The sequence below is a fragment of the Lampetra planeri genome, chromosome 58 (genome assembly GCF_965212315.1).
Source record: "Lampetra planeri chromosome 58, kcLamPlan1.2.h2, whole genome shotgun sequence".
Classification (NCBI taxonomy): Eukaryota; Metazoa; Chordata; class Hyperoartia; order Petromyzontiformes; family Petromyzontidae; genus Lampetra; species Lampetra planeri.
Window position 1 is genome coordinate 157,733 of NC_136164.1, and position 109,318 is coordinate 267,050.

General features: G+C 48.2%; 2 protein-coding genes across 8 annotated transcripts; one reads left to right on the plus strand and one right to left on the minus strand.

Moving 5' to 3' along the window:
- Nucleotides 1-8,167: 8,167 nt before the first annotated feature.
- LOC144735928 (uncharacterized) lies at nucleotides 8,168-22,538 on the plus strand. 4 transcript variants are annotated; one of them, XM_078618505.1, is made up of 2 exons: nucleotides 8,168-8,317; nucleotides 19,360-22,538. In XM_078618505.1, exon 2 carries the CDS (start codon nucleotides 19,360-19,362, stop codon nucleotides 20,902-20,904), a length of 1,545 nt encoding a protein of 514 aa, XP_078474631.1. In that variant the 5' UTR covers nucleotides 8,168-8,317; the 3' UTR covers nucleotides 20,905-22,538. The 4 variants fall into 4 exon arrangements, with proteins under 4 accessions (XP_078474631.1, XP_078474634.1, XP_078474632.1 ...); XM_078618508.1 differs by lacking the exon at nucleotides 8,168-8,317 and adding an exon at nucleotides 14,817-17,166; XM_078618506.1 differs by lacking the exon at nucleotides 8,168-8,317 and adding an exon at nucleotides 17,173-17,327.
- A 4,564-nt stretch (nucleotides 22,539-27,102) lies between these two features.
- On the minus strand, nucleotides 27,103-95,272 carry CDPF1 (cysteine rich DPF motif domain containing 1). Of its 4 annotated transcripts, XM_078618516.1 has the most exons (6): nucleotides 95,018-95,272; nucleotides 94,471-94,545; nucleotides 66,572-66,692; nucleotides 43,335-43,463; nucleotides 29,228-29,339; nucleotides 27,103-28,066 (listed from the first exon to the last, which is right to left on the minus strand). In XM_078618516.1, exons 3-6 carry the CDS (start codon nucleotides 66,676-66,678, stop codon nucleotides 27,953-27,955), a joined length of 462 nt encoding a protein of 153 aa, XP_078474642.1. In that variant the 5' UTR covers nucleotides 66,679-66,692; nucleotides 94,471-94,545; nucleotides 95,018-95,272; the 3' UTR covers nucleotides 27,103-27,952. The 4 variants fall into 4 exon arrangements, with proteins under 4 accessions (XP_078474642.1, XP_078474640.1, XP_078474644.1 ...); XM_078618514.1 differs by lacking the exon at nucleotides 95,018-95,272 and having other exon boundaries at nucleotides 94,471-95,009; XM_078618518.1 differs by lacking the exons at nucleotides 66,572-66,692; nucleotides 94,471-94,545 and having other exon boundaries at nucleotides 95,018-95,268.
- Between the last annotated feature and the right edge of the window lie 14,046 nt (nucleotides 95,273-109,318).

Below are 109,318 nucleotides of genomic sequence, written 5' to 3' on the forward strand. Positions count from 1 at the left end.
CCTTAACCTGAAGGGGTTTACGGTAACGCAGCGGGATAAGCATATGTGAGCCCGATGGAACTTCTACTGTGGCAGCGACCATGGCGTTAACAGCGTTACCCGGCGGCGAACGGGCCAGCAGGGAAGGCAGGAACGACATCCTATGACCCCCCGGCATTTCTAAACAATCCTGGTCGACCAGTATCTTAAGTGGCATGCGGCGCAAGAAATCGGTGCCTAATAGGCATGGGACGGCCAGTGAGCGCGAGATCAACACCGATCCTTCTGCGGTAATATTACCGATAGCAATTCGCACATCAACTTTACCGAAAATATCCATGCTACCCCCATTCGCGGCTACACACGCGTCATTAACCCTGCGGATTCGTGATGAGCGGCGTCGAGGAGAGCGGCCGTCGGAGGTAGAGGAGCTGTAGCTCCTAGCAGATCGTCGTCGTCCGTCTCCGCAACTTCCTCCGATGGAGGGTCGGGTGGGTTCTTCTTTGAGGTGCTTGGACATCTTGAAGATCGTCCAAACAGTCCCAGAAGAACTTCTGACACCAATGTAATAACACGCTGGAGACGGCTTGTAGAATCGGTCCTTTTATTTCACTTCCTTTGCAGTTCACAAACACTCCCCGTTGCTGGCAGGCAACGGGAAGCGGGCAGACAGTCACCAGAGACCCACCACCACGTGGCACCCGGAGCCCCACTCGCGCGTGGCCTCTCCCTCTCTTAGTTCCGTGTCTGACCCCGTGTCTCTCCTCTCTCCCCTTATTTAATGCCTGGGTCACGTGGTACACTCCAACCAATCCTCAATAGCCTGCGCCGAATGTTCCAGATCCCCCCATCAACTCCCGGGACCACGCCCCTGACTTGTCTTCCCATTGGCTGAGGCCAAGACCAACGAAATCAATCACCTAGCTGACATCCCGTGATCACGCCGAGGCCATGCTCCCAGGCTCTCCCCCCATTGGCTGTAAAGCGGGACCGGCAAAGCCGATCACCCCGTGAATCCGACATAGGCTCTTATTACATTTGTATAGTGTGTGGTGTGATGTTTGTATATTGTGTGTGGTGTGTATATTGTGTGTGATGTTTTTATATTGTGTGTGATTGTGATGTGTGCACATTGTATACCTACGTAAAGTAGAGCCGACACGAGGTTTCATTTTCCCCCAGTCCAGAGGTGGGCGGTCAGGGCCAGCAAGGCATTCTCTGCTGGCTTAGAGATAGTCAGAATCAGATTTTTTTAAAAATATAAATTAATGTATATTTTCATAAATTGTATATGTATTTTACAAAGTTCGTTCCCAGCAGTCTATTAACGTCATACTCATTGGTTCTTTCGGTAAAGTCACGTATGTAGAAATAAAATAAAATTTTAATAAATCACGACGTTTCGGACGCAACAGAAGCGCTCATCATTGGGTTGACATTGGGCAAAACGCATAGCGAAGGAACACACAGACGGACATTACACATGTAGTGGTGTTAACTACTCGCTGTTCGCAAACTGTGAGAGAGCAGATCGTAAACAAGGTTTTCCCGCTCAATCAAACGGTCAGGGTCAAATGGGGTGAGGTAGGACCCAAACGCCAGATTGGGAAGGACCAATCGGAGGGTCCCACAAGGTGGCCGGGGATTGGACAACCCGGCCACGAACAGGTATAAAAGCCAGAGCGCTGAGAGCTCTTGGCCAGTTCTGCTACACGAAGACCCAAGTCGGCCGAAGAAATCTAGGACCCTGGACCAAGCCCTCCAGCCCTTATCAGGGCTAGGGCTCAGTGTAACCAGTGGTCGGGGAGAGATCCCCTAGGTCCAGCCAGAGGACGCTGGGATAGCAGGGAGATTAGATAGCCTGCAAGGTCCGGAGGCTGTGTCTCCTTAGGGTAACGGGTGAGGGGACCATATACCCCTTTGTGTGATAGGGACTGTGTATTAAGATAATAAAAAGTGTGTGCCATAAAGAAGTTTAGAAGTCCGTCCTTTACAACACTACACACATATAGCACACAGAGAAGGGCAAACTGCACGGAGGCAAATACAGCAAGAAGATGTGAGACGCGAACTCAACAAACCTTAGAAACATAATGTGATACAAACCAGTCGGCCAACAACACAGTTAGACACTAACCTGGTTGACCACGTATTTCAAAAGACTGCTAAATTTTGTGTTCATCTTCTGGGCTGAACATACCAACGTATAACAGAGGACAAGGACTCGTGAACAGACACGAGGTACCAAGGTAGCATAGATACATACACAGAGAAGACACAGGGAAAGATGTTAGGCAGCACAGAGGAACAACCAGAGCAACACCACACCAAGAGACATACACATGTAGGACTCGTACTGACGCGACAGCTTCTTTGTCTTTCTCGGTACTTTATTAACTCATAGTTTCACATCTCCGTCGACATCACTCAATGCCCCTCCATATACTTCAACTCACAACTCCCCATCAACATCACTCAGTGTCCGTCCGCTTGCTCGCTCCGCTCCACTGGCTTCGCTCGCTCTCCTGTTCCTCCAGCGATCCTCCTCTTTGCTCTCTCTCCAGCTCGGTCGCTCTTTGTTAACTCTATCGTCCCACTCCGTCGTAGCTCTCCATTGTCTTTCTCTCCACCAAGGTCCGTTACTCCGCTGCTATCTTATGCTGTATTCGCTCCATCCAATGCTATTTTATCTGTATTCTCTCTATCCACTGCTACCGTACACTGTATTCTCTTTGCCCACTGCTACCTTATACTATACCCACTCTATCCGCTGCTCCGTCTCTCCGTCCGGTCATCACTCGTCCCAGGCACCAACTCCCATTTCTCTCCACGCTCTCTGCCTTTATCCCTGAACCAATTCCCCTTAATTAATTGGGTCATCCCCCAGCCTCCAGTGCCACGTGGCGTTGTTGTTGTAGGTACAGCGACGCCAATTCCAGACACCCATACCTATCGTCCAATCACCGGCCTGCGTCCTCAATTACCCCCGGCCACCTGCAGCCCCCCTTAACTATCACGCCACCTTAATTGGTACAATAACAACAATAAGTGGCTCAGCGCCCTGTGTCCCCGTTTGCCCTCACTGTCCGCCACGTGCACGCATCTCAACCCAGCGCTTGACGTGTGTTTCTCAAGCCCTACATACACATGGAGAGGCACACACAGAAAGACGCCCGGAGGAATAGCGTACAGGGACTTATATAGGCTGTAGAGGTGGGGGGAGGGAAGGGGCGTAGAGAAGGCCCAATGCAGGAAACAAATTGTGGGAAACAATGGGGAAACGACAACGAAGAAAGCACATGGGAAAACTAAAATGGACACACAAACCACGGTAAACTAAAACTAAGCAAAATTACAAGTAGAGATACACAGGGAAATATGGACAATTGTAAGGATAACCTCCCCGTAGAAGTGGATTCATCTAGAATTGAGGCTTTCGTGATTGCAGAAATTACTATACTCATTGGTTATTTCGGTTAATTTTCGTGTGTCTGTCTCCTAGTTTTCAATTTTGCGTGCGCGTTCCACATTGTCATCTTACTTGCAGCAGCAGCAGTACATTGGCGTACACTCATTGATATGCTAATTCTCTCTGCCCCCTCCCTCTCTCCGTTCTCGCCCCCCCTCTCTATATTTAAGGGACCGTCATAGAGACAACCCCTCTCTTTGTGCCGATGTGTGTCCTCTCTCTGTGTGCCGTTGTGATGTCTGTCTGCTTGTATGTCTGTCTATAGTTTTCTTGTTAGATTTTTTGTTGCTATTTCTTTTATACCTGATGATGATTGCTTGTGTTGCAATCGAAACGTCGTAATATGTTATTTTAATTTATTATTTTATTTTTAGACGTGACTTAACCGAAAAGAACCAAAGAAAGACACGTGTGTAGAAATAAAATACAATTTGAATAAATCACGAATAAAATACAATTCAAATAAATCACGACATTTCGAACGCAACACAAGCGCTCATCAAGTGAAAATGGGGCAAAACACATAGCGAGGGAACACACAGAGGGACATCACGCACATAGCACACAAAGAATGACAAACTGCACGGAGGCAAATACAGCAAGAAGATGGGAGACGTGAACTCAACAAACCTTAGAAACATAATGCGATGCAAACTAGTCGGCCACACTATTCCACTCGATAAAGGTTACGGTCGCTGTGAATATGGGGTGGTTACGTCGAAAGACACTAGTCTATAGTCCTAGTGTCATGGTGAGATTATTCGAAGGTGGTTTAATTGCAAGATGCTATCCTCTTGCAATTAAACCACCTATGAGAGATAAAATACACTCATTGCAGAGACATGAATATATGGTGACTGAAACCATCAAGGATGTACCACTGTTACGCAGTATGACAGGATGCTGCATCACAAATAGACATCGCATAGCCCAAATCAATGGCATTATCAAAGAAACAAGAACAAACAGTCACATTTACTCATAAGACCACCAAGCAAACAAAATGCCGTAAAACACAAATAACACAATCAGAATTCAACAGGCTTCCCCACAGATTCCAACCAAGCTGCTGGGCCTAAACCCACATGCCACCATGCACACTCAAAGGCACAGCCAGGCCACTGAATCTGAATATCATTCACACCAGCAGCAACGATCTAAAGCAAGCAATAATAATAAATATCAGAGGTGTGGACTCGAGTCATGTGACTTGGACTCGAGTCAGACTCGAGTCATGAATTTGATGACTTGCGACTCGACTTGGACTTGCATAACAATGACTTTGTCCCACCTATGAGATGTGGACTCGAGTCATGTGACTTGGACTCGAGTCAGACTCGAGTCATGAATTTGATGACTTGCGACTCGACTTGGACTTGCATAACAATGACTTTGTCCCACCTCTGATAAATATATATCAACAGGCCCGGCTTTTTCTTGAAAGGTCCTTCTCGAAAAAGGCTTTGCCAGTAAATCCGCCACCAAATCCATTTCTTCTCCTTCGGCCATTGTGCGTTAAAAAACAATGGGTCTAAGTAAAAATCTAAACAGAAAATCTAAAGCACTACATCTAAAAATCGAAACTTCACGAAATAAATTTTAAATAAAGCTTAGATGATGCTACGTTACGTGCTTGCTAGTTTTACTTCAATTAGCTCACTTGCCCTCCGATCACGCCACACGAAAAATGCTAACGTGACACTTATCTGCTCTGGATCTGCGCCTCCCCTAGGTCAACCCAGCCTCACAACTACACCCAGTGTACACAATAAATACGCAGACCACACACAACACACAATATACATGGTCATAGTGTACACAGAACACGGTGTAGACGCATCATTCAGATAGTGTACACACACGGTGTACACACACTCTACACATTGTACACAACATTCGCCACTAAATGGCAGTGATGTACCCATGGCGCTTTTGCCAGGCTAGGTGCACTTTGAGGCCAAGTCAAGTGTCGAACGCTCGCTGATAGGACGTTGTGGAACAGACCAGGTGCCATGGGTTGACTGACTGAGATGACTGGCAGATGCACTAACTGTGCCAACTTGCTATATTTTAGCCACCCGGCATTCTGCCTGTTGTTGTGAGCATCGCTCATATGCCCTCCGTTATTGAAGGGTGACTACCTCCAACTGCCAAGTATTGTCCTTCACAAGCCTCCGGATCTTGACAACGCTGATACCAGTCTTCAGCAAGTCCACTGAGCTCCACATCATCCTCTACTGCATCAGTCAATCTGTTTTACAGCCCGTGTTACGCCCATTTAGCCCCCCTATCCGGCCAAACAGAAGCTGTTTGAGCATGCAGTGGCTGGGCATGCAGTCCACATGACCCAGCCAATGCAGCCGTTCCTGCCAGAGGAGCTCAACTAATGTAAATGTGTTCAGATCTTTCAAATATTGGTGAGCTCACACATTCCAGCCTGGTTAAACCCAGGATGGATCGTAGGCAGGCCAGCCTGAATGTTTCTAACTTGCACAGATGTTCCATTAGAGTGATCCACGTTTTGCAAGAATAGAAGAAAGTGAGGGCCAAGAAGACCCAAAGATTTCTGTTTAGATGGTCATACCAGGTAGCCTCCACACAGCGTTAAGCAGCTGATGAAAATATGCCATCCGACTGATTCGGAGTGAGACCTCTGCTGTCAAACCGGAGCTGGTCATAACCATACTGTCCAGGTGTAGAGGAGTAGCGGGTGACGGCACGTCACGCTCACCCTCCGAGGGAGTGACGTCGGAGAAAGTGAGGTCAGGGAGACCTCGGGGGACGGTGACGTCATGTCCCAAGGGGATATTTAAAGGGAACCCCGTGACGTAAGCGGGGTCGTCGAGGGAGCCGGGGAACGAGGAGAGAGGGAGTTGGGAACCAGGGTAGGATAACCTCACACGAGGCTAATTCACCCGACCGGCAAAAGTTGGTTTAGCCCTCGGCCGGTGCAGGGGAAAGAGCCCAGATAGCCGGGGGTGGGGGGGGGTGTTAGGGACTCCCAGTACCCCTTCCCTGGGGGGGAAATAGATAGCCGTGGACAGTAGGCGGGAGCTGTAATTACTTAGCCGTAAGCCCCGAATAAACTTGGCGGAAGCCCCCTCCAAGACCTGCCTCTGAGTCGTGGTTTGCACCACAACACAGGTATGGAAAACTTTCCACTGGAAAACTCTCCATTCTCTCCCTCAACTTTCCATTACAAATAGAGAATTGAGGGGTGGAGTGTTTAATGGCACGAAATACCCAGGCAGGTGCTTAGTTTTGGTGGAGCTGATGGTAAGGCTCCACCATCTTGTGACACACTCCAGGCACAGCAGCAGCGCCTCTTTCTCTGAGCAGCAATCACCAGATCATCAGCATTCATAATATGGATGACCAATATGGAGCCATCCTTTGACCGCACCCGGGCTTCGATCATCCTCCCATTGTATCTGCACCAGATGTAAATTTCACCAGTACAGCCATGGAAAACTTCACGAACTACGTAGTCAAAAATATGTTAAATCATGTGGGAGCCAGCGGACATCCCAAGGTGAACAGGGAATGGCGCTGACACCCAGCCACGTAGTTTTACCCAAGCCTGCGAGTCAGGGACTCTGAAAGCACAACTAACAACCCAGAGCCCTGGCCTATTCATGGTAAAATAAGCCTTGACCATGTCAATACAGCAAAGATATAGGTGCTAATGGGATTCCCTCCACCCCTGATGTAGCAAGTCTCATTAAAAAAATGCCCTTCACCATCCTCGCCTGCATCACTGTCTTATTCTAATTAAGCATTAATCTCTCCTGCACAAGAAAACCAGAATCAGGACTCAAGGTAAAGAAAACGGATTGTTTTGTTTTCATGTTACTTTCTTTTATTTACTTCATGCCATTGTTTTACACTTTCCCATGCAAATGTATATTTATAGTTTAATAATGGTTCCCTTTTTTGTGGAACCGTAACACGTTTCAAAACACTGACCGTATGGGCATTTAAATACAGTACATTATTGTGTTCCTACTTATGAACCGTTCAACGTACGAACGGGTCCCAGGAACTAATTGTGTTCGTAAAGTCGATGACTATCCTTATTCCTTAACCTGAATTGTCCTTGTTTCCTAAAATATTCACGTTTTTTTCGTTCCTGAGCTCACGCACCTATCGGAGCTCTGTAATATAGATGTAGAAATGTAAAACAAATCTAAATAAACTTAAACTCTAAAAACATCCCCCCTCCCTCTTTCTCTCGGTCTCTGACGTTATTACTCAATACTCAGCGCGGTGCAGGATACCCCGCTAGTAACGTCATGTCATCAAGGAACTCCCCTCCACAACGCACCTCCGCGTGACGTCACATCGGCTTCATCTGCCGATTCCCGTGCCTGGAAAATCCTTTATTATTTTTTCTATCTACGTGACTTTACCGAAAGAACCAAAGAGTATAGAAAATCCTTATTTGTGCAAAGCCACGCTCAATCGATCCATATGTGGGTTTGGGCTATTAACATAATTTATCATGAACATAATGTATTCAATAATTTCGATATAAAGCTTTCGTGACTGCAGGGATTCATCTTGGTTCTTTCGGTAAAGTCACGTAGAAGGGAAATAATAAAATAATAAAAATAAAACATAATAAAATACAATTCTCACGACGTTTCGGCCACAACGCAAGCAGCCGTCCTCAGGTGAAGAACAGGTCTGTCGGAAAGACAATAATTATGTATCCGCTTACAACAGCCTCGCCCAATCACTCCATGTATGGGCCCGAAACTATTTACAGAGCTAGTGACGTAATGTCATCCCCACTACCAGGCACCTTCCGCGTGACGTCCCGGACTCGATCCTGCTTCTCTCTGATCGCTACTCAGTTTGTTTCTCGAGGTAAGATGTTTACATCGTAGTCATTATTATTGTTGTTTACCCAGGTAAAAGCCTCGCTTCTTCTTTCTCTCGTAGGGACATTAGCTGAGTAGCAGCTATGACGGATCGATGTCTAGGTTGTGACATTGCAACAATGAGATGCGGGGCCTAGCTATGCAGGGCTTGCCTCCTGGCCTTGCCTGATTGATTGGCTTGAATTGTTTAATTTGTCTTAACCTGGCTGACTGCCTTACCGAGTTTAGATACTCGAGTTGAGGAGCCTTCAGACAACTTTTTTTGTTGCAATGGGGGGTGCGATGCTTCTGCGCGTATTCCCGACTCAGTAGTTTGCAGGTACTCTTTCAGCATTGGAACGTGTGGACGATATTTCACCATCAATCAGACGTTTACGGTATTTCCCGAGTGAAGTCTATTGAGCTCTGATAGGCTCTTTGATGAAAACTAAGAACTGGTAATTAAACTGGAGGCATTAAGATGCTCAAACATCAAAATATATACATTTTGCAGGCATCGTCTGCATTAACCACACATACTTTGTGAACATGCAAACAAACATGCTCTGATAATATATGCATTGTCTTTGAAAAAGATTGGCCTACACCAGACCGCATTCTGTATGGCCTAGCCTCACAAGTGTCAAGACGAGAGAACGCCAAAAGACAAACAGAACTAGGCCATAAAGAAGGCGGTCTCTGGTGTAGGCCAATCAATTTCAAAGACAAGGCATATATCCAGAGTGTGTGTTTGCATGTTCGCCACAAGTATGTGTAGTTAATGCAGACTTGATGCCTTGAAAAAAAGTATTTGGTGTCAACATCTTAACACCTGTTTTATTAAACTTGATTTGAAGCTTTGTTTTATTGCCAGAAAGGGTAAAACTTATTTTTATGTTTCATACTTTGATACTGGCAAGCGCATCCCATGGTATAATTTAGATTACCTTGTGCGGTGTGTAAACATCGTCATTCTGGAGACAAAGGCGGCCGGGCGTGGCGCTGGCCCACCCACCCTATCGTGTGCCGTGTCGGTCTTTATAGGTGCTCGCAAACAGCTCTTGCCCCAACAGTCTGTTCATGATATACCGGGGATCTTTCTCTTTGTGCAATTGTAGTGACTCATTGTGCCCCTTCCTACAAGTAAGCCAGCATCAGCATAAGTGAAGATTTTTTTTCAATTCATGTTACATAATTTTTAGTTTTTAATTTACTATACAGCATTACATGCAAATCTACAATATTTTTTAATTTTTACTTTAGCAATGTTCCCTTTTTTTGCTGAACCCTAACACATTTCATAACAGACCGTATGGGCATTTAAATACAGTGGATTGTTGTGTTCCTACTTACGAACCGGGTCTCAGGAACTAATTATGGTCGTAAGGCGAGGACTGCCCCAACTCATTTAATTACACACGCACGCATGAATATGCACACAAACATACAAATACAAAAAAACAGACATACAAACGCGCAAAACACATGCTGATTAATTATCAAAAAAACAACAGACAAACCGTTAAAACTGAGAATTAAAAAATAACCATTAAGTATTACACTCAAGAAAATAGGTGAAATAACATACACATTTACACAAACCCATGAATACATTAACACTGTAACTTGAATAAAAAATAAAAAGGGGTAAAAACTATGAATTTATAACAAACAAGTAGGAAGTACCCAGCTTTTTCCAGGGAAAAATATATTTCAAGACTTGTCTCTTAAAAAAGAAATACTAAGCTATTAAGAAAGCGCGGCGTTCCGTTTGTCCATTTATCCGTCCAGTGCGAAAGAAGTTCAATATACATAGCTGCAGGTAGCTTTCAGCTGTTGCTGCTCGTCACCGCGTCGGTGTGGGTGCCCTTGTACAGGCAGAGCTCGCTTAGCGCTCCTGTAGAAGTGAGCGCGCATGAAATCGGCGCTACATGGGGTCATTGTACTGTTGACTATATTGGGTTGTCGCAAAAATAAATAAACTCCTTAAAAAGTAGAAAAAGTTTTATTCACAACTTCGTTTAACTCATGGTCGAGAAGTACGTCAATGATGCGGCGCCTGCTCCCACATCAACGCTTACTTGAATTAATTGATTACTTTACAAATTAATCTTCAATGTACAACTTTTGTTTGTGTGGAGTGAGGGTGGCCGTAACTCTTTCACACGGAGCAGGCGCGCCTGAGACACGTGGTGCCTGCTTCTTGGGCGAGGCGATTCGAGAGTTTAGGGACCGCGACGTTTTTTACCTACACAAATATATATAAATAATAACGCGTCCATACAAAATGTAAATTGCTTTAAAGTAGCGAATTAATAGATTCATTGATGCCGATTTTGATACAGCCATGCATTGTCACCGGATCTGAGTACGTGTGCAAAATTTGTAATTGATCGGACAACAGAAAGTAGACAATTTTGATTACACGATTTTACCACGACAGGAGTCAAGTTAAGTAAAACCGTTGAAAAAAGTGAATAAATGCGTATTAAATATTACGTGTGCAATATGACAATTAAAACATGAAAAGTGTTCAAACTACTAAAATATGAATGGTTATCCTCATTTTAATATTACAGTTGTGTAATAGATGTTAAAAGGTTTTTTAAGTGTGAGTACCCTCGATATAAACGTATTCTTTAATTTATTAAAATGTATTTCAATGTTGTTGCGATTTATTCCATGTATTATGATGTAATAATTGAGTATAATGAATAGTCAATTAGTATGCATTTAATCAAAGAAATGTATGCATATGATCAGGAGCGATTATTGTCAATTATAAACAACAGTTATTCCGACTTTATGAATTCAAGATCATTTTGTATTCAATTAAACAGTTAATTAATAGATTCTCACATTAATCACAAGTTATTATTGGCTTCTAAGTTGTTTAGGGGTATGTATTATCAATCGTGATAATAGTAATCACTCTCGCATTCAAGCTTTGCTGATTCTCGCTTTATCAATTACTAGCGGGAAATACCCGGCGTTGCCTGGGGGAAAAATATATTTCAAAACTTGTCTTCTCTTAAAAACATAACATATACATATACAAATACGAAGTTATTGTCCTTCACGTCTAGAGCAGGCGAGGCCGACACAAGCGGCCGCGTGCGAGGCATCAATCACACTCTCCTGAGGACCCGCGTCAGCAGACGCACGCCCCAGCTCGTCGGGCACACTCGGCCCCTGTGATATGGGGATGAAACAAACTCACACGGCGCGAGAAATGGCTTAAGATGAGAGGGTTGTACAAACCAGCTCCGCTTACCAAACCGAATCTGGACACATTGCGGCCGCACGACCTGAACCACATCAACTGGCACTCTCTATGGTTGCAGAAATTTGGGAGATGTGCCCACCGGCACCTGCGGACAATGCAACCAGGCCCTGTCCCCCAGCGACCAATCGCACAGGGAAACATGGGCTCCTTTGAGCCGCTCGTTGGCCAACTGTCTGGCCCAGGAGTTAACACTGGCAGCTTCCCGCGCCTCGGGAAGTTTGGCAAGCGTGAACCGAACCGAATAAAACATTTTGGACAAATTTTGATTTAAAGCTTTCGTGACTGCAGGGATTCATCTTCTTGGTTCTTTCGGTAAAGTCACGTAGAAGGGAAGTAATAAAATAATAAAAATAAAACATAATAAAATTATTCTCACGACGTTTCGGCCACAACGCAAGCAGCCGTCCTCAGGTGAAAACCAGGGCCATCGAGGCGACAGAGTCTGAATGAAACAGCACACGAGCTTGGAGCATATATATAAGCTGGGCGCCTTGACAAAGGAATTTGCATATCAATAGGAATTTAGCATATTTATGGGAAATGCAGGAATGTGATTAGTACTACATATGCATGTGCATTATGCAGGATTAACAGCATCAAAGGGAGCTGCAGTTGCTGCTGCTGCTGCAGTTGCTGCTGCTGCTGCAGTTGCTGCTGCTGCTGCAGTTTCTGCTGCTGCTGCAGTTTCTGCTGCTGCTGCTGCAGTTACTGCTGCTGCTGCAGTTGCTGCTGCTGCTGCAGTTGCTGCCTTAGCCATTTTAATATAACACTATGTATTATTCTACCCACCCTAATGTGTATCACACTGCTATATATTTACTATACAATTACGACACCATACATTACTCTACACACTGCACCATGCCAGTGAGTGGAACGCGGTCTGAAAGTCACCGTAAACGTGAACACAATCAGTTAAGATCCGAAATGGTTTATTACGTCCTTCCAATGATTGCTAAGCCAGAATCCATCTTCTCGGTTGAAATTGTCTCTGTGTTTGTATATGTGGATCGCCTCATGAACGAATCTCTCATGATAGCCAGATGGCTTGCAGAGAACCTCTGTCTTGGAGAAGTCAATGTCATGTGAGCCCACTGAATTGTAACAGTGATCTGCCACGGCTGAGGTGTTTGTCCTCCCGTGTTTCAGGTCTGCTTTATGTTCACGGATGCGGTCCGAGACATGTCGTTTGGTTTCTCCAATGTAACTGCTACCACAGAGGCAACTTAGTTTGTAGACGCCAGGGTACTGTATGTCTGGAACCACATCTTTTACAGACGGGACCAGATCACGGATTTTATGTACTGTGTTGAATCGGACCTGGATCTTGTGTTTAATCAGGATTTTGGAGATCTTTTTTGTGACCCCAGCAATGTAGGGTAAGGTGATGGTCTTGGAAGGCTCCTCAACAGGATCCTTCTTGATGGTTGGAGTGATGGCCTTGCGGATTGTGTAGTCGGAGTAACCATTAGCCTTAAGAGCTTGGCGTACGTGTTTGAGTTCACTGCCAATGTGTTCCTGGTCGGAAATGCATTGGGCTCTATGGTATAGTGTCTTGATGAGGGAATTCTTCTGGGATTGATGGTGGTGGGAATCCGGTTTTAGGTAAGCATCCGTATGGGTGGCTTTCCTGTAGACAGAGTGGCTCATTGAACCATCAGGTCTCCTTTTAATTAGGACATCCAAAAAGGGTAGCTTGCCATCTTTTTCGACTTCCATGGTGAATCTGATGGCTGGGTGTATGGAATTGATGTGGTCGAGAAATTGGTCTAGAGCAGGCTGGCCATGTGGCCAGATGACAAAAGTGTCATCTACGTACCTCTTCCATAAGGTCGGGCGTAGAGTGGCAGTCTTGATGGCGTCAGTCTCAAATTTCTCCATGAAGATGTTGGCTACAACCGGAGATAGGGGGAATGGAACTTTCTACAAGCAAACTGAGGCACCCCAATGGGCTCCCCCCTATCTCCGGTTGTAGCCAACATCTTCATGGAGAAATTTGAGACTGACGCCATCAAGACTGCCACTTTACGCCCGACCTTATGGAAGAGGTACGTAGATGACACTTTTGTCATCTGGCCACATGGCCGGCCTGCTCTAGACCAATTTCTCGACTACATCAATTCCATACACCCAGCCATCAGATTCACCATGGAAGTCGAAAAAGATGGCAAGCTACCCTTTTTGGATGTCCTAATTAAAAGGAGACCTGATGGTTCAATGAGCCACTCTGTCTACAGGAAAGCCACCCATACGGATGCTTACCTAAAACCGGATTCCCACCACCATCCATCCCAGAAGAATTCCCTCATCAAGACTCTATACCATAGAGCCCAATGCATTTCCGACCAGGAACACATTGGCAGTGAACTCAAACACGTACGCCAAGCTCTTAAGGCTAATGGTTACTCCGACTACACAATCCGCAAGGCCATCACTCCAACCATCAAGAAGGATCCTGTTGAGGAGCCTTTCAAGACCATCACCTTACCCTACATTGCTGGGGTCACAAAAAAGATCTCCAAAATCCTGATTAAACACAAGATCCAGGTCCGATTCAACACAGTACATAAAATCCGTGATCTGGTCCCGTCTGTAAAAGATGTGGTTCCAGACATACAGTACCCTGGCGTCTACAAACTAAGTTGCCTCTGTGGTAGCAGTTACATTGGAGAAACCAAACGACATGTCTCGGACCGCATCCGTGAACATAAAGCAGACCTGAAACACGGTAGGACAAACATCTCAGCCGTGGCAGATCACTGTTACAATTCAGTGGGCTCACATGACATTGACTTCTCCAAGACAGAGGTTCTCTGCAAGCCATCTGGCTATCATGAGAGATTCGTTCATGAGGCGATCCACATATACAAACACAGAGACAATTTCAACCGAGAAGATGGATTCTGGCTTAGCAATCATTGGAAGGACGTAATAAACCATTTCGGATCTTAACTGATTGTGTTCACGTTTACGGTGACTTTCAGACCGCGTTCCACTCACTGGCATGGTGCAGTGTGTAGAGTAATGTATGGTGTCGTAATTGTATAGTAAATATATAGCAGTGTGATACACATTAGGGTGGGTAGAATAATACATAGTGTTATATTAAAATGGATAAGGCAGCAACTGCAGCAGCAGCAGCAACTGCAGCAGCAGCAACTGCAGCAGCAGCAGTAACTGCAGCAGCAGCAGTAACTGCAGCAGCAGCAGAAACTGCAGCAGCAGCAGCAACTGCAGCAGCAGCAACTGCAGCAGCAGCAACTGCAGCTCCCTTTGATGCTGTTAATCCTGCATAATGCACATGCATATGTAGTACTAATCACATTCCTGCATTTCCCATAAATATGCTAAATTCCTCTTGATATGCAAATTCCTTTGTCAAGGCACCCAGCTTATATATATGCTCCAAGCTCGTGTGCTGTTTCATTCAGACTGTCGCCTCGATGGACCTGGTTTTCACCTGAGGACGGCTGCTTGCGTTGTGGCCGAAACGTCGTGAGAATAATTTTATTATGTTTTATTTTTATTATTTTATTACTTCCCTTCTACGTGACATTTTGGACACTTTCGGGGCGGGTGCGGAGGATCATACATCAAAAAGAAGGGAGAGTAGCGGTGGACGTGTGAGGGGTCATCCTATAAACGGAGAGAACTGCAGGAATATGCAATCTCCCTGTGACTCGCTGACGAAGTGACTCAACATGGAGGTCAGAGTCCAGTGTAGGCGTTCGACCATGCCATCTGTTTGCGGGTGGTACGGCGACATGCGTGCCTTTTTCGTCCCCCCAGCAAATCGTAAACATCACGCAGCAACTTGATCCGCAAAGAGGCGCTCAGGGGCACCCTTATCCAGAACATAGCCATTGAGGAATGCCTCAATAATAGTCACAGCCGATTGATTCGGGAACGGCCAGGCCATAGGCCAGCGTAAGAAATACTCAACGCCCACGAGCAAGTACATATTTCCACGCGCGGAAGTAGGAAACGGCCCGAGAATATCAAGGGAAACTGTTTCGTTAACACGCGACACCTGGATGGATTGCAGCGGAGGGCAACAGGATCTCGCTGGCGGCTTCCTCCGGGCACATTGCACGCAGCCCTAAAGCAGATCCTCGACGTCGGAGGCCATGGCCAGCCAATAAAAATCCAAATAAAAGCAGCCAGTGTCTTTTGCACTCCGAGATGCAACACTCGTTAATGCACAGCCCATAAAACCTCGCCACGCAAGGTGGTAAGGACAACAATAGCATAACGGCGCAATCCTCCGTCCCAATACATGAGCTGCCTGCCCCACAGGACAAACGAGGCGACACGTCGCGGAGCCGTGCCATCGGCGGTCTCCCTGACACACCGGCGCAACTTGAGGAGGGACGCGTCCTCTGCCTGCCGGCGTCCCCACACCTTGTAGTCCAACCCGATAACCGCATCCCGTGTGGCAGGGACGTCGCTCGTCCAGCCCATCGGACGCAACGAGAGGGGAGTCGATCGGTCGACAAAGACCAGAACCCGAAAAACAAGCATACTCCCCACCCGCTGGCAATCGTGATTGGGTGTTGACGTTCGTATGGCGAGAACCCTTACGATACGTGACTTGGAATGAAAAATCCTGTAGGATTTCAAGCCAGCGTGATAATTGCCTGAGGGCTGATCCACACGCAGCGCGTACTGGAGTGCCGCGTGATCGGAGCGCACCTGGAAATGTATCCCGTACAAGTACAGCCGATATTGTTGCACAAAAACCACAATGGCCGCTGCTCGGCAGGAGACAGCACCCTGCTACCATACACGACAACGTACTCCACGCCATTTACAACTTCGGATAACACCGCACCAATGCTGGTATTGGTGGCGTCCATGTCTAACACCAATGGCAACGAAAAGTCGGGATAACGCAGGGGAGGGGCGTTACCAACCCATCACGAATGGAGCGGAACGCAGCTTTCTCCTCCTCCCCCCAATGACATTTTTGGCCCTTAGCTGTCAATGCGTGGAGAGGTTTTGCAATAGATGCGAACCCCGCGACAAATTGGCGATAGTAAGAGGCAAAGCCAATAAAACTGCGCACCTCGCTGGCCGAGGTGGGGGTTGGCCACATCCGAACGCAAGAAGTTTTCTCCGGGTCTATCGTGATTCCCGATTCGCTGACTATATGGCCCAAGTATCGAAACGATTTTTGGAGTAGGTGACATTTTTGGGGCTTGAATTTCAGGTCGGCCACACACATTTAACGAAAACAGCCCGCAGACGATCCAAATGCTCATCGAACGTGCGACCAAAAGCAATGACATCGTCCAAATATATTAGGCACAAATCCCACTGGAAGCCCACTAAAACCAACTCCATCAAATGCTGAAAGGTGGCCAGTGCGCAGTGGAGCCCCATCGGAAGCCGGTTAAACTAAAAACCTTTGTGGTGTTCGAAATGCCATCTTGGGCCTTGAAGCCTCATCAAGTGGAAACTGCCAAGAGCCCGACAGAAGGTCAAGGGTGGAAAAGAACCGCGTGTCCTCCAAAGCGTCCAACAAATTGTCCATACGAGGCAAGGGGTATGCATCCGCAACAGAAACCTTGGTGAGCTTGCGGAAATCAACACAAAACTGCAAACTGCCATTGTGCTTTTTAACAAGTATGATCCGAGCACCCCATGGACTGGTGGATGGCAAGATGACATCTGTGGCCAACATCTCATCAACTGCCGCCCGAACGTGTTCCTTTTCGGCCAGGCTCAGGCGGTAAGGATTCTGCCGAGTGGAGGCGGCATTTCCCGTGTCAATATGGTGGCGGAAAAGGGACGTGCGACCGATATCAAATTTACTTTTGCTAAAAATGTCGGAAAACTCCCGCGGGAGCGCTCTCAGCTTTCCTATTTGTCCCGCGGATAAATCGCCGCATTCAGAGCACAGTCTATTCATCCAGCCTTCATCCATATCCCGAGGTCTGTGAGCCCGAACGCCGACCCCGACATTGCCAACGACATCCTTCTCTGGACACGCCATAGACGCATGCGCAATCACGTAACCCGTGTCCGATCCGGCATTAAGGACTTGTATGAATGGTTCCTGGTCCCGGGACACCAGCGTCTGAGCCGCTATGAGTGACATCCCCCGACTAAGCTTATTTGAGGGACCCAACACAATACCGTCCCTCACAGCGCGCGCATCGAGGGGTTTACGCAATCGAAGGGGCACCAACATTTGCGCACCGGGCAGAATCCGCACCATTCGGTACGCAAGCGCTTGCACCGTGGTGTTAGCAGAACACATGCGGGTCGGAGAGGGGAGAAATGCCATATGCCATCCCGACGGCAATTCCAAACAGCCCTGGTCGATACAAATCTTCGGGGGCATTTTGCCGAGGAAATCGGTCCCCAGTAAGTATGGAACAGCCAGGGCCGTAGAAACCAAAACATGGCCCGACAATGTGACATTGGCAATGCGCAACAGTTATCCGACGATTATCCCCAACGATCCACCGTTCTGAGAGTGTGAGAGTGAGTGTATGTGTGTGAGTCTTAGTTACCTTGAGTGTTATACAGGTAGGAACAACAGGTTCCACACTGCCCACCAGGGATTATTTGTCTGTCTGTCGTGCATATCCCGAATTCCGCCCACCCATGCTCCTCCCCACCGAACACCAAGCTACGCCGCGATTGGTTGACGATGTCGGGGAGGGTGGGGGGGAATGGTAAACATGCCCACTCATCCAACTGCCCCCCCCCCCTTCCCCCTGAACGCCGCGCTGTCCAACCAAGTTCCTACCTGCCCACTCCGAAGGAATGTGTAACCTACTCACGCCGGCTTGTGCCCGCCCTCAGTCGGGCATATTTGTGGAATACACCACGCCGCCGCTGACCTTAGCCATTGACCGAGCAACCCAACGTTACTACCAGCTCCCTCCGCAGGAATGTGTTGATGGCAAGCTCTCAAACCTGTTCTGTTTTCCAACTTCTCACTCTAGTATTAATTGGTTTTATGCCCATCGAGTTTTCCAACTCTTGGAATGCAATGGATACACGTATGTATCTACAAGGAACTATGATTTTGAAAATTGACAATATCACATTTCATAGTTTTTTTTAAAGGCAAATATACAACCATACCCCCATTGTACACTACAGAGGGTGATTTTCCCACAACGTTATTTATTTTGTATGAGCAATATATGAGGGCTTCATTCGGCTATCGGTAAGAGCACTAATAATACAGATGGTAAACATTATTTCATAAATATAAATAATTTATTTCATAACATCAATCTGTATTATTTATTCTACTCACGAATGCATTCTACTGTACTCCTACAAGGCAAAGGTGGGACACGAGGTTGGAGAAGCTGCTTCTGCGCTCCCACTCCGAGTCATTATCAGAGAAGAGCTCCAGTACCTCTGATCTGAGGCTTGCCCTCAGTCTAAATTTCTGTAGTAGAGCCTTAGGCTCTGTCCTAGTCTCGTGAGTTCTCACCTGGCTTAACACACTCTAGAAACATGAAATGTGATCGTGACCACAAATAGTGATAATCAAATTTTGGGGGATGGGGTTTGTTTGGCTCAGAGCATGGTGTCGCTCTCAATGACTGAGCAAATGATGGGGGTGGAAACGTTTCCTTGGCCAGCGCCGCTGCGCATTCTCACTTGTAACCGCTTTGTGATTTTTATTTTTTTTATTTAAAAAATCTCCAGGACAAAGGAATAAGCGCTCTATGGGGTCACACAAAGTGAGGTCTGCCTGTATATTGTGTGTAATATGTATGTACATATATCTGCAGATGAATCACATGGAGCAGAGTGACTTGGAACAAGCTGGAATTAAAAGACACAAATGCATCCAGTGTCCATACAGCACGGATCAGATGAGCAACTTGAAGAATCATTACAGAACTCACACTGGAGAGAAGCCCTTCAAGTGCACTGTGTGTGGGAAGGCATTTGCGCAATCACCATATCTTAAAATACACCAGAGAACACACACAGGCGAGAAGCCCTTCAAGTGCGCTGTGTGTGGGAAGACATTCACTTGGTTATCAAATCTTGACAGTCATCAGAAAACGCACACTGGTGAGAAGCCCTTCAAGTGCACTGTGTGTGGGAAGACATTTACATGGTTATCAAATCTTAACAGCCATCAGAAAACACACACTGGTGAGAAGCCCTTCAAGTGCACTGTGTGTGGGAAGACATTTACACAGTCATCACATCTTGACAGCCATCAGAAAACGCATACTGGTGAGAAGCCCTTCAATTGCACTGTGTGTGGGAAGGCATTTACACGGTCATCACACCTTGACAGCCATCAGAAAACACACACTGGTGAAAAACCCTTCAAATGCACTGTGTGTGAGAAGGCATTTAAAGAATCAGGATGTCTTCACATTCACCAGAGAACACACACAGGTGAGAAGCCCTTCAAGTGCACTGTGTGTGGGAAGGCATTTTCACGGTCATCATATCTAAACAGCCATCGGACAACACATACTGGTGAGAAGCCCTTCAAGTGCACTGTTTGTGAGAAGTCATTTACACGGTCAGGAACTCTTCAGGATCATCAGAGAACACACACAGGTGAGAAGCCCTTTGTGTGCACTGTGTGTGAGAAGGCATTTAAAGATTCCGGATCTCTTCGTATTCACCAGAGAACACACACAGGAGAGAAGCCCTTCAAGTGCACTGTGTGTGGAAAGGCTTTTTCATGGTTATCGAATCTTGACAGACATCAGAAAACACATACTGGTGAAAAGCCATTCAAATGCACTGCGTGTGAGAAGGCATTTAAAGATTCAGGATCTCTTCGTATTCATCACAGAAAACACACAGGTGAGAAGCCTTTCAAGTGCACTGTGTGTGATAAAGCGTTTGCAGAGTCAGGAACTTTTCAGAAACATCAGATTATACATTCGGGCGAGAAGCCCTTCAAGTGCACTGTGTGTGGGAAGGCATTTGCACGGTCACAAGCCCGAAAGGCGCATGAGAAGATCCACAAGGAGACGGAGGTAGAATTAAGAAGTGAAAGACAAAGTGCTACATTGAGGACATCTCGCATAGAACAAGAACAACAAGCAAACCCCAGTTTTGAAACATGGCCAGGTGTGAAGGTGGAATGTGAAGAAGTGAAGGTGGAATGTGAAAAAGTGAAGGTAGAATGTGAAGAAGTGAAGGTGAAATTTGAAGATGAAGATTCGACTCCAGGACCTGACCTCCAGGTGGATGGAGGCAAGGTGAAACAGGAGAAGCATTCAGACTCTGAGGGAGAGCGAGGGAACCTCCATGAGTTTGTGGAGGAATTGTGGGTTAAGATTTTGGACAGAGCAAAGTAGGAGGAACATGTGAAGCAGATTCTGTGAAGTTCTGTAACAAGGAACGTAACAGAAAGAATCTCCAAAGCGTTCACCTTATTCACAGGCTTCTCTCATTACAAGGTTGCATGCAGTTGTAGGCATCATCCAGGCAGAGATGAGTTTTCGTTTAATTTAGTTGCTCCAGAGTTTTGGAACCACCTAAGAAGTTTAATATCTTAAAAACACCAGAGAACACACACAGGCGAGAAGCCCTTCAATTACACTGTGTGTGGGAAGGCATTTACACAGTCATCACACCTTGACAGCCATTAGAAAACACACACTGGTGAAAAACCCTTCAAATGCACTGAGAAGGCATGTAAAGAATCAGGATCTCTTCATATTCACCCGAGAACACACACAGGTGAGAAGCCCTTCAAGTGCACTGTGTGTGGGAAGTCATTTACATGGTCAGGAACTCTTCAGGATCATCAGAGAACACACAGGAGAGAACCCCTTCAAGTGCACTGTGTCCTTATTGACTCTAGGACCCGACCTCCAGGTGGATGGTGGCAGCTTGAAGCAGGTGAATTCGAACTCTTGACGGGGAGAGTGAGGCGATCCTTTGAGTTTGTGGAGGTGTGGATGGAATTTATGGACGATGTAAATAGGAGGGATCGGCACATGTGAAATGGAGTCTGGTAAAATGTGACGCTCGGAAAGTGAGAGAGAATCTCCATAGTGTTAGTTTTATTCACAGGCTTCTCACTACAAGATTGCATGCAGCTGGAGGCATCATCCAGTTCGAGATGAGCTTTCAGTAATTATATTATTGCCGTGCAGTTGTGAAATATTGTTGATTTGAAAAGTAGTGGTAGCATTACAAATTGTTGGTTATGTATAAAGCGTGTTTGAGTCTATATATGAACCTTATGGCGTGACCCCGGGGTCCGAAATAAACGGAAGTAAAAATCGTAATTATTTTTTTGCCAACTCAGTCACTCCGTGCACATAAACGCTTTGACCCATCTGGCGTGGATCATTCTGTTATGTCGCCCAAGCGCCGTGAGGACGATTGCGCAGAAGAAACAAAACTTTGATTAGCACATCGTGTAGAGCTCGTCGAGAGGAATAGATTGCCGTATGGTTCGCCTTTAACAGACAAAAACTGACGTTGCAACGCAGTTTATTCAAGAGCCGGGGACTTATGGGACCCCAGGGTCCCACCATAAGGTTCATATTAACCTTTGGACAGTGCAGCGTAAGCAAAAATAGCGTTAAGCGAAAACAATTTCCCTATGAGTAAAGTAGTAAGGATAACGTTTGGCAATATACGTGGTACTACGCACACCACACATATGGCGGGACAAATAACTGAGGGTACTCTGCCACTGCGTTACTGTATTATTCTGCATTACTGTCACACTGTACCACTCAGCTGCGCACCTCAAGAAAGTGGTTTGTTGTCCACTGCTCAGAAACTGCATTGCAACGGTGCGCATTCCGCGTTGTGCTAAAAGTGTTCCCGAATGGAAGAACCACGTGATAGTAAAAACGCGTTGTTTGAACACCACACGCTAAGCAAGGATCTTCTGAATTATGAAAATGGATTCCACGTGTAGCTGTACCTTTCGGTTTGCTCTGTTATTAAAAATGCTTTTTAGCTGCATTTACTTGAATTGCATTTTCCTTTAGTAGACATTTTCTAGCTGTGATTTCCACACCTGATAATGATTGCTTGTGTTGCAATAGAAACGTGATTTAATTTAGTTATTTCTATTTCTTAATTTAATTTTATTCTTATTTGTATTCTTTATTTTATAATTTTTTCACCTACGTGACTTTACCGAAAGAACCAAAGAGTATAGATCCTTGCAGTCACGAAAACTTCAAATCTAGAAATTTTCAAGCACTTAAATTAGGTTTTATGCAATATTTCAAAGACACCAAAACCCTCTGGTCTCTGAGTGTTTAAGGGTCTGCGTGTATTTGGGTCTCTGTTCGTCTGTGGGTCGCCACTGTGGTCGTCAATTTGTCTACGGGTCTCAACAAAAACAGCCGCAGCAATAGCAACAACAACAGCAATAACTTGGGATGGTGATAGTGACTTCTGCCTGGTTGTTTGCCGGCCCAGCTCTTGTGGGACTCTGGCTGAGCAAGCGGAGCAGTCTGGTCAAGCAATGCCTCTCCTTTTCGCTGGAGAATTGGAGACGATACCCAGAACTTTTTTTGGCCTGGATCGGAATAGCAATTCTATCTCATCCAAACATCACTGATACCGCAGTGGGACCCATCAGCAGACTTGACCCAGCATCCAACGTGCAGAAGGAGGAAGTGCGAGTGCGGGCAGTCAAGGCAAAGACCCCCCATGTAGCCTTAACAGACTGCAGGGGCAAGTGCTCTTAGCGAGCACTGATGAAGGCTGCAATGGCACACGGGGGGTTGAATGGCCAGGACCACACCCGGCTGCCTTTCTCTCCAGTGCTGATGTTTGCACAATGCACCAGGTGGTAATTTGAGGCTGAGTCGACCTAGGGGAGGCCCAGGCCCGGTTCAGATGATCATCACTGGTGTTCGCCGTGAGTGGGAATCTAACCCGGGTCGCCGGGTTCGTAGCGCAGCACAATAACTGCTGCGGTACCACTCCCCACTGCGCACACACTTGCACATTACAGTAATAGCACTGTCGTTTTATAAACTGCGTGATCGCAATCGCTGGAGAACCACAGACGGCAGCAGCCAGACGGTAAGGAGCCGGTATTACCAACAATTGCCCAAGCTCTGCAGTCCTCTATTAAGTCGTTTTCAGCCAACGAATGAGTGTGGGAGGAAACAGGAGCACCAGAGAAAACCAAGGCGTGTGGCGAGCGAGGGGGCAACACTTTAGCCCGTACATAAGGAAAAGATGGAGATTGGTCCACACCCATGGGTAGGGATGGAGTTTTACAGCCCATCTGTGTGTGATCCACCAACCCTCACTGCTGCCTCCACAGCACTTTGAGTGGATCATCAGCCTTCAATCAACTGCTGGATGTCAAGGCAGTCTTTTTTTTGTCCTTTTTCTATTTTGTAACTTGCTGACCCGTCCCCTCGTGGACAATTGTATAAAAAGAGCTTCCATAGCTCATCAGATTCCTCCAGTCTAAAAGATTCTGATGAGTGAGTGGTGAGTGAGTGCGCGCTCTGCGGGGTAGTTTTTCTGATTACGGTCAACTACCGAGCCGTGACTAGGTCCACTTTGTGGCACAGCAGGTCCCACTTCACGGCCACCACCACCTTTTATGTGTGGCACAGTATGGGGTACAGCATAGGGTAGAGGACAGGGAACACCACGGGGTCCAGCACGGGCTACAGCACGGGGAATAGCAATGGGATACAGCATGGGGCACAGCATGGGGTAAAGCACTGGGCAGTACACCAATACTTTAGGGGTTTGATGAGTTTAGATTTTTTTTCTCGCACCACAAGACTTCCAGTAACAGAGATGTGAGCAGGACATTAAAGATGCCACGCCCCAACATACTAGATGTAGAGCAATGGCCTGATGTAGTCTTCCCCTTTTTATGTCGCTTTGCAAACACGTTGTCACTTTATCAATAATACCACTACCTGATTTAGGTCGCCCGACCCACACTTGGCGCTGCTCGCTAACAGCATTGCTCGCTAACAGCAACTTGCCCCACAGGCTGTTAAGACCATACGGGGATCATTGTCGTTGGTGTGTGTGCGTGTTTCCACCATGGTGGGCTTACCGCAGCCTTTGCTCGGAGATTTGGAGATCCCCGCGTCGCTGCAATGATGACTGGTGTGGGCGGGTTGCTGGGGAGATGAAATCTGCCTCGGTAGCCCGCAATCACAAATCACTATTTAATTCCATCAAAAAAATAACTTGCAGCACCTCACCTAACACCATCCTGAAGGGAAAGAACGGTAATCCGATCTCCGACCCCCAGGAACAGGTCTGCAGGTTTGCAGAGCATTTTTGTGAGGTCTTAGGGGAGGGGAATTCCCTCAGACAATATCATGGGGCAAGGTGGGGACGACCCTGCTAGGTCTGCTGTGTCTCAAATATTGGCAGAAGCAGCCACCCCTTCTGAATGGTTAGCTGAGGTGCCATATTTGGAGGAAGTCTAAAACCAGGAAAAGGGCTGGGCAGAGATGATCTCCCAAGCAAAATGCTGGGGGAGTGGCATCTGCCCACATGACATCATCACAATTGTTTGGACCACAGGACAAGTTCTGCAAAATTAGAAGGATGTTCTGGTGTTCCCCCTCTTTTAAGAGGGAGGACCGGCACAGATTTTAACAACTATAGGGACATCTCTCTTCTCAGTGTGCCAGGAAAGTTCTTGGCAAGGATTATTCAACATCGCCTTCCCAGGCATGCTGAGGAGAGGCTTGCGGAGCCCCAATGTGGTTTCAGACCAGGGCAGTGCTGCACGGATGCCATATTCTCTGTCCATCTGCTAAAGCAGAGGTGTAGGGAATTCCAACATGACCTACATCTCTGCTTTATCGAACTCGTCAAGGCCTATGCTACCATCAACAGGCCAGGACTGTGGGTAGTTCTTTGTGCTTTCGGAGTCTCTGATTCTCTGCTAACATCATGAAGGGTCTTCATGATGGTGGGCAGGCCCGGGTAAAGTTACATGACCAGGAGTCAGAGCCGTTCTCTGTTCACCTCGAGGTGCGACAGGGATGTCCTCTGGCTCCCACATCATAAGCGTTCCATGACTGGACTGGAGGAATTTCCATCTGGTACATATTCAACGGGAGGCTGATCGATGCCAGGGTGCGGTCGAGGGATGGCTCCCTATTCGTTAACCATGTTTGTATGCTGATGATCTGGTGATTGCTGCTCACTCAGAGCAGGAGTTGTAGATGCTGCTGCTGAACCTGGAGCGTGCCACTAAGAGGTGGGGTCTTACCATCAGCCCCACCAAAACTAAGCACCTGCCTGAGTATTTTGTGCCACCAATCACTCCACTCCCTCAGCTCCCCATTGGTGATGGAGCAGTTGTGGAGAGTTTCCCATACCTGGGCAGTGTGCTTATGACCAGCTCCAGTTTGACAGCAAAAGTCTCACTCCGAATCTGGCAGCATTATCCTTTAATCGGCTGCGCAATGCTGTGTGGAAGCTACCTGGTCTGTTGCTCCACACAAAGCTTCGGGTCGTCTCGGCTACAGTCATGCCCTCCCTTATCTATGCTTGTGAAACGTGTACCTCTCTGATGGAACATCTGCACTGGTTAGAAACATTCAGGCTGGCATGCCGACGATTAACCAGGCTGGATTGTGTGAGCTCACAAATCCTCGAAAATCTGGACACATTGGCATCAGTGAGCTCCTCCGGCAGGCAAGGCTGCGTTCGCTAGGTCATGTAGCCCGCATGTCCAGCCACCACATGCCCAAGCTGCTTCTGTTTGGCCACATAGCGGGGGCTAAATGGGCACGACATCAGCTGGAGAAGAGATTAACTGATTCGGTACAGGAGGATGTGACGTTGAGTGGACTTGGCAAAGACTGGTACCAGCAGTGTCAAGATCGGCCCGCCTGGAGGAGGCTCGTGAATTATGCTACTGGGCAGTTGGAGACAGTCGCCCTCCAACGAGGGAGGGCAGAGCAGTGACGCTCACAATGACGAGCGAAGCGCCGGGCGGCTATAATGCAGCAAGTTGGCACAGTAGGGGGTATAGTTGGTGCATTTGTTAGTCATCTCAGTCAACCCATTGCATCTGGGTCTGTCCCGTGACCTGCCAGCGAGCCTTCAATAATTCACGTGGCCTCAAAGTGCACCTGGCCTGGCACAGGCATCGTGGTGACGTCACTGTTACTTACTGGTGCATGGTGGGTACTGGTGCGAGTGCCTCCGTGTGTGTGTGCAATTGTGGTGACTCATTGCCCGCCTTCCGACAACCAAGCCTGCATCAGGACTCAAGGTAAGTGCAGATAAAACAGATTTATATTTATATTGACGTTCTATTTAACTACAGTTTATTTCATTGTTACATGCAAATATACAATATTTATTATTTATGAGATTAACAATGCTTCCCTTTGTGAAGTGTCGGACGTTAGACACTTCACGTGGCCTTAAAGTGCACAGCCTGGCACAAGTGTCGTGATGACGTCACCACCACTTAGTAGCGAAAGGTTGTTGTTCCTCCACCTCGCCGCCACCATCCAGCACGCTAAGCCAGCCCAGTACCAAAGGTAAGAAAAATTCAAACTGTAAAATATGATGTTATTTTTTTATTTACATGTCTTGGGAATTTGAATGTTATTCACAAGTGTATTTGAATATAACTGTCATTAACCAAAAACAAAAAGGGGTAATATCACAGGAAAAAAGTTAAACAATAGGTGAAGTGGCAATATTAGGAACACATCCCCATTAATTCTTACAAGAACAATCACTGATGTAAGTCGTTTCAATATTGGTCGTTGCACCTCTTAGGAACGCATCCCCAACGCAAAACTGGGACATTGCTGCTGTAATATGCCACGACAATTGCTTTATCTTGTCCATATGTTATTGAACCACAACACTTGCAGGTCACAATCACTTGTCGTTAGGATTCTTAAGATTTTTGGATTAGGCTGTGAAACAATCTGCTGAAATGTGTGTTTAAGACCCTCTTACTGCCCAACAGCCAAATAAATTAAATATGCACGTTTACAAGCATGTGTGGTAAAGGGTGTTACCAAAATATATTGGGCCAGATAATTGTGACCAAACCCAAAAAACCATTGAGGAATCATTGACTGTGAAAACGTACTCGTCACATTAACGTATTTAGCTTCTTCCATAACACTAATCTGGAATTGCCTCCTTTCCCAAGCTCGTATAATAACTTTGCTCACTTTCAGAGGCATATTAACTCTTACTAATTATAACTTTGATGGTGCTGTTTGTTGCTGGGCACTTGCTGTTTTTGGCCCTTTTACCTGTGCTCAGCAACTGTTCATATATTGTATTTTTGTTTTGCTGGGTCAATTAAGCGGTTATCAGTTGTGCATTTAGTCACATGTTGCTTCAAATAAAGACAACTCGATAATGCACCCATTTTTATGTTATGTGCCAGACTCAAGATAAAACTCCTCGCTTTTTCAGTTCGAACTGGATCTCAGCCGGAAATTCAGAGATGTGTTGTTTAATGCACTCCAAGCAAAACCGCCTCGTGTAGAAAAGACTGCAGTCCTGCATACAGATACAACATGTTATAAAATGGTACACAGCTCAAACAATCCACACAGTACTCACAACAACTTCCCCATCATAGCATGACCTCCTACGCATTTCACAAGTAGTACTAATCGCATATCTGCATTTACCATAAATATGCTAAATTCCTATTGATATGCAAATTATTTTGTCAAGGCGCTCTTCGCCCCTCCATCCCAGCTTAAATAGTCGCTCCAAGCCTGGGGCTTGTCATTCAGACTGTCTCCTCGACAGATGTTCTCCACCTGAGGACGGCTACTTGCGTTGTGGCCGAAACGTCGTGAGAATTATTTTATTATGTTTTATTTATTTTATTTTATTATTTCCATTCTACGTGACTTTACCGAAAGAACCAAGAAGATGAATCCCTGCAGTCACTAAAGCTTGAAATCGAGACTCAAAACAGTATTGTTGTTTCAGATAGCCTACTTTAAGGTGTGATCAATGTGCATTCGTGATGGATTGGACTCATAAGAGTGCACAATAACAAATGTTCTTACTTAATACACATTTATATATCCATCCCTCAACATTATACACATATGTAAAACATTCATTAGCCACACAACCTTATAAGAGTGAATAATTTCAGCAGCATTGGCTCACCACACATAACTCGGGACTGGTTTTGACATTCAGTGTCTTATCAGCATTTAGACTTGCTTGAACCTATGCTGCCGAACTGGCAGATACTTATCGGCAAGAGCCCGCTATGTCAGATATGGGTCCTGTTAAATACAACCATCATGGAAGATAATGTTATTTCTGCATACCAGGCCTTCTTGGCACAAATGGCATCACATTGAGCACTACCATGGATCGTTTACACTGCAATATATGATCTTTTGCCAAATGTCCTAGGCCCCATAATAAATTTCTAGCCAATTTGAAAGAAAAAAAAATTGGCTGCATAAATGAATGGCAGTGGACAAAATCCAGTATAAAATGTAAATCCCAACCTGCAAATACACAACAATGCAATAATTAGCATCTAAGTTGAAGAATACAAGGAATACAATAAAGCAGAGGTAATAAAATAAAGCAGACGTAATGAGTGCGCCTGTTCAGATCAACCCCTCCATTTGTCCCAAAGTGAGAAGCGAGCGCGCCTGGCATTCGCGAGTGGAGAGCGTTTACCTGGCTCGTGCACACAACACGTTGACACAGCGAGCAGTTAGAGCCCAGCACCAGCAGCTGTCCACGTTCAGTCTCGAACGGGTCTTGGCATGTGTAGCTGTCCTCTTTTAGCCTAAATGATACCAAACCGTTGGCATATTAGCCTTGCCTAATACCCCAATATACGAGAAATTCTGAATTTTCTAAGATAGCCATGGTTCAATATTTCTTCAAAGTTAGAAAGTTAGGCAATTTCAAAGATCGTCAAGTCGTTTGTCCAATGCGGATAAACTTGCCAACCATCATGGGAGTGTGAAACTTTCACCACTGGCTCAGAGCTGTAAAGAGATGAGCACCTAATGCCTCCTCACTCCTCATTTGGGTTGGGGGGCGGTTGACTCAGATTATGATCCCTCTGAGATCGATAGAATAGTGATCAACCCCCTTTGTGTGGCATTATACCGTGGTTTCCTAAGGATAGATTCTCTTCAACACTTGTGTGAATCATCACCAGTGGATAGAATAGTATTTGCATCTGCCAATGTGTTTTTATATTGAATCGAAAGTCAAAATTAATGACTTGATCAAAATGAGTAGAGGGTGGTTGCTGCTCGATATCCCGTTTACAGCCCTGAGCCCAGGCTCTATCCACGGGACAACCACTGACGCCAAACACACGCACAGTGCCCTTGAACCTAACAATTATCATTTTATGTTCACTTGTGGGCCCAAAGTAAAACTCCGGTTTGCCAGATTTCACATTTAGCCAGACTAAGTCAGCTAATGAAACCATAGCAAATTTGTTGAAAATGGAAAAAATATATAATTTTAAATGTCATGTAATAATATAATGCATCACAAAATGAACAAGCTATGGTGGTTAAATACATCGTGGTTACACACATAGTACTTATGGAGATACATGAGTGGCGTTGGGGAGGGGTTGAAGGGTGATAGGTAGGGGTAATTATAGTTGGGGTACAGACCCACCATCGGGACCGTCAGGGGAAATATAACAGGGGCGCTGCGATGGTTGGGGGTGTGTGGCAGCGTTATGCGACACATAGGAGCCGAGTCGGCCACAAGGGGGCCCCGAATCGACAGATAAACAAGTAACAGCATGTAAAAAAAACTCTAGAAAAAATATTAATAAAAAATTACCTGCGGTCTACCATGTGTAATGCGGGCGTAAACGGCTTCGCGGATATGACGTCATGGGGGGAGGAGTTAGGTCACGTGTGAGAGAGGGGTGAGGTCTTAAGGGAGAGATACCGGAAGAGACGGGAGAGTGTGGGAGACAGAGTTAGAGTGAGGCCACACAGGGCGGAGGTCGAGGAGTGGCGAGATCGCCACACACACGGGGGAGTAAGACTTGGCACCGTCGGCCAGCGGTGACCAAGCGCGGAGGAACGACGGGCAGCGGTGGAGCTGCAGTGAGGGCAGCGGTGGAGCTGCAGTGAGGGCAGCCGGAGGACTGCACAGGGAATCTGCAGCGGAGCTGCAGAGGTGTGGAGGCTACGGGAGCGAGAGCAGCTATGGAGCTGCCAAGGGGAGAGCTCTGAGCGAGGGCCGTGTGGGAAAAGTGTAAGAACCCGAATAAAGGACAACGGAGACAGACCCAGGATCGAGTCCTTTATTACACATGGACCAAGCCCGATTAACGCATCTGGCTATCGTATCAATAGAGCAGCAGAAAGTTGCGCGATCCACCCCCTTTGGGGTAACCCAAGAGCGATGGGGCCGGCATGAAAGCAAGATAGCTTAATTGTGAGTATTCTTCCTTTACATTTATTATTAATACTGTTACTGGGAGACGGTCTTCCTCTAAACCCAATAAACAGTGCAACAAAAAATTAGATATAGTTATAGACTAACATATTATTGTATACGGGTTAAAAATATCTCTCGCATGAACTGCGTTGCGACATAATTTTATGTCCGATGAAGGCGAACCATACGGCAATCTATTCCTTTCGACTAGCTCTACACGATGCGCTAATCAAAGTTTTTTTTCTTCTGCGCATTCGTCCTCGCTGCTGCGCTTGGACGACATGACAACATAATGATCCGCGCCAGGTGGGTCGGGGCGTTTATGTGCGCGGTCGGACGGAGTTGCCAAAAAATAATAATTACGATTTTGACTTCTGTTTATTCGGGACCCCGCCATAAGGTAAATTTAAGTAAAAGTGAGTCAGGAGAAAGGTGGGGGGCCCACAGTCGGATTTGCATAGCCCCACACCCTTCCCAGTTCTATCACTGTAACACAATTTTTGTTCCTGGGTAGTAAGTGTTATTTCCTAATTGCTTATGCTTAGAAAGTATAGAAAATGGCTATTATACCCCACAAACTTTGCTTTTGTGACCAGGACAGTGATATTTAGAAATTTACTTATTTTCAATGAGAAAACAGGTGAAATTATGTATTTTCGTTCACAAAGTCAGAAAAAACAACATGAATCAAAATAAAGATGTATTTATACTAAAGTAATAAAAAAATGACTACAGATGATTTAGAAGCGAGTAGTTTTTCGAAATTTACGATTATACTGTAAATCACTTTCACGAATCAGCCCCCAAATGTAGTCTCCCATCATGTTTTCGTTCTACTGTCCTTGGTAGCAGCATTCAAAGTCCAGTATATGCTGGTGGAAGCGCTCGCCTTGCTTCTCCGAGTACGCTCCCATGTTCTTGAATTTATCAAGATGAGCATCAAGGATATAGACTTTGAGGGACATCCTACAGCCCACTGTGCCGGAGTTCTTCACCAGTCTCAACCAGCTCCACATCGTTTTTGACCTTGTGATTGCTCAGGAAGCCACGAACCACTGCGACAAAGCTGTTCCAAGTCGCTTTCTCCTTACTAGTGAGCTTCTTGGGGAATTCATTACACTCCAGGATCTTCTTTATCTGTGGTCCGACGAAGACACTGGCTTTGACCTTTGCCTCAGACAGCTTAGGGTACTTGAAGGCTGCCGACTCCTTATCTACAGCTCTGACAAATTGTTTCATAAGGCCTAATTTGATGTGCAGTGGTGGCATCAGCACCTTTCAGGGGTCCACCAGTGGCTCCCACTTAACATTGTTCCTCCCCACAGAGAACTTGGTCTGCTGTGGCCAGTCCCGCCTGTGGTAGTACGCCTTGGTGTCCCTGCTGTTCCAAAGGCAAAGATAGCAGGGAAACTTGGTAAAACCACCTTGGAGACGCATCAGGAATGCCACCATTTTGAAGTCTCCGATGACCTCCCAGCCGTACTCATCATGATGTAATGCGAGCGTGAGTGAGGTTTAGCCGCTCATCTCTGTGCCAATCAGACGCCCGGAGTATTGGGGGTGGGGCCCAGTAATGTGGGCGTATGGGAAGGTCCGCTGCCCACCTCCGGTCCAATCGGATGCCTGGAAGATCAGGGGCGGGAGCCTAAGGGCAGGGCCGGAGGGGCGCGAAGTGAAGGGTGTAATCTGGAAGGTTCGGAAAGGGCGTGGTGAAGGGTGGAGACACGATGACGTGTAAGGGGAATATAAGGGGGATCCAGAAGAGACTCGTGGTCAGTTGGTGTAGTCACAGAGTGGGACCACGTTGGGTTGTGGGGCATCTCCTGCACCATCAGCCACGTGGCTGGAGACGACTCTAAGCACACCGTCAGCCAACGGTGTGCGGGAGCAGGAGGAAGTGCGACTGACGGAAAGGGCGCGCGGAGCGCGCAAGAGAGACAGCCGGTCCACTGTCGGAATCGGCGGAGTGTGAGCGGCATAACAAGAATAAAAGAGAGACGGAGACCAAGCTGTGTGTCCATAATCAACGTTTTTGGGTTTAGATCGCATTATTTATAAATGTTTCGTAACCCTCCACCACCCGACACGGCCAATCAGTAAAAAAGTGTCACGTTGACAAAGACTAGTAAAATAGTTTACTGCTTTAGCCCACCGGTGTGTTGAAGCGTGAAACCACAACATTTACAATTTTTGAGTATGACGTTTCGCTGGTAATTGCATCCAGCATCATCGGGCAATTCGCCAGAATGGTGAGGCTCTGCTCTGGCTCCCAGTCTTAAATAGAGCAGCAGCAGGGTGACGTCATCATTAACTCATCAACTCATCAGGTGCAACGATTTGAGGCGGTTATTGTAATTATATACTAGATTAGTAATCAGGCAGTTGTTACGATGCGAGTTGTAGATTAGTAATCAGTTGTAATGTGTTTTTTTGTAATTATGCTGCGTTAGTAATCAGTTAGTGTTTGTTTTCCATAGAAGGAATTGTAATGTATCTTATTTAATAATACGCTTCCAGGCCGCACTGAGCCTGTAGCTGTCTGAGTGATTAAAGTTATTTCTGTTTCTCTCGATTTCAATGGATTCTCTAATTAGTCTTTGCCAGTAGTAACTAGTTTTACACAACACTTCAACGTTATCAAAATCAATTGAGTGTCCCTGTTGGCAAGCATGTTCTGCCACTGCCGACAGTTGTGTTTGTGATAGTTTAATATTTCTCTGGTGTTCTTTTAGTCTTACACTAATGTTACGCCCTGTCTGTCCAATATAGCATCTGCCACATAAACAATTAATCCGATATACACCTTCTTATTCTCAGGTTTTTTCGGTAAAGTCACGTAGGTAAAACATTAAAAGTAATGAAAGTAAAATAAAACAAAACAAAAATAAAAATAAAATTCACGACGTTTCGGAGGCAACACAAGTCTCCGTCATCAGGTGGGACCATCACAGCCAGATTAGCTGCATCAAGTGAAGCAATGATTCAAGATGTAATCCCTTATAAGCAAGTTGAAGGGGGGGAGGAGAGGGGGGGGGAGTTCATCAGAATGTGGTAGCCAATGAATGGAACGTATCGGGAGGGAGGGGGGTGGGAGGGGGAGGGAGCCAACAAAACATTTGGCGACGGCTTGGACGCGGCTGCTGCGCACGCCAACACAATGGGCAGAAAGGGGGGAGGGGAGGTCTGATACACATGATAGAACAAAGGAACGAAAATGCCCATGTTTATACCAATGCAGGCTGAAAAATGAAGAGAGTACTGTTAAAAATAACTGGGGATGTTAACACTCGGTGAAGTAAATTAAAATAGTGCCTGTCAGATAAGATGGTCCAAAAAGTGTAATTAAGTCTTTTTTGCGTGGTTAATAACATCTTTCCAGTGATTACTGAGTTTGTACCCATCATCACGGTTGAAATTATGTCTGTGTTTGTATATTTGTATGGCTTCGTGTACAAACCTTTGATGGTAGCCAGGAGGCTTGCAGAGAACCTTGGTCTCGGAAAAGACAATATCATGAGAGCCCGCCGAGTTGTAGCAATGATCGGCAACGGCCGAAGAATCAGTTCTGCCGTGTTTCAGATCTGACTTGTGCTCGCGGACACGATCAGCAACATGACGTTTTGTTTCTCCAATGTAGCAATCACCACAAATGCAACTCAATTTGTAGACTCCAGGATACTGTAAGTCAGGAACGACATCCTTCACAGATGGAATCAGATCACGGATTTTATGCACTGTGCTGAATCGGACTTGGATCTTATGTTTGTTTAGAATTTTGGAGATCTTTTTGGTCACGCCTGCTATGTATGGTAACGTGATAGTTTTGGTCGGAGTTTCATGTGGTTGTTTCTGTGTGGTGGGAGAGACAGCTTGGCGGATAGTACGGTCAGAGTATCCGTTCATCCTGAGGGCCCGATGTACATGTCTTAATTCATCAGTCAGGTGGTGTTGGTCAGAAATGCCATGGGCTCTGTGGTATAGCGTTTTGATGAGAGAATTCTTTTGAGATGGGTGGTGGTGGGAATCCGGTTTCAGGTAGGAATCTGTGTGGGTGGCTTTCCTGTAGACAGAATGTCCCAAGGATCCGTCAAGCCTCCTCTTAAACAGAATATCCAAGAATGGTAGTTTACCGTCTTTCTCCACTTCCATGGTGAATCTGATAGATGGGTGTCTAGAATTGATGTGGTCCAAGAAGTGGTTCAATGCTGGGAGGCCATGTGGCCAGATGACGAAAGTGTCATCCACATATCTCTTCCACAGGGAAGGACGCAGGGTGGATGTCTGGATGGCGTCTGATTCAAACTTTTCCATGAAAATGTTGGCTATAACTGGTGACAAGGGGGAGCCCATAGGGGTACCCTCATTCTGTTTGTAGAAGGTGCCATTCCAGGTAAAATAGGTGTTGGTGAGGCAATGCTTAACCAGCGCAGGTACATCAGATCTGATTCCATCTGTGAAGGATGTCGTTCCTGACTTACAGTATCCTGGAGTCTACAAATTGAGTTGCATTTGTGGTGATTGCTACATTGGAGAAACAAAACGTCATGTTGCTGATCGTGTCCGCGAGCACAAGTCAGATCTGAAACACGGCAGAACTGATTCTTCGGCCGTTGCCGATCATTGCTACAACTCGGCGGGCTCTCATGATATTGTCTTTTCCGAGACCAAGGTTCTCTGCAAGCCTCCTGGCTACCATCAAAGGTTTGTACACGAAGCCATACAAATATACAAACACAGACATAATTTCAACCGTGATGATGGGTACAAACTCAGTAATCACTGGAAAGATGTTATTAACCACGCAAAAAAGACTTAATTACACTTTTTGGACCATCTTATCTGACAGGCACTATTTTAATTTACTTCACCGAGTGTTAACATCCCCAGTTATTTTTAACAGTACTCTCTTCATTTTTCAGCCTGCATTGGTATAAACATGGGCATTTTCGTTCCTTTGTTCTATCATGTGTATCAGACCTCCCCTCCCCCCTTTCTGCCCATTGTGTTGGCGTGCGCAGCAGCCGCGTCCAAGCCGTCGCCAAATGTTTTGTTGGCTCCCTCCCCCTCCCACCCCCCTCCCTCCCGATACGTTCCATTCATTGGCTACCACATTCTGATGAACTCCCCCCCCCTCTCCTCCCCCCCTTCAACTTGCTTATAAGGGATTACATCTTGAATCATTGCTTCACTTGATGCAGCTAATCTGGCTGTGACGGTCCCACCTGATGACGGAGACTTGTGTTGCCTCCGAAACGTCGTGAATTTTATTTTTATTTTTGTTTTGTTTTATTTTACTTTCATTACTTTTAATGTTTTACCTACGTGACTTTACCGAAAAAACCTGAGAATATGAATCATTGCAGTCACGAAAGCTTCAAATCTAGAAATATACACCTTCTGTTGATAATTTAGGAAATTCGTCTTTCGTGCAAGTTACTAGTTTTTGAATTTTGTGTACTGTACCAAATCTTACTGTAATGTTTTGCTTTTGCGAAACACGGGCTAATTTGTCAGTTACTCCTGAGATATATGGTATTTTAATTGTTTTAACAATCTGATCGCTTTCAGCAGTGTTGCTTTGCGATCGTGATTTGGCATTTAGTGCTCTGTTAATTTGAGCATTATTGTAGCCATTCTGTCTTAGTGCTTCTTTAATATGTTTAATCTCTCTCACTAGACTTTCACCATCTGACACTGTTTTAGCCCGATGTATGAGCATCTTGATAAGAGAGGATTTCTGAGCTGGGTGATGATGCGAATCTGCATTCAGATAGGCATCAGTGTGTGCTTGCTTTCTGTAAACGCAGTGTGTTATTTTACCATTTAGGCCATGTCCAAGCAAAATATCCAGGAACGGGAGTGTGTTATTCACCTCCATTTCCATGGTGAACTGAATGGCCGGGTTTTGTGCATTGAGATGATTTTAAAAATCGTTAAGTGTATCTTTACCATGTGGCCAGACAACCAAAGTGTCATCCACATATCTAAACCAAAAGGATGGTTTTAATGTGCTCGAGGCAAGTGCTCTGGTTTCAAAGTTTTCCATGTACAAATTTGCTATAGCAGGAGATAAAGGAGAGCCCATTGCTGCTCCTTCCCTTTATTTAAAGAAATCGCCTCTCCATAAGAAGTAGTGTTATTTAAACAATGGTCAGCGAGTTTCGGAATATCTTTTGGTAAACCTGTATTCTTAACCAGTGTATCAAGTAGTTCAAGCGACTCGCTCACTGGAACCTTAGTGAATAGCGAAATCACATTAAAACTCACCAAAATATCATTAGGGTTAAGTTTAATATCTTTGATCACATTCACAAGATGTTCTGAATTTCTTATGAATGAAGATGTCCTACCAATGTAGGGCTGTATTTATTTAGTTATATACTTTGCTAATTTATATTTGGCAGAGCCAATTGTACTGACTATGGGTCGTAATGGGATGCCGATTTTATGAATCTTTGGTAGCCCATACAGTCTAGGTGGTTTTGAAGCCCTTGGCTTAATTAGGAACAATTTAAAAACAAAACCATAATGAACTTGACTAACACTGATTTAACCATTGACATGATTTCTATCCTTTCTAAAGGCATTAACTTTGCCATTACCCCACGCACAATTCCAGTGGATGAGATAATTGCTGAGGTAGAATCAGCAGTAAGACTCCTTCCACATAATGAAGCAGAGATGACTAGACACGAGTTTGCCAACATAATTGAGAATAGTAAAGTACCAAAAGTAAATATTAGCTCGAATGAGGCAAAAGCCTCAAGAGCGCTTCGTCTAAATAAAGATATTCAAATCCTGGCAGCTGATAAGGGTCGCACTACTGTAGTGATGTCACGAGCCGATTATGATAAAAAATAATTAAAGATTTATTAGAGGAAAGTACCTACATTAAAATAAAACGAGATCCAACTAATACTTTGGAACGTAAGACTACTGCAATCATTGCAAATTAATTAATCCCGAAAAATTAGCAATTCCTAATTAAGCCAAGGGCTTCAAAACCACCTAGACTGTATGGGCTACCAAAGATTCATAAAATCGGCATCCCATTACGACCCATAGTCAGTACAATTGGCTCTGCCACATATAAATTAGCAAAATATAGAACTAAAATACAGCCCTACATTGGTAAGACATCTTCATTCATAAGAAATTCAGAACATCTTGTGAATGTGATCAAAGATATTAAACTTAACCCTAATGATATTTTGGTGAGTTTTGATGTTATTTCGCTATTCACTAAGGTTCCAGTGAGCGAGTCGCTTGAATTACTTGATACACTGGTAAAGAATACAGGTTTACCAAAAGATATTCCGAAACTCGCTGACCATTGTTTAAATAACACTTCTTCTTGGTTCTTTCGGTAAAGTCACGTAGAATGGAAATAATAGAATAATACAAATAAAACATGATAAAATAATTCTCACGACGTTTCGGCCACAACGCAAGCAGCCGTCCTCAGGTGAAGAACAGGTCTGTCGATAAGACAGAGTCTGAATGACACGTCCTGGGCTTGGAGCGTCTATTTAAGCTGGGAGGGAGGAGGAAGAGCGCCTTGACAAAATAATTTGCATATCAAGAGGAATTTAGCATATTTATGTAATATTACACTATGTATTATTCTACCCACCCTACTGCACACCACACTGCTGCATATTCACCATACAACTACGACACCATGTATTACCTTGTACATTGTATTAAACATTACAATTTTATACTATTTATTATTATACAATCCGCTATACACTATACCATTGACCGTCGCGTGAAAGATACTAAGAGGAAGCAGCGAAATATGTCAATGGGAGAGTGGTGATTGGAGACTTGCAGCGGACCAAAGAATCCATTCCCTGCGGAGAATACAAGATATATAGTCAATGCCAGTGAGTGGAACGCGGTCTGAAAGTCACTGTAAACGTGAACACAATCAGTTAAGATCCGAAATGGTTTATTACTTCCTTCCAATGATTACTGAGCCAGAATCCATCTTCTCGGTTGAAATTGTCTCTGTGTTTGTATATGTGGATCGCCTCATGAACGAATCTCTCATGGTAGCCAGATGCCTTGCAGAGAACCTCTGTCTTGGAGAAGTCAATGTCATGTGAGCCCACTGAATTGTAACAGTGATCTGCCACGGCTGAGGTGTTTGTCCTACCGTGTTTCAAGTCTGCTTTATGTTCACGGATTCGGTCCGAGACATGTCGTTTGGTTTCTCCAATGTAACTGCTACCACAGAGGCAACTTAGTTTGTAGATGCCAGGGTACTGTATGTCTGGAACCACATCTTTTACAGACGGGACCGGATCACGGATTTTATGTACTGTGTTGAATCGGACCTGGATCTTGTGTTTTATCAAGATTTTGGAGATCTTTTTTGTGACCCCAGCAATGTAGGGTAAGGTGATGGTTTTGAAAGGCTCCTCAACAGGATCCTTCTTGATGGTTGGAGTGATGGCTTTGCGTATTGTGTAGTCGGAGTAACCATTAGCCTTAAGAGCTTGACGTACGTGTTTGAGTTCACTGGCAATGTGTTCCTGGTCAGAGATGCATTGGGCTCTATGGTATAGAGTCTTGATGAGGGAATTCTTCTGGGATGGATGGTGGTGGGAATCCGGTTTTAGGTAAGCATCCGTATGGGTGGCTTTCCTGTAGACAGCATGGCTCATTGAACCATCAGGTCTCCTTTTAATTAGGACATCCAAAAAGGGTAGCTTGCCATCTTTTTCGACTTCCATGGTGAATCTGATGGCTGGGTGTATGGAATTGATGTGGTCGAGGAATTGGTCTAGAGCAGGCCGGCCATGTGGCCAGATGACAAAAGTGTCATCTACGTACCTCTTCCATAAGGTCGGGCGTAGAGTGGCAGTCTGGATGGCATCAGTCTCAAATTTGATCAATTAATGCGGTTGAATCAGAAATGATTTTGTTGGTTTTAATGACGAGGCTGTTGGTGGGGTCTCTTTTTTATTTTTGTATAGCTGCCATCGTTGAGTAGTTCTTGAATTTTGTTGTTGTATTCTATTTTGTCCATGATGATAGTGGCATTGCCTTTGTCGGCTGAGAGGATGACAATGTCATCCCTCTTTTTTAATTGAGCTAATTCAAAACGCTCATCTTTGCTGATGTTGCTAGCTGGCATCTTAGCGTTTTTGAGGGTTGCAGAGATTTCAGATCTTGCTACGTCTGCAGCAATGTGACTCAGGCCCTTGAGAGCCACATCTACTCGGGCAATGATATCATTAACTGGTATGTGTCTAGGTGTGACTGCAAAGTTTAGTCCTTTAGCTAAAACGGATTTCAGACCATCAGAAAAAGAACTGTTACTGCGATTAATTACGACTTTGTTAACGTCTAGCTTTTCAGTGTATGGGTCCGGTCTCTTGTTTGAGAGGCGGTTGAATTTGGAAATCAAGTTGTCCTTACATTTGGTCGACATAGCGACAGCTGAAGAGGCAGTCATTTTGTCTACATGTTCCCAATCCGATAAATATGCCAATCCGATAAATATGCCAAAATTCGTAGTTGTATGGTGAATATGCAGCAGTGTGGTGTGCAGTAGGGTGGGTAGAATAATACATAGTGTAATATTACATAAATATGCTAACATTCCTCTTGATATGCAAATTATTTTGTCAAGGCGCTCTTCCTCCTCCCTCCCAGCTTAAATAGACGCTCCAAGCCCAGGACGTGTCATTCAGACTGTCTTATCGACAGACCTGTTCTTCATCTGATGACGGCTGCTTGCGTTGTGGCCGAAACGTTGTGAGAATTATTTTATTATGTTTTATTTTTATTATTATTTTATTATTTCCATTCTACATGACTTTCCCGAAAGAGCCAAGAAGATGAATCCCTGCAGTCACGAAAGCTTTGAATCGAAATTTAAATAACACTTCTTCTTATGGAGAGGCGATTTCTTTAAACAAAGGGGAAGGAGCAGCAATGGGCTCTCCTTTATCTCCTGCTATAGCAAATTTGTACATGAAAAACTTTGAAACCAGAGCACTTGCCTCGACCACATTAAAAAGATCCTTTTGGTTAAGATATGTGGATGACACTTTGGTTGTCTGGCCACATGGTAAAGATACACTTAACGATTTTTTAAATCATCTCAATGCACAAAACCTGGCCATTCAGTTCACCATGGAAATGGAGGTGAATAACACACTCCCGTTCCTGGATATTTTGCTTGGACATGGCCTAAATGGTAAAATAACACACTGCGTTTACAGAACGCAAACACACACTGATGCCTATCTGAATGCAGATTCGCATCATCACCCAGCTCAGAAATCCTCTCTTATCAAGACGCTCATACATCGGGCTAAAACAGTGTCAGATGGTGAAAGTCTAGTGAGAGAGATTAAACATATTAAAGAAGCACTAAGACAAAATGGCTACAATAATGCTCAAATTAACAGAGCACTAAATGCCAAATCACGATCGCAAAGCAACACTGCTGAAAGCGACCAGATTGTTAAAACAATTAAAATACCATATATCTCAGGAGTAACTGACAAATTAGCCCGTGTTTTGCAAAAGCAAAACATTACAGTAAGATTTGGTACAGTACACAAAATTAAAAAACTAGTAACTTGCACTAAAGACGAATTACCTAAATTATCAACAGAAGGTGTATATCGGATTAATTGTTTATGTGGCAGATGCTATATTGGACAGACGGGGCGTAACATTGTTGTAAGACTAAGGAACACCAGAGAAATATTAAACTATCGCAAACACAACTGTTGGCAGTGGCAGAACATGCTTGCCAACAGGGACACTCAATTGATTTTGATAACGTTGAATTGTTGTGTAAAACTAGTTACTACTGGCAAAGACTAATTAGAGATTCCATTGAAATTGAGAGAAACAGAAATAACTTTAATCGCTCAGACAGCTACAGGCTCAGTGCGGCCTGGAAGGGTATTATTAAATAAGATACATTACAATTTCTTCTAGGGGAAACAAACACTAACTGATTACTAACGCAGCATAAAATCGTTGCACCTGATGAGTTGATGAGTTAATGATGACGTCACCCTGCTGCTGCTCTATTTAAGACTGGGAGCCAGAGCAGAGCATCACCATTCTGGCGAATTGCCCGATGATGCTGGATGCAATTACCAGCGAAACGTCGTACTCAAATTGTAAATGTTGTGGTTTCACGCTTCAACACACCGGTGGGCTAAAGCAGTGAACTATTTGTCTTTTGTCAACGTGACACTTTTTTACTGATTGGCCGTGTCGGGTGGTGGAGGGTTACGACACATTTATAAATAACGCGATCTAATCCCAAAAACGTTGATTATGAATATCGGTCGTGAATGCCTACGTGTTAAGCTGTGTGTCGTCAACATCTTTATTACATTGGTGTCAGAAGTGGGGTAATGTAATACGTCTCAAGCTGAAGCGCTCCGTCCTATGAGGCAACCACGTGGTCGGAGACCCGAGTGAGGGATCGACCCTTCGTAGCAGTAACTCGGTGTAGTCTGGTAAAGGGGCAGTTACCCCTTTGTGTTACGGTGTTACAAATAAAAGTGTTGCCTCTAAAAGAAACAATGTCTGCGACTCAGTTGGACTCACTACAGTTGTAACAGATAAGAGGCACCCTTAGAGGGAGTGTTTCATGTGTCTAAATGAATTTATTTCATCTCCTGGTTAAATAAATTGGGAAAATCTTTTAGAGCTTTAGAAAGAAAAGTCAATGGGAGGGAAATTCAAAGTGGAGCAGTGCGAGGGACGAAGCAGAAAGAGAGAGGAATGTTGTGACCTATGGTGTGGCGGTTGAACGGAGTATGGGAATCAGTGTGGTAAACCGAGTCCTCAAAGCAGGTGGAGGAATCAACGAGTGAAGTTCAATGAGATAGCGACTGCGGTTATAGTGATAGAACCGTGGATGAGGAGGCGATTGTCCACCAGTGAGCAAGTGTCGGGAGTGAATTAGAGCAATAACAAATCAATTGGAGCAAAAGCAGCCAAATGTAAAACAGAGCATTGGCTAACAATTTTAAAAAAGAGAAAAACATCTAACTGGAAATTGGAGACAACATTATTGTGGTTAAAAACCCAATGAAGTATCAGAACGCAATTTAATGTATTGGCCTAAAATCTGTGGTACGTGGTATAAAAATAAGAATTTTTTGTACAATTATTTATTTTCTCGCGATTCGCAAGCCCCAGTCAGAAAATCTTGCGGGGTGGTGTGGGTGCGTCAAAATCAGTTCTCGTGATGTTGAAGTGGTCAGAGCACGAATTTCAGTTCACATTTAGATTTTTAGGACTGTTTTATGAGGACCAGTGTGTGTTAGGCTACACCGGTGTACCACTAATACCTAAAAATGTTTCTTACTCTAGAGCCTTTGCGTAGAAGGGTTTCCTGCCGTAGTAATTGTATGGAGCGTGCAGCTTGCAGACCGTGCACACAAACTGAGCGTCACATTTCCCTCCACTTGGTTGCTCTTTGTTCACGTTCATCATCCTGAACAATTACAAAAAAACAACAAATATAAACACAAGAACAACTGCAGTATGAATTATACAATTTCAAAATCTTCCCATCTGATATTACACCTTGAAATGTTTACGTCCAGGATGCGTTCCTGAAAAGCAGGACGTAAATCGAAAGTAATTAAATTGAAGCATTTTTGGTTGATCATTAACGTGATACCGTACCTAAACAGAGCATGCTCAGTAACCCATTGCACATCTATACTGTATAACCATCGGTGTGAAAAGTGCATATTATCGATATATTAAGATATGTTACCTTATTCTATGGTTCTTTTGGTAAAGTCACGTAGATAGAAAAAAATATTATAAAATAATAAAAAATAAAGTGAATAAAAAATAATACAAATATCACGACGTTTCCATCGCAACATAAGCAGTCGTTATCAGGAACAGGGAGGTTATCCTCTGAGGGCAAGCTATTTATAAAGGTTAAGAGATGGGCGGGGGTAGGAGAGGTCTCCGACACCGGCAGTAGGTCTACACCAATCAGAGCTGTTTATAAAGGTTTAGAGATGGGCGAGGCAGCTAATGTTAATGTAGGAGAGGGCTCCGACACCGGCAGTTGGTCGACACCGAGCAAAGCATTGCACCTCGCTCCACACACCCACACTGCTGACGGTGGAGGTGGACAAGAAAACACAAATCAAGTCATGACCCAAAGTGGTTGATGACATCTTTCCAATGATTGCTGAGTTTAACACCATCGTCTTGGTTGAAATTGTGTCTGTGTCTGTATATATGGATGGCTTCGTGGACGAATCTTTGTTGATAGCCAGTCGGCTTGCAAAGTACCATCGTCTTAGAGAAATCATCATCTTAGATAAATCAATTTCACGTGAGCCAGCCGCATTAAAGTAATGATCAGCCAAGGCAGAAGTATTGATCCTGCCGTGTTTCAGATCTGCCTTATGTTCACGAACACGGCCCGAGACATGTCGTTTGGTTTCCCCAATGTAACTGCTGCCGTAGATACAGCTTAGTTTGTGGACGCCGGGATATTGCATGTCAGGAATATTGTCCTTCACAGATGGGATCAGGTCACGAATTTTATGCACTGTGTTAAATCTGACCTGGATCTTGTGTTTGTTCAAGATTTTGGAAGTATTTTTGGTTATCCTTGCTATGTAAGGTAAGGTGATGGTTTTGATTGGATCTTCAGATGGCTCCTTCGTTACGGTTGGGGTGATGGCTTTGTGGATTGTATAGTCAGAATATCCATTTGCCTTGAGAGCCTGGTGTACGTGTTTTGAGTTCACTGGTCAGGTGTTCACGGTCGGAGATACATTGAGCTCAATAGTGTAGCGTTTTGATGAGGGAATTCTTCAAATCTAGATGGAATTCTTCAAGATTCGTTTGGCATTGTAAGATGTGACGGCAGCAGAGGTCAATATAAATGTGATCGGTATTACCTTAGAGTCGTGGCATCTCTTCAGAAATGTGAGTGACTCAATCAGATGGGCTTTCTTGTCTCGGAGTTTGTTAAAAAATCTTATGGTTATGTGGAAATCCTCCCCATAGAGGTGGTTAAATTTTGACTTAAAACTCAACCTCCTTTCCAAGAAGAAACCAGATCCACACGTTAAAAAGTTAGACGTTGACAAGGTTGTTATTCATCGGAGTAATAGCCCTATTTACGATGGTCTAAAGTCAGTTTTAGCTAAAGGGTTAAACTTTGCAGTCACCCCCAAACACATACCAGTAGATGACATCATTTCCCAGGTCGATGTAGCTCTTAAGGGTTTGGGACACATCGCTGCAGACGTGACAAGATCTGAAATCGCTGCAACTCTCAAAAGCGCTAAGATACCAGTCAGCAACATCAGTAAAAAGGAGCGCTTTGAGTTATTTCAATTAAAAAAGAGGGAAGATATTGTCATCCTCTCAGCCGACAAGGGCAATGCCATGGTCATCATGGACAAAAACGTGTACAATAACAAAATTCAGGACGTACTTAATGATGGCAGCTACACAAAAATTAAAAGAGATCCCAACAACTGCCTCGTTACAAAAACGAACAGTATCATCACTGATTCAGCTTCATTAATTGAACAGACCAAACGGTTTTCCTTAAAACCTTCTGCTGCTAGACCACCCAGACTATATGGCTTACCAAAAATCACCAGGTGAGCTAACTCAGCTCACCTGGTTTCGTCAATTAAAGACATCTCACTATCCCCAGGTGATTTGCTCATTAGTTTCGATGTAGTTTCTCTGTTTACCAAAGTTCCTGTGCCGGATACCATTGCAATAATTGAAGATTTGGTCCAACAAGGACTGAATGCTGAAGTACCAGCCCTGGTGAGACACTGCCTCACCAATACATACTTCACTTGGAATGGGACATTCTACAAATACACTGAAGGCACCCCAATCTGTTCTCCCTTATCCCCGGTTGTGGACAACATTTTAATGGAAAAATTTGAGACGGACACCTTCCATGCATCCACTCTACACCCGTCCTTGTGGAAGAGGTACATGGATGACATGTTTGTCATCTGGCCACATGGCCAACCGGCTCTAAAACAATTCCTCAACCACATCAATTCCATAAACCCAGCAATCAAATTCACCATGGAGGTAGAAAAGGATGGCATGCTACCCTTCTTGGATGTCTCAATCAAAAAGAGACCAGATGGCTCAATGAGCCACTCTGTCTACAGGAAAGTAACCCATACTGATGTCTACCTACAACCTGATTCCCACCACCATCCATCCCAGAAGAATTCCCTCATCAAAACGATACATCATAGAGCTCAATGTATCCTCCGACCATGAACACCTGACCAATGAACTCAAACATGTACACCGGGCTCTCAAGGCGAATGGATATTATGACTACACAATCCACAAAGCCATCACCCCAACCGTGAGGAAGGAGCCATCTGAAGATCCAATCAAAACCATCACCTTACCTTGCATAGCAGGGATAGCCAAACATATTTCCAAAATCTTGAACAAACACAAGATCCCGGTCCGATTTAACACAGTGCATAAAATTAGTGACCTGATCCCATCTGTGAAGGACAAGATTCCTGACATGCAATATCCTGGCGTCCACAAACTAAGCTGTATCTGCAGCGGCAGTTACATTGAGGAAACCGAACAACATGTATCGGGCCGTGTTCGTGAACATAAGGCAGATCTGAAACACGGCAGTACCAATACTTCTGCCATGGCTGATCATTACTTTAATGCGGTTGGCTCACATGAAATTGATTTCTCTAAGATGATGGTACTTTGCAAGCCAACTGGCTATCAACAAAGATTCGTTCACGAAGCCATCCATTTTTACAGACACAATTTCAACCGAGACGACGGTGTTAAACTCAGAAATCATTAGAAAGATATCATCAACCAGTTTGGGTCATGACTTGATTTGTGTTTTCTTGTCCACCTTCACCGTCAGCAGTGTGGGTGTGTGGAGCGAGGTGCAATGCTTTGGTGTAGAGCTACTGCCGGTGTCGGAGACCTCTCCTACATTAACATTAGCTGCCTCGTCGATTTCGAAACCTTTATAAACAGCTTGCCCTCAGAGGCTAACTTCCCTGCAGTCAAGAAAGTTTTAAGTCAAAATGTGACCTTGTCGATGAAACTGTATATATAATTGATATTCATTGCTTATCATATAAAAATATATCAGCCAGCCAAGGATGCACAGAGGGCACAGGACCTGCAGAGGATAAGGGCGGGAGCCAGAAGGCGACCAAAGGGATAGGTGATGTAAGGTCCCAGAACCTTCTGGGAAGATCCCGAAGGGGGTGTGGCCGAGGGCAGAGCGAGGCCACATTCAGGAAGATAAAGGAGCAGTCCCAGGAGCGTTCTTGGTCGTCTGCTGGAATCAACCCACCATGTCTTTGCTCTTCGAGCTTCGGTCGTCACATTCGACATCGTAGGTCAGGCAGTACTTTACCGACCTGACCCGTTTATTACATAGTGACCTTGTTGAGGTCTAGTAAGTTATCCTGAGAATTTATGTAATTTAAGTAGTTACCATGTTGGGGTGTATAATAAACGTGTTGCCTCCAAGTTACAAGTGTCTGCCTCTGTGGAACCCACTACATCTGGTGTCGAAAATAGTTAAAAATAGCTAGTGTTGTATCTATGCCCTGTTTTTCAAAAAATACTATTAAGAATAATTTTTAAAAACATGTTTTTTTATCTATATATATATTTAAAATTAAATAATGAAAACAGCCCCTACTCCTCACAAACACACGAGGAATCTGTGAAACGGGGAGGGCCATTAAACGACAAGACTTCAGAGCACAGAGAGGTCAGAGACATCCAGATGGACAAAAGGTCGATGGCCTAACCTTCCCAAGACGTCTGGAGATGCACAGATAAGGTGCAGAGCAGAGAAAAACTGTTGCAACTCGCGTTTTCTTTAACGTTTTCCTTAACGAAAAGTAGAAACTTAACAAAAAGAATTAACCAGCAAACAATAGGGGCTTGTTATTGGATATTCCCTTATATTACTCGTACTCGCCACATATATATTATTTTGTATTGTATGTTTCTATCTACATGACCTTACCAAAACTAAAGAATACGAATTCCAGAAAGCTTAAGTGGAAACTTAGTTACACTTAACCTCAGGACATTAAAATATAACTCAGAATAAAACACCAATCCCTGGAGACAAACGCATAACCAAACTTGGCAAAGCCCTCAAAATAATGATGTAACGAGGATCATTACTAATATTCATTGAACATAGACTGAGTAATAACCACGAGATACTGAGACCGAGGGAACTCATAAGAAATATCAAGAATAAATGTAACACACAGGACCACATAAAAGTGTTGCATAGGTCTCCTCGGCCACCTTTGTCTTCCAACGATTTGGCACGGGCACATACCGGCCTGAATACGTATTGGGGGTCTGGCCTCGGAGTGACCCACTCAGAGGGAGGAGGGGTCAAAGGGTCGCGTGGGAGGGAGGTCTGTGCTGGCATAGCTGGGACGTCTGTTTTCGGTTGTTGTTTCTCTCGCAAGAGACGCGCAGAGAGGAGAGGGTGTTCACGTTTTGAGTTTAAGCACGGGCGCACATCACGAGTGTGCAGTCTGGTTCGAGTCGCGCTCAGTCTTGCAACTCGGCTTGCGACGCGGCGTTGCGACGGGGCTCGCAAGGGAGCTGGGGCGGATCGTGCCTCGAGGAGATGGGACGAGGAGTCGATAGAGTGACAGTCTGAGAGCAGTCTGTTCGAGTCGCGCTCAGTCTCGCAACTCGGCTTGCGACGCAGCATTGCGACGGGGCTCGCAAGGAAGCTGGGGCGAGTCGTGCCTCGAGAAGAGATGGAACGAGGAGGGGTCGTTCGAGTCGCAGAAGTCTGAGTTCAACCTGGGTCGAGGCTGGGTTCAGCCGTGCTCTGGCTGGCGGAGCGTCGTGAGGGAGCAAACACCGATACCGATGGCAGGTGTCGCTTCTCGCAGAACGAAGTGTCGAGGTGTGGTTAAGTGCGTGTGAAGCTGGCAGCTGCACGAACAAAGGAAAGCACGGAGAAGAGAGAGTGACGAGTGACAACAAGCAATCAACCTGTAGAAGGGCGGAAATCGCCAAGCGTCGACCAAGCGAGCATCGAAAAGGACGAGCAGCAGCGGATGAGCAACAAGAGCCATCGTCCATCGCCAGAGCGCTCCAAGCCGGTGAGCGCGCACAGCCGCGTCGTCCAGAGGCTGAGCCAACACTGCCTGAAGTAAGGGCGGGTGTCCGTGTGAAGTTGGCAGCGATCAAGGAGAGAGGGACAGCAGCAGAAGCACCGCCGAAGGCGAGCATCGTGCCGACTCAACAATCATCCAGCAGTGGAGAAGCCTGGAGCTGCCACCAAGAGAGAGAGAGCGCCATTGAATGCGCCGTGTGTTTGATACACACACACCAACCAACACCCAGTGAGAACAGACAAGACGTCCAGCAGCGACGACGGAATCATCGCGCACCACGTCGGTGAGCGTCGTGCCGACGCCACTCATCTAGCAGTAGAGAGAGCGCACGAGCAGCACGACTCGGGCGTCACCGAGCATCGTGCCGACTCGTGGAGGAGCTGCGCGCTATCCGACGACGGAATCATCGCGCACCATGACGGCGAGCATCGTGCCAACTCTGCTCAATCGAGCAGTGGAGAGAGGGAGCAGCACGGGCTCGCTGCGGCCACGCCCAAGCGAGAGAAACCTCTCTGGCCGCTGGTTGTATCTCCTCCACCCCACAAGCTAACGACACAACTCCCGGCTCTAAGAAAAATGTAATTAATTTTACAAAGGGACAACGCACACACAACACGCACACGAATAAGACTTTCAAAAAGTTATCTTTGCGTTTCAAAAAGGGTTGCCATTTCAAGGTGGTGCGTTCAATATCAACTGATCGTGCAAAGCAGTTGCTGCCGTCGAGTTACATGAATAAGAAATGTTTTAGTCATTTATTTTCGTTAATTGCATAATCTTGCCTATGAATCTATTGACGTATACTTTGCCTTTGCATATCGGAGTGTCACATGTTTGTTTAGAATAAAATTGTTAACACAGAAGTATCTCGAGTGTTTGTTTCCAAGTCCATGCAAAACTGTCTTATTCATAAGAACTGTTACCTGCGATGAGTATGAATTTGGAGACCTAACATAACATAAACACACTAAGATAATCAGTAAATGTTTAATCAAAGATAATCGTTTTATCCCGATTGATACAACTCTGGATAACGAAGCTAAGCCTAATTGTCATAACTGCACACATAAACAAAATCACAATACTAGTATCTCTGTGATTATCATAATTTATGCATATAATTACACACATTAACATAATTTATGCGATTTATGCGTTTTCCAAAATTGTATTAATTCTTATTATTTTTATAAAAATTTCATAATCCGGCATATACAACACTAGCCTAGTGTAGCGTTATGTTTACGCGTAGGAAGCAACTTACCAGGGCGTCTTCAGATGATGAAGATGACAAGGTCGTGATTCCACAGACAGCCCCGGGTATGGCCGTCCCGGAGAGTGAAGGCGAGACGGCTCTACGACGGAGCAGCGAGAAGAACGGGGTCTCGCCGCGCCGCCATCCTCGCTGACGTCCGCCGTGGCGGTGTTGCTCACCGAACTGTGGCTGCAGAAGCCGCCGGGAGACGTTGGTGTGTCGAGCTGCGGGGAGGAGACTCCACTGTGGCTGTTTCCCGCGCGCGGGAAACCGCAGAGATGCAGCCCAGACGCGTGGCCGCCATTTTGTTGGACGGGCGGGATGGGATTCCCGCCAAAACAAATCTCCCGCCAAATTCACTTCAGGAAGTTCCCACGCTGAAGAAAAGGCTACCCCTTTGTGAATATATTTTCAGCTGTGGATGGTGACTGAGCGGCATTCCACCTGCGCTTCACCACCACTTGCAACCGTGCAGGATGGACGAAGGTGGAGGTGCTGTGGGCACTCCCCACTTCTCTCGACGATGACGTCTTGGCGGTGTTCGATGCCATCCCACCGGAGGACAGGGACACGCTGCCTCAAGCTCTCGCCATCCAACGTGCGATACAAGTTTTCTGCGCGAAGGCGGGGGGAGGCCAAGACGCCCCTCGCCTTCCGCAGCGTGCCCATGTCGCTGGCGAAGGCAGCGTACCCCAAGATGGACCATGAGGGGCTCGACTCCCTGGTCCTTGAGCGCATGTTGTCGCTGGCCCAAGAACTCAACGTCGTCCTGCCCGCCACGGAAGAGGATGACTTGTTGTCGCTCAGTCACATGGTGCCTCCAGGCTCACTTAAATTTGAAGAGGCGTGCAAGCGTGGCTGCGTGCGCCGGACCCTCTGAGGTGGCGGGACCGCCCGAAGGTGCGGAGCCTTCCCAAGCCTGCGCTTCACTCGGCAGCATCGGACAGAGAAAGGACGAGGCAGAGCAACAAGGAGGGCAAAACCTGCAGAGGGTAACCTTCTCTCGCCCAAGGACCAACCCCGTCATCTGCTTCAGGTGCGGCCTGCCGGGACACGTCTCGAAGGGATGCCGTGCCGAAAGAGGGGGACTCGCCACAGCGCTGTCATCATCCACCCAGGCGTCCTCCACTCCGCTGGGTCCTCAGGTGAGTCGTGGCACACCACACATACGGTCCTTGCAGTCAGCTCATGCATCGTGTTCACGTCCGGATTCGCATGTTTTTAATTCTCGTCGGGTTGCGGAACGTAAAAGTCCGATTTTTGTGGGAAATGGGTGGCCGCGGCATCCTCTTCAGTGGTCGGTGTTGGGCCACCATATTGTTGCTGCGGTAGCGGGATCATCTGCCGTCATTGGTACCATGCAGGGTGTAGAGGTGCGGGTGCTCATTGACACCGGAGCATCCACTACCATTATCTCTAAAATTATTTTCGACATTTTCCTGCCAAAATTGTGTGCCATCCGGCCCATGGAAATTCCGTGTTTTGCCATCAATGGCAAGTCCTTGGGGATTATCGGCCAAATACTGGCCACAGTGTGCATTGGGGACATTCAATTGACAGGGCCGGTGCGTATTTCAAAATCCCTGGCCGTACTCTGCCTATTAGGAACTGATTTCCTAGGAAAGATGCCCCATCGGGCCGCCGAATGGCGTTTTTGTCCTCCCCAACTCGTATGTGCATGGCTAACGCCACAGTCAAAGCGCTGGCTATGGAAACCGTAATAATCCCCCCCCCCCCCGGTACGCAGATGCTCGTGCCTTTGAGACTGCGGAAGTAGCTTGACCGAGGAGTGACCGCGGGAGGGATCCTCTTGGCTCCCTCCAACAAGGCAGTTTGGGGTCTTACATTAGTGGGAGCACAGACCTTGGTGTCGAACAACCAGCAACCTTTTATTCAGGTTTTGAACGCTGGTCTGCATACGTCCATTATACAAGCTGGCACTGTTCTGGCTCATGCGTTGGCCGCGTGTTGTGAGGTAAATGATGCCGGGGATGCGGGAGTTGTGACGGTTGTGAGGCAGGGAAAGAAGTGTGACGACTCATGGTTGGATGCACTCTGCTCCAAGAGCCCCGAGTTGGCTGATGCACAAAGGGCCGAGTTGCATGCTCTTTTAGGGGAATTCACTGTTTTTAGTAAAGGAAAATGTGATATTGACCGCACGTCTCTGTTGCATCACCACATTGATACGGGGAGTGCCGCCCCCATTCGCCAAAACCCCTATAGACTCAGCCCCAATGAGAAGGACCACGTACGTCAGGTGGTTGGTCGAGATGTTGGCCGCTTCTAACAGTCCGTGGGGGGCTTCCCTTGTTCTTGTTAAAAAGCACAATGGGAGTGAGGTTTTGCGTTGATTTCCGCAAACTTAATAAGGTGTCCGTGGCTGATGCGTACCCGCTCAAGGATGGTTGACTACTTGGATGCTTTATCGGGAGCACGGTTCTTCTTCTCCACCCTTGATTTGTTGTCTGGGTTCTGGCAATCGACTTTGGATGACAGTTCTAAGACTAAGTTCCGCACTCCCCAAGGGTTGTTTAAATTTAACCGGCTCCGATGGGGCTCTATTCGGCTCCAGCCCACCTTTTTTAACGATTATTGTAATATACAAACAAAACATTTATTTTCAAGATTTTAAGCTAATTGTAGTGAAATTATCTCGTGACAAAAGACAGTGTACCGTCACGTCGTGGGGTATTTCTTAATACATGCGCAGATGATGATGTGACAGCGCCACGGCTTTGTTAAAATTCAGTTAGCCACTGTTAGCGCATCGGTTACAGTTTACTTCCACAGCAAAACTCTGCAACATATCTGGGTAATACTTGCGTATTTTTGTGTGCCTACTGTACTATTATTTGCGGTGAGTAATAACATAAAACTATTTCACATATATTTAATATGCATTTAAAAGTGTATAGGCCCCCCAAGCTCTATTTATATGCATGTTGTTATTACCTTTCTTGGCCGAAAAAACATACCGTAAGGTTTATCTTCTATAGTACAATATTAGGGTAGGTCAGGTTAGATTAGGTGAGGTAAAGTTGTCAAAAAGTTATAACTTATTTTAGTTGTGTTAATTTATATTTGTATATGTCTGAGTTTTTTTATATTCTGTTATCACAGTGAAATAAACCAAACAAAATGGGTCACGTAGTTTGACTTGCGGTAATTGCACTTCCAGTAATAATACATTTTTTTCATTTCAGTAACCCTTACCATGTCAAAGAACGCAAATACAACGACGACTATGTTCATTATAGGTTCACTTGTATGACACAGAAGGATGGAACTCAACGACCACAATGTGTACTGTGCAGCTCATTGCTTTCTAACACCAATCTCAAACCATCGAAGCTATCTGAACATTTCAACAAACAGCACGGTGGTGCAGCTGCTGGACATGACCTTGACACCATAAGTCTACGAGGGCACGATTTGATTGTAGCGGAACATTGAGGACGTTTGGGCTTGTATCACCTGAAAAGCCCTTGTTACAAGCATCCTATCAAGTTGCATATTTGTGTGCCAAGGAAAAGACGCTTCATACAATAGCTGAGGAATTAGTGAAACTTTGTGCATTGGAACTGGCAGAGATACTATTGGGACCAGATGCACAAAAGACGCTTCAGCAGGTTCCCTTGTCAAATGACGTGATCCGTTCTAGAATTCATGAGATGAGCCAGGATATATTGCAGCAAGTTATAGAAGATATCAAAGGTAATCCTCTTGAAGTGGGTATTCAGATTGACGAGTCAGCTAACGTTGATGGCTGCAGTCAGATGTTGGTGTTTGTGCGGTACGTAAGGGAGAACGGAATATTAAAATAATTATTGTTCTGTTAACAATTGCACTTAACTAGGAAAGGAATTTATGTATTCAATCTGGTCACATACTTATTTTTAAAGCATAAGATACCACTTGAAGTATGTGGACCGAATTGCACCTATGGTGCCCCTGCCATGCTAGGAAAATTTCAGGATTTATTGCCTATGTAAAGAAAGAAGTACCTCATATCATGATCACACATTGTATGTTGCACTGTCATACACTTGCCGCAAGACTTTGCCAACAAAATTGAAGGATACATTGTCTACTGCGATGAGTGCAGTAAACTTCAGAGGAAGTGCTCTATATCATCACCTCTTCCATGCTTTTTGCGAAGAAATTGGTGCCGAGCACACTGTTCTTTTCCATGCAGAAGTGAAGTGGCTTTCCCGTGGCCCAATGCTTACTCGCATCTTTGCAATACGTGAAGAAATTAGTCAGTTTCTTCATAACCAAAGCAGTAATTTAGTTAATGACTTCGAAAACAGAGAGTTTATCCTTTGCCTAATGCACATGGCAGATCTATACACACACACCTAAATTAACTCAACACATCTGTAATAAGAGCCTATGTCAGATTCACGTGGTGATCGGCTTTGCCGGTCCCGCTTTACAGCCAACGGGGGGAGAGCCTGGGAGCATGGCCCCGGCGTGATCACGGGATGTCAGCTAGGTGATTGGTTTCGTTGGTCTTGGCCTCAGCCAATGGGAAGACAAGTCGGGGGCGTGGTCCCGGGAGTTGATGGGGGATCTGGAACATTCGGCGCAGACTATTGAGGATTGGCTGGAGTGTACCACGTGACCCAGGCATTAAATAAGGGGAGAGAGGAGAGACACGAGGTCAGACACGGAACTAAGAGAGGGAGAGGCCACGCGCGAGTGGGGCTCCGGGTGCCACGTGGTGGTGGGTCTCTGGTGACTGTCTGCCCGCTTCCCGTTGCCTGCCAGCAACGGGGAGTGTTTGTGAACTGCAAAGGAAGTGAAATAAAAGGACCGATTCTACAAGCCGTCTCCAGCGTGTTATTACACATCTATGCAAGCAACTGGGATGAACACGGTAACGGCCAGGGAGAAGTTATCTGCTTTTATTAAAAAACTTCCAGTTTGGATAAAGCGTGGTGAGAAAATAAATTTCGCTAACTTTCCTTTTCTTGATGAAACAGCTGTTTTGGAAAATGAAGGAATGACCATTGCAACTGAAGTGACTAAGCATTTGCAACAGCTGAGTGACTTTTTCCAAGGATATTTTTCCAATGGAGATCTTGATGTGGCAAAGAAATGGATACTGGATCAATTTTTTTGTAACCTAGATGGAATCAACGAGAGTGATGTGATGAAAGACGATCTGATTGAATTACGAGCCAATGGCTGAATCCGACTGGAGTTTGAGGCAATGGAGCTTGATAATTGCTGGTGTGCTCAACTAGCACCGTTTCCACAACTGGCAAAGACAGCAATCGAGATCCTTGTGCCATTTGCGACTACATACTTGTGTCAGATAGGATTTCCATCACTATTACACATCAAAACAAAGGCCAGAAACCGCTTAAATGTGCGTGATGACACACGTGTGACTATTTCAAAAAAAGTTCCTCGTTTTTTGAACACCATTGAACAAAAGCAACAGCAGAAGAGTCACTGAGCCAATAAACTTGTGTAATTTTTCATGTATTCTTAATTTTACTGCGCAATTAAAATAAATATATAAATAGTCCTATTTCATTATAGAGTTATGATATTTCTTAGGTTTAAAGAACTGACCTACTTAAGCGATATTTGATAAGGGGTGCGAGAACATATTTTGAGAAGCAAAGGGGTGAAGGCTGCAGTATATTGTATATATAGGCCTTTTCCCAAAACTTAATATTAAGCATAATTCTGCCAAATGTTTTAAATAATTGATCGGGGCGAGCATGGGACATGAAAGGGTGAGGCACAACCCTCCCCCACACAGCAGCTACCCTTCACACCGACAAAGCGAGGAAGTAGCCATAAAGATAATAAATAATTAAAACACCTTGGTACAAAGCAAAGAGAGGGTGGCAATTTCTAATGAGATTCTGGGGAAATCTCTACACGGCTTCAAAGACCGCCACAAAGCACGTACGAAACAGGCATCGCCAGCTTCCCGGGCGGCGAAAACTGAACAGACAAGTTTTTTTTGGGTTATTTTAGTTAACGGAAAAGTCCAAAAACTTAGCAACAAGAATGAGTCGACATCATAGTCTACACACCCTCACCCAGTGAAGGAACCGGACTGCAGTCACATTGGTGGCCTTGAGTTATTAATTACCTTATTTTACTCTCATTCACCTCACATATTGTTTCTTGTTATATCTTGCTATCTATGTGACTTTACCAAAAAAAACAAGGAATATTAATTCCAGCAGTCAAGAAAGCTTAAGTGAAAACTTAGTTAGACCTGTAACCTCAGGACATCAAAATATGACTCGAGTAAAACAGCACAAATCCCTGGATACAGACAGACAACAAAGGTTAATAAAACCCTAGGAAATACGTGGTAATAACAATGCTAAATCACAAATCTTGGATGAACATAAACCAAACAATAATTATGAAGTATTAGACCAAGGGTCATCCAGATGAATAAAAAAGGCGAAATAGGTCAATCACGCGTGACCAAGATAAAATGTATTTCATAGAGAAAACCTCCAAACTGCCTTTGTCTCCCAGCAGCACGTGATAGAAATTTGCATACGCATGCAGAGGGCATCTCCCCTTAAAATCAAACACCAGGAAAGATCAGACACCACGATGGAAGTACTGTAAACACTGCTACAAACATACCTTGAGTCACTTACAGAATCAGAACTACGAAAGTGGTACGGGATCAAGCTATAAGAGGTAAAATAATATTTTTTTTTACTTCCAAATGGTACAACAGAGAAACAACTTCAAAAGCCACAACACCCCTCTTTGTGAGAGGCAAAAGAATGTCACACCCAGCCGTGGGGGAAGAGGTGGGGGGGGGGGAATGGCACTCACAGGGAGAACCCCCCTTCTTCCAGATTAATTATTGCAGAGAGGTTGGAAGACTGGAAGGACGCACGTGGGGGCAATCTGGAGCAGCTGTTTCCATTGATGGCGGGATGGCTTGAGGAAGGCAACAGGAACCAGGCCTTGATGAAACTTACATTACTTCAATAAAATTAGAACACACACACGGACACACGTACAGCTGTTCCCACAGACTGAGAGCGAAATCAAAGGGATTGCGGTTCTTTGTGAGACGGCAAGCCAAGGGGAGAGAATTTTGCAGATAAAAACAGAGACACGACCCAAACATTGAGACTATGACAAGCGACAGAGAGTCTTGCAAAGGGGCATGGCCTCGAGATCAACCATGGGTGTCGTGTCTCGCAGAGAGAAGGGACAATGTGTTGTTAAGAGCTGAGTTTGGCATGAACTGACAGAGTATCGCTGAAAGTTTTATTCTACATTTATCCTGATGTTTGAGTCGCTTGCAGAGGTGTGCGAATACAATTCACAAGTGTTGAGAGTGAGTGCCAGCTCCCACAAGCCAGCAGAGGGCTGCGATCGGAAGGCTCCGGGAACCTGCCCCCTGTGACTGGCACATCGTCAATGAGCTGCATCAGCAGAAGCCACGAGACTCCAGCCAGCAACAGAAGACCACCACCAGCTACAGAAGACTACACAACACAAAAGAGTTCTACAAGCGGCAAGCTCCGGGGTGGGCTCTGCAATCAACCAAGGATGGCGAGGCTTGCTGAGCAGCGACGGGTCACCGAGTCCGAGTTCAGAGCTGACAGAAAAAGTATCGCTCAAAGTCATTCTACACTGAGTGCCAGCTCCCACCCAGCAGCTGCACGATCAAGGAAAGCAACGACAAGCAATCAACCCCGAGAAAGGGCGGAAAGCGCCAAGCATTGTCCAAGCCAGCATCGCAGAGAACCAGCTGCACGCGCAATCGTGCACCGCCAGAGAGCACGGAGCAGGAGAGAGAGCACGCAACAGTGCCACCGAGCGCCACCGAGCAAGGGTGTCAGCTGCCAGCGGACAAGCGTTGTGCTGACTCAGCTCATCCAGCAGGGGAAAGAGCCTGACCAGCCACCCGTGAGGAAGAGGAGAGCGCCGGCGAGAGTACCGTGGGTTCGACCTCCACACACACCGACCAGCACCAGCTGGGAACCAAGACAAGAGTGAGGAACGGCAACCAGCGAATGAGCTGCGGGCGCTATCTGACGACGGAATCATCGCGCACCGCCGACGACAAGCATCGTGCCGACGCAGCTTATCCAGCAGGAGAAGGAGCCTGCAGCTGCAGCGGCAGCAACTCCAGCTGCTGCCTCAAAGAGAACGAGCGAGGAAGCTGTTCGTATGACACGCCCACACTCACACACTACCACGCATCGCCCGGCGTCTGCCTGACACGAAGAATTGATCAAGGAAACCAAACCACACACATATAAAACATACCCGGACTAATAATAAGGATCAAGGAGACAAATCACCACACACACATGAAACACATACCCGGACTGATAATAAGAAGACTAATGATAAGGATGTGTCAACTATTAGCTGATAATGAAGAACATTGCTGCCAATTAAGTTACGTGGATACGGTCGTTTAGAAGTATATTAGCCGCTATTTTTCTTTTTAATTGCATAAAAATAACCAATGAATTCATCGATGAAAACTAAACGTTTAGAAACATACGTTACGAATCTACACACAGGGAGAATATTGTGTTGAAATCTTTCTTTGGATCACAGAATCTTGCCCACGAATTTATTGAAGCCTTAGCCAATTGATAAGCATCTACTGAAGCAGGCACACTGCCGCACACCAATGTTCCAAGACATTTCGTTAAATGCATAATTTTACCGATTAATTCATTGACTTATACTTTTGCCTTCGGGATATGTTTCTTCATTGCCGTTCGTATGAATATCGTGGTATGCATGTTTAAGGACTTTTTCCTATCGCCGTATATGCTCGCGTTATTCTGAGGAATTATTCGAATGTTCTGTTACCCAGTTAACAACCTAATTATTGAGGGTTAAATGTACGATGAGGAGAACATCTAGTACTGTGTCGACAATTCCAAGCATACGAGTTCGCATATTAGAATGCTATGTTTTTTTTTATTAAAGTTGCTTAACACAGATGTGTCTGAGTGGTGCCTTCCTAAGTTCATGCATAATAATCTTAATTATAAGAACAGTATCGGGCAAGAGGGTGGGGGCTAGAGATTATGAGGGATTAGCATGTAGGGCATGTGAGAATGAGAGTGCAATCCAAAGGTCTTGTGAGAATGAGAGTATGCAATAAAAATGAGGGCATGTGAGAAAGAGAGTGTAATACAACGAGGGCTTAGGTGAGAGAGAGAAGATAGCTGAGAACAACAAACTTAGAAAAAACTTAACAATGCAATGCAACTCAGACACAACAGTTAAAACTTTACCTGGTTGATCAAGTCCTTCCAATGATTGCTCAATTTGTATCCATCTTCTCGGTTGAAGTTATGTCTATGTTTGTATATCTGGATGGCTTCATGAACAAATCTTTGATGGTAGCCAGAAGGTTTGCAGAGCACCTCGGTCTTGGAAAAAAACTATTTTGTGTGTGCCCACCGCATTAAAAGAGTGATCCGCCACAGCAGAGGTATTGGTTATGCCGTGTTTCAGATCTGCTTTGTGTTCGCGAACACGGTCCGAGACATGTCGTTTCGTTTCCCCAATGTAACTGCGTGTTTGCCCGGTGGATTGAAGCCGACCCAACGGGAGGTGGGGAGGGACGTGTGCATATTCATACTGCTATTTTTAGCACGAGCCGTGGCGAGCAACCTGAACAGGCACGCGCGAGCACGCAGCCACCTCCGGACATTTGGGGTAGGGTACGCGAGGAGTGTGTGGGATAACCCGAGGCGGTGGGGAGCCAGCACTAGCCATGTCCCACAGAAAGGATGCTGGTGCGGGGAGGCCGATCACACGATCGGCGGCAGCCGGCGGAGGAGGGAGAGGAGGAGGGGGGCGTTAGCCCCCATATAATTGTGTCCGAGGAGGTACGACCCCCCACACCTCCAAGGGAGAGAGGCGCCCCACCCCAAGTAAAGGTAAGATACGTATTCACCGGGCAAGGGATACCGTCATGTAAATCGTTTGTCCGGAACCTCACGTATGCGAAAGGTATTAATGGCTGGAAGGATGCGCAAGCGCTGCAGCAGCTAAATATTAATTTGGATGGGCGGGCAGCCGACTTTGTGGAAACGCTACCCGCAAGCGCGCAAGCGCATTGGGGAGAGGTAATGCACCGCCTCGGCCAACGTTTCTGTGCGTATGACCGTGAGGAGGCAATGGCAGCATTAAATAAGCGCCGCCACCAGCCCGGCGAGGACCTATGCCGAGGACGTGCGCTCACTAATGCAGAGCGCACGCCCGGGGTACGCTGCCGAAATAATTGAGGACCTCGCCACCGAGAAGGTCCAGCAATATCTGGCTGGCACCTTGTGGTGGCAGCCCGATGTAAGCTGCGCGCGCCTCCCATTTAATGCCCTTGTTGAGCGCACAGGTGCATGTGAGAGACTCGCTAATGAGTGTGCGCAGTTCCGAGGGTTGGGACGGGAGCGCGCTATCGCGAGCCTCCTTGCAGAGGAGGAAGAGGAACTTGCCAGGATGGTAAGGGGGGGGGGGGGGGGTGAGGGAGCCTCCGGGACCCCGCGAGACAGCCCCAGGATGGGTGGCGGGGCTTCAGACCGACATCGGGGATATAGCAGGCCGGGTGACCCACATAGGCGAGGAGGTGACCCAAGTACACGGGCATATGACCAAGCTGCAGACTACAGTGGAGACAGACCAGTCCGAGGTGGGAGGACTACGCTCCACGGTAGGGGGGATAACTGGGCGGGTGTCTCAATTAGAGGCGGAGCTCGAACAAATGCGCATTGGGAGGGGAAGGGGGAATGAGCAAGGTGCCTCCTATGGAGCCGCCACCCTTCCCCGGGCATGCTATATATGCGACCAACGGGGGCATCACGTGAGAGACTGTCCCCAGATCTCCCGAGCTAGACAAGCGCCAAGGTCAAACACCAAGGCCTCCCTAGAGGGGACTACCAAGGGGTGCAATCGACGTGGTCCCAACACAAATAAACTGTAATGATAATGGCGAGCGAGTGACCCCCACGCAGATTTTGGCAACATCCAAGAACGCGGTGACTTCGGGCGACTGGCTGTGGGAGCTGGTGGCAGGAATCACGGGGGCCACGTCGCTGGTGGAAGGGCAGGTGAAAGGGCGGCGTACCCGGATTCTGCTGGACACGGGGGCGGTGGCCTCACTCGTGAGCGCCACACACTGCAGTGTGCTCGAGGTTGACGTGGGCCGCCTGCAGGCCCCGGATCGTGTGCTGTACACTGCAAGCAGAGCTGGGATGGGACTGCTGGGGAGGGTCACCCTTGAGGTCCGTCTCGGACACCAGGTGTGTACCCAGGAGTTCTATGTCTCGAGTATGTTGTGCCATGAGTGTATTGCAGGTACCGACTTCCTGAAAAAGTTGGGGCTCAACGTGCAGCCCCGCCAGCGATGCGCCACCATAGAAGGCAGCGGGGAGCGGATTCCGTTCCTGGGACAAGAGCTGGGTCGCCCCCGCTTTGAGCCCGTGGCCACTATCCTGGCATCGGCCGTCACCGTCGGCCCCCTCGTGGAGATGCTGGTGCCGGTGGCAACACCTTCCACCGACCCCGCACACTGACCATCAGGTGAGGTAATGCTGACTCCTCACCTGGAGTTGGCGGCACGGTACGGGGTTGTGGGATCGGCCACGCTGGTAAACGTAGACGGGGGCCGACTGTTTATGCGGGTATTTAACCCCCACAGTACCCCAGCAGCACTGCGATGGCGCACCGCGGTAGCCATAGTACACCCCCTGCACACCGCCCCGAGAAAAACCAGGACCTGGCCTGGCGAGTCGGCCCGACTCCCAGAGCCGAGGTCGTCCCCCTGCTTGACGCGCTACGAGGGTTACTGCGGGAGTATGCCGACGTGTTCAGTGAGTACAATTCGGATGTGGGCCGGACAGACCTCGTTAAGCACCAAATTGACACGGGTGACGCCCGACCCATTAAACGCCCCGCGTACCGAGTGGGCGCACCTGAACGGGCCCAGATTAAAGAGGCAGTCGTGGATATGCTCCGCGATAACATAATCCAGCCCTCAGCGAGCCCCTGGTCTGTCCCGGTTGTACTAGTGACGAAAAAGGATGGGTCGACCCGGTTTTGCGTTGATTATCGAAAGTTGAATGCAGTTACCCTTGGCGATACCTTCCCCATCCCCCGCATCGATGACACCTTTGACAGTCTCGCAGGGGCGCGGTATTTTTCCATCCTTGATCTAGCGTCCGGGTACATGGCGGAGGAGGATCGGCCAAATACCGCATTGACCACCCCAATGGGACTGTTCGAGTTCCGAGTACTCCCGTTCGGACTCACTAACGCGCCGGCGACATTCCAACAGTTGATGGAGTTGGTGATGCGGGGCTTGCAATGGGAACAGTGCCTAATTTACCTGGATGACGTGATAGTGTTCAGTAGGCTCCTCTCTGAGCACTGGTCCAGGTTACGGGAGGTGTTCTAACGACTGCGAGCAGCCCATCTCAAGCTCAAGCTGCGTAAGTGTCATATTGCGCAGCACGAGGTTGGGTACCTCGGACATCACGTCAGCGAGGCAGGGGTGCGCACTGACCGGGAAAAGGTACGCGCCGTAGTGGAATGGCCACAGCCGAGGAACCTGACGGAGATCAGGTCATTTTTGTGGCTAGCCACTTATTATCGTCGATTTGTGAAGGGATTCAGCGAGATTGCACGCCCACTCACCCAACTCATTTCCCCTAAGAACCCCTATCAGTGGACGGAGACCTGCCAGACGGCCTTCACCACCTTCATGGACCACCTCACCCATAACCCCACCCTGGCTTTCCCTGACTTTTCCACCAATTTTATTTTGGACACCGACGCCTGCAGCAGTGGGCTGGGCATGGTGTTGTCACAGGTGCAGGATGGGACAGAGCGGGTCATCGCATACGCCAGCCGGACCCTGAGCGGGGCCGAACTGAATTATTGCGTGACTTGTCAGGAACTGTATGCCGTGATTTTCGCATGTAAGCAGTTCCGGTCGTATCTGTATGGCAGGAAATGTTGCGTGCGCACTGACCATTATGCTCTGCACATTCAAGGAACCGCGGGGGCAGATGGCCCGGTGGCTGACGCAGCCGTAGGAGTATAACCTGCAAATCGAGTACAGGGCTGGGTGGACACACGCAAATGCGGATGCCTTGTCAAGGCGACTCGTATGCGCCAAGACAAGAGCGGAGGAGGCCTGCCCATGCTTCACGGGGGGACGCTGCCGACAGGCCCCCCTGGAGCGCCCTGAGACTAACCCCCCTCCGCTGAGAGAAAGTGCCGTGTGTGCCAGAGAGGTCCCTGCAGAAGGAGCCAGGGACCCAGTGGACTGCTCGGTGGGCACGGGGCCCACACCCCGGCGCCCGACGGGCCGTTCCGCCCCGCCCAGTCGAATCCAAGAGGACGTCGGCTGTGCGTTCCCAGGCCTGGATGACGAGCAGCTGAGACAGGTCCAGCAGCGGGACCCGGACCTGGTGGCGGTGGAGGCGGCCCTGCAGGAGGAAAAGGTCGCCCTGCGACCTTTTCCTCCCGCGGGGACGTCCCACGGTTTCCCAGTGCCAGGAGATTGGCCGACCCCCCCCCAGGCGGAATTGCACTGCGGCCCCGTGAATTAGCTTAAAATGGTATGGACACGACGAGCAAACCGCAGTGAGAACACCCCCCAGCCCAGGGGAATAGGGCCAAGGGAGAGAAAAACGCCCCGCGAACAATGCGGGGAGCACGAGAGGTAGGACCGACACATAGACAATGGGTTAGGAAGCTAGTGAAAGGAAAATGCCAGGTAGGGGCGGGGCATCGGGGGAAAGTTCGTGGGTTGACTAAAGCAAAACCTGACCCGGAGCACGAGGAGTAGGACAGGCACGAAGACAACGGGTTAGGAAGCAAGTGAGAGGAAAACGCCAGGTAGGGGCGGGGCATCGGTTGAAAATTGAAAGGTAGGCGCCCCAATTGGCCGTGCAGGGAACGCAACGTGCCCCCAATTCTAGATTTGAAGCTTTCGTTACTGTAAGAATTCATACTCTTTGGTCTTTTCGGTAAAGTTACATAGGTAAAAAATAAAATAAATGAAAACTAAATTAAATCACAACGTTTCAGGCGCAACACAAGCGTCCATCATCAGGTGGGAAAGCTTTCCCACCTGATGACGGACGCTTGTGTTGGGCCAGCTACCCAGTCAGACTCCCAGCCACTCGAGCGTCCGAGAGATGCTGGTGAGTGCAGCCAAAACTCGACCCAGGCAGAGACCCCCCGGACCCTCGTCCCTCCAACTCCCATCGCGTCCGTGAGATACCGGGATTCACGCGCGAATATTATCATCCACCCGACCGTCGTTTTTGCCCCGTGCACGTGCCCGCATGCCCCAGTGGATTGAAGCCGACCCAACGGGAGGCGGGGAGGGGGACCTGTGCATATTCATACTGCTATTTTTAGCGCGAGCCGTGGCAAGAAACCTCAGCAGGCACGCGCGAGCACGCAACCACCTCCGGACATTTGGGGTAGGGTACGCGAGGCGGTAGGGAGCCAGCCACTAGCCATGTCCCACAGAGAGGACGCTGGTGTGGGGAGGCCGATCACTCGATTGGCGGCAGCCCGGCGACAAGGGGCAGAGGAGGGGGGAGAGGAGGGGAGGGGCGTCAGCCCCCACACTATCACTCATTCCCCATTAATTATTCTCAGTTTACTGTCATCAATTTTTCTTTCACCGTATTCACGCATCACAGATTGGCCCCCATTGTTTCCTCTTGTCTATTTTATTCACCTCATTTCCACTATCAAATTCATACATGTTGTACCATTCCTAATTTTCACTAACATTAAGATATGTCTGTGCTCCTTCAATGGAGAAATAGCAACACGCACGGCACAAACTCTCTCCTTAAGCCCTCTCGTCATGGCTCTCGTAGGCATCGATATTAGCATCTAGATCCTGAATGTATTACCGTATGCAAGCATAAGAATCAGTGTGAATGGTACTCAAGTAGATGTCAGTGTGCATGGTCCTTTGTGTACTTTAGTGTGCATGGTGCTTGTGCACTTTAGTGTACATGGTGCTTGTGTATTTTAGTGTGCATGGTCCTTCATGTACTTTAGTGTGCGTGGTGCGTGTGTACTTTAGTGTGCGTGGTGCTTGTGTACTTTAGTGTGCGTGGTGCTTGTGTACTTTAGTGTGCATGGTCCTTCGTGTACTTTAGTGTGCGTGGTACTTGTGTACTTTAGTGTGCATGATGCTTGTGTACTTTAGTGTGCATGGTCCTTCGTGTACTTTAGTGTGTGTGGTGCTTGTGTACTTTAGTGTGCATGTGTAGTAAGTTCGAGGAGACGAGGTTGGAGTTGAGGCACACTCTGTTTATTAACTCAGTGACAGGCACAATAGTTGAAGGGGTAACGGCCCCTTCACCCGTACTATGGGAAACCCACCCTAGTACTATGCCCTCTGTCCTGTTCCCCAGTCCTCCTCTACTGGGCTACGGGAGGCTGACTGATCTGGCCCTGGCAAGCACAGATCTCGGCACCAGCTAAGCCGGCCTTGCCTGACAAGGGCAGAGGTCCGGGAGCTCTTGGGCCGCGCCACTGGCTTACCCAGCTCGGCCCTGACAAGGGCAGCGAGACAGGGGAGTCCCAGGGCCTAATCTCCGAGTCTTCGATCTTCACTGGTCAGCTTCGTGTCATACTGCCTCGAGCTCTCTGGCTCCCCGCCTTTTATAGGGATCCCCTCACAGGGCTGGGGGCGTGGGGGATCACGGATGCGGACGTCGGTGCGACCACCCGTGTGTGTGAGTGCACACACCCCTGTGTTTCTCGTCCGCCGTTTCTCCCGTAATAACCCCTACATCACCCCCCCCCCTGTACAGCTCGCAGCCGTCCCGGCTGCAACAATTCCTCAACCCCCAAGAATAAGGATTAACCCCCATCAACACGCGTGTGCCTCGTAACCGTAACAATAACAAGAACAAGTGTAACAACAACAACAACAACCGACGGTCCCCTATACGTACCCACTTCCCCAAAATGCAACATATATACCGAACGTGGTTCCCCATCCCCATGTACACAACAGGAAAAAAAAAACCCAGGTGGGTGAGCCCACCAGCAGCGGAACGCGCGCGGAAAGCACTTTACAATAACCGGCGCGTCTTGGCGCGTGTCCGTGCAGCGGGCCCGTCACAAGGGCCCGACCTGGTAGGGTCGGCGGCAGGTGGTGAATGTACAGGTGCGCGGCGCACCGGCATCCTGGACGAGCCAGCGTCGACCTCCTTTGAGGAGGCTGGTGGCAGAGAGGGCATCAGTCCTCGGACCCCTGAAGACGGAACAGTTAGCAACGGATCAGAGGCAGACGGCGACCCCGCCCTCCCGGAGTCAGTGGACCCCCTACATGTTCGGCCATAGTCATGAGAGGAAGCATGTGGAGCAAAGAACGGCTTCAACCGTGAAGGGTGGACAAACCACCGACGTTTCCCCCATTTAATGCGAATACATTGCGGCCGCATAACCTGCACAATTTCCACGGGGCCCCTCCACGGCCTCAACAACTTCGACGAGGTGGCCAATGGCACCTGGGGGCAGTGCAGCCACGCTCTGTCACCCGGGTGCCATTCGTGTGTGTGTGACCGGCGCGATCGCAACTTTTCGTTTTGCTTCTGGCGCGAGGCAGAGTTTTGCATGGCCGCCTCCCGTGCCTCAGCCAACCGGAGGACGTTAAACTTAACATGGTCCGCCAACTTAGATTTAGCGTGCGGCGCGGTACATGTCAGCTGAGTCGCGACAGGCGGGTCAACTTCGCGGCCATACATTAAAAAAAACGGCGAGAATCCAGTCGCCGCGTGAGGAGCCATTCTGTATGCTGCTAGGACTCCAGGGATCTGAAGGTCCCAGTCGGTTTGGGACTCAGATACCTGGTGGGATAGCATGGACGTAAGAGTCCTATGCAGGCGTTCTACCATCCCATCCGTTTGTGGGTGGTAAGGCGAAGTACGAATTTTCTTCGTACCCAGAAGCTCACACACCTCGTGTAAAAGGGCACTAGTGAAATTCTTTCCCTGATCGGTTAACAACCGTTCCGGAGCGCCCTTGTCAAGGACATATCCGTGAACAAAAGCCTCCGCAACGGCCGCTGCTGACTGGTTGGCGAGGGGCCAAGCCATAGGCCATCGCATGAAATACTCGACGCCAACCAGCAGGTACTTATTACCCCTCGGCGTGGAGGGAAACGGCCCCAAAATATCGAGGGCAACAAGCTCATTAACCCGGGTGACCGAAATAGACTGGAGCGGTGGGCAGGCTCCCCTCGCCGGCGGTTTGCATTGAGCACACTGGGTACAAGATTGCAAGAGATCGTCCACATCCCTTGCCATGCCCGGCCAAAAGAAATTAAGCTGGAGCATGGCAAGGGTTTTGAGGGTGCCCAGGTGCAGGAGCCGCTCGTGAGCGGCCCATACAGCCCTACCCCTCAACGCGGAAGGCACCACCAGCCTGTGGCGGCGGATCGTACCGTCCCAATGCATGAGAAGGCCCTGGCACAACCCCCATGAGTCAACGCCCGACTTTCCCTGAGCGGATCCTTCCGCGCGACGCCGTAGCGCCAGGAGGGAAGCATCCTCCATTTGGAGGCGCCCCCACTCCGCACATGACAAGCCCAACAGGGAATCCTTCCCTCCCACCGCAATAGGGTCAACGTCCAAAGGGGACTCAACGGCGGCCGCTAGGACCGGATTGTGGCCGTCGTTTGCCGATTTGCAACACCCCAAGCCCAAGAAACAGGTGCAATCAGAAGCGACCGGCAGGCGTGACAGGGCATCGGCATTTGTGTGGCGAATCCCCTTACGGTAAGTTGTTTCGAAATCGAAATCCTGAATGATCTCCAGCCATCGGGACAACTGCCCCGATGGCTGGTGAATACGCAGGGCATACTGCAACGCCGCATGATCTGTACGGACGGTGAAATGCCGGCCTTACAGATATGGCCGGTACTGTTGGATAAAGAAAACAATAGCCAACAGTTCGCGGCGGGTGACGCAGTATTGCTGCTCGGCCGGAGACAATACTCTACTACCATAAGCCACAACGCGCTCCACACCACCCACAATTTGTGACAGCACGCCTCCAATCCCGGTATTGCTCGCGTCTGTGTCGAGCACGAAGGGCATAGAAAAATCGGGGTAGCTTAACGGCGGGGCCCCCACCAGGGCATCCCGAAGAGAGTTGAAAGCGGCCTCCTCCTCCGGCCCCCAATGAAATTTGACCCCTTTGGACGTTAAGGCATGTAATGGCTTAGCGATGGAAGTGAACTCCGCGACAAACCGGCGGTAATATGAAGCAAATCCGATGAAGCTTCTAACCTCCCCCACCGAGGTGGGAGTTGGCCAGGAGCTGACACAACGCGTTTTGGCGGGATCGGTTGAGATGCCTGACCGGCCGACGATGTGACCCAAATATTTTACAGATTAGCGCAGCAAATGGCACTTTTGTGGCTTGAATTTCAAATTAGCTGCGCGCATTTTGAGAAAGACGGCCCGAAGCCTATCAAGATGTTCCTCGAACGTCTTACTGAATACGATAACGTCGTCTAGGTAAATCAAACACACCTCCCATTGCAAGCCAGCGAGAACCAATTCCATCAGGCGCTGGAACGTCGCGGGAGCGGAGTGGAGCCCCATGGGTAACCGATTGAATTGGAAGAGGCCGTGCGGCGTTCTGAAAGCTGTTTTGGGCTTAGACTCGTCGTCCAAGGGAAGTTGCCAAAATCCTGAGAGTAAATCCAAAGTGGAGAAGAATCGCGATCCCGCGAGGGCATCCAGCGATTCATCCATTCGAGGAAGCGGGTAAGCATCGGCCACCGAGATCTTGTTTAACCGCCGGAAATCAACGCAGAAACTTAGAGACCCATCGTGCTTTTTAACCAACACTATGGGTGCACCCCAAGGGCTGGTCGAGGGAGAAATGATGTCAGAAGTCAACATGTCATCTACAGCCGATTTGACATGATCCTTTTCGGCGGGACTTAACCGAAAAGGATTTTGTCGGATAGGAGCGTTGTCACCGGTGTCAATATGGTGGTGCAGCAAATTGGTACATCCGATATCGTATTTATGTTTACTAAAGACGTCGGAAAATTCCCGCAAAAGGGTGCGCAATTTAGCACGTTGTGAGTCGGACAGGTCAGGTGACTCAGCACACAGCGCCTCGAGCCAACCCTCGTCAATGTCTGAGGGCAGCCGCGACTGAGAATCGGTGGCCACCTGGCCAATGATCGGCATCTCCGCAGGTACCGGGACTGCATGTGCGAACACGGTTCCCTGCGAAACCACCGCCGTCCGTGTTCCGACATTTAGGACCGCGATAAACGGGTCCGCATCCCCTTTAACAATAGTCTGGGCCGTCACCAAATCTGGGCCATTCACCCCGGCCCTAGACGGGCCCAGCATAATGCCCTGGTCTGAGACCCCTTTAGCGAATGGTCGACGCAACCGCAGGGGCACCAGCATCTGTGCCCCCGGGGGTACGCGCACCGTTTGAGCCACGAGCGCCTGTACCGTTGCACAGGCAGTATGCAAGGCAGGGGTGGAAGGCAGGAACGTTATACGTCGGCCCGATGGAAGCTCGATGCATTGCTGGTCAATCATAATTTTGATGGGCAATTTGGCCAAAAAGTCTGTCCCCAACAGGCACGGAATTGCCAGCGAGGAGGAGACGAATACCGGGCCAGATAGTTTAATGTCCCCGATAGAAATTTGCGCTCGAATTTGGCCAATAATACCTAACGAGCCCCCGTTCGCAGCGTAAAACGGTATGTCGACAGGGAGCAATGGGCGACTCTGAACGGGGAGGATATTATAAATCAAATCCGAAATGATAGTCGCCGAAGCTCCCGTATCGACCAGCAGCCGTACCTCCACCCCGTCAATATGCCCCGTGACAACGGACGACCCCGCCGACGCAGCTACAACCCGGTGAGCCAACTCGGACCATTGGCCCGGTTGGAGCGCCCTCCCCGACAAGCCGCGACTCGACGCACCAGCACCCAAACCCCGAGACTCGTGTGTCGGACCATGTGAGAGGGAAGTGGGTGTGCGTGCAGGCCGAACGTGTGGGGTGCCATGACTTGCCCGAGGATGTTGCGAAGGCTTGTGAAGAGGACCGTCCGCAGCCCCAGGTCTCGCTCCACGCTGTCGAGGAGCCCGGCATCCCGACGCCACATGGCCCCGGAGGCCACAATTGTAGCACGTGACGAGCGCTCCCGAGGACTTGGGCTGCTCTCGGTGGCTCGGTACGTCCCGAGCCGGTCGCTCGGCAGATCGCCATCCCGCAGAACGGTCCGTGGCGAAGGCTCCCTCAGAGTCGGAAGTGGTCGCCGCCACGGTGTGTCTTGCAGCTGCTTTGTTAGCCTTCCTCCGCTGAGAAATGAGATTGGCATGAATGTGCCTTGCAGCCCGCAATGACGACATGTCCGCATCATCCTGTGCTAGGATGACGAAGTCCAAGTCGTCGGCCAGCAGCAAAATTTTCTCGGCCACCATCGCATCGATCCCTTCTTCGTCCATACGCGGGAAGGCCTCCTTCGCCAATGACAGCAGGGCCGTGCGAAAAGCAAGTGGTGATTCCTTGTCGCCCTTCTGTCGCTCGTAGAAGAGCTGGCGACAATCAGAAGGCGGCCCCATACACCGTGGCCAGCAGCTGCAGCGCTGACTGAAGCGTGGAGCGTGCTGACCTGGGTGCAGCAGTGAGGGTGCCCAGGGCGTCGCCATCCAGCATCGCCGGGAGAGCACACAGCGCCTCGTTGTCTGTCCACGCAGCCATTTCTTGGTGGGCGAGGAACCGGCGCTGGAACCCACCCCAATCGCCGCCGCTTGCTACGAACACCTGCAGGGCGGGCAGGCGTTGTTGAAATGTCGGCTCCGTCCCCGATCCTCTCGCAGCACTAGTACCGTCCCCATGGACAGTATGAGCAATGGCGGCCCCTACTGGAGGTCGCGCCGTCCGTGACGCGCTGGTTCCAGCTTGGTCGGTGCTGGCGTCCGCTGGTGGTGACGTGGCAACCCCTGATAGGCAGCCACTGCGACCCGCCGATGACGTGGCGCCCGCTGGTTGGGCCCCGCCACCCGCGTGACGAGCTGGGGCCCCTCCCTCGGCCCCTACTGTCCCCGTGGCGGGAATTTCAAGCCTTACGCCCATCGCAGAGGCGGGAGTTTCTGGCGGGCGTTGTCCATCTTCCCGCCGCGTCGCTCCTCCCGGCCCCAGGCGAGTTATCCGCTCCAGCATGGCGGCCGCTGCATACAGGAGCTCCGCCAGTTGCGAGTGGGCCAACGCCAACTCGTCAGCCGACGACCCCGCAGGTGTTGGAGCCGGCAGCGGTTGTGCAGGTACGCCGGCGGCGACGTCTTGCACCGCCTCTCCCTCGTCTTCATCCTCTCCTGGGTCTTGGGCACGAGTCGTCCGTCTCGTATCCATGCTTGGACCACTTCTGACGCCAGATGTAGTAAGTTCGAGGAGACGAGGTCGGAGTTGAGGCACACTCTGTTTATTAACTCAGTGACAGGCACAATAGTTGAAGGGGTAACGGCCCCTTCACCCGTACTATGGGAAACCCACCCTAGTACTATGCCCTCTGTCCTGTTCCCCAGTCCTCCTCTACTGGGCTACGGGAGGCTGACTGATCTGGCCCTGGCAAGCACAGATCTCGGCACCAGCTAAGCCGGCTTTGCCTGACAAGGGCAGAGGTCCGGGAGCTCTTGGGCCGCGCCGCTGGCTTACCCAGCTCGGCCCTGACAAGGGCAGCGAGACAGGGGAGTCCCAGGGCCTAATCTCCGAGTCTTCAATCTTCACTGGTCAACTTCGTGTCGTACTGCCTCGAGCTCTCTGGCTCCCCGCCTTTTATAGGGATCCCCTCAGAGGGCTGGGGGCGTGGGGGATCACGGATGCGGACGTCGGTGCGACCACCCGTGTGTGTGAGTGCACACACCCCTGTGTTTCTCGTCCGCCGTTTCTCCCGTAATAACCCCTACACATGGTGCTTGTGTACTTTAGTGTGCATGGTGCTTGTGTACTTTAGTGTGCATGGTCCTTGGTGTACTTTAGTGTGCGTGGTACTTGTGTACTTTAGTGTGCATGGTGCTTGTGCACTTTAGGGTACATGGTGCTTGTGTATTTTAGTGTGCATGGTCCTTCATGTACTTTAGTGTGCGTGGTACGTGTGTACTTTAGTGTGCGTGGTGCTTGTGTACTTTAGTGTGCATGGTCCTTCGTGTACTTTAGTGTGCGTGGTGCTTGTGTATTTTAGTGTGCATGGTGCTTGTGCACTTTAGTGTACATGGTGCTTGTGTATTTTAGTGTGCATGGTCCATCATGTACTTTAGTGTGCGTGGTACTTGTGTACTTTAGTGTGCGTGGTGCTTGTGTACTTTAGTGTGCATGGTCCTTCGTGTACTTTAGTGTGCATGGTGCTTGTGTACTTTAGTGTGCGTGGTGCTTGTGTACTTTAGTGTGCATGGTGCTTGTGTACTTTAGTGTGCATGGTACTTCGTGTAGTTTAGTGTGCATGGTACTTGTGTACTTCAGTGTGAATGGTGCTTGTGTACTTTAGTGTGCATGGTGCTTGTGCACTTTAGTGTGCGTGGTGCTTCGTGTACTTTAGTGTGCGTGGTACTTGTGTACTTTAGTGTGCATGGTCCTTCGTGTACTTTAGTGTGCGTGGTGCTTGTGTATTTTAGTGTGCATGGTGCTTGTGCACTTTAGTGTACATGGTGCTTGTGTATTTTAGTGTGCATGGTCCTTCGTGTACTTTAGTGTGCATGGTGCTTGTGTACTTTAGTGTGCGTGGTGCTTGTGTACTTTAGTGTGCATGGTGCTTGTGTACTTTAGTGTGCATGGTACTTCATGTAGTTTAGTGTGCGTGGTACTTGTGTACTTCAGTGTGAATGGTGCTTGTGTACTTTAGTGTGCATGGTGCTTGTGTACTTTAGTGTGCATGGTCCTTCGTGTACTTTAGTGTGCATGGTGCTTGTGTACTTCAGTGTGCATGGTGCTTGTGTACTTTAGTGTGCATGGTCCTTCATGTATTTTAGTGTGCATGGTCCTTCATGTATTTTAGTGTGCATGGTCCTTCGTGTACTATAGTGTGCGTGGTACTTGTGTACTTTAGTGTGCGTGATACTTGTGTACTTTAGTGTGCATGGTGCTTGTGTACTTTAGTGTGCGTGGTGCTTGTGTACTTTAGTGTGCATGGTCCTTCGTGTACTTTAGTGTGCGTGGTACTTGTGTACTTTAGTGTGCATGATGCTTGTGTACTTTAGTGTGCATGGTCCTTCGTGTACTTTAGTGTGCGTGGTGCTTGTGTACTTTAGTGTGCATGGTGCTTGTGTACTTTAGTGTGCATGGTGCTTGTGTACTTTAGTGTGCGTGGTACTTGTGTACTTTAGTGTGCATGATGCTTGTGTACTTTAGTGTGCATGGTCCTTCGTGTACTTTAGTGTGCGTGGTACTTGTGTACTTCAGTGTGCATGGTGCTTGTGTACTTTAGTGTGCATGGTCCTTCATGTATTTTAGTGTGCATGGTCCTTCATGTACTTTAGTGTGCGTGGTACTTGTGTACTTTAGTGTGCGTGGTACTTGTGTACTTTAGTGTGCATGGTGTTTGTGTACTTTAGTGTGCTTGGTACTTGTGTACTTCAGTGTGCATGGTGCTTGTGTACTTTAGTGTGCATGGTGCTTGTGTACTTTAGTGTGCGTGGTACTTGTGTACTTTAGTGTGCATGATGCTTGTGTACTTTAGTGTGCATGGTCCTTCGTGTACTTTAGTGTGCGTGGTACTTGTGTACTTCAGTGTGCATGGTGCTTGTGTACTTTAGTGTGCATGGTCCTTCATGTATTTTAGTGTGCATGGTCCTTCATGTACTTTAGTGTGCGTGGTACTTGTGTACTTTAGTGTGCGTGGTACTTGTGTACTTTAGTGTGCATGGTGCTTGTGCACTTTAGGGTACATGGTGCTTGTGTATTTTAGTGTGCATGGTCCTTCATGTACTTTAGTGTGCGTGGTACGTGTGTACTTTAGTGTGCGTGGTGCTTGTGTACTTTAGTGTGCATGGTCCTTCGTGTACTTTAGTGTGCGTGGTGCTTGTGTATTTTAGTGTGCATGGTGCTTGTGCACTTTAGTGTACATGGTGCTTGTGTATTTTAGTGTGCATGGTCCATCATGTACTTTAGTGTGCGTGGTACTTGTGTACTTTAGTGTGCGTGGTGCTTGTGTACTTTAGTGTGCATGGTCCTTCGTGTACTTTAGTGTGCATGGTGCTTGTGTACTTTAGTGTGCGTGGTGCTTGTGTACTTTAGTGTGCATGGTGCTTGTGTACTTTAGTGTGCATGGTACTTCGTGTAGTTTAGTGTGCATGGTACTTGTGTACTTCAGTGTGAATGGTGCTTGTGTACTTTAGTGTGCATGGTGCTTGTGCACTTTAGTGTGCGTGGTGCTTCGTGTACTTTAGTGTGCGTGGTACTTGTGTACTTTAGTGTGCATGGTCCTTCATGTACTTTAGTGTGCGTGGTGCTTGTGTATTTTAGTGTGCATGGTGCTTGTGCACTTTAGTGTACATGGTGCTTGTGTATTTTAGTGTGCATGGTCCTTCGTGTACTTTAGTGTGCATGGTGCTTGTGTACTTTAGTGTGCGTGGTGCTTGTGTACTTTAGTGTGCATGGTGCTTGTGTACTTTAGTGTGCATGGTACTTCATGTAGTTTAGTGTGCGTGGTACTTGTGTACTTCAGTGTGAATGGTGCTTGTGTACTTTAGTGTGCATGGTGCTTGTGTACTTTAGTGTGCATGGTCCTTCGTGTACTTTAGTGTGCATGGTGCTTGTGTACTTCAGTGTGCATGGTGCTTGTGTACTTTAGTGTGCATGGTCCTTCATGTATTTTAGTGTGCATGGTCCTTCATGTATTTTAGTGTGCATGGTCCTTCGTGTACTATAGTGTGCGTGGTACTTGTGTACTTTAGTGTGCGTGATACTTGTGTACTTTAGTGTGCGTGGTGCTTGTGTACTTTAGTGTGCGTGGTGCTTGTGTACTTTAGTGTGCATGGTCCTTCGTGTACTTTAGTGTGCGTGGTACTTGTGTACTTTAGTGTGCATGATGCTTGTGTACTTTAGTGTGCATGGTCCTTCGTGTACTTTAGTGTGCGTGGTGCTTGTGTACTTTAGTGTGCATGGTGCTTGTGTACTTTAGTGTGCATGGTGCTTGTGTACTTTAGTGTGCGTGGTACTTGTGTACTTCAGTGTGCATGGTGCTTGTGTACTTTAGTGTGCATGGTGCTTGTGTACTTTAGTGTGCGTGGTACTTGTGTACTTTAGTGTGCATGATGCTTGTGTACTTTAGTGTGCATGGTCCTTCGTGTACTTTAGTGTGCGTGGTACTTGTGTACTTCAGTGTGCATGGTGCTTGTGTACTTTAGTGTGCATGGTCCTTCATGTATTTTAGTGTGCATGGTCCTTCATGTACTTTAGTGTGCGTGGTACTTGTGTACTTTAGTGTGCGTGGTACTTGTGTACTTTAGTGTGCATGGTGTTTGTGTACTTTAGTGTGCGTGGTACTTGTGTACTTCAGTGTGCATGGTGCTTGTGTACTTTAGTGTGCATGGTGCTTCTGCACTTTAGTGTGCATGGTGCTTGTGTACTTTAGTGTGCATGGTCCTTCGTGTACTTTAGTGTGCGTGGTACTTGTGTACTTTAGTGTGCGTGGTGCTTGTGCACTTTAGTGTGCATGGTGCTTGTGTACTTTAGTGTGCATGGTCCTTCATGCATTTTAGTGTGCATGGTCCTTCGTGTACTTTAGTGTGCATGGTGCTTGTGTACTTTAGTGTGCGTGGTGCTTGTGTACTTTAGTGTGCGTGGTGCTTGTGCACTTTAGTGTGCATGGTCCTTCGTGTACTTTAGTGTGCATGGTGCTTGTGTACTTTAGTGTGCGTGGTGCTTGTGTACTTTAGTGTGCGTGGTGCTTGTGCACTTTAGTGTGCATGGTGCTTGTGTACTTTAGTGTGCGTGGTGCTTGTGTACTTTAGTGTGCATGGTGCTTGTGTACTTTAGTGTGCGTGGTGCTTGTGCACTTTAGTGTGCATGGTGCTTGTGTACTTTAGTGTGCATGGTCCTTCGTGTATTTTAGTGTGCATGGTCCTTCGTGTACTTTAGTGTGTGTGGTACTTGTGTACTTTAGTGTGCGTGGTACTTGTGTACTTTAGTGTGCATGGTGCTTGTGTACTTTAGTGTGGATGGTCCTTCGTGTACTTTAGTGTGCGTGGTATTTGTGTACTTTAGTGTGCATGGTGCTTGTGTACTTTAGTGTGCATGGTGCTTGTGTACTTTAGTGTGCATGGTCCTTCGTGTACTTTAGTGTGCATGGTGCTTGTGTACTTTAGTGTGTGTGGTACTTGTGTACTTCAGTGTGCGTGGTGCTTGTGTAGTAGAGTTAACTACTCGATGTTCACAAACTGGGAGAGCAAATCGTTAACAAGGTTTTCCCGCTCAAACTAACGGTCAGGGTCTCACAAGCTGTGAGAGCTGACCGTAAACAAGGTTTTCCCGCGCGACCAAACGGTCAGGGTCAGATAGGGTGAATTGGGATCGAAAAGCAGATTGGGAACGACCAATCACAGGGTTCCACAAGGTGGCCGGGGATTGGACAACCCGGCCACGAACAAGTATAAAGCCAGAGCGCTCCGAGCTCTCGGAGGGTTCGACTACACGAAGACCCAAGATGGCGGAAGAAGCCTAGGACCCTGGACCAAGCCCTCCAGCCCTTATAAGGGCTAGGGTTCAGAGTGACCAGTGGTCGGGGAGACATCTCCCTAGGTCCAGTCAGAGGACATTGAAAGAGCGGGATATTAAGTAGCCTGTAGGGTGCGGAGGCTTGTACGTTCTGAGTGTAACGGGTGAGGGGACCGTATACCCCTCAGTGCATAGGGACTGTGTTCATAAGACGAATAAAAGTGTGTGCTACAAAAGACGTTGAAGAGTCCGTCTGTACAACACTACACTTGTGTACTTTAGTGTGCATGGTCCTTCATGTATTTTAGTGTGCATGGTCCTTCGTGTACTTTAGTGTGCGTGGTACTTGTGTACTTTAGTGTGCGTGGTACATGTGTACTTTAGTGTGCATGGTGCTTGTGTACTTTAGTGTGCGTGGTAGTTGTGTACTTTAGTGTGCGTGACACTTGTGTACTTTAGTGTGCATGGTGCTTGTGTACTTTAGTGTGCATGGTGCTTGTGTACTTTAGTGTGCGTGGTACTTGTGTACTTTAGTGTGCATGGTGCTTGTGTACTTTAGTGTGCATGGTGCTTGTGTACTTTAGTGTGCGTGGTGCTTGTGTACTTTAGTGTGCATGGTCCTTCGTGTACTTTAGTGTGCGTGGTGCTTGTGTACTTTAGTGTGCATGGTCCTTCGTGTACTTTAGTGTGCATGGTGCTTGTGTACTTTAGTGTGCATGGTGCTTGTGTACTTTAGTGTGCATGGTGCTTGTGTACTTTAGTGTCCATGGTGCTTGTGTACTTTAGTGTGCGTGATACTTGTGTACTTTAGTGTGCATGGTGCTTGTGTACTTTAATGTGCATGGTGCTTGTGTACTTTAGTGTGCGTGGTGCTTGTGTACTTTAGTGTGCATGGTCCTTCGTGTACTTTAGTGTGCGTGGTGCTTGTGTACTTTAGTGTGCATGGTCCTTCGTGTACTTTAGTGTGCGTGGTGCTTGTGTACTTTAGTGTGCATGGTGCTTGTGCACTTTAGTGTGCATGATACTTGTGTACTTTAGTGTGCATGGTGCTTGTGTACTTTAGTGTGCATGGTTCTTCGTGTACTTTAGTGTGCGTGGTACTTGTGTACTTCAGTGTGCGTGGTGCTTGTGTACTTTAGTGTGCATGGTCCTTCGTGTACTTTAGTGTGCGTGGTACTTGTGTACTTTAGTGTGCATGGTGCTTGTGTACTTTAGTGTGCGTGGTGCTTGTGTACTTTAGTGTGCATGGTCCTTCGTGTACTTTAGTGTGCATGGTGCTTGTGTACTTTAGTGTGCGTGGTACTTGTGTACTTTAGTGTCCATGGTGCTTGTGTACTTTAGTGTGCATGGTGCTTGTGTACTTTAGTGTGCGTGGTGCTTGTGTACTTTAGTGTGCATGGTCCTTCGTGTACTTTAGTGTGCGTGGTGCTTGTGTACTTTAGTGTGCATGGTCCTTCGTGTACTTTAGTGTGCATGGTGCTTGTGTACTTTAGTGTGCATGGTGCTTGTGTACTTTAGTGTGCATGGTGCTTGTGTACTTTAGTGTGCGTGGTACTTGTGTACTTTAGTGTGCATGGTGCTTGTGTACTTTAGTGTGCGTGGTGCTTGTGTACTTTAGTGTGCATGGTGCTTGTGCACTTTAGTGTGCATGATACTTGTGTACTTTAGTGTGCATGGTGCTTGTGTACTTTAGTGTGCATGGTTCTTCGTGTACTTTAGTGTGCGTGGTACTTGTGTACTTCAGTGTGCATGGTGCTTGTGTACTTTCATGTGCATGGTGCTTGTGTACTTTAGTGTGCGTGGTACTTGTGTACTTTAGTGTGCATGGTCCTTCGTGTACTTTAGTGTGCGTGGTACTTGTGTACTTTAGTGTGCATGGTGCTTGTGTACTTTAGTGTGCGTGGTGCTTGTGTACTTTAGTGTGCATGGTCCTTCGTGTACTTTAGCGTGCATGGTGCTTGTGTACTTTAGTGTGCGTGGTACTTGTGTACTTTAGTGTGCATGGTGCTTGTGTACTTTAGTGTGCGTGGTGCTTGTGCACTTTAGTGTGCGTGGTGCTTGTGTACTTTAGTGTGTGTGGTGCTTGTGTACTTTAGTGTGCGTGGTGCTTGTCTACTTTAGTGTGCGTGGTGCTTGTGCACTTTAGTGTGCATGGTGCTTGTGTACTTTAGTGTGCATGGTCCTTCATGCATTTTAGTGTGCATGGTCCTTCGTGTACTTTAGTGTGCATGGTGCTTGTGTACTTTAGTGTGCGTGGTGCTTGTGTACTTTAGTGTGCATGGTGCTTGTGCACTTTAGTGTGCATGGTGCTTGTGTACTTTAGTGTGCGTGGTGCTTGTGTACTTTAGTGTGCATGGTGCTTGTGTACTTTAGTGTGCGTGGTGCTTGTGCACTTTAGTGTGCATGGTGCTTGTGTACTTTAGTGTGCATGGTCCTTCATGTATTTTAGTGTGCATGGTCCTTCGTGTACTTTAGTGTGTGTGGTACTTGTGTACTTTAGTGTGTGTGGTACTTGTGTACTTTAGTGTGCGTGGTACTTGTGTACTTTAGTGTGCAAGGTGCTTGTGTACTTTAGTGTGCATGGTCCTTCGTGTACTTTAGTGTGCGTGGTCCTTCGTGTACTTTAGTGTGCATGGTGCTTGTGTACTTTAGTGTGCGTGGTGCTTGTGTACTTTAGTGTGCATGGTCCTTCGTGTACTTTAGTGTGCGTGGTGCTTGTGTACTTTAGTGTGCATGGTCCTTCGTGTACTTTAGTGTGCGTGGTGCTTGTGTACTTTAGTGTGCATGGTGCTTGTGCACTTTAGTGTGCATGATACTTGTGTACTTTAGTGTGCATGGTGCTTGTGTACTTTAGTGTGCATGGTTCTTCGTGTACTTTAGTGTGCGTGGTACTTGTGTACTTCAGTGTGCGTGGTGCTTGTGTACTTTAGTGTGCATGGTCCTTCGTGTACTTTAGTGTGCGTGGTACTTGTGTACTTTAGTGTGCATGGTGCTTGTGTACTTTAGTGTGCGTGGTGCTTGTGTACTTTAGTGTGCATGGTCCTTCGTGTACTTTAGTGTGCATGGTGCTTGTGTACTTTAGTGTGCGTGGTACTTGTGTACTTTAGTGTCCATGGTGCTTGTGTACTTTAGTGTGCATGGTGCTTGTGTACTTTAGTGTGCGTGGTGCTTGTGTACTTTAGTGTGCATGGTCCTTCGTGTACTTTAGTGTGCGTGGTGCTTGTGTACTTTAGTGTGCATGGTCCTTCGTGTACTTTAGTGTGCATGGTGCTTGTGTACTTTAGTGTGCATGGTGCTTGTGTACTTTAGTGTGCATGGTGCTTGTGTACTTTAGTGTGCGTGGTACTTGTGTACTTTAGTGTGCATGGTGCTTGTGTACTTTAGTGTGCGTGGTGCTTGTGTACTTTAGTGTGCATGGTGCTTGTGCACTTTAGTGTGCATGATACTTGTGTACTTTAGTGTGCATGGTGCTTGTGTACTTTAGTGTGCATGGTTCTTCGTGTACTTTAGTGTGCGTGGTACTTGTGTACTTCAGTGTGCATGGTGCTTGTGTACTTTCATGTGCATGGTGCTTGTGTACTTTAGTGTGCGTGGTACTTGTGTACTTTAGTGTGCATGGTCCTTCGTGTACTTTAGTGTGCGTGGTACTTGTGTACTTTAGTGTGCATGGTGCTTGTGTACTTTAGTGTGCGTGGTGCTTGTGTACTTTAGTGTGCATGGTCCTTCGTGTACTTTAGCGTGCATGGTGCTTGTGTACTTTAGTGTGCGTGGTACTTGTGTACTTTAGTGTGCATGGTGCTTGTGTACTTTAGTGTGCGTGGTGCTTGTGCACTTTAGTGTGCGTGGTGCTTGTGTACTTTAGTGTGTGTGGTGCTTGTGTACTTTAGTGTGCGTGGTGCTTGTCTACTTTAGTGTGCGTGGTGCTTGTGCACTTTAGTGTGCATGGTGCTTGTGTACTTTAGTGTGCATGGTCCTTCATGCATTTTAGTGTGCATGGTCCTTCGTGTACTTTAGTGTGCATGGTGCTTGTGTACTTTAGTGTGCGTGGTGCTTGTGTACTTTAGTGTGCATGGTGCTTGTGCACTTTAGTGTGCATGGTGCTTGTGTACTTTAGTGTGCGTGGTGCTTGTGTACTTTAGTGTGCATGGTGCTTGTGTACTTTAGTGTGCGTGGTGCTTGTGCACTTTAGTGTGCATGGTGCTTGTGTACTTTAGTGTGCATGGTCCTTCATGTATTTTAGTGTGCATGGTCCTTCGTGTACTTTAGTGTGTGTGGTACTTGTGTACTTTAGTGTGTGTGGTACTTGTGTACTTTAGTGTGCGTGGTACTTGTGTACTTTAGTGTGCAAGGTGCTTGTGTACTTTAGTGTGCATGGTCCTTCGTGTACTTTAGTGTGCGTGGTACTTGTGTACTTTAGTGTGCATGGTGCTTGTGTACTTTAGTGTGCATGGTGCTTGTGTACTTTAGTGTGCATGGTCCTTCGTGTACTTTAGTGTGCATGGTGCTTGTGTACTTTAGTGTGTGTGGTACTTGTGTACTTCAGTGTGCGTGGTACTTGTGTACTTTAGTGTGCATGGTGCTTGTGTACTTTAGTGTGCGTGGTGCTTGTGTACTTTAGTGTGCATGGTCCTTCGTGTACTTTAGTGTGCATGGTGCTTGTGTACTTTAGTGTGCGTGGTACTTGTGTACTTTAGTGTCCATGGTGCTTGTGTACTTTAGTGTGCGTGATACTTGTGTACTTTAGTGTGCATGGTGCTTGTGTACTTTAGTGTGAATGGTGCTTGTGTACTTTAGTGTGCGTGGTGCTTGTGTACTTTAGTGTGCATGGTCCTTCGTGTACTTTAGTGTGCGTGGTGCTTGTGTACTTTAGTGTGCATGGTCCTTCGTGTACTTTAGTGTGCATGGTGCTTGTGTACTTTAGTGTGCATGGTGCTTGTGTACTTTAGTGTGCATGGTGCTTGTGTACTTTAGTGTGCGTGGTACTTGTGTACTTTAGTGTGCATGGTGCTTGTGTACTTTAGTGTGCGTGGTGCTTGTGTACTTTAGTGTGCATGGTGCTTGTGCACTTTAGTGTGCATGATACTTGTGTACTTTAGTGTGCATGGTGCTTGTGTACTTTAGTGTGCATGGTTCTTCGTGTACTTTAGTGTGCATGGTACTTGTGTACTTCAGTGTGCATGGTGCTTGTGTACTTTCATGTGCATGGTGCTTGTGCATTTTAGTGTGCATGGTGCTTGTGTACTTTAGTGTGCGTGGTACTTGTGTACTTTAGTGTGCATGGTCCTTCGTGTACTTTAGTGTGCGTGGTACTTGTGTACTTTAGTGTGCATGGTGCTTGTGTACTTTAGTGTGCGTGGTGCTTGTGTACTTTAGTGTGCATGGTCCTTCGTGTACTTTAGTGTGCGTGGTGCTTGTGTACTTTAGTGTGCATGGTCCTTCGTGTACTTTAGTGTGCATGGTGCTTGTGTACTTTAGTGTGCATGGTGCTTGTGTACTTTAGTGTGCATGGTGCTTGTGTACTTTAGTGTGCGTGGTGCTTGTGTACTTTAGTGTGCATGGTGCTTGTGCACTTTAGTGTGCATGATACTTGTGTACTTTAGTGTGCATGGTGCTTGTGTACTTTAGTGTGCATGGTTCTTCGTGTACTTTAGTGTGCGTGGTACTTGTGTACTTCAGTGTGCATGGTGCTTGTGTACTTTCATGTGCATGGTGCTTGTGCATTTTAGTGTGCATGGTGCTTGTGTACTTTAGTGTGCGTGGTACTTGTGTACTTTAGTGTGCATGGTCCTTCGTGTACTTTAGTGTGCGTGGTACTTGTGTACTTTAGTGTGCATGGTGCTTGTGTACTTTAGTGTGCGTGGTGCTTGTGTACTTTAGTGTGCATGGTCCTTCGTGTACTTTAGTGTGCATGGTGCTGGTGTACTTTAGTGTGCGTGGTACTTGTGTACTTTAGTGTGCATGGTGCTTGTGTACTTTAGTGTGCGTGGTGCTTGTGTACTTTAGTGTGTGTGTGGTGCTTGTGCACTTTAGTGTGCATGGTGCTTGTGTACTTTAGTGTGCGTGGTGCTTGTGTACTTTAGTGTGCGTGGTGCTTGTGTACTTTAGTGTGCGTGGTGCTTGTGCACTTTAGTGTGCATGGTGCTTGTGTACTTTAGTGTGCATGGTCCTTCATGCATTTTAGTGTGCATGGTCCTTCGTGTACTTTAGTGTGCATGGTGCTTGTGTACTTTAGTGTGCGTGGTGCTTGTGTACTTTAGTGTGCGTGGTGCTTGTGCACTTTAGTGTGCATGGTGCTTGTGTACTTTAGTGTGCGTGGTGCTTGTGTACTTTAGTGTGCATGGTGCTTGTGTACTATAGTGTGCGTGGTGCTTGTGCACTTTAGTGTGCATGGTGCTTGTGTACTTTAGTGTGCATGGTCCTTCATGTATTTTAGTGTGCATGGTCCTTTGTGTACTTTAGTGTGTGTGGTACTTGTGTACTTTAGTGTGCGTGGTACTTGTGTACTTTAGTGTGCATGGTGCTTGTGTACTTTAGTGTGCATGGTCCTTCGTGTACTTTAGTGTGCGTGGTACTTGTGTACTTTAGTGTGCATGGTGCTTGTGTACTTTAGTGTGCATGGTGCTTGTGTACTTTAGTGTGCATGGTCCTTCGTGTACTTTAGTGTGCATGGTGCTTGTGTACTTTAGTGTGTGTGGTACTTGTGTACTTCAGTGTGCGTGGTGCTTGTGTACTTTAGTGTACATGGTCCTTCATGTATTTTAGTGTGCATGGTCCTTCGTGTACTTTAGTGTGCGTGGTACTTGTGTACTTTAGTGTGCGTGGTACTTGTGTACTTTAGTGTGCATGGTGCTTGTGTACTTTAGTGTGCGTGATACTTGTGTACTTTAGTGTGCATGGTACTTGTGTACTTTAGTGTGCATGGTGCTTGTGTACTTTAGTGTGCATGGTGCTTGTGTACTTTAGTGTGCGTGGTGCTTGTGTACTTTAGTGTGCATGGTCCTTCGTGTACTTTAGTGTGCATGGTGCTTGTGTACTTTAGTGTGCATGGTGCTTGTGTACTTTAGTGTGCATGGTGCTTGTGTACTTTAGTGTGTGTGGTACTTGTGTACTTTAGTGTGCATGGTGCTTGTGTACTTTAGTGTGCGTGGTACTTGTGTACTTTAGTTTGCATGGTCCTTCGTGTACTTTAGTGTGCGTGGTGCTTGTGTACTTTAGTGTGCATGGTCCTTCGTGTACTTTAGTGTGCATGGTACTTGTGTACTTTAGTGTGCATGGTGCTTGTGTACTTTAGTGTGCGTGGTGCTTGTGTACTTTAGTGTGCGTGGTGCTTGTGTACTTTAGTGTGCGTGGTGCTTGTGTACTTTAGTGTGCATGGTGCTTGTGTACTTTAGTGTGCGTGGTGCTTGTGTACTTTAGTGTGCGTGGTGCTTGTGTACTTTAGTGTGCATGGTCCGTGTACTTTTGTGTGCGTGGTACTTGTGTACTTTAGTGTGCGTGGTGCTTGTGTACTTTAGTGTGCGTGGTGCTTGTGTACTTTAGTGTGCGTGGTGCTTGTGTACTTTAGTGTGCGTGGTGCTTGTGTACTTTAGTGTGCATGGTGCTTGTGTACTTTAGTGTGCATGGTGCTTGTGTACTTTAGTGTGCATGGTCCTTCGTGTACTTTAGTGTGCATGGTGCTTGTGTACTTTAGTGTGTGTGGTACTTGTGTACTTCAGTGTGCGTGGTGCTTGTGTACTTTAGTGTGCATGGTCCTTCATGTATTTTAGTGTGCATGGTCCTTCGTGTACTTTAGTGTGCGTGGTACTTGTGTACTTTAGTGTGCGTGGTACTTGTGTACTTTAGTGTGCATGGTGCTTGTGTACTTTAGTGTGTGGTACTTGTGTACTTTAGTGTGCGTGATACTTGTGTACTTTAGTGTGCATGGTACTTGTGTACTTTAGTGTGCATGGTGCTTGTGTACTTTAGTGTGCATGGTGCTTGTGTACTTTAGTGTGCGTGGTGCTTGTGTACTTTAGTGTGCATGGTCCTTCGTGTACTTTAGTGTGCGTGGTGCTTGTGTACTTTAGTGTGCATGGTCCTTCGTGTACTTTAGTGTGCTTGGTGCTTGTGCACTTTAGTGTGCGTGGTGCTTGTGTACTTTAGTGTGCATGGTGCTTGTGCACTTTAGTGTGCGTGGTGCTTGTGCACTTTAGTGTGCGTGGTGCTTGTGTACTTTAGTGTGCATCGTGTTTGTGCACTTTAGTGTGCGTGGTGCTTGTGCACTTTAGTGTGCGTGGTGCTTGTGTACTTTAGTGTGCGTGGTGCTTGTGTACTTTAGTGTGCATGGTGCTTGTGTACTTTAGTGTGCGTGGTGCTTGTGTACTTTAGTGTGCGTGGTGCTTGTGTACTTTAGTGTGCATGGTCCTTCGTGTACTTTAGTGTGCGTGGTACTTGTGTACTTTAGTGTGCATGGTGCTTCTGTACTTTAGTGTGCGTGGTGCTTGTGTACTTTAGTGTGCATGGTCCTTCGTGTACTTTAGTGTGCATGGTGCTTGTGTACTTTAGTGTGCGTGGTACTTGTGTACTTTAGTGTGCATGGTCCTTCGTGTACTTTAGTGTGCGTGGTACTTGTGTACTTTAGTGTGCATGGTGCTTGTGTACTTTAGTGTGCGTGGTGCTTGTGTACTTTAGTTTGCATGGTCCTTCGTGTACTTTAGTGTGCGTGGTGCTTGTGTACTTTAGTGTGCATGGTCCTTCGTGTACTTTAGTGTGCATGGTGCTTGTGTACTTTAGTGTGCGTGGTGCTTGTGTACTTTAGTGTGCGTGGTGCTTGTGTACTTTAGTGTGCGTGGTGCTTGTGTACTTTAGTGTGCGTGGTGCTTGTGTACTTTAGTGTGCGTGGTGCTTGTGTACTTTAGTGTGCATGGTGCTTGTGCACTTTAGTGTGCGTGGTGCTTGTGTACTTTAGTGTGCATGGTGCTTGTGCACTTTAGTGTGCGTGGTGCTTGTGTACTTTAGTGTGTGTGGTGCTTGTGTACTTTAGTGTGCATGGTGCATGTGCACTTTAGTGTGCGTGGTGCTTGTGTACTTTAGTGTGCATGGTGCTTGTGCACTTTAGTGTGCGTGGTACTTGTGTACTTTAGTGTGCATGGTCCTTCGTGTACTTTAGTGTGCGTGGTACTTGTGTACTTTAGTGTGCATGGTGCTTGTGTACTTTAGTGTGCGTGGTGCTTGTGTACTTTAGTGTGCATGGTCCTTCGTGTACTTTAGTGTGCATGGTGCTTGTGTACTTTAGTGTGCATGGTACTTGTGTACTTTAGTGTGCATGTTCCTTCGTGTACTTTAGTGTGCGTGGTGCTTGTGTACTTTAGTGTGCGTGGTGCTTGTGTACTTTAGTGTGCGTGGTGCTTGTGTACTTTAGTGTGCGTGGTGCTTGTGTACTTTAGTGTGCATGGTCCTTCGTGTACTTTAGTGTGCATGGTGCTTGTGTACTTTAGTGTGCATGGTCCTTCGTGTACTTTAGTGTGCGTGGTACTTGTGTACTTCAGTGTGCATGGTGCTTGTGTACTTTAGTGTGTGTGGTGCTTGTGTACTTTAGTGTGCATGGTCCTTCGTGTACTTTAGTGTGCATGGTGCTTGTGTACTTTAGTGTGCATGGTGCTTGTGTACTTTAGTGTGCGTGGTGCTTGTGTACTTTAGTGTGCGTGGTGCTTGTGTACTTTAGTGTGCGTGGTGCTTGTGTACTTTAGTGTGCGTGGTGCTTGTGTACTTTAGTGTGCATGGTGCTTGTGCACTTTAGTGTGCATGGTGCTTGTGTACTTTAGTGTGCATGGTGCTTGTGCACTTTAGTGTGCGTGGTGCTTGTGTACTTTAGTGTGCGTGGTGCTTGTGTACTTTAGTGTGCATGGTGCTTGTGCACTTTAGTGTGCGTGGTGCTTGTGCACTTTAGTGTGCGTGGTGCTTGTGTACTTTAGTGTGCATGGTGCTTGTGCACTTTAGTGTGCGTGGTGCTTGTGTACTTTAGTGTGCATGGTCCTTCATGTACTTTAGTGTGCGTGGTACTCGTGTACTTTAGTGTGCATGGTGCTTGTGTACTTTAGTGTGCGTGGTGCATGTGTACTTTAGTGTGCGTGGTGCTTGTGTACTTTAGTGTGCGTGGTGCTTGTGTACTTTAGTGTGCGTGGTGCTTGTGTACTTTAGTGTGCATGGTGTTTGTGCACTTTAGTGTGCGTGGTGCATGTGTACTTTAGTGTGCGTGGTGCTTGTGTACTTCAGTGTGCATGGTGCTTGTGTACTTTAGTGTGCGTGGTGCTTGTGTACTTCAGTGTGCATGGTGCTTGTGTACTTTAGTGTGCATGGTGCTTGTGTACTTTAGTGTGCGTGGTGCTTGTGTACTTTAGTGTGCGTGGTGCTTGTGTACTTTAGTGTGCATGGTCCTTCGTGTACTTTAGTGTGCGTGGTACTTGTGTACTTTAGTGTGCATGGTGCTTGTGTACTTTAGTGTGCGTGGTACTTGTGTACTTTAGTGTGCGTGATACTTGTGTACTTTAGTGTGCACGGTGCTTGTGTACTTTAGTGTGCATGGTCCTTCGTGTACTTTAGTGTGCGTGGTGCTTGTGTACTTTAGTGTGCGTGGTGCTTGTGTACTTTAGTGTGCATGGTCCTTCGTGTACTTTAGTGTGCATGGTGCTTGTGTACTTTAGTGTGCATGGTCCTTCGTGTACTTTAGTGTGCGTGGTACTTGTGTACTTCAGTGTGCATGGTGCTTGTGCATTTTAGTGTGCATGGTGCTTGTGTACTTTAGTGTGCGTGGTACTTGTGTACTTTAGTGTGCATGGTCCTTCATGTACTTTAGTTTGCGTGGTACTTGTGTACTTTAGTGTGCATGGTGCTTGTGTACTTTAGTGTGCGTGGTGCTTGTGTACTTTAGTGTGCATGGTCCTTCATGTACTTTAGTTTGCGTGGTACTTGTGTACTTTAGTGTGCATGGTGCTTGTGTACTTTAGTGTGCGTGGTGCTTGTGTACTTTAGTTTGCATGGTCCTTCGTGTACTTTAGTGTGCGTGGTGCTTGTGTACTTTAGTGTGCATGGTCCTTCGTGTACTTTAGTGTGCATGGTGCTTGTGTACTTTAGTGTGCATGGTCCTTCGTGTACTTTAGTGTGCGTGGTGCTTGTGTACTTTAGTGTGCGTGGTGCTTGTGTACTTTAGTGTGCGTGGTGCTTGTGTACTTTAGTGTGCGTGGTGCTTGTGTACTTTAGTGTGCTTGGTGCTTGCGCACTTTAGTGTGCGTGGTGCTTGTGTATTTTAGTGTGCATGGTGCTTGTGCACTTTAGTGTGCGTGGTGCTTGTGTACTTTAGTGTGCGTGGTGCTTGTGTACTTTAGTGTGCATGGTGCTTGTGCACTTTAGTGTGCGTGGTGCTTGTGCACTTTAGTGTGCGTGGTGCTTGTGTTCTTTAGTGTGCATGGTGCTTGTGCACTTTAGTGTGCGTGGTGCTTGTGTACTTTAGTGTGCGTGGTGCTTGTGTACTTTAGTGTGCGTGGTGCTTGTGCACTTTAGTGTGCGTGGTGCTTGTGTACTTTAGTGTGCGTGGTGCTTGTGTACTTCAGTGTGCATGGTGCTTGTGTACTTTAGTGTGCATGGTCCTTCGTGTACTTTAGTGTGCGTGGTACTTGTGTACTTTAGTGTGCATGGTGCTTGTGTACTTTAGTGTGCGTGGTGCTTGTGTACTTTAGTGTGCGTGGTGCTTGTGTACTTTAGTGTGCGTGGTGCTTGTGTACTTTAGTGTGCATGGTGCTTGTGCACTTTAGTGTGCGTGGTGCTTGTGTACTTTAGTGTGCGTGGTGCTTGTGTACTGCAGTGTGCATGGTGCTTGTGTACTTTAGTGTGCGTGGTGCTTATGTACTTCAGTGTGCATGGTGCTTGTGTACTTTAGTGTGCATGGTGCTTGTGTACTTTAGTGTGCGTGGTGCTTGTGTACTTTAGTGTGCGTGGTGCTTGTGTACTTTAGTGTGCATGGTCCTTCGTGTACTTTAGTGTGCGTGGTACTTGTGTACTTTAGTGTGCATGGTGCTTGTGTACTTTAGTGTGCGTGGTACTTGTGTACTTTAGTGTGCGTGATACTTGTGTACTTTAGTGTGCATGGTGCTTGTGTACTTTAGTGTGCATGGTCCTTCGTGTACTTTAGTGTGCGTGGTGCTTGTGTACTTTAGTCTGCGTGGTGCTTGTGTACTTTAGTGTGCGTGATACTTGTGTACTTTAGTGTGCATGGTGCTTGTGTACTTTAGTGTGCATGGTCCTTCGTGTACTTTAGTGTGCGTGGTGCTTGTGTACTTTAGTGTGCGTGGTGCTTGTGTACTTTAGTGTGCATGGTCCTTCGTGTACTTTAGTGTGCGTGGTGCTTGTGTACTTTAGTGTGCATGGTCCTTCATGTACTTTAGTTTGCGTGGTACTTGTGTACTTTAGTGTGCATGGTGCTTGTGTACTTTAGTGTGCGTGGTGCTTGTGTACTTTAGTTTGCATGGTCCTTCGTGTACTTTAGTGTGCGTGGTGCTTGTGTACTTTAGTGTGCATGGTCCTTCGTGTACTTTAGTGTGCATGGTGCTTGTGTACTTTAGTGTGCATGGTCCTTCGTGTACTTTAGTGTGCGTGGTGCTTGTGTACTTTAGTGTGCGTGGTGCTTGTGTACTTTAGTGTGCGTGGTGCTTGTGTACTTTAGTGTGCGTGGTGCTTGTGTACTTTAGTGTGCATGGTGCTTGCGCACTTTAGTGTGCGTGGTGCTTGTGTATTTTAGTGTGCATGGTGCTTGTGCACTTTAGTGTGCGTGGTGCTTGTGTACTTTAGTGTGCGTGGTGCTTGTGTACTTTAGTGTGCATGGTGCTTGTGCACTTTAGTGTGCGTGGTGCTTGTGCACTTTAGTGTGCGTGGTGCTTGTGTTCTTTAGTGTGCATGGTGCTTGTGCACTTTAGTGTGCGTGGTGCTTGTGTACTTTAGTGTGCATGGTGCTTGTGTACTTTAGTGTGCGTGGTGCTTGTGCACTTTAGTGTGCGTGGTGCTTGTGTACTTTAGTGTGCGTGGTGCTTGTGTACTTCAGTGTGCATGGTGCTTGTGTATTTTAGTGTGCATGGTCCTTCGTGTACTTTAGTGTGCGTGGTACTTGTGTACTTTAGTGTGCATGGTGCTTGTGTACTTTAGTGTGCGTGGTGCTTGTGTACTTTAGTGTGCGTGGTGCTTGTGTACTTTAGTGTGCGTGGTGCTTGTGTACTTTAGTGTGCGTGGTGCTTGTGCACTTTAGTGTGCGTGGTGCTTGTGTACTTTAGTGTGCGTGGTGCTTTGTGTACTGCAGTGTGCATGGTGCTTGTGTACTTTAGTGTGCGTGGTGCTTATGTACTTCAGTGTGCATGGTGCTTGTGTACTTTAGTGTGCATGGTGCTTGTGTACTTTAGTGTGCATGGTGCTTGTGTACTTTAGTGTGCATGGTCCTTCGTGTACTTTAGTGTGCGTGGTGCTTGTGTACTTTAGTCTGCGTGGTGCTTGTGTACTTTAGTGTGCGTGATACTTGTGTACTTTAGTGTGCATGGTGCTTGTGTACTTTAGTGTGCATGGTCCTTCGTGTACTTTAGTGTGCGTGGTGCTTGTGTACTTTAGTGTGCGTGGTGCTTGTGTACTTTAGTGTGCATGGTCCTTCGTGTACTTTAGTGTGCGTGGTGCTTGTGTACTTTAGTGTGCATGGTCCTTCATGTACTTTAGTTTGCGTGGTACTTGTGTACTTTAGTGTGCATGGTGCTTGTGTACTTTAGTGTGCGTGGTGCTTGTGTACTTTAGTTTGCATGGTCCTTCGTGTACTTTAGTGTGCGTGGTGCTTGTGTACTTTAGTGTGCATGGTCCTTCGTGTACTTTAGTGTGCATGGTGCTTGTGTACTTTAGTGTGCATGGTCCTTCGTGTACTTTAGTGTGCGTGGTGCTTGTGTACTTTAGTGTGCGTGGTGCTTGTGTACTTTAGTGTGCGTGGTGCTTGTGTACTTTAGTGTGCGTGGTGCTTGTGTACTTTAGTGTGCATGGTGCTTGCGCACTTTAGTGTGCGTGGTGCTTGTGTATTTTAGTGTGCATGGTGCTTGTGCACTTTAGTGTGCGTGGTGCTTGTGTACTTTAGTGTGCGTGGTGCTTGTGTACTTTAGTGTGCATGGTGCTTGTGCACTTTAGTGTGCGTGGTGCTTGTGCACTTTAGTGTGCGTGGTGCTTGTGTTCTTTAGTGTGCATGGTGCTTGTGCACTTTAGTGTGCGTGGTGCTTGTGTACTTTAGTGTGCGTGGTGCTTGTGTACTTTAGTGTGCGTGGTGCTTGTGCACTTTAGTGTGCGTGGTGCTTGTGTACTTTAGTGTGCGTGGTGCTTGTGTACTTCAGTGTGCATGGTGCTTGTGTATTTTAGTGTGCATGGTCCTTCGTGTAATTTAGTGTGCGTGGTACTTGTGTACTTTAGTGTGCATGGTGCTTGTGTACTTTAGTGTGCGTGGTGCTTGTGTACTTTAGTGTGCGTGGTGCTTGTGTACTTTAGTGTGCGTGGTGCTTGTGTACTTTAGTGTGCATGGTGCTTGTGCACTTTAGTGTGCGTGGTGCTTGTGTACTTTAGTGTGCGTGGTGCTTTGTGTACTGCAGTGTGCATGGTGCTTGTGTACTTTAGTGTGCGTGGTGCTTATGTACTTCAGTGTGCATGGTGCTTGTGTACTTTAGTGTGCATGGTGCTTGTGTACTTTAGTGTGCGTGGTGCTAGTGTACTTTAGTGTGCGTGGTGCTTGTGTACTTTAGTGTGCATGGTCCTTCGTGTACTTTAGTGTGCGTGGTACTTGTGTACTTTAGTGTGCATGGTGCTTGTGTACTTTAGTGTGCGTGGTACTTGTGTACTTTAGTGTGCGTGATACTTGTGTACTTTAGTGTGCATGGTGCTTGTGTACTTTAGTGTGCATGGTCCTTCGTGTACTTTAGTGTACGTGGTGCTTGTGTACTTTAGTCTGCATGGTGCTTGTGTACTTTAGTGTGCGTGATACTTGTGTACTTTAGTGTGCATGGTGCTTGTGTACTTTAGTGTGCATGGTCCTTCGTGTACTTTAGTGTGCGTGGTGCTTGTGTACTTTAGTGTGCGTGGTGCTTGTGTACTTTAGTGTGCATGGTCCTTCGTGTACTTTAGTGTGCGTGGTGCTTGTGTACTTTAGTGTGCGTGGTGCTTGTGTACTTTAGTGTGCGTGGTGCTTGTGCACTTTAGTGTGCGTGGTGCTTGTGTACTTTAGTGTGCGTGGTGCTTGTGTACTTCAGTGTGCATGGTGCTTGTGTACTTTAGTGTGCATGGTCCTTCGTGTACTTTAGTGTGCGTGGTACTTGTGTACTTTAGTGTGCATGGTGCTTGTGTACTTTAGTGTGCGTGGTGCTTGTGTACTTTAGTGTGCGTGGTGCTTGTGTACTTTAGTGTGCGTGGTGCTTGTGTACTTTAGTGTGCATGGTCCTTCGTGTACTTTAGTGTGCATGGTGCTTGTGTACTTTAGTGTGCGTGGTACTTGTGTACTTTAGTGTGCATGGTCCTTCGTGTACTTTAGTGTACGTGGTACTTGTGTACTTTAGTGTGCATGGTGCTTGTGTACTTTAGTGTGCGTGGTGCTTGTGTACTTTAGTTTGCATGGTCCTTCGTGTACTTTAGTGTGCGTGGTGCTTGTGTACTTTAGTGTGCATGGTCCTTCGTGTACTTTAGTGTGCATGGTGCTTGTGTACTTTAGTGTGCATGGTCCTTCGTGTACTTTAGTGTGCGTGGTGCTTGTGTACTTTAGTGTGCATGGTGCTTGTGCACTTTAGTGTGCGTGGTGCTTGTGTACTTTAGTGTGCGTGGTGCTTGTGTACTTTAGTGTGCATGGTGCTTGTGCACTTTAGTGTGCGTGGTGCTTGTGCACATTAGTGTGCGTGGTGCTTGTGTACTTTAGTGTGCATGGTGCTTGTGCACTTTAGTGTGCGTGGTGCTTGTGTACTTTAGTGTGCGTGGTGCTTGTGTACTTTAGTGTGCATGGTCCTTCGTGTACTTTAGTGTGCGTGGTACTTGTGTACTTTAGTGTGCATGGTGCTTGTGTACTTTAGTGTGCGTGGTGCTTGTGTACTTTAGTGTGCGTGGTGCTTGTGTACTTTAGTGTGCGTGGTGCTTGTGTACTTTAGTGTGTGTGGTGCTTGTGTACTTTAGTGTGCATGGTGCTTGTGCACTTTAGTGTGCGTGGTGCGTGTGTACTTTAGTGTGCGTGGTGCTTGTGTACTTCAGTGTGCATGGTGCTTGTGTACTTTAGTGTGCGTGGTACTTGTGTTCTTCAGTGTGCATGGTGCTTGTGTACTTTAGTGTGCATGGTGCTTGTGTACTTTAGTGTGCGTGGTGCTTGTGTACTTTAGTGTGCATGGTGCTTGTGTACTTTAGTGTGCGTGGTACTTGTGTACTTTAGTGTGCATGGTCCTTCGTGTACTTTAGTGTGCATGGTGCTTGTGTACTTTAGTGTGCGTGGTGCTTGTGTACTTCAGTGTGCATGGTGCTTGCGTACTTTAGTGTGCATGGTCCTTCGTGTATTTTAGTGTGCATGGTCCTTCGTGTACTTTAGTGTGCGTGGTACTTGTGTACTTTAGTGTGCGTGGTACTTGTGTACTTTAGTGTGCATGGTGCTTGTGTACTTTAGTGTGCGTGGTGCTTGTGTACTTTAGTGTGCATGGTACTTGTGTACTTTAGTGTGCATGGTGCTTGTGTACTTTAGTGTGCATGGTACTTGTGTACTTTAGTGTGCATGGTGCTTGTGTACTTTAGTGTGCGTGGTACTTGTGTACTTTAGTGTGCATGGTCCTTCGTGTACTTTAGTGTGCATGGTGCTTGTGTACTTTAGTGTGCGTGGTGCTTGTGTACTTCAGTGTGCATGGTGCTTGCGTACTTTAGTGTGCATGGTCCTTCGTGTATTTTAGTGTGCATGGTCCTTCGTGTACTTTAGTGTGCGTGGTACTTGTGTACTTTAGTGTGCGTGGTACTTGTGTACTTTAGTGTGCATGGTGCTTGTGTACTTTAGTGTGCGTGGTGCTTGTGTACTTTAGTGTGCATGGTACTTGTGTACTTTAGTGTGCATGGTGCTTGTGTACTTTAGTGTGCATGGTGCTTGTGTACTTTAGTGTGCATGGTGCTTGTGTACTTTAGTGTGCGTGGTGCTTGTGTACTTTAGTGTGCATGGTGCTTGTGTACTTTAGTGTGCATGGTGCTTGTGTACTTTAGTGTGCATGGTGCTTGTGTACTTTAGTGTGCGTGGTACTTGTGTACTTTAGTGTGCGTGGTACAGTGCTCGTGTACAGTGTTACCGTCTGACAATCGCTGCAAGGTCCTCTCACTCCGCGCTGACGGGCACGTCACTTCCGGGTAATAATTACGGTGGCCTCAAGGAGACAAGACCACGCGAAAAAAGCGTTTGTAAAACGCGACGTAATTGTTAAAATTGAAGCGTAAATCGAATAAAGAATTGGCTCATGGGGTTGCGGATTTTTGTTGTTGTCGCAGCTTGTGTTGTCGGGCAACCGAGTGGTGCCGTCTATATCCCCCCCCCCACCCCACTTGCATTTATTGCAACTGTCGTTTTTCATGCGCGCGTGTTTACTGTCAATTAAGACGATAAACTACCGAGCGTAGACTCGCGCGTTGTACACCCAGAGGCGCTGCATGGTTGGGGGTACGTGGCAGCGTTATGCGACACATAGGGGCAAAGTCGGCCACAGGGGGGCCCCGATTCAACAGATTAAAACATGTTTAAAAAATATTAAGAAACTTCTTTAAAAAAATCTTCCAACAATTAAGCAAAAATGCCAAAAAAACATTGTTACGAATACAAAATATATATTTCGAAAAAAATACCTCGCGTGAAATCTAGTAGCGTCACTGCTGCTATTTGTTACTGAACACCAGGATTGTTTGCTTACTGGCATGCGCATGAAATCAAGACGCACGATAACTTAATTGTGAGTTAAAAAATAATAGATCACGACATTTCGATCGTAACACAAGCAACCGTCATCAGGTGGGACAACCACAGCAAGAAAAAAACCGCTGAAGGAGGCGAGAGATCTGCCGTGGCACGAGCCACGAGGTTATATAGGCCTCGGCAGTGGGGGGAGAGAAAGGAGGGGGGGAGAGAGGAGGGGGGACAGAAAGCGGACCCCGTGGCAGCATCCGGGTCACTGGAGTAAAGTGGATGGCCTTCCAAAGATCCACAAAGAAGGTACCCCCCCCCCGCTCCATCCTATCGTCTCCACCATTAACTCACCCACCTACAAACTGGCTCGATTTCTGCCTGAGACACTGCTTCCTTTCACGGACAAGACCACCTTAGTTGTACTTAAGTCAGCTCACTCGATTTCTCTAATCAAGGACATATCACTGTCTCCAGATGATTTGTCAGTTTCGATGTAGTGTCCCTGTTCACCAAGGTACCTGTACCTGATACCATTGTAATCATTGAAGACTTGGTCCAACAGGGACTGAATCCAGATGTACCAACTTTGGTAAGGCACTGCCTTACCAACACTTACTTCATCTGGAATGGTACATTCTACAAACACAATTTCAGTTTCATTTATTTGGTATAGCCCTGTGAGCTATTAGGCTCTTGAATCGGGTGCAACCGCAACAAACAAAAACATGAACAAGAAAACATCTTAAAGTGACTATGTGTAAACAGAAAATCCAAGAAAAGACAACAAATATTGCAGAAAAAGCACCCTACACCAACGCTGTGTGCAAGTCAAACAACAACAACAACCACAAGACAACTTAGATTAAGGCCATGAGTCGAATTCCGTACTACAACAAACAAACATGGCCAAACCAAAATAAAGCCATAAAAGCAATGTAACAGTGATCATAGGAACTGTGACCGAATTTTCACAATAAACGACATAAACAACATGTACCACCAAACCCTGCAGCCATAGCTGGCTGCATGAGTCACTCCACAACAGCAGGAGCATCAGTCGGAGTATCAAAAAATTTCAATGCACCTTTAAGATCAGCGCACTAAATCAAAACACAGATCATACTTTGCAGTGGTCATCTGGAGCGAAACATTTTATTTTATTTTAGGCCACTGAATAGCAGTGGCAGTGACAAAAGACAAATAGTTCACTGCTTTAGCCCACCGGTGTGTTGAAGCGTGAAACCACAACATTTACAATTTGAGTAGGACGTTTCGCTGGTAATTGCGGTTTTTAAATTTTATTCAGTATCTCGGCGGTGACAACAAACCGAAAAACAAACCGAATCCCGAGGGGGCGCCCCCTCACTCGTGCCCTAAAGGTCCCGCTCAGTCACCGACCCATCCTCTGGGCCGGGATCACCCGTGCCACAGCATCGGAGGGGAAGCCTCCCCTTCCAGCCACGCACACCTTCACCCCCCGGATGCCGGCGAGGACCTCCCACCCCCCCCCCGCCCTAGCCCACCCTGGGCAGCGGCCACTTCCATCGTTCCCTTGCGGCCTCGCGCCCCATTTTCCCTTGGTCCATCTCTACCACCCTTTCCAACAGTCTCCTCGCAGCATAGCATGTCTCCAACGGGGACGTCAGGGACCCCTCCAGCCCCTTCTTTCGCGCTTTCCACAGCGCCTCTTTCGTCGCTCCTATTACAGCCCACACCCGGTCCCTGTCCTCCCTCCCCACCCCCCGCAGCTCTCCCCACATGACGTCCCGTGCCATCACCCTTGATAGAGCGAAACGGGCCAGCAACGGCTTACTCCTCTTCCAGACTACCTGGGCGAAAGGGCACGCCACCATCACATGCGCCGCAGTTTCATCCGCGTTGCAGCCCCTCGGGCACTTGGGGGTATGCGCCATTTGGCGGCTGTACAAGAAACCCCGCGTCTCCAACCTGTCTCGGACAGCCAGCCATGACAGGTCCCGCTGCTCCTTCGTGAGCACTGCCGACGCCACATTCCTCCAAATCTTCCCGTGCGTCTCCCTCCTCGCACCGGCCACCTCGTCACAGGCCTCCTCCTTCTCCGCCGCAGCCCGCACCTCCCTGGGGGCCCACCGACCCCCCCACCGGCTCAGGCCGTGCTGCCCGACGTAGCTCCCCACCACGTCGCTAACCCAGCCCCCCGGCCAGTCCAAAGGGGTGCTCCTTCCTGCCTCCGTCATCCCGAGCCCCCGCAACCGCCACGTCAGTCGGTACCTCATATACCACGCTGCCTTGCCCCGCGGCTCCGCAGAGAAGAACAGCCGCAGCGCATTGCAGACAAAGGTCGATTGCAGGGTATACCCCACATTTGGGGCACCCCTCCCCCCATTCTGGACCTGCAGACACACCACGGCCCTCCTCACCCTCTCCATCCCTCCCCCCCAGATAAACCTGAAAATCGCCGTGGTCAAGGCCTTAGCCTCCCTCCCACCTGGCGGGAACACCTGCGCCAAGTAGTTTAGGGGTGGTAATATTTCTGTTTTAACCACCATAATTCTACCGGCCATCGTGAGCCGCCTCCCAGCCCACTTACCTAGGCAGCCCTTTGCCTTCCTCACCCCCTTCTCCCAGTTACCTTCCCCCATCCTATCCCCACAGAAAAACACCCCCAGTATCTTTATCCCCTCTGTTTGTAGACTCAGCTCCGGCGGCCGACCCTCGAAAAGCCTCGGGTCTCCAAAAACCATGAGCTGACTTTTCCCCACACTGACCTTCAATCCGGAGGCCGCGCAGAACCTCCCCATCCCCTCCATTGCCCTCCATACCGATACCACGTCCCTGCATAGCACGGCCACGTCGTCCATGTACAGGGTCACCTTTCCCTGCTCCTTGCTCCCCGGTATTACCACCCCCCCAATCCTCTGGTCATTCCTTATCATCTGCGCCAGCGGCTCCATGCACATGACAAATAGCACTGGGGACATCGGGCATCCCTGCCGCAACCCCGATCCCACTGGGATGATCCCGGAGCATTCCCCATTTATCAGGAGCCTGGCCCTGAGCCCCCCATAGAGTCGCTTCACCCACTCCACCAGGGGCCCGCACACCCCCATCCTCTCCATCACCGCCAGCATGAATTCATGAGAGAGGCGGTCGAAGGCCTTGTCCAGGTCCAGACTTAGGATCCCCAACGGACACCCCCTCTCTCTCTCGCCTTCAATCGCCTCCCTCAAGACCACCAAAGTGTCCGCGATCCTCCTCCCCGGGACCGCACACGTCTGGTCCGGCCCCACCACCTCACCCACCACCTTCCCCAGTCGCCCTGCCACCACCCTTGCCACGATCTTATAGTCCGCGTTCAGGAGGGTTATTGGCCTCCAACTTCCCAGGTCCCTACGCTCCCCCTTCCCTTTATAAATCAGTGTCACCAGGCCCTCCTGCATGTCGTCCGGCACCTGCCCCTCCTCCAACGTTTCCCTACAAATTTGCACAACATCCTCCTTCAGGAGTTCCCAGAATTTTATGTAAAAGTCCGCCGGGATCCCGTCCGGGCCTGGGGTCCTGTTCTTGTTCAGCCCCTTCACCGCCCCTTCCACTTCCTCCCATTGAATCCTCTCCCCTAGCGCCTCCGGGTTCTCAACCCTCTTCGCCAATGCTCCCAGCAGCTCCTCCCGCCGCCCCCCATCTATCCCTTTCCCTTTATACAACTCCCCATAAAAGTCCTCCGCTACACTAATCATCCCTTCCGTCGTCACCTGTCTACCCCTAGTAGGACTAACCAGCTCCCTCATTTCATTGTCTCCCTCCCTACCCGCCTTAAGGAAAAAACGTGTACACTGCTCCCTATCCTCTGTTGCCCTGACCCTCGCCCTATACACTAATTGCCTAGCCCTCTTTTCCAGGACTGAGGCTACCCTCCCCTTCATCTCCGCTATCCTTTCTCCCACCGGGAACCCTAGCCCTAGCAGCCCATACAGCCTTTCTAACCTAGCGTTCCATTGTCTCAAATCCCTACACACCCCCTTTCTTCTACTGTAACACTGAAAGAACGTTCTGATCCTACACTTTACATGCCCCCACCACTCCACCCTCGTGGGGAAGCACACCTGCAGCGTCCTCCAGCTGGCATACGCTCGCTTGAAATCCTCCACCAACTCCTGCTCCGCCAGCAAGCCCACATTCATCTTCCACACGCCCTTCCCCCTCTTCACCCCCCCCGGGATCACAAGCTCCGCCACCACCATTCTGTGATCCGAGAGGGGAAAAGGTTCCACCCCCGCGCTGCCCACATTTACCTTGTCGGAAACGAAGATAAAGTCAATGCGTGACTGTGCTCCCCCACTCTTGTCCGCCCACGTGAACTCTGGCCGCGTGCCGTGCATCCTCCTGAACGTATCCACCATCCCAAAGGTCCCCATCAGCTCCCTCAGTTCCCTGGAAGAGGAATCTAACTTCCTCCTCCCCTTCACCGACACCAGGTCCGCCAGGCCTAACGGGCAATTAAAATCGCCCCCCACGATGACCTGCCTCCTGGTGGCCAGTAGGCCCGCCAGGCTCTCCCACACCTCCTTCCTTTCCATGCACCGTACCGGGGCGTACACGTTTATCAGCCGAAGCTGCACGCCCTGGTAAGTAGCGTCTAGACAGAGAAGCCGACCCGGTATTATTTCCTGGGTCCCTTCTACACTCATTCCCCGTCTTCCTATGAGGGTGACCACACCTGTGCACCTGCTCTCGTTGCTGCCAGACCAAAAGTACTGTCCCTTCCATCCGTCCAGCAGAGCCTCCGACCCTAGGGTGTAGGGGAGGTGACATTCCTGGAGGAAGATTACATCGCTTCTGGTGAGCTGCAGCCACTGCATGATTGCCCCCCTCCTTCCCTTCCCCTTCATCCCTCTCACATTGACCGATGCTGCGGATATGTCTATGCCGGGGCGTGATTTATCCCGTGTCGGACTCCGGCGCGCGCTCCCTCCTCCTGCCTTTGCCCGCCTTCCCCTTAACCGTTTTCCTCCCCTTTGATTTACGGGGCTTTCCCCGGATCAAACGTTCCCCCCCTTCCCCCCACCTCCACCCCGACTCTCCCGAGTCCGGCGCGGATCCTGAAGGGCTCGTGTCTTCCTGGGGACTAGCTCCTATCAGGACTCTGTCCCGCTTCCTTTTCCTCCCCCCCACTTCCTCCCATGCTTCATCCGCCCCTTCCTCCACCCGCTGCCCCACCTCGCCCTCCTCTCCTGTCACCTCCGACCAGTTCCCCAGCGGCGTTCCCGAGTCCTCCATGCTGTCTCCCCTTCCCTCCTCCGCCCCCTCCAGTGGTGGTGGTGCTCCCTCCCCCGCCGATCCCCCTCCCTCCCCCTCCCTGCCGTCTCCCCTTCCCTCCTCCGCCCCCTCCAGTGGTGGTGGTGCTCCCTCCTCCGCCGATCCCCCTCCCTCACCTTCCTCGGGGGGCCGCGGTTCCTCCACCTCCCCTTTCCCTTCCCCTTCCCGCTCCCGGCCCACTTCCCGTCCGGCAGCCTCCGTCGCCTCCTCCACCTGGCCACTCCGCCATGCCCGCGCCCTGTTAGCGTAGGATTCTGGGCAGGTCCTGTACAAATGCCCTCTGCTGCCGCACAGGTTGCAAAGGGCTGGCTCCCCGCACTCCTCCACCGTGTGGTCCCGCGCCCTGCACCTGTAGCAAACGCGCGCCACGCATGCTGCTGCCAGGTGCCCCCCTCCCCCACACCTCCTGCACAGCTTGGGCTGTCCCGCGTACACCACATAGCCCCTGTTTCCGCCGATGTTCAGAGCACTCGGGACATGCTTCAGTGCCCCCCCCTCCGTCTTCAGACGCACCCTCCACTGCCTGGCCCCCGTCCATATCCCCGCCGCATCCAGCACCCTCTTGCAGCCCGACAGGACCACACAGTGCTGCCGCAGCCACACCTCCACGTCCTGATCATGCAACGCTTCATTATAAAGGAACACGGTCACGACCTTCGTCTCCAGGTCCGATAGCAACCGCGTCCTCATAGACGCCAGCGGCTTCTCCCCCGCCTTCTCCTCGAAACGGGCAAGGAATTTTTGCAGCAGGATGTTGGTGGTGAAGCTCACGTCGAATGCCCTCCCCCCCGGCAGGGCAATCAGGCAGTACAAGTCCTCCACCTCCACCTGCAGCATTCCCAGCACAACCGACCTCACGAAGGTCGTCCTGTCCAGGGTGACCCCCTCTTCCACATCTTCCTTAAACTCGACCCGCACGCAATTGTGCCTCTTGGCCTGCAACGGGGTCAGGCCCGCCCCAGCTCCACCGCGCCACCTCCCCGCTCCCCCGCCGGGCCTCCCCGCACCCACCGGGCCAACCCCCGCCGTCTTCTCTCTCCACTGCCCCCCTCCCGGCCCCTGGGCTGCGGGCGCCTCTCCTGCCCCTTCCTCCCCCTTCCGATCGGGGGTACTCCCACCCCCTCCTCCCGGCGCTCCCCCTCGTTCTCCTCCCCGCTCCTCCCTCCCCGCGCTCCCCAACCCCTCCACCCCCCCCACTCTCTTCCCTTGTTGCGCCTCACCCGACGTCACCCTCGCACCAGACGGGCCCGCCCCGCTCCTACGGTCTCTCGCAGCGCCCCGGGTGTCTTCCTCAGGCTGCGCCGTGCGCCGCGACTCCGTCTCCATCTCCATGTGCTCGCTGCAGCTGGGTCACTCCTCCCACAGCGCCCGCGGCTCCCCCACCCTCCGGCAGCAAGGCCACCCCAGACCACCCGGTCTGGGGCCCTCGCACACCCCGGGGTGGCTGGAGAACCCACGGGACACCGACGAGCCGCAGCAGTGTATCAGGGAGAACCGGTTCAGGAACGCGTTTCGCTGGTAATTGCGTTCAGCATCATCGGGCAATTCGCCAGAATGGTGAGGCTCTGCTGTGTCTCCCGTTCTTATATAGAGCAGCAGCAGGGTGACGTCATCATTAACTCATTAACTCATCAGGTGCAAAGATTTGAGGGGGGGGGGGTTATTGTAATTATATACTTGATTAGTAATAAGGCTATTGTTACGATGCGAGTTGTAGATTAGTAATCATTTGGAATGTGTTCTATTGTGATTATGCTACATTAATAATCAGTTAGTGCTTGTTTCCCTTATAAGGAATTGTAATGCATCTTATTTAATAATACGCTTCCAGGCCGCACTAAGCCTGTAGCTGTCTGAGCGATTAAAGTTATTTCTGTTTCTCTCAATCTCAATGGATTCTCTAAATAGTCTTTGCCAGTAGTAACTAGTTTTACACAACACTTCAACGTTGTCAAAATCAATTGAGTGTCCCTGTTGACAAGCATGTTCTGCCACTGCCGACAGTTGTGTTTGCGATAGTTTAATATTTCTCTGGTGTTCTTTTAGTCTTACACTAACGTTACGCCCTGTCTGTCCAATATAGCATCTGCCACATACACAATTAATCCGATATACACCTTCTGTTGATAATTTAGGTAATTCGTCTTTAGTGCACGTTACTAATTGTTGAATTTTGTGTACTGTACCAAATCTTACTGTAATGTTTTGCTTTTGCAAAACACGGGCTAATTTGTCAGTTACTCCTGAGATAAATGGTATTTTTATTGTTTTAATAATCTGATCGCTTTCAGCAGTGTTGCTTTGCGATCGTGATTTGGCATTTAGTGCTCTGTTAATTTGAGCATTATTGTAGCCATTCTGTCTTAGTGCTTCTTTAACATGTTTAATCTCTCTCACTAGACTTTCATCATCTGACACTGTTTTAGCCCGATGTATGAGCGTCTTGATTAGAGAGGATTTCTGAGCTGGGTGATGATGCGATTTCGCATTCAGATAGGCATCAGTGTGCGTTTGCTTTCTGTAAACGCTGTGTGTTATTTTACCATTTAGGCCATGCCCAAGTAAAATATCCAGGAACGGGAGTGTGTTATTCACCTCCATTTCCATGGTGAACTGAATGGCCGGGTTTTGTGCATTGAGATGATTTAGAAAATCGTTAAGTGTATCTTTACCATGTGGCCAGACAACCAAAGTGTCATCCACATATCTAAACCAAAAGGATGGTTTTAATGTGCTCGAGGCAAGTGCTCTGGTTTCAAAGTTTATTAAATAAGATGCATTACAATTCCTTATAAGGGAAACAAGCACTAACTGATTATTAATGTAGCATAATCACAATAGAACACATTCCAAATGATTACTAATCTACAACTCGCATCGTAACAATAGCCTTATTACTAATCAAGTATATAATTACAATAACCCCCCCCCCCCCTCAAATCTTTGCACCTGATGAGTTAATGAGTTAATGATGGCGTCACCCTGCTGCTGCTCTATATAAGAACGGGAGACACAGCAGAGCCTCACCATTCTGGCGAATTGCCCGATGATGCTGGATGCAATTACCAGCGAAACGTCCTACTCAAATTGTAAATGTTGTGGTTTCACGCTTCAACACACCGGTGGGCTAAAGCAGTGAACTATTTGTCTTTTGTCAACGTGACACTTTTTTTACTGATTGGCCGTGTCGGGTGGTGAAGGGTTACGACACATTTATAAATAACGCGATCTAAACCCAAAAATCGTTGATTATGAACAATATTGGTCGCGAAAGCCTACGTGTTAAACTAGCAGTGGCAGCTTGGGTGTACAACTCCTCTCGAGCAGTTTTGAGTGAAGATCTCATAGGTAGTGATTCAAATTGCAGTTTATTGGCAATAGCGTTCCAGACCCTGGGGGCATCAATAACAAGGCCCTTCCGCCAGTATTTGTACAGCAATAGGGAATGTGAAGCTGGTAAATGAGCGAAGACCTTAGGTCAAATTTGTTCTTTGAAACAGAGGGGAGATCCAGCAGGTAATCTGCGGATATTTTTGTAAGTACATCGTGAATAAATAAGATCTGGTGATGTTAAGTTTGACCCAATGTAGAGATCACAATGATGTGTCCTGTATGGGCAGTTCAATGCAAATCTTAAGGCCGAGTGATAAATTGAGTCAAGCTTAGATTTGAAGTTTTCGTGACTGCAAGGATCCATACTCTTTGGTTCTTTCGGGAAAGTCACGTAGGTGAAAACAAAAATAAAAATAACTAAATTAAATCACGACGTTTCCAAGGTTGTCCCACCTGATGACGGAAGCTTGTGTTGCCTCCGAAACGTCATGATTTTTTTTCTTTCACCTACGTGACTTTACCTAAAGAACCAAAGAGTATGAGTCAAGCTTCTTCAGTACAGTACTTGGGGCTGATTTATACACGATGTCACAGTAATCAAGTAGAGGCAGTATGGTAGCTTTTATCAATTCCAAACGAAACATAGGGGGGAAGCAGTGCTTGTGTCGATACAGAAAACCAATTTTTTTTTGTCTTTTTACCAATATAATCAATGTGATCTTCAAAATTAAGTTTTGAATCCAGGATGATCTCAAGATACTTATAGATCTTGACTTGCTCTATTTGATAATTATTTAAGGAATGCAATTGGGGCAAAATAACTTCCTGCTTTAGTGCTGGTGAGAAGCATAGCACCTTGGTTTTAGAGGTATTCAAGACTAGTTTAAGAGCAACTAGTTGATGTTGTAGTTTGTTGAAATCACCTTGGAGCTTAGCAATCACGTCATTCGGAGAGCGGCCAGCAGTAATCAGTATCGTGTCATCTGCAAAAAGATGTTTTACCCTGGAATGATCCAGGTCAGTGCCCAAGTCATTGACATAAAGAGAAAACAAGAGGGGGCCGAAGATGGTACCCTGTGGAACCCCTTTTGTTATCTTAACACTGTTTGACCTCCAACCATCTGTGAATACAGTTTGAGTGCGAGAAAAGAGGTAATTTTTTACCATTTTACTGCGTTTTTGGAAAAACTACCGTATCAAAAGCTTTGGACAAGTCAAGAAAAAGACAGGCGCAGTACTGCTTATTATCAAGGCTCCTGTAAATGTGATTCAGAGAGTCTAATGCAGCACATGTGTTGGTGTATTATTTTCGGAACCCAGATTGTTTTAGATGTAATAGATTGTTGGCAGACAGGAAACTGATAATTTGGTAGTTCACGGGAAGTGACGTCATGTACAGGGGGCGGGGCGATGATGTCATGTCTCCCTGTGGTACTTAAGCAAGAGCCCGTGACGCGAGCGGGGTCGTTGCAGGAGCCCGGGAACGTGAAGGGTGGAAGTTAGACCCATGGGTAGGGCGGACGGAGTCTAGAAGGGAACTAGTGCTAGCATTAGGAGTGGCTGCTTTACCTGGTCGGCCAATGTTGGATGATCCCTCGACCGGCGCAGTGGGAAGAGCCCGGGAAGCTAGTTGTGCGAGGGAGCCTAGGACCCCTACCCCTGGAGAGAAGTATATTATCCTTTAGCCCGTAATTGGCGTAAGCCCCTAATAAACCCTTGGCGTAAGCCCCTAATAAACCCCTGGCGTAAGCCCCTAAAGAAGATCTGCCTCCGAGTCGACTTTGCACGACAACAACTGGTGTTGGAAATGACTTCAGTGCTTGCCGCCATGTCCAAGTCTGGCACGAGAAGAAGAATCCCGCCTGCGGTGCATTCCGACGACGAAGACAGCGCGGAGGAGGGTCCTGCGGTGATCCCGGAGACCAGGGCTTCGGAGATGCGCCCCGTGGAGCCAGGCCGGCCGGAGCAGGAGGAGACGGCGGCTGGGGGAGCTGGTGCGCCGCCGCCGGACACGTGGCGGGCCCTCTCAGGGCAGCTGGAGCTGCTCCTACGGACGATGGCACAGCTCGCCATCATGGTGGCCGAGGTGGGAGAGCGTGTGCGCGTTTCCGACACATTTTTGGAACGGACGCACCGCAGGAGTTGTGCGCCATTTTTGACGCGCCGCCGCCATCGGGCGTCATTTTAGGTATGAAGCCACGACCGGGTGCCATTTTGGACGTGACGCCGCAAACCGCCGTCATTGCCGCCGTCATGGCCGTCGCCATGGTCGCCGACGCTCCGCACACCGCCGCCGGTGCCGCTATGGCTCCGCTCCCCGCCGCGACTCTGGGTTCCGCTGCGGTTGCCGCCACGGCTCCGCACCCCACCGCGGCTTGCCAGCTGGGGGCCGGGGCTGAGGCGGCTCGGCAACCCGGCGTCGCTGCTGCGGCCTTGGAGATGCCGTCGGGGGGGGCGCTGGTGCGTCCTCGCCATACGTATTGTCGGGTGACCGGCGGCTGACCCGGTTACCTCCGGTCGCGCCGTTCATCGCGAAGGGGGGCGACTGGCTGGCCTTTCAAGACCGCTTCGATGCGGCGTACGAGTCGGTGAGTTGGCCGATGGAAGAGGCGCTGCGGGCCCTTCCGACATGCCTGGACGAGAGGGCGCTACAGGCGTTCAAGGCTATCCCGCCGGCTGACAGAGCATCGCTCCCAGCGGTGTACCAACAGATGACCGCCGTGTTTGAGCCACCGTCCTAGCGCATGCTTGAAGTTTTCCATACGGCGGCGGGAGTCGCCACTTGCCTACCGCTGCTCCCTCCTGGCGCTGGCGCTGGCTCAGGCCACATACCCTTGCGGGCAAGGCATTGGACTCGCTGGCCCTCGAACGACTGCTCTCTCTTATGCGGGAGCTCGGTATCGCATTATCTAAAGCCGAGGAGGGTCAGATAACATCTTAAAAGTGGTCCAGAACATTCAGGCACACCTCGCGCTGCGACAGCCGCCCGGGGTGGTGGCATGCACGGGGGTCCCAGTGCCTGCGGAGGCGGCCGCCTCTCAGGAGGAGGACACCCTCACGGCCCTGGCGGTGCCCGACCGCCGTGGGAGGAGTGTCGGAGGTCGCCGGCCGGAGCAGCGGTGGCGGGCTGAACCTCCTCGCCCGCAGGGCTCTGAGCCGGTCTCCTGCTTCCGCTGTGGTCAGCGGGGCCACATCGAGTGGGGCTGCCGCAACGCTCCCGGGGCCTTCGCCAAGGCCTCTCCTCCTTCCACCGGCTCCTCGTCAGGAGCAGCTTCGGGGCCCCAGGGCGAGTCGCGACGCATCAATCACACAGCCGCTCCCCTCACCTCACACATCTAGCGGGGGGTTAGGGTTCATCCTCACAGCTATCATCTCTGGGGGGTCAGGCTCAGCCCCTGTACATCCGTGGCCATCGGTCGGGTGGCCCAGGTGGACCCGCCAGTGGGATGCGCTCGTGCATAGCGTTGTGGCGGCCGCTGCCGGGTCCTTGGCGGGGTACGTACAAGGGGTCGATGTGCAAATCTTGGTGGACACGGGTGCGTCCGCAACTTTTATTTCAGAATGCATTTTTCTGTTGATGCCACGCAGCGTTGGCCAAAATGCCCATTCGAATCCTTTTGGACCAAGGGTGTGTAGAGATGCCGTTGGGGGGAGGGTCTGTTGCACTTTCTGCAATCTCCCACTGTGCTGTCCCCCCTTGCCGCCAGTGTGCGGGCCTTGACTAAGGTGTCTGTGACTGTTCCACCGGGGTCACAAGTCCTACTACCCCTCAAGCTGCGCAGACCGTTGAAATTAGATTCCCCTGAGGCAGGTATCCTCTTGTGTCTCTCCAATTACTTTTCAAGGACGGACAGGTTGGTAGGCGCATTGACGGCCGTGTCGGAGGGCCAGGACCCCTTTTTACAGGCTCTAAATTCGGGGCCCTCGCCGATCGTCGTTCCGGCCGGTGCCGTTTTAGCACACGCCACCCCAGGCCCTCCTCCCAATGACGCTAGGCTGATTGGAGGAGTTGTGGCAGGTGTGCTGCGCAAGGAGAGGACCGACGCATCGTGGATCGCTGAGTTGTGTAACGAGAATGCCTCGTTATCCTCCGAGGAGCATCAGCGGCTCCGCAAACTCATCGTGAGGTTCACCGATGTGTTTAATCAGAGTAAATTCGATCTCGGTCGCACCACTCTTCTGGAACATCACATAGATATGGGCAACTCGGCCCCTATTAGGCTAAATTCGCACCGCTTTAGCCCGGCGGAAAAGGATCACGTCCGCTCCGTAGTTGACGAGATGTTGGCAGTGGACATTATCTCCCCATCCACTAGCCCTTGGGGTGCCCCCATTGTGCTAGTCAAGAAACGAGACGGGAGTCTCCGTTTCTGCGTCGACTTCCATAAATTAAACAAGATCTCGGTGGCTGATGCATATCCATTGCCTCGCATGAATGATTCCCTGGATGCTCTCTCGGGTGCGCGGTTCTTTTCGACCCTAGACTTGCTCTCAGGCTTCTGGCAATTGCCACTGGACGAGGCCTCGAGACCCAAGACAGCGTTCCGCACACCCCAGGGGCTGTTCCAATTAAATCGGCTTCCTATGGGTCTCCATTCAGCCCCGGCCACCTTCCAGCATCTCATGGAGTTGCTATTGGCGGGGCTGCAGTGGTAATCTTGTTTAATCTACTTGGACGATGTTATTTTTTTCGGCCGTACGTTTGGTCTGCGACCTCCTTGGCACAAAGAATATCCACACCTCACCCTACCACCCCCAGTCCGACAGCACGTCCCCTAAATTGCATCGCCCTTGGCAGGGCCCTGTCGAGGTCGTAGAGGTTCGCCGATGGCAATGTATCCGTATTCGGTTGGGTCACCGCCACTGGATAGTGCACCCGTCTCGCCTCAAGCCGGTTGTACCACCTGGCCTCACTGATTCATCCCCACTTCTGGGGCGGCCGGCGATTGATACATCCGACAAGCCGGGCTGCACGGATCGTGATGGTGTGAGCGACGCCCTGCCTGTGTGTATGCCTTCAGAGCACCCGTCAGTAACACCTTCAGTGACGCCTCGTCCGGCGGATGTACCGGCGATAGACCTGTTGCCTGCCAGTACAGGCAGGCGACCGACGCCTGGGGAAGCGGGCCGGTGGCACACACACGCTCGAGGGGTGTGCGAATCCGGTGATGGCCAGTGGGGCCGTTTTATTCAGCCTCCTGTCTTCATCGCCCACTTTACGCTGTCCCATGTGATGAAGGCCTTCCAAGGGGCCGTTTTCATCGGCCTCCAGCCTTCATCACCACTTATACTTTGTTCCGTGTGATGGTGGTCTCCAAACTTTGCCTTGTACCGTTATCTTTCTATCCGGGTTATTGGGCTTCGCTTTCGTAATTGTTACAGCCGGGTCGGCTGATTTTTTTCACGGGGGAGGGGGGGGAATGTAGAGGAGTAGTTGGGGACGTCACGTTCACCTTCCGGTGCGATGTCACAGGATGTGACGTCATGCGGAACTTCCGGTATAATGACATCACGGGAAGTGACGTCATGCACAGGGGGCGGGGCGACGACGTCATGTCTCCCTGTGGTACTTAAGCGGGAGACCATGACGTGAGCGGGGTCGTCGCAGGAGCCCG

Coding starts and splice junctions, on each gene's coding strand:
- CDPF1 (XM_078618516.1), bottom strand. CDS start 66,678: ATGCCCTCTCTGCCACCAGCCTCCTCAAAGGAGGTCGACGCTGGCTCG. Junction 29,340..43,334: donor TTCTACGCAAAGGCTCTAGA/GTAAGAAACATT, acceptor GGTATCATTTAG/GCTAAAAGAGGACAGCTACA. Junction 28,067..29,227: donor GTGTTGTGTGCACGAGCCAG/GTAAACGCTCTC, acceptor ATCTGTATGCAG/GACTGCAGTCTTTTCTACAC.
- LOC144735928 (XM_078618505.1), top strand. CDS start 19,360: ATGAATCACATGGAGCAGAGTGACTTGGAACAAGCTGGAATTAAAAGA.